The sequence below is a fragment of the Entelurus aequoreus genome, linkage group LG14, assembly GCF_033978785.1.
Source record: "Entelurus aequoreus isolate RoL-2023_Sb linkage group LG14, RoL_Eaeq_v1.1, whole genome shotgun sequence".
In the NCBI taxonomy this organism is placed as follows: domain Eukaryota; kingdom Metazoa; phylum Chordata; class Actinopteri; order Syngnathiformes; family Syngnathidae; genus Entelurus; species Entelurus aequoreus.
In genome coordinates this window covers 44,583,433-44,705,385 of record NC_084744.1, presented here as the reverse complement: position 1 = coordinate 44,705,385, position 121,953 = coordinate 44,583,433, and the positions used below count along the sequence as shown (strand labels likewise).

The 121,953-nt window shown below is 39.5% G+C and overlaps 3 protein-coding genes across 8 annotated transcripts in view; 1 reads left to right on the top strand and 2 right to left on the bottom strand.

Annotated features, from left to right (window-relative positions):
* Positions 1 to 390: 390 nt before the first annotated feature.
* On the bottom strand, positions 391 to 72,518 carry LOC133664934 (activin receptor type-1-like). Of its 3 annotated transcripts, none has more exons than XM_062069976.1 (12): positions 72,161 to 72,518; positions 27,346 to 27,419; positions 26,602 to 26,856; positions 21,857 to 22,129; positions 21,386 to 21,649; positions 17,833 to 18,038; positions 10,750 to 10,849; positions 8,569 to 8,715; positions 7,058 to 7,333; positions 6,399 to 6,596; positions 2,831 to 2,961; positions 391 to 1,136 (listed from the first exon to the last, which is right to left on the bottom strand). In XM_062069976.1, the coding sequence occupies exons 2-12, from the start codon at positions 27,410 to 27,412 to the stop codon at positions 1,002 to 1,004; spliced, it is 2,052 nt and encodes a 683-aa protein (XP_061925960.1). In that variant the 5' UTR covers positions 27,413 to 27,419; positions 72,161 to 72,518; the 3' UTR covers positions 391 to 1,001. The 3 variants fall into 3 exon arrangements, with proteins under 3 accessions (XP_061925960.1, XP_061925961.1, XP_061925959.1); XM_062069977.1 differs by having other exon boundaries at positions 21,386 to 21,652; positions 26,716 to 26,856; positions 72,161 to 72,516; XM_062069975.1 differs by having other exon boundaries at positions 21,386 to 21,652; positions 72,161 to 72,515.
* A 7,439-nt stretch (positions 72,519 to 79,957) lies between these two features.
* On the top strand, positions 79,958 to 93,928 carry upp2 (uridine phosphorylase 2). Its single transcript, XM_062069973.1, has 7 exons — positions 79,958 to 80,126; positions 80,195 to 80,309; positions 84,195 to 84,353; positions 89,404 to 89,518; positions 89,600 to 89,809; positions 92,903 to 93,049; positions 93,120 to 93,928. The coding sequence occupies exons 1-7, from the start codon at positions 80,074 to 80,076 to the stop codon at positions 93,260 to 93,262; spliced, it is 942 nt and encodes a 313-aa protein (XP_061925957.1). The 5' UTR covers positions 79,958 to 80,073; the 3' UTR covers positions 93,263 to 93,928.
* A 7,090-nt stretch (positions 93,929 to 101,018) lies between these two features.
* Positions 101,019 to 121,953, bottom strand: part of LOC133665405 (coiled-coil domain-containing protein 148-like) — a 76,151-nt gene continuing 55,216 nt past the window's right edge. For 2 of the 4 annotated variants that reach the window (XM_062070693.1, XM_062070694.1), the window contains 4 exons: positions 120,986 to 121,104; positions 116,441 to 116,558; positions 106,379 to 106,513; positions 101,019 to 103,613 (listed from right to left, as the gene is read on the bottom strand). In XM_062070693.1, the coding sequence (XP_061926677.1) occupies positions 103,470 to 103,613; positions 106,379 to 106,513; positions 116,441 to 116,558; positions 120,986 to 121,104 (516 nt within the window). In that variant the 3' untranslated portion in view covers positions 101,019 to 103,469. The remainder of the gene's footprint in view (positions 103,614 to 106,378; positions 106,514 to 116,440; positions 116,559 to 120,985; positions 121,105 to 121,953) is intronic. The other 2 variants (XM_062070695.1, XM_062070696.1) reach the window with 2 other exon arrangements.

Below are 121,953 nucleotides of genomic sequence, written 5' to 3'. Positions count from 1 at the left end.
TTCTATTGTCAATATCGGCTGCTGAGTTTCATTTTTTAATGATTTCTGCTGGTGGTGTGCCTCCGCATTTTTTCAATGAAAAAAATGTGCCTTGGTTCAAAAAAGGTTGAAAAACACTGGCCTAGTCGGTAAAAAGTCTTTGCCATAAAGCTGAATGTACCAGTAGTCTTATGTTGCATCCTATAAAGCGTTAATATTGGAAGTATTGTTTTTATTACACACCAGTTTGATTGTAACGTGCATCTTAGTTGTAGTTTTCATGATCAAATATGGAGGTGTTAATCAGGACAGGGCATCTTTTAGAGCGGAGGACCATTTTTGAGGAAAGACAGAAAGTTGAGACAGTGTACTGTAGTTGAAGTTGCAAAAAAAAAGACAAAAAGGCATCAAGACAGCTAATAAACTTGTTTTCTATTTAATTAATAGAAACCACTAGTCGATATAAAATGTTAACGAAATAAAAAAAAGTTTGAAGTTTGACTTCATGAAGTTGACAATGCACACGTTATAAAGGCTTCACAGGCAAACTTACAGTACAGGCGTACACAGGGGGTGAGGGCGTCACCTATAGCAGATATTGTCATCATTTGTTCTCTGTGTCAAGCTAGAAAGGAACACAACATATTGAGCAGGTATATCATTCAGACTGTACAACTGCTGTATTCTTGATGACATTCAACTCTGCTCGATGAGTGCAGCTAAAAAAAAGAGCAAATGTGAAATTATCACTACCTTGTTCGAAGGTTAAAAGCAAAGATAAATGTCAGATAACAGCCAGCCCCTAGATTGTGATTGTAAGATTTACCGTCCTACGTTCAAGACCTGTGGCCGTTTGGTGAGCCATCTTTGGATGCCAAAATGTGTCCCGCTTTAAAAGTATTTAAAATAAATATGTAGGCCACTATAAGGGCACACAAATGGACAAGAGTACGCTTCACCCTCTCAAAGGCATTTAGTCCAAGAAGTATTCCTTTCCTCTTCCTATTTTGCACCAGGCACGCTCAAATGTCTGTTTTCATTTTGTCTACGGAGCTGTTGATCTTTGTCAGAGTCTTTTTGATGCGCAGCGCCGTTAGCCTGGCTGATGGGTTCTGGTACCAGCACTCCTTCATCAATTTTGCCATGGAGATTAAAGTCTGCAAAGAAAAAAATGGTCAAACTTTAAGAATCCTTAAAAAAACACCTTTTTAGTTCAATATGCAGGGGTGGTTTTAGCTATGGGCCACACGGGTAATTGGCATTCTCTAGAGCGCACCGCAACAATGAGGGGCTGCGGGGGGTGGGGGATTCTCATTTATTAGACCACAGGTGTCAAACTTGTCATTTTAGGTGGCCTTGAAAGCCAATAAGAACTTCATCTTTATTGCTAAATGCATGTGTTGTTTCAATTTGGACAGAAAAAAAGATTTCAATGCAATGCCATTTTTTTTTAACTTAAAAATTATCTAAAAACGCAACAAGTTATTCCAAACATTTTTTGTTAAATACCTAAATTAGAAGATTTTTTCACTTTTTCACTACCTAAGCTTTGAGTACCGGCCGGTACCAATATTAATCTAATAATATATCAAAAGGAATCATCCATACTTTTATTATTGTGTGCAATGTTAGAAAAAAACCCCCCACTAACTAAACACTAAAACACTAAAATATTTATTATTTACTGACTGGAATGGACTTACGCTGTCTTTAAGTGAAGTGATGTGAATTATATTTATATAGCGCTTTCCTCTAGTGACTCAAAGCGCTTTTACATAGTGAAACCCAATATCTAAGTTACATTTAAACCAGTGTGGGTGGCAATGGGAGCAGGTGGGTAAAGTGTCTTGCCCAAGGACACGATGGCAGTGACTAGGATGGAAGCGAGGATCGAACCAACCGAGCTATACCGCCCCTTTAAGTTGAAGTGGAAAAGCAATTAGTTTTGTGACAACTATTGGCCACAATAATTTATTAAATTAAACTCAGGATTAAATAAACTTGAATATGTGAACACATTTGTTACTGGATACTTTCTAATATAAGCCTTGGAGGCTTTGTAAGTGTAAGTAATATGCAACTATAAATATTTGATACTTGTTTATATTGACAAATGTGGTGTTTTAGACAGCACATCTTGATTATCTGTTTCCTTTGTGGATCAATAAAGTTTGTCTAAGTCTAAAGTTCAAATTTGAATGACAATAAAGGAAGTCTAAGTCTAAGACAGCAATATTGTTCAATTACGGAACCTTATTATTATGTATGCCTAGCTTGTGTGCTACTGTGTGCTTTGCTGTTGTGTACCTGCTCGCTCCTAGTAGACTATAGCCTACCATCTTTACTTTTTGTAAATGACTCACTAAAATACAAGATTAGACCAACATTGTGTGATTATTGGGAGGACATTTAAATGTTAATTGGCTGTCCAGCTTTGCACAAGTTAACAGGCTGCAGGACTACTTGTATCAGAGCTAATATCGGATATTTTACATGCAAGCCGATAAAATCCCATATTTGTTTTTTCAATATCGGACGTCAATATCAAATCAATATCAATATCAAATCAGGACACTACCTAACCTAAATATCCCTTTGCCACCTTGACTTACAGTTGAAAAGCAACTTATCCATCAGTAAAAAAATCTAAAGAATATGAGGCGATTATACATTCATATACAGTATATTTACTCATAAGCGGCCCTCCAAGTCATAACTGTGATGTGGCCCTCAATGAAAACCAGTGTGACACCCATTGGTTTAGGCGGTTGGTCAGGGTAGGGCTGAAGGGGGTCTAGCAAAGAACACCAATGAATCTAAAAGCCTCTACTGTCAATATGTGACAACTTACTGTGTCTGAGAACCATCTATTAGGTATGTTAGGTCTCTGCTGGTCCACACAGACCACCTTCTTCATATCCTCAAAACTGGGATCACTTGGGACCACGTCATGAAAGGGTGGCTTGTAGTCCTCCACGATGCCTGCATAGAGAGAGCACATCTTTGACTTATGTGTACGCCAAAAGGGGGGAAGAAGATGCACGTTGTTGAGTGAAACAACATGTGAGGTCATTGTGTCAGGATATAATCACGTTTCATCAAAAATATATTAACGTTGTAGTCCTCCACGATGCCTGCAGAGAGAGAGCACATCCTTGACTTATGTGTACGCCAAAAGGGGGGAAGAAGATGCACGTTGTTGAGTGAAACAACATGTGAGGTCATTGTGTCAGGATATAATCACGTTTCATCAAACATATATTAACATTGTTCCCTTAGGGTAAACTGGGTAACACATGGCACACTGACAAAGCTTAACCTACTGTTACTATAACAATCTACAAGGTTAATACAGTTCGCTACTCTTTCTTCCCCTTCATTTATCTGCTTTCCTTTGTATTTCAAGTTATCATTACGGTACATATATGTATTGTTTAATTAAATGGTTGATTTATATAGGCTAGTAAGGTAAAGTTTTGTACCTGACAAGTTTCGGCTACCTGGCTTCTGCAGCCTTCATCAGAGATGTCACGTGATGTTAGCATGACGTCGTCTGTGACGTGTTATATGGATTTTTCCATCCCACCTGAGGTGGTGGAATGGCGGTGTCCCTTGGCGTGCGGTCGTCTGGAAGTCTACCAAACGGCCGGGGGCCACCCTGCAGGACTGTGTCCCAGGTGGGGGATAGTTGGTAGGCTCCTTCGTCCCTGTTGGCAGCCTTTTGACAGTCCCCACACCAGGGGACACCGCCATCACACCACCTCAGGTGGGATGGAAAAAATCCATATAACACGTCACAGACGACGTCACGCTAACATCACGTGACACCTCTGATGAAGGCTGCAGAAGCAAGGTAGCCAAAACTTGTCAGGTACAAAACTTTACCTTACTGGCCTATATAAATCAACCATTTAATTATACAGGCCTAAAGAACCTCTTCAACATTATATGTATTGTTGAATTTGAAACAATTGTATTGTTGATAATAGAGGTAATTATTGTTATTATTCATTATCAATAGTGCTATTCCTATTGGAATTTGTATTGCTCCATTTGTAGTGCAATAAGGTTCATTGTCATTTCTGTGTTAATAATATATTCTTCACTAACACGTTTTTGTACATATTGTATTTGCTAATGCTGTTCTGTTGTTGTTGTTATTGTTATTGTCTTTCTGTCTTATCCCCCTCTTGTCCCGGCAATTTCCCCCTCTGTCTTCCTTCTTTTCCTCTTTCTATCCCCTCCTGCTCCGGTCTGGCTGCACCAAACATGAATATAAATCCATTTCATAAAGCCAGACAACAATAGAAGTATCCCACACTTCTCTTTTGTAAAGTAAATCTGTACAGCAAAAATGGGCATCTACAGCAACAATATGATTTGCCTGAGCAGCTGGACAGGACAAAGAAAAAAAAAGAAGAAAAAAAAGGAGGAGCTCAAAGAAAAGCCGATGCTCCTCCACATCGAGAGGAGCCAGATGATGTGCTTCGGGCATATGGTCAAGATGTCCCCCGGACGCCTCCCTGGGGAGGTGTTTAGGGCACGTCCGACACGGGGAGGACCCAGGACACGTTAGGGAGACTATGTCTCCTGGCTTGCCTAGGAACGCCTCAGGATCCCCTGGGAGGAGGTGGACGAAGTGACTTGGGAGAGGGAAATCTGGGCTTCCTTGCTTAGGCTGCTTCCCCCGCGACCCGACCTCGGATAAGTGGAAGAAGATGTATGGATGGACGGAACTTTTCAATTTGCAAAGTTTTAGATCGAGCCAAATATGCCACCATGTGCGAACCATGTCTCTGTGTACGAACGCTATATTCATTAATCCATTCATTTCGTGTCCTGCCTGCAGCCATTTTGTGCCACAAGGCACATAATTTTGCAAAGGTGGATCCCTCCACGTTACTTGCTGCGCAATACACTACTTGTCACTTCTCAGCGCTTCAGCGTGTGTGCTTTTTCTGTGTTTTTTGCCTTTTGACAAGGTTTGTCCATTTTGTTAACTCAATGAGTCCTAAAGAGGCAAAAGACCAGCTTGGAAAGAAAAAGGGAATCGCTGTGGAGTTAAGAAATAAAAGACTATTTGGGAAGAGTACATTAAAGGCACTCGCAAATATGGAAGACTCGACGAAGCAGGCTTCGTGACACAGCAAGTTATAATTGTGATGAGATCAGACATTACTAGAAAAGCTTGCCAAAGCAGACTTATTTTACAGCTGAGAAGACTACCTCTCGTTCAGCAGCGCCTCTTCCAAGAGCACACACCGTTCTTCACCTTCGTCTGTTCCTTTCTTTTCAGCTCTTCCTTTGCCGATGTTAATGTAAGTGGATTGTACTTCTTTAAATGTTTACTATTGCAGCAATATGGTTGTTAAAGTTTTCTGATCGTTTGTGAGGGCACCAAAGGGAGTTCTGTGCGTGCGCGTGTGTTGGCAGAGCAGCACATACAGGATAGCAGCTTGTCATTGTTGTTTTAGCTTATTATTAAATCGAAACCCCCGTAACTCCGAGAGGGACAAACGGTAGAAAAACATAATTTGTTTGATATACAGAACTGTATAGCGCTTTGTATTGTTTTCAAAGTGTACAAACCATTACTAAATTACCGTATTTTTTAGGGGTGCGACTTATACTCAGGAGCGACCTATGTGTGAAATGATTAACACATTACCATAAAATATCAAATAATATTATTTAGCTCATTCACGTAAAAGACTAGACGTATAAGATTTCATGGGATTTAGCGATTAGGAGTGACAGATTGTTTGGTAAACGTATAGCATGTTCTATATGTTGTAGTTATTTGAATGACTCTTACCATAATATGCTACGTTAACATACCAGGCACGTTCCCAGTTGGTTATTTGTGCGTCATATAACATACACTTATTCAGCCTGTTGTTCACTATTCTTTATTTATTTTAAATTGCCTTTCAAATGTCTATTCTTGGTGTTGGGTTTTATCAAATAAATTTCCCCAAAAAATGCGACTTATACTCCAGTGCGACTTATATATGTTTTTTTCCTTCTTTATTATGCATTTTCGGCCGGTGCGATTTATACTCCGGAGCGACTTATACTCCGAAAAATACGGTACAGACTTTTTTGAGGCTGAAACCCATTACTCACATTTACATTGTTTCTTATGGAGAAATGTGCTTCACTCACAGAACTTTTCAATTTACGAACAACCAATTGAGCTCATAAATCAAGGTTCCATTATACAGTCACAGTCATATTATTCACTGTTTAGCAACCGTCTGAGTACAGCCATAACTGCGATGTGGCCCTCCGTGAAAACGAGTTTGACACCCCTGTCATACGCTCATCAAAACACTGCTAGTGCATTGTTAGTGGGTGAGGCCGTGCTTAGACATGGAAAATACACCACTTGGCCAAAACTAAAGGACCAGAATACGCACCATTGCTGACAGTCCTCCTGGCGATCTCCCACAGAACGAGGCCCAGGGCCCAAATGTCCACCCTCTTGTAGGACTCGAAGCAGTCCATTTGGATAGAGTCGTCGAGCACCTCGGGGGCCATGTATCGTTTGGTGCCTACTTTCGGGTTGTTTCCTACGTCCAGCTCGTTGGTGTCTTGAAAATGCATGACGGCCAGACCTAGCGGAAAAGATACAACAACAACAAAAAAGAGCGACTTAAATGCTGTTGTTGTAAACAGGATGTACTCCTACGTGAGAACACCTCGCCCTGAAAATCTACAACTGCTGCCATAATGATGGCGTCATCCGTTGCCGGCCTTAATGCATTAAGCTCTAAACATGTCATGCTTGTCACGAAGTCTAGGCTGGTACCTGAATTAAGTTCTCTTCTATTGACCAAATGGAACATTGGCGTTAGATAAAGTGCACTTCCGAATGTGTTTACAACGAAGGCACAGGAAGAACATGAGGGGCTGGTTGTGTCTTCCGAATTAGGAACAAATGAGGCAAAGCAGGTAGACGAGAGGACCAATATTAGATTTGTTTTCTTCGCTACACGCAATAAATAAAATCCTATTATTAAGCCTTCAGCTCCTGAGTGGTTAAAACCCCTCATATCAGGCTTGTTAGTATTCTTACCGAGGTCAGCGATGCAACACTGCCCGTTCTTTTTAACCAGTATGTTTTTGCTCTTGAGGTCCCGGTGGGCAATGGCCGGCTTGCCCTGAGTGCCGAAGATCTCCACGTGAAGATGAGCCAGGCCACTGGCAATAGACAGCGCCATGCGGAGGCAGCTGTACGCATCCAGGGTGCTAAGCTGAAGGTAGTCGTACAGGGAGCCCATCTCGTGGTAGTGTGTGATCAGCCATAACTGCGTGCTGGAGTTCCTAGAGGTCATGTCGGAGGCGATGAAGCCTGAGGAGGAGGAGCAGACACAATGCAATTATTGTGGGCGGGGGAAAGAAACCAAATCCGGTTTTGGTGCTCAAATCAAGCAGACAGGCTAGGGAAAAAAGGCAGTAATAAATTACTCAAACTTTTATGAATAAGGGCATGGAATAAAGTCTTCTGAGTTTGAACATGAAGATTATAGGTATTAACATTTTCTCAAAACAGTAGGTTCACTGGCACAATCTAAATGAGTGTTTTTCAACCACACTAGTGAGCCGTGAGATATTGTCTGGTGTGCCGTGGGAAATTATGCAATTTCACCTACCGGTAATTGGTCCAAAAAATATTTTTTGCAAATCAATAATTATAATCTGCAAATAATGTGCCGTTCCTTAGTGTCTGTGCTGTGTAGAGCTCGGCAGGGTAACCACGTAATACTCCATGTCAGTAGGTGGCAGCAGGTAGTTAATTGCTTTGTAAAAGTCGGAATGTGTCGGGTGAGACGAGGATGGTTTGTTGGGACCCCAATATGCAGACCACAGCGGGAGGCAGCGTGCAGGTAAAAAGGTATGTAACGCTTAAACCAAAAATGAACAAAAGGGAAAGGAAAAGACAATGAAGCATAGCTATGCAAAATGACAGTAAAACTGAACTGGCTACAAAGTAAACAGAAACAGAATGCTGGACGACAGCAAAAACTTGCAGCATGTGGAGCAGGGACGGCGTCCACAAAGTACATATGTACATGACATGGCAAGCAACAATGTCCACACAACAACTTAAATAGCCTTGCTTGCTAACACAAAGCAGGTGCGAGGAATAGCGAAACTGTTACAGGAAAACACCAAAATAACAGCGCAAGACAAGAACTAAAACACTACACACAGGAAAACACCAACAAACTCTAAATAAAGCACAAGGACCTGGTGGAGTTTCATTTTTTAACGTTTTCGGCTGGTGGTGTCCGTATTTGTAAATTAAAAAAATGTACCTTGCCTCAAAAAAGGTTGAAAAACACTGATCTAAACACAATCAAGAGGTGTATCTTACATCGGTCTTTTCAAAGATAATAACGCTCACTTTAAGTTTGACACTATGAAAACTGTATTCATTTACCAGTATGTTTGTTATGGTAATTGTGGTTTGCAGAGGTAAGTCAGGCTGAGATTTATGTATTGGTTACCTTACTGAGCAACAAAATATCACAAAAAGTCCTCAGTATGTTTTTAGGCTGGCTTTTCTTGCTATTTGCTACTTACCCAGGATGTTCTCGTGTCGCAGTAGTACCGTGTTATAGATCTCAGTTTCTCGGAACCAGGACTTCTCGTCTCTGGAGGAGAAGATTTTGACGGCAACACTCTCTCCCTGCCATTGGCCTCGCCACACTTCGCCGTAACGGCCCTTACCTAAATTAAGACACATTCAAAAATGTTGTATTGTAAGTATTGACTTCAGGGTAAAAATTTATGTAAATACCGGTATACATCAAAAAGGTCAAAGTCAGTAAGAGTTATCATCAAAGCTCATTATGTTGACAATAATTCTAATGGATCTGAATCACTGCACATAAAAAGGGTGAAAATTTGGCAAAACACTATAAAAGGTATTTATAATGTATATACATGCACTAATGCCTGTACTTTTTTTCTGCTCAATGCTAAAACACCCACTGTAACTTTGGGCAGTGGTTCTTAACCTTGTTGGAGGTACCGAACCCCACAAGTTTCATATGCGCATTCACCGAACCCTTCTTTAGTGAAAAAAAAATATATATATATATATTTTTTTTCAAATTCAAGAAAAAGTCGTATGTTTTTTACTGGTGCACAAAATTAACCGTGCATGAACATCACCTTGTTCAAAGAACAAAACCAACACAGTGCATGAACTCACAACAAATTACACACCTTACACACATTACCATGAATTGATTAACGTGGACCCCGACTTAAACAAGTTGAAAAACTTATTCGGGTGTTACCATTTAGTGGTCAATTGTACGGAATATGTACTGTACTGTGTAAACTGTACTGTGTATTCTCTTCCTTTGTAATCTGCTAGTAAAAGTTTCAATCAATCAATCAAAAAACCTGCAAATCAGATGGAAAATTAGAGGGAACATTGTTTGGGGGTATCCATAATACGGTGACAGGTAGAAGTTTTTATTTACACGATAAGTCAGATGTCTCTTTACCTCCGTGGCGGAGGCTCCGCCGAACCCCTGAGGCCGACTCACCGAACCCCTAGGGTTCGATCGAACCCAGGTTAAGAACCACTGCTTTAGGGTGTTTAGCCAAATCGCCACAAAATTGAATAGATACCTTGAGGGGACTGCAACCACATCCATCCATTTTGTACCGCTTAGGCTCCAGCAGGAGTGCTGGTGCCTATCCCAGCTGCATTCGGGCGGAATGCCGGGTACACATGAATTTAGAATTTTAGCAAGATTGGACCTGGGGATAGGTTGATTGGCATCCCTAAATTGGCCCTAATGTGTAAATGTCAGTGTGAATGTTGTTTGTCTATCTGTGTTGGCCCTGCGATGAGGTGGCGACTTGTCCAGGGTGCAGCCCGCCTTCCGCCCGAGTGCAGCTGGGATAGGCTCCAGCACCCCCGCCACCCAGAGAGGGACAAGCGGTAGGAAATGGATGGATGGATAGTAGAAAAACAGCAGGACAACTAATAGCCCATAAGTCATTGAGCATGTGTCTAATGATTATTCAACTTAGAGGATATCTGTATAAAAAATACATTTAAAAAACAGAGGGGGCGCAACAAACGTCATTTACAATCACGTTAAAAGTCTTAATTTGTGCAGGTTGAGCATAGGCAAAATAGTATAAGAAATATATTGTGTTTTAATGGTACAAGATATGTTCAGAGATGAGTCACTTTCTTAATTAAATTAATATAGTCCTTTGAACCCTGCTGAGCAATGCTATTGTGTTTACTGTCAGACATTCACAAGTGCACAAGAGACCACAGACTCTGGGGAGTCCTATTTCTACAACGGTTGCAGATGATTTGTGGCTCCTTTTCACCACATTTGCTCCAATACTGGGCTGTTTTGCAACTCAAATATCTTTTTCACGCCAACAGTTAACACCACTGACCTTCGTGTGATGGCTATGTTTGTGAAGGGTTCATATAGTGCGTTATAAAAGAAGGTAATATAGAAAGCAGAAGTTGCATCGTCAAGTTTTTTATCAGACACCAAGTTGAGATCTGAACTTTTGGAGAAAAGTAAACAGCAATTAGTGTATGTGCCGCAGCGCTGTAAGGGAAAATGCATATTCAGTATTGATTTTTCAACACTTGTGAGATTATGTGTGTCAGCCCCCAACTGTGCTGACACAAAGGTCTCATTAAAATGAATGAGCCGCATATTCTTACACAGGGCTAATGTCAATAACAAAACCAGGCTTCAAGTGGACACTCACCCACGCACTCGTTGAGAGTGATTTGTCGAGCAACAGTCCTCTGAACAAGGAATGGAAGTCCAGAGCCACTTCCTGAGGTGCAGGAATGATCCAGCAAATCCTAAGAAAAACAAAGCATTTCACGTCAAGGGGTTAAGTTGGAAGCATGTTAGAAGCAAGCAAGTCTTGTGTTTGGAGACAGAACACCCGCTGCAGTCTAAACAACATAAATGCACTCCAAGTATTGTTGCTTCTTCAAAATATATACTAGTCCTAGGGACAAACCCCAAAACAGGCACAACTCTGTTAACCGTTTTTTTAAAACTCAACGACAAAACATGCAATATTTAGTGCCAACACTGGATGGCAGTGCTGAGTCGACAGCCAAGAAAACCCAAAACCAGTGAAGTGGGAAGGGGAGGACGAACACAACATGGAAGTGTGACGCCTCATATAAACAGATTTATTGTGGATGAGGTGTCTGACAGTCAACAGGAATTGTCAGGGGGAGGAGTTTATGGCCTATAAATGATAATTGTTTGTTGTGAGTGAAATGGGTTTTGAAATGTTGCCCATTTACAAGACTGTGAGTCAACATGCAAACATATTAGCCATGGAGCTGACAAATAATGAGTAAACAAAGATACTATATTTCAATATGTAGGGGTCGAGAGTGTTTGGTTACTGAACTGCAGAAAGTAGCAGACATTCATGAGAGGTAAGGCGGAAACATCTAAAAGCCTCAACTTGCTGGCTATGACATACTTCTGAAATAAGATGATTTTATTAAATCAGACTACTTGTTACATCTGTCCCACAGCCTGTAAAGCTTTTGTTTAACACTGCCAAAAACGGTTTTATGATTCTTAAATAAACATTTTGTGGCTCCAGATTGGGCCAAACATTTTGAAGTCAAATAGTTGAGCCAGAATGAACAGTTTCACTGCATCATACTGTTTAAAGACAAAAATGCTCTCATTGGTCAAAGTGTACTGTATTAAATATCAGTAGGCTCATGTGGGTGTGTGGTTTAAACTTCAGAAAGTGAAATATACAAAGTATGTTTACAAAATGGACGTCAGAGTTTATTTTGTAAAGGCCCCGGCCACTGCTCTTCGAGATTACAGAGTACGCCGGCCAGTGAATGTGCTGGCCTGTGCGACCGCGCGACTCCACCTAAACTCTGGATCCGTTTAAGTGAAACCTCAAAACATAAACTCCACTGTGCAGAAGCTCACAATCTGGCCAAGTGAAGACATTCCACACACAGACAGAAAAAATGACCCTGAGAAGCAAAACAAGCTCTCGGCCTGACTTTAAAAAGGGCCTTTTGTGAAAGACTAACATGAAAAAAGAGTCACTCTGAAATCTGAACCAAAAATACACAAACACAAGACAGCCAAGTCTGCTATTCCATTTCCAAACGCTGCAAAATATGTTGGTAATGTAGATAATTGAATTTAGGGCTTACAATTGCTGCTTTCTGATTAAATATGTAATCATCATATTCTTAATTAGCTTTCTCAGGGACAAAATAGGAGAAAAATGCAATCACAGCAAATTACGACAATAACAAAGAAATGCCCTACTGTAGACGCCCTCACTGTATCCCACTAGGCATCCTCCGACAGTTTATTATACTGTCTGTTAAATTCTATAGAAATGCTAGTCAACAAAACACACACAGTGCATACAGTACAGAAGCTGTGATTTGTAGGGATTTAAAAGACTGCTTAATCTTTGTTTGTATCTGGGTTTTTTTAAATGTAGAAATGTGTCTCCTAAAAGGAAAAAAAACATTTCCGAAACCATTTTTAGGAAAGTATATATTTGCTCAAGCGGACAAGATCTAACTAGAAAGTTGTTTGATAGCACTATTTGCAGGGGAAAGAAAGAGCTACAGCGCAATGCATACTTGCCAACCTTGAGACCTCCGATTCCGGGAGGTGGGGGGAAGGGTGGGGCGTGGTCGGAGGTGTGGTTGGGAGCGGGGGCGTGGTTAAGAGGGGAGGAGTATATTTACAGCTAGAATTCACCAACTCGAGTATTTCATAAATATTTCATATATATGTATGAAATACTTGACTTTCAGTGAATTCTAGCTATGTATGTATGTATGTGTGTATATATATATATATATATATATATATATATATATATATATATATATATATATATATATATATATATATATATATATATATATATATATATTTATTTTATTATACATATAAATAAAAGAAATACTTGAATTTCAGTGTTCCGGTGGCTATCCAGTAGATGGCAGTATTGTCCTGTGTAAGAGTGTCACAACATTGCTGTTTACGGCAGACAAACTGCTTTACGGTAGACGAAAACGTGACTGCTGTTGTTGTGTGTTCTTACCGCGCTGGGAGGACGTTAATGAAACTGCCTAACAATAAACCCACATAAGAAACCAAGAACTCGCCCTCCATCATTCTACAGTTATAACATGATTGGGCAGGCACGCTGTTTATATCGTGGGAAAGCGGACGTGAAAACAGACTGTCGCCGCTGTCCCCACTCAGGTCTGCATGGAGCTGGAGGGGGCGTGGCCTCCAGCTCCGGCTGAATTCCGAGAGTTTATCGGGAGAAAATTTCTTCCGGGAGGTTATCGGGAGAGGCACTGAATTCCGGGAGTCTCCCGGTAAAAACAGGAGGGTTGGCAAGTATGGCGCAATGTCTCACAAGTCGTTTCACTCAATAACTTATTAATACAGTACAGTTAAATACAATTTCGAATACTTTGTAATAGGGATGGGAATTGTTAAGATTTTTCCGGTTCTTAATCCACTTTCGATTCTGCTTAACGATTTGGTTCCCTAACAGTTCTCTCATCAATTCTTACTTGGGGAAAAAAAGAGAACAAAAGGTGGATTAGCATCAATGTTGTTTAGTTTAGAGGTAACATGACCCTACAAAGCCAACAGCGAGATTTTCAGAGGCACATAGTGCATAGAAAATAAAATACTTCTGAAAATAAATATATGAAATCAATATTCTTCCGTAGAGTTTAACAAAATAAATATATATGCGAAAATTATGCAAGAATGTAACATTTAGTAACATTTTCAAAACTTTTAATAATCTTTCGTCATCTCCCGAGAAAGTATACTGGTGAAACTCAAACTATTAGAATGGTTTGTTTAGATTTAAGAGGTGAAATTATCATCATTATCATTGTACATAACATGCAACTCAAGATATTTCACACCATTTGTTGATATCATTTTGATGATGATGGCCAACAGCTTATGAAAACCTTAAATTGAAAATTTTAGAAAATGTGGAGTCTACAAAAACTGTGCTGATCACTTTGCATGAGTTAATATTACAAATTAGTTTCACATTTGAAGTTGAATTGCTGACATTATCTGACTTTTACACGATGTTCTAATTTTAGTTACACCTGTATAATGGAAAAGTGAGTAAAAATGTAGTTGCAGGACATGCAACTTTTCTCTGACCACAATTGAACATTCACCTCTTGAAAATCAGGAGCACTGTGGCAAATTGGTTCAAGCTTTTGACCACAAACTTAGCCACTGCTCGCCTATCTTGTGTGTACTCTTCCCTGCCGCGGTGAAAGTAGAAGCCTGAGCCGGGTGGTAGGCGTGAACTGGAGCTAGTAATTACTCCCTGCCTCGGAGCCAGTCAGAATCTGTCTCTCGTCTTGCTCATCTAATTGAGGAGGCATTCATTTTAATTGAACAAATAATAGCATTAACATGAGAGGCGGTGTTAATTAGTACCTGTTGTATTCACGGCAGATGACATGCTCGCATTACTGCTGCTGGTATGAGATTGGCTCAGTTAAAAATGTGACTTTCATTTATAGTTATTGCATGCTGTATGTACAAATGTTTCAGCATAATGCTCGTATGTCCTCCTCTTGTTGAAATAGCAATCTTGCAATTATTTCAAGTAGCTCTGTTGCTATCTTTTCTTGTAAAATGTAATTTTAGAGCGTTAATGACGTCATTCCTATCCGTGGTATTGTTAAGGGAATCATTTAACACTAGAAGTCCCAGCATTTTTCTGTCTACCTAGAAGACCCAGAGAGGGGTCATTTGGCCCGACGCTTTTCCCGAATACACTAATCACTCATTTTGTTATGGTAATGAGGCTGTTAGGGGCAGTTTGTCTAGGTAGACAGAAAAATTATACATGTGGGAAATGCCGAAAGGAGCAATGGCAGTGCCAGGATTGTGAGTGACTGCTCAAATGTATGTCAGTCACGTTTACATGGACATGGTTTTTCATTCTTTGTAAATATGCTTTTTTCTTTGTAAATTTTTTTTTTTAAACTATTTTTGGCACACAAAAATAACAATTGCTTCTGCAACAACCCTCCACACCAAAACTGGGAAAACAGTTGCTTTTTCATTCTTTGTAAATATGTTTTGTTTTGTATTTTTTTTAACAATAAATGTCAGAGTGTTGATCCCTTCATTCTGTTGATCCTTGCAAAAACACACACAACCTACCTCAGAACTAAAGCTTGAGCTGTAAGGTCCCCTCCCCCACACAGGCTCAAGTGGCCCCCTGCCGTGTGCCACTAACAGCCACATTTTCATAACAAAAGGAGTGTCCACAGGGGGGACTAGGGGTCAAATGACCCTCTTGTGTGTTTTCTAGGTAAAAATGTCAATTGACCCTTCTCTGGGACTTCGCGTGTTAAAATATTGGCAAGCAATTCCAAGGAATTGATACACTGAACAAGAACCGTTTTTTTCAATTCCTATCCCTACTGTGTTATGCCTGTAATTGTTTCTTAATATTTAAAAGTGAATTTAAAATGCATTTGATAACTGTGAGAGGTATTTACAAGGTCAAGAGTATCAAAAACAGGCAATTGGCTGGGGGTCTTAAACATAACTCTCTTGACTTTGCAGTAGTTAGTGTACAGCATGTAAAGCAATTTAGAGTTTAGGGTTGTCTTAGAACAGGGGGTGTCAAACTCATTTTCGCTCAGGGGTCGCATGTAGGAAAATCTATTCCTACGTGGGCCGGACGGGAAAAATCATGGCATAATAACTTAAAAATACAACTATTACAACTTCAGATTGTTGACTTTGTTTTACTTTGGCCCAAAATAGAACAAGCACATTCTGAAAATGTAAATATCACACGTAATCCTCTTGACAAAACACTTCAAGTTAGTTGAAAATTCTCAGGAAAAAATTGGTGCAGTTTCAAAAACACAATGAAGTTAGACGTAATCTCAGTGTATCTACAAAGCAATTCAACTTTAAGTCACAGCCAATCGAGGATTGAACAAAAACAAAATAAAGCAAAAATAAAAACGCTTCTATGTAACAACTACCTCATTTGTCATTTCCACTGTTCAATTTCTTCAATTTGCAAAGAAGACAATAATTTTCACAGAACTATATCAATGTGCAGTGTCTTATGCAGCATTTTAAGTCTTTATTTTACTCCTGTTTGTTTTACGTTGGGTTGAGGGGGAAGAGTCGCAGCCCCGCTTTACCGTGTACATCTTGCTTGGTATACTTGCTCGGTATAACCCATTTTCCTTGCATATTAGAAATGCTATTGCGACACCCAGTGGACACATTTAGAACAGCAGTTTCTTTAGTTTAAAAATGCAGCTCAATTTTACACTTGGCAAACACATCTCGCGGGCCGGATTGAACCTGTACGCGGGCCCGGGCCGCATGTTTGACATCCCTGTCTTAGAACATTCGACAATTCGATTCTTCAGAGAAGTCTGATTCAACTATTAACCTCTATTTAACTCTCCTCCTTGGCAGTTGGGCAAGAGGATGCAGCAGATGTTATATTGTAGCATCCCAACAGAGTCTGCCGCGCTTTTTAAACTTTATTGCCGACCTCAACACACCAATAGCAGTCCTGGGGCAGTACTTATCAAGCTTCTTAGAGTGCCATTTTACACTTAAGTCCTGAGAATTTGCGAAATGTAGTCCTACTCTCAAACTTAAGAATAAAAGCTTTTTATCAACGTTCTTAAGTCTAAGAATCACTCCTACTCTCCACGATATTTAAGAGACCTTCAGAGGTGTCTCAAGTGGTTAGGAGTTGCCAGCAGGGGATGGCACTGAGGCGAGAGAGACGTGCGCGAACATTCAGAGAGCGGAACGATGTCCTGGATTTGTTTGATGACGAGCAGCTGATCAAACGGTATCGTTTAGACAGAGCGGGTACTATTTTTGTCACAGATTTAATACTTTTCGATTCCATGTTGATTTCTGCATGTGGCTGCAGTGGGCTAGTATATATAGAGCCACCCACACCAGTTTCAAATTAGTTGCCTAATTAATGAATTGGAAAGAAAATGTTATGACAGTAGCGTATGTGTGTGGCCGTGAGGTGAGTGACGTCAGTGAGTGTGTGGGCGAGAGAAGAGAGGGAGCGGTAGCGTGAGTGCCGGCGGGGACTAGTTTGTTTTGTATTATTTTGTAGTTTATTGTCAAAATATACACTCCCATTGTCCACTTAAATATTTCCAAGATATTTATTTATTCTTAGACAATGGATTCCCTTCCGTGATTGGTCATTTCTATGGACACAGAAATTACGTCACCTAAAATTCCATTTACGGCACATAGTAATGTCGTAATTCAGCTCTGAGTGTGACACTTAAGATTCAGTCCTACACTTCGCTGAAAGTGTGAGTAAGACGCTTGATAACTAACTTTTAAGTGCAGCTTTCAGCGAAGAATTTATTTACTCTTAAGTCAACTCTTAGCAGACTTCTTAGGAGTAATTCTGAGAAGCTTGATAAGTACGGCCGCTGAGCTCTAACATTTTACATAAACTCGCACATACGCTTCTCTTTGCTAGAAAGGCACCAAAACTGTCATTGTTTTTTCCCCCCCAGATAAAGCAGTACTGAGTAGTGTTACAAACGCAACGTAATGCAAATGTTCCTAGTTAATAGGGATGCTTCGATCAGGGATTTATGCTGCCAATTCTGATACCGGTCATCCGTTATTGAGATGGTGAACTTTCCGACGAAGTAAAGAGCCAAAACACACCTCTTGGATGACAACTGACAAAAAAGGGCTACAAAAGAAGGTATGAACAGCCTCTGACTCTCACCGCCAATGTGCTCTCTCCAACGTTGGATGCAATAAGACCGTCAATGGTTCCGTATTCAGCATCCCGAGAGGTGAGTCTCTCCATCTGGTTGTGATGGATGCGTCTGAACACCAGGATGGCGATAGCCGAGAGGACAACAAGGACAAGTATGGGCGCCACGATGACAACAGCCAGCATGGTCACACTGTAGTTGGAGAGCTCGTCGGCTGTAAGGGGGAACAAGTACATGACAAGATATGTTGTTGTTTGAGTTTATTTCAAACATGCATACAGTTACAATATGATAAACATTTCCATTTTCTCATTACAACATGATCAAAAAGGGGTAGGAAGAAGTAAAAGCTTATTAAATCCTACCTGGTTCCACTAACACATTTGTTCACTTCCTGTTCTCAATTTGTAACACAATTTAGATTAAAAAATACAACGGTTCTGATAAATAAATAGTTAGGTAAGTTACGATTCACATAATGAGATGACAAAGATTATTTGATGTTTTTTTTCTTCTGTATTACGGATCCCACTGGGTCTAAAATTAATGACTATATATTTTATTTTCAACAAGGTTAAAAATGTTTATCAGGATTGTTCTTCTTTGTATTTGGTAAAAACTTTGGGTTCAAACTGTTTTTTTAAACTGGATCATATTAGTACGAGTAGTATGAGCTCGGAAATCACTCATTTTGCAGAATAACATGCATGTTCAGGATGATATACTGTATGCAAGAAAGAAAAGTGCTTTTTGTGCTCCCACATGTGAAAGGTCCACTATATACACGGGTCTGCAGCATTCTTTCTGGGGAAAACCACTAAAGGGTTAGGGGTGCTGGCAGAACACAGCTACTCATAATAATAATAATAATAATAATGGATTAGATTTTATATCGCGCTTTTCTATTATTAGATACTCAAAGCGCTCACAGAGAAGTGGGAACCCATCATTCATTCACACCTGGTGGTGGTAAGCTACATTTGTAGCGACAGCTGCCCTGGGGTAGACTGACGGAAGCGAGGCTGCCAGTTTGCGCCTACGGCCCCTCCGACCACCACCTATCATTCATTCATCATTCATTCACCAGTGTGAGCGGCACCGGGGGCAAGGGTTAAGTGTCTTGCCCAAGGACACAACGGCAGCGATTTGGATGTCAAGAGGCAGGAAGCGAACCTGCAACCCTCAGGTTTCTGGCACGGCCGCTCTACCCACTACGCCATACCGCCCCTACTCACACAACTGATCTCCACAGTAAGGAGAACTGACCACCATTCACTTTCCAAACGTTAAACGGGAAAGGCCACTCAGCTCTGCCTTCCTGACAGACGAAGATGCCATTCCCCCAACTTGCATAATCAAACCCTCACCAAAAATACACACACACAACCAAGCCTAAAAAAATGCTAACTTGAATACATAAATCACGGCCTTAAAATGATCAGACAACTAATGAATTAACAGAATACGACAGAGCTAATTTAATGCACCGTAGGAAGAAAACAGCAGGACACAACTGCCCTGCGTATAGTTGTCTGGCTCGCCCACAATCCCAGGTGGTTTCAACCCTTCAAGCTAATGTCAGACAGCTCTGACAGCATCTGAGAGGAGTAGACCATGACTAAATAATATTCAAGAACCCCTTGAGTTGCTCACAGTGTGCTTCATTTCTGTTCTAGACTGTGACGACAGTGAGACCCTGCAGAGAGATGTGGCATAAGGAATTTATGCCAACTTGATTCACACACACATTACTACAACATTATACTGGATTTATTTACATATGAACAACATCATAGCCCATTTCCAGCATGTACACCATTTTCTGTTACAAAGGGTGCCCAAAAAACAGTGAAATGGAGGCGTCAAATGCACTTTAAGTAAAACAATTTGAAAAACTGAACAAACATTTCAGACAAAATAAGCATCATGGCCTTCTTTTAACCTATTCATCACATGTTTTACAATGATGAATTTCTTTTTAGACGTGTTTAACATGAATTATGCTGAAAAAAAGAGATGTCGCCAAAATGAGCATTGCCATTAAAGTTAAGACAAAACAAAATGTGTTTTACCTCTTAATATTAACAATGTTGTTACACTATGTCGGGGGTTAGCAACACGCGGCTCTTTGGCGCCGCCCTAGTGGCTCCCTGTACCTCTTTCAGAGATGTGTGAAAATTGAAAAAGATGAAGAAAAAAATATATTTTTTGTTTAAATATATTTTCTGCAGGAGAACAAACATGACACAAACGTTCCTAATTGACAGAAATCCCACTGTTTATATTATACATGCTTCACCGATGAGAGTATTTGGCAAGCATCGTTTTCTCCTACTACCTAATTACAGCGATCCGTGAACTCGTTGTAGTTTGTTTACATGTACAACTTTCTCCGATGCTGCCACAGAAAGACGTGTTTTATGCCATTCTTTCTTTGTCTCATTTTGTCTACCAAATGTTTTATGCTGTGCGTGAATGCACAAAGGTGAGCTTTGTTGATTTTATTGATTTGCTGGAGTGCTCATCAGGCATATTTGGTCAATCCATGATTGCAAGCTAATCAATGCTAACATGCTATTTAGGCTGGCTGTATGTACATATTGTATCATTATGCCTCGTTTGTAGGTACGTTTGTATATATGAGCTCATTTAATTGCCTTAATGTCCTCTGTGTATTTAATTTATATTTGCATGTCTCATGACACATTATCTGTATGTAATATTGGCTGCATTTCTCATAGTTGTTTGTGTGCCATGTTGTTCCAGACCACAGAAAACGTTACCCAGCTTGTAAAGATTATATTAAATCTATTACAATAAGTCAGCCTGCAGTTTCCTTTAACTTGGACACACACATCTATACCTTTACCCGTTCTGACCCAGTCATTTCCAGAAGTTATCTCATGTGAGAAGCCTCCATTTTACTAATGTTTTCCAATGTTGCAAAAATGTTTAGAATAAAAATTAAAATGCAACATTTCTGTCAACCAAGATTTGTGTCAGCCTTTGATAGTAGGCTTATATAGCTAATATAGACACTTACATCACGTGTTTCCTTCATTATAACACTTAACACTTTTAATTTTTTGCGGCTCCAGACAGATTTTTTTTATTTATTTTTGGTCCAATATGGCTCTTTCAACATTTTGGGTTGCCGACCCCTGCACAATGTTGACAGTTAAAAGGGACAAAATGTTACCTAAAATGTACAAGTATTAAAAAAGGTTTTGTGATGCTCAGTTTGACCACAAAATGTATTGTTGGATGATTGAAACCATTTAGACGTCAACCAGCCTTTTAGAACAAATGGTGTGCTACTGTGGAGGTGCACTTTTTGGCACTGTTCCGTTGGGTCACCAACTACATGATACCCAATGGGTAGAGCAAGACTCGGTTGACTATTGACCGTGAATCAACCCTTCCGTACTAAACAGGGAAAAAAATGAAAAGAAAGAAAAAGAAACATGATCAGGACTTCAAAACAGTCGAGACAAAGAGCGCAGAGGAGACAAAGTGCACAAGAAACACAGTGGAGGCATGATGGGAAGTATTGTACCTCACCTTTGACAGGAAGCTGCACTGTGCTGTTCAGGTTACAAAGGTGCCCGAAGCAGCATTCCACAATCTGGTCTCTGGAAGGTGGGGTCTTGCAGGTCATCGTGCTCTGCTCATAGACATTAAAACAACCTTTCTGGTACATCAGGGAGCCCCCGTTGACTGTTAGAGATGAGAAACACTGGCTTCCCATGCAGCGATTCCCGGTGGCACACGAGCTGCCCTCACACACACACTCGTGCTTCTCTTTGACAATGGGCTTCACTTCTTCTGCTAAAAAAAAAAATATTTAAAAAACGTTATTGCTACATGAACAATCTTAATGTTCACGACATCTGCACAAGCTCGTAAAATAAAAACAAAGGAGCTTGACTAAATTATGATCGACGTTGTCAGAATAACATAACATAAGGTGTCAGCATGATGCAGGGCTGTTTGACACAGCTTTTGTATTGTAAATGCAGTGTACAAAGGCACCTTTCTCCGGAGCTTGCACGGTGACGTTCATGTTACACAGATGGCCCTGGCAGCACTTGACAACGTAGGCCGATGAGGGCGACGTGGCGCAGGTGGCTCGGCCCACGTCGTCGTCCCTCAGGCAGCCCTTCTGTTGGACGGCTGTACCATCGATCACCTTCAGAGAGGAAAAGCAATGCTGGCCGACGCATCGCTGACCGGGTTCGCACGGGGTGCCCCTGCACACGCAATCCTGCTCTTGGAGGACTGGTCTGCCCGCAGACACTGCTACATCTGATGAAGAGAAGCGGAGATAAGCAGAGAACCATTAGAGCAATAGCATTACTATCCCATTATAGTAACTGGCATTCAATTAGACGTGACAAGGGAGAAAAGCTTTTTGCAGGCCAATATTACAACGGATACTTCTATATCTAAAACCAGACCTGAATGTGTTTTCTCAACAAATTTCAGACATTTCAATTTGTGGCGCCCGTCATGGGTTGTGCTCAAAATTATAAGGAAGAAGTGAAAGCATACATGTAATAAATATATGCCAAAAGTGTTAGAATCAAAAGACAAATGATCAAATTAAGGCCAAATAGTTGCTTGGTCTCACCCGTGCCCTCACAAAGACAAGTTTTTCAAACAATCAAGTTTCCTTAAGGCAAGGATGTTCAAGTGAATTGTTTTGTGAGCCATATTTCCACAAAAGTAAGGACTGGGGGGCCAGACTACTCCCTTCACTTTTAGTCTTATTTTGTTTATTCCAGAGAACCTACAGTGAACATGTGATTTTGGTCTATTTGTTTTGTCAGAGTTACAGGAGCACTCTGCTATTTTTTAAGGACTTTCGACAAAAAAGCTAGTCAAGATCATCTCTACGATCACACTCTATTGTTTTTTAAGAATCTGCTGCAAATATGTTAGTCTCTCCTAATATTTTTAACAGAACTGACGGTCCACCGGTTGAAAAGCCCAAATGATGAAAAAGAAAGGAACTACAGTGGAACTGTGAGGAACAGTAATAGTATAACTAAATACGTTGAAGATATGACTACTGACTTCATTTGAAGTAAACTAAGGCTGCAGCTAACGATTATTTTTCTATCGATTAATCTATAGATTATTTTTTCGATTAATCGGTTAATCTATAGATAATTTTTTTCGATTAATCTATAGATTATTTTTCCTTTTACCGATTATTTTTTTATTCAAAATGAAGATGAAAAAATAAATGTAGGCCCGTTTTTTCAAAAGGCATGGCTTTTATTTACAAAAAAAAGAAGTATGGCCACTCAGTCAACATTGACAACAACATGACTAAATATTCTGTAACAATGTAAACATTTAAAACTTTTAACCTTTAACAAAATTAAAAGTAGCTTATTTGCTTTTTAATGTGCAAATATAAAAGTCAACATCCAGTGCAAATCTTAATATTCTGCAATAGTATAAGCATTTCAAAAGTAAAAGTATTGCTTATTTTGCTTTAAAATGTGCAAAAATAAAGATAAACATCCAATACAAAAAAGTGTAAAACGAAATATTCTGTAACAACAGTGTAAACATTTCAACAAAAAGTGAAAGTATTGCTTATTTGCTAAAATGTGCAAAAATAAAGATAAACATCCAATACAAAAAAGTGCCAATCTAAATATTCTGGAGCACTGTAAACATTAAGTATTGCTTTTAAAATGTGCAAAATAAACATCCAGTCCAACACAGTACACAATAACCAATTCTACTCATTCCAGTGCAGACCTGGGCATTGTACGGCCCACGGGCCGCATCCGGCCCTTTGCGCATCCCTGTCCGGCCCGCGTGAGGCCAATCATAAATTACAAAATAAATTTCAAAAAGTATCTATGTCGAGTGTGCAATACAACGGTGCTGCTTTTGTTTTGAAAAGCGTTATTTGTATTACTTCCGTGTGGACGTATGTGCGTGTGCGATTGTGAGTGAATTGAACGGCGCAATTACAAATGACAAAATAAAGTTTAAAAAACATCTATGTCGTGCGCGCAATACAACTGTGCTGCTTTTATTTTGAAATGTGTTATTTATGCCGTATGTCCGGGGGGAACCTGTGAGTGAAGGTGCATAGAGACAAGTGATGAGACGCTAAAAAATGAAAAGTTGATGAGGAATGGCGTGTTTCCAACAAGTATTTCTTTACATAAATTAATGATAAAGCCGTGTGCTTAATGTGTGGTACACAGGTTGCTGTGTTTAAATATCATTTTAATCGCCACTACATGAAGAAACACGAGGGAAAATACCGGAATGTGTCTGATGAAGTGCGCGCAAGGGAGGCTGATGCGTTGATGGTAAAACTGCAAACCCAACAAGGACTTTGTGCCATATTTCACACCCCCAGAGATGCAGCCGTCAGGACAAGTTTCGTCATTTCTCACAAAAGCGCCAGAAAAAGTAAGGCGTTTTCTGACGGACAGTTTATTAAGGAGTGCTTATTGGACTTTGTTGCGCTGATAATGCCCGGAGACATGGAATGTTTTTCGCTAACTTTGGATGAGAGCTCGGATGCAGTCAATTAAAGAGACAACCACAGGTAATGACTTGTTCACAGAGGTAAATGCGTGTTGGGACAAGCTGGCAGGTGTGACAATCCAATCCACTTTATTTATATAGCACATTTAAACAACAAAATGTTTCCAAAGTGCTGCACAACACCATTAAAAACAATATTCAAATATTATCCTTAGCTCCACCAACGACTGAATAAAAAGAAAAAACAATTACATATAAAACCAATATAAAAAAACTATATAAAATAAATATGATTAAAAACTATTTTTAACAACAGATAGTTGTCCAAATCTGATGGGGAAAAATGTTGGATAATGCAGGATAAAGTGACCATCAAAAGCAATCTGCTTTTGTATAAAGTTAAGTTAGGTTAAATTAAATTATTATTATTATTCTTGATTATTATTATTATTATGATCATTATTTATCTTACGGTATATCAAAAATAATATTGAGCAAAATTTAATTGAAATATTGTCGTGTGGCCCTCCAGCAGTGCCCGGGTTGCTTATGCGGCCCCCGGTGAAATTTAATTGCCCACCCCTGTTCCAGTGAGTGACTAACAGTTGTAATGAAGAAAGGCTAGCATGTCTACATGCTCTGGTTCTTTTCTTGTTTACAATATTCCCAGCAGCTGAAAATAGGCGCTCAGAAGGGGTCGATGTGGCTGGAACTGAGAGGTAATTAGCCTTCACCTCAAGCCAGGACTGCGAGTGAGCTGAGCTGCAGTTGAAGTTTCTAGAAGGTCAACGGGCTCATAGTGATGTTACTAGTAGTTGACTGGGAGGTGTTTATTATCATTTGGGGAGAGTCCGCTGCCTGATGCTCACCTGCTAAACACCTATCTGCTCGACGCTGAAGCGCTGACTATATGCGCTCTGAATACGCACTCCTGATTGGCTGGTAACGCTCTGAATACGCACTGCTGATTGGCTGATAATGCTTCGTGTGTACCAATCAGATGGTTGTGTGGGTGGGACAATGCTGCGTGCTGAGACAGAGGCAGAAGCTGCGAAGCAGCTTGTTAAGACTTTAGCAGCTAAAGTTAGCTTTAGCTTAGAAACTCGTTCGGTACACCCCCGTACCGAACCGAAAGCCCCGTACCGAAACGGTTCAATACAAAACACGTACCGTTACACCCCTAGCAGATACAAATGACACATTCGTGTTTTTGTGTAATGATGACAACGTATGCTCACGCGGACGATTGACTAGTTGATGGTTTTCTTTTCAAATGTTCGTTCATAGCCATTGTGCTGCTATGATAGGCCATTTACGCTCGACACAGTGTGCATACAACAACATTATTAGGCTGTGTATTGAAATACTTCCACACTTTTGACGACTTTTGGCGTGATTTTTCCCCCTCGCTCGCACCGCTCGCATCGTCTGCTTTGATCGTCTGCTTTGCGCTTCGCCATGACGGTAGCGTGACGTAAATATGCGACGCGTCGACGCACAAAAACGGCGTCGACCTATTTACGTAACCGATGACGTCGACTACGTCGACGCGTCGTTTCAGCCTTAAAGTAAACAAGCTACTGCCACACCGTAGTTTCATAAATTCATTCATTTTCTACCGCTTGTCCCTTTTAGGGTTGCAGGGGGTGCTGGAGCCTATCTCAGCCGCATTTGGGCGGTAGGCGGGGTACACCCTGGACAAGTTGCCACCTTATTGCAGGGCCAACAGATAGACAACATTCACATCATATGAAAAAAAATGTAAATGCCAAAAAAAAGAAGCTTAAAGGGGGTGCCATGAGGAATGCCTCAGTTATGCAAATCACAATGCTGGACCCCAGTGTTGTATGTTTGCTAGCAAGGTTAAAATGTCAATGCAAGGATTTGCCAATGTGTTTACAGTGGTCCAAGTACCTCTATACAACAGGCGCACTCCAGCCTTTTTAAGAATTTTTTGTACAAATGTTTGTCTCCCAAGTTTTGAACTGAACTCATGGCTGGTATGGTGTCATTCCCGGGCCGGATTTGGCCCCCGGGACATCAGTTGAATAGCACTGCCTTGATGTATGCACCGAATATAGCCCTGGTTCTTAAAATGTAAACCCAATCAATGGAGTTTATTAACAGTGCCACCATATGGTGTGTTTTTCAGAAAATGCATGTTTTGCCAAGTTTTCACCCTTTTGTGTGCAGCGGTTCATGAGTAAAAGAGTTACGCCATAGTGTCCCGATTTTTTCACATTACTGTAGCTCACCTTTAACCACAGGCTGCAGAGACACGTTCATGTTGCACAAATCTCCAAAGCAGCACTCCACCACAAGCTCGGTAGTTGGTGAAATCCCACACTTGAGTGACCCTTCTTGATTACCTACAATGCAGCCCTTCTGACGCACCCAAGTCCCGTTTAGTAAGGAGAAGGATGTGAAGCACTGCAGGCCAAAACACCGGTCGCCATTGCTGCACGATGACCCGTCACACAAGCATTCTGAGCTTCCCGGATCACTTTCATCTATATGGAAAACAGACATTTTGCATTGTTTATCAGAGGCTTTTAACTATGCATCTACAGCAAAACACAATTTACACTGCATTCTGAATGTTTGGACCACCGCAGTTGTCAAAAAAAAACAACAACCCGCGAGACAGCAGATTAGACAGACTGAGAAGGGAGTGGAGAGAAAGAGACGTTGTTGAATAATCAGTCTGTGCATGTAAGACGCTAGAGGGGCACAGGGACAGACACAGAGCCTGAGACTGTGTGTGTGTGTGTGTGTGTGTGTGTGTGTGTGTGTGTGTGTGTGTGTGTGTGTGTGTGTGTGTGTGTGTGTTTACACAAAACCAAGCAGCTATAGTTAGCCAAAGAGCTACATTAAAGAAGATAATGTATTTTAATCCTGGTAGAAGAACCCCTCCCTTCTTGGCTTAACAGACGGTCTGTCTAAAATCTGATGTGAAAAGCTGCATTTTTGCAGTGCAGGACTGGAGGGGAAGCCCTTACCTTTCAAGCAAGCGCAGGCAGGGACCAAAGCGATCAAAATCAAAAGAAACATCTGGCCAGCTGTCATAATGAACCTGGATGGGAAGGAAATACAAAGAAATACTTTAATGGATGTCTAAAATATACTACTTTATAATGGCGCATATGAAGATTTTGACAACAAAAATATAAGAACAGTAGTAGTACGAGACTAGTTTTTGACCAATCATAGAGCAATTTTGCAGAGGGACACCCTTTATTGTTTTCAGCAGAGGAGTCAAAACCAAGTTTAAAAAATGCTCCAGTGAAGTGGGACTTGTGCCATTCCTGTTGTCTTGGCAACAAGGCATGAGTGGCAAGCAATGGGGAGACTGGCGCTCTCTTATTGGCTGCCTGGGTCCGTGCATGAGTGTGTGTTGGAGGGACAGGCTGCTTGCCACTGAGGGGAGAGGAGCAGACAGACGTGAGAGGAGAAGGAGGCGGAGGAGAGCACTGTGGGGAGAATTAGCGTGGGTGCCCAAATAGTGTCCTCTTTGGAGGGCTGCAGACTGCCTAATCCTTCAATATTTAATGCGGCTGTAGTAACGTCCACAAACAGCCAACATTTGTTTGTTTGTCTTCCCTTTACACTTTTAAGATAAACATGACATGGATTTTTTGTCGAGACATCATAGCCTGGGGCGCGCTGTGGTTATGCCCTTCTAAGCACCAGGGCCGTTAGCTGGAAGAATGTGCGCACCACCAGACACCTTGAACTCCACCCGCCCCAAGCCTTTGTGCCCATCTTCCAGACATAAATGATTAAGCACGTAATGTTAGCATTGGCTTACCAGCTGCGTCTGTGTGGGCCACTCGCACAGACCACATGCTGCTCCTTTAATCGGAACACAAAACACAGATAATCTGTCTGCTCCCCAGTTGGACCAGGGGACGTGGAGCACAATAGGCAGGAGGTGCAAAAGGAGGCATAGCCAGGGGGTAACCGGGGGACAGTAGGTCAGAGGAGGGGGCAAGGAATGGGGTCAGGGTTGGCCGCTGGGGAGGGAAGTGGGACAAAAGAGGTGTCAGTGCCCATGGGGAAGTGGGACACCTTCCTGGCAGAGGCGTGACACAGGGACAAGCAGGTTTCTAGAAATGCATTGATTACGCAAGTCGAACCCAGCTTTGCGAATTGGAAAATATTTTTCTGTTTTTCATAACTCTGCGAAACAATAAGGGGATTGTTTTGCGTTGCATCACTAAGACTGAACATTAATTAATGGGGCATTGGAAAAATCTGAGAAAGTTGAGCTACATCCACACAGACCTCCTCCAAGCAGCATTTTGTTTTTGCTTTGTATGATTCTATGGCACCGAGTTCAGAACATTCAGAAAAGATTGTACCATACCTTTATTTGAAAAATAATTGATCATGATTGTGTCCGTCTATGTTTAGTTCAGCTGCTTTACACTAACTGGCAACACATGGACAGGGCATACCAATGTGACTCACTCACAACTGACAGATCCATAACTCACCTCAGTTAGTGAACTAAGTAGAGCCTAATGGCCTCAATTAGTACACATAAATAATTTGTTAGTTTTTTGTTTACATTTACAGCTGAAAAAACCTTAATGGGGCGTTGAAAATGAGCCCGTTTATTTCTATCTTCTGCATAAACTTCAAGACCAGTGGTCTAACACAGGCTTATGGAGGTACTATTTAAAATGGCTTATATTTATTCTATTTATCTTTGAATGAGTGCCAAAAATAGGTACTACACACATGGGGCCCGGCTATCTGGTTACCTATTACCTACCATTGAGTGAGCAAGTTGATATTTTAAAGCTCCCCAGGGGATTCACAAAGGTTCTGTCACAGAAGGATCAGGATCAGAGAACTACTCCATGATGTTGTGTGTGTGTGTGTGTGTGTGTGTGTGTGTGTGTGTGTGTGTGTGTGTGTGTGTGTGTGTGTGTGTGTGTGTGTGTGTGTGTTCTTGTATTTCTACCCTTCTTGACACATCAACAAGGAAAAGTACCTTCCATATGGTAAACAAGTTAGGATCAAAATCATGGTCCCAATACGGAAAACCATTGCATCTAATAGAGAGCCAAATTACTACAGTCCGTGAACATTGCTCCAAAGTCCGTTTTTTTTGTTGATTTAATATGCATACAAAAGTAAACATTGACAGCTGCAAAGGCAGCAATATATGATAAAACAAGATGGCAGCTAAAGAAGGACTTCCCTATTCATCCCCGAAAAAACCCGCCAGGTGAACTGATGATTTTACGACTTCTGGTGCTGACGTAAGACAACCCGCGTCCCATATATGACCATAGGATGAACAAATACACTACGGTACTAAGACTATGGTGGCCAGTAACAGTTAGCTTCTACACCTGGGTTGCCCAAAGTGCGGCACAGGGGCCATCTGTGGTCCGTGACTCGTTTGCCATCGGCCTTAAGCACATTACAAAAAACAGAAAATATAGATCTCATTTGCACCCTTGGTGGTGAAATCTTTCAAAATTAGGGTGGTCCTAAAAAGGAGGGATTTTTCCAATTTACTGTGTGTCGGTTTTAAAAGTGTTCCCCCCCAACATATTAAATAACAAGTGTGTGTAAAAAATTTGAAGTGTTCCCCCTCTGGCCAACATAGATAATAACATTTGGCCAACATATATAATAACAAGTGTGTGTAAGAAATTGAAATGCACCATTTTTGGCAAAAATGTATTTAAAATAATGTTTTAAAATATGTATATAGAGATGTACTGTAATAACTTGAAGTAAATAATGAAGATTAAAAAACAATTCCAAAAAACCCCCCAAAAAACCAAAACGCTTACCTTTTTTATATTTGCATAGTATGTATATATTATTAATGTTGTAAATACAAATATTTATATATCTAGAAAGGGTGGTCCTAAATAGGAAGGCATTTTTCGGAGGTCTCAAGAAGGTAAATACAATAATGTGTGTGTGTGTGTGTGTGTGTGTGTGTGTGTGTGTGTGTGTGTGTGTGTGTGTGTGTGTGTGTGCGCGCGCGCGTCATAGCCGTCTATCCTGGTGTATCGAGTTTTCTGGAAGGGCTCTGTAGCATGTGTGTTCACAGAAGAGACATGACGCCATGGGTGTGCTCTCATTTCCCCTCACTATCGTTCTCACTTGGCATGTTCTCTTATATCTCCTCTGTTGCTTTTTCCTCCAGTGAATGCATAACTGAAAACCTGCAGCGGTACTGAGTGGTAACTGAAAACGGTTTTCCCTGTTTACTGCTTTTGAAGAAGACGCATCAGAGATTAGCCAAATGTTATTTCAGATAAACACTGTGACTATACAGACAAACATCAACATAACAGAAAGGGAAAACAGAAGAAACAAGAATAGCATTTGGAGAGCGCAGATCTCTACCAGGTCCAATTTTCCTAATATTAAAAAAGTCCTGAAGCCAGACTGTGATCTGGGTCACCCCCAAAAAGTAATCACTTGTTCCTTATTCCATTTTTGATATTTTCTGGAAGTGAAATCAAAACATGCCCATAGCTTTTTAGCTAATTTTAGCAAAATGAAAGAATCAGTGTGAACCCTTTTGTCAGCCATCCATTCTGCTTGTCTCTGTGGGTGGAGGCTTAGGCTATGTCTACACTAAGCCGGATAACCCCTTAAACAAACAATTATTTAGCCTAAGCCCCGTTTCAGCCACACTAAACCATCGTTTAAGGTAACCCTCCTTGGATAATTTTTTACACGGGTAAGTGTGCCGTGGATTTCTTGAATCTCTGGCTCTTAGCTTTGTATGGACTCATTGATCGCTTACAAACTGAGTTTGGAGAGGAAGTGACGCCAGAAAGACCACGCCCCAAACAGGAAGTGACGTCAGAAAGAACGCGCCACAGCCAGCTTCATAAAAAGCGGTTTCGTAACTCGGAGCTAACCACTGGAAAGATGGAGGCGAGTCATCCAGACATGCCCGTGTTTCTCATTCTTCTACATGTACAGACGCTTGTGGAAATCACACATTAATACCTTAAGAGAAAGTGATTGCCGCTATTTGGGATACAACACTTCTCAGATGGCAAGAGAACTTTCCAATGTCCAGGTCAGCTGTGATTCTACTTACCAAAAAACTTTGTCCATTTGTCGAAGGAGAGTCAACGAGAATGCGGGCTCCCGTGGATGTGATAAAAAAGGTAGCGTGTGCTTTGTATTACCTGGCCGTCGAGGGAAGACTACGGAAAACATTGAATGCATTTGGACTGGCAAAATCAGACTGTATCAGTTATTGTCTGCCACGTATGTCGCAGACTCAACGTCTAGGTCCAGAGTATATAAAGTCACAAAAAACGAATGGCCAATGAAGGTGAAGGCAAAAGAGTGAGGAATGTCCTGACCAGATATCTAGATCCCTAGATTGATTGTTGTAAAATGTTCTTTATCACATTGTTTACGTGTCTGATAAAGATTTAATTAATTTATGATGGCTCAGGTGTGATTCACTACAATAGGGCCCCACAGCACACTGGATTACTGGATTGCAGTTCATTGAAATACCACAACACTGGATATTGTTCAGATAAGTTACATTTAAGAACTTGCACACAAAGCAACACTGGAGGTGACTATGACGTTCGCATTTTCCGCGCATGCCTACTAGGGCGCGTTGTGCCGGCGGACGGAGGGTGGAGGGGGTCTTAAACGACCATAGTGTGTGTGTGGACAGGGATAAGGTTAGGTGAGATTTACCCTGGATAACCTTAGCCGGCTTAGTGTAGAAGGGGCCTTAGCTGCTAGCGCACATATGCATAAGTTGAGGCTCATAACATGAACATAAGGCAATATAGCAGAAATTATTCTGATCAGTAATGAGTTGCTCCTTATCCCATTTCAGACATTGGCTGAAGGTTTGATGAAAATCCGCCCTTAACTTCATGAGCTATAGCAGAATGAAAGAAAAGGAGTGAAAAAACTCTTGTCTCCACCATTTTTGTCTCTGCAGGGCTGCTAGAGTATACACACACGCACAGACACACACCGAAGTTGAAGCTCGTAACATCAATGTATGGTAATGTAGTATAAATTATACATTCAACTGAACTAACTCTGATGATCACATAAATATAACAGAGTAAAATATAATAGATTAAGGCTTAGGGTTGCGCGATATAGACAATATACGATATAAATTATATACATTTGGCCGACAATAAAGCTTTTAACACTACCGCCTTATTGTGATAATGCATATTAACAACACATTCCAACAGTGTCTCGCAAATTTGACAGCAACAAACAAACGAAGGCATCTTCAAGCCCATGTAGCATTCTCGCTAGTGGCTAATGCCCCAACCAAAGTGTGAATCTTCTAAATCACTAATCCTCGCCTCCATGGCGGCAAATAACCCATGTTTCTTACAAGTTGCTAAACCTGCTACTACGCTACACACCTGAGGAATATACAAAAAAGCACAGAAAACTGCAAATCTAGACCTCTTGAATGTACACAAGTGTGGGCGGATGGAGACAAATATTGACATTAATGATACCAAGTATAGTATCGCTTAATGGCCGGTACTAATGGATGATTTTTTATTGTTACAAAATATTTTTGGTCACCTTGGTTATTGTTTACAAATTTAGGAAAATAAGCTAATTGTAGTTTTTGCTTTTGTTTAATTATGTTGCGCTAATATCAATCAATCAATCAATCAATCAATGTTTATTTATATAGCCCTAAATCAAAAGTGTCTCGAAGGGCTGTACAAGCCACAACGACATCCTCGGTACAGATATACATTTTGTATGTAATAAAAGGTACTAACTTGCATATTAAAATGTTAATTGTTCCACCGCCATCCTGTGTTTATAATTGTCATCAAAAATGTAATCATTCAATGATCTTAAAAATGTCAAGAATCAGTAAAAGCATGGGTAAGGCCAATACTGCCCTTGTGATTACTTGGAACTGGATCAATACCTAAATGTGTACAGTAGTATTGTCCAACAATGGATAGTAGCCAAATAAAAGAAAAAAAAGTGTTTAGTACATTTTGACAGAAGTACAGATAGATCTGCGTTACAGCAAAAAGTACTAATAGTAAATTAACAAATAGATTAATAATAGTTTTAAGAAATTAATACAACTGGAAATTACACAATATGTTACTACATACAGTCGATCACAGCTCAATTTCTGTTTCATCTGACCACAGAACTTTCCTCCAGAAGGTCTTATCTTTGTCCATGCGATGTCAGATGAAACAAAAATTGAGCTGTTTGGCCACAATACCCAGCAATATGTTTGGAGGAGAAAAGGTGAGGCCTTTAATCCCAGGAACACCAGACCTACCGTAAAGCATGGTGGTAGTAGTATAATGCTCTGGGCCTGCTTTGCTGCCAATGGAACTGGTGCTTTACAGAGAGTAAATGGGAAAATGAAAAAGGAGGATTACCTCCAAATTCTTCAGGACAACCTAAAATCATCAGCCCGGAGGTTGGGTCTTGGGCGCAGTTGGGTGTTCCAACAGGACAATGACCCCAAACATACGTCAGAAGTGGTAAAGGAATGGCTAAATCAGGCTAGAATTAAGGCTTTAGAACTTAAACGTGTGTACAATGCTGAAGAAACAAGTCCATGTCAGAAAACCAACAAATTTAGCTAAACTGCACCAATTTTGTCAAGAGGAGTGGTCAAAAATTCAACCAGATCCTTGTGGATGGCTACCAAAAGCACCTTATTGCAGTGAAACTTGCCAAATATTAACATTGCTGTATGTATACTTTTGACCCAACAGATTTGGTCACATTTTCTGTAGACCTATAATAAATTCATAAAAGAAGCAAACTTCATGAATGTTTTTTGTGACAAACAAGTATGTGCTCCAATCACTCTATCACAAAAAAATATGAGTTGTAGAAATGATTGGAAACTCAAGACAGCCATGACATTATGTTCTTTACAAGTGTATGTCAAATTTTGACCACGACTATACATCAGTAGCAAAACTAAACCAACTCATTTTGAAATAGTTATTTTATCATTTATATGCCAAATGATATATTGTGATATATATCAATATCACAAAAGGCTGCAGTATATTTTGAAAAATAGATTTTAGGCCATTAGCCGATCTCTACAAAGGATATTCCAATGTGTCTGTTGTCTGGAGAACTTAGGAGACATACAGTCCTATTGTCCCAGACATAATCTTGGGACACACTTTTTTACAGCAAGGGAATGCGTTTCCAAACTTTGTACCGGTAGTGTACAGTCAACTCAAAACATTTAGGTCGTCACTCAAACAGCCCAAAATTGTACTACACCGAAAACAGGATATGTAAGGTATGGTTGACTTCTGTTGAGCGTTGATCTGAAATCAACATTTCAACTTAAGAACGCCTCATTTCATTGCCAGACCCCTTTTCTGTGATCCCACTTCAAAGAGTACCGAGATAACCACTGCTTCAAAGAGCTTAAGTGGTTCGGTGGAGATACTTAAACATGCCAGTGAAATAAAGGAGAAGTACTGAAAAGGAAACATTCCGGCTGCTATGATGATTTCATAAACGCCGACATTCATTTAGATGAAATGTCACAAGCCAAAATGTTTCCAATTCTTTGATATTTTTGCTCTGTTATGTATTCAGGTCAGGAAGATGGAGGGAATGACAAACAGCACAATGTCTGACGAGCAATAGTGTTGGGGGGGCGAGGGGTTGTAGGACAGAAGGGGGCGGCGGATTGGATGCCCCGCAGGAGCTGCTGAGTCATCATGCTGGCAAAAGAGAGAGACGGGAGGCGCAATCTGCGTCTGAGCTGGCAGCCTGGCACAGTTACCATGGCACAAATAGACCGGCCGGTGAGGAAACTGCAGCAAACTGCAGGGAGGCGAGGCGAGAGGCACTCAGAGACTGGAGCAATGCGGAACCCTGTTGTCTGCAGACCCGGAGCCGTAGTGTCAGCATGTCATCAAGGATGCGCAGATGGTTGACTCCGGCTGGGTGTCATGCAGACGTGGGGGTTATAACCCTCGTCCGTGCGGCAATGCAGGTTTATATTACAGATAAAGCTCAGCGAGTTACAGTCTCAAACACAAATAGATCAAGACAAATGATCAATATTATCTGAAGACATCAGGCCAACCTATTTAAGACAGTGCCATCTGGGTCACCTCTCCTCTCTTTGTGGAAGTGGATACTGTTGTGTCTGTTGTTTTTGGCTCACGGCCGCAATACACAAAATGAGACCTCAGCCATGCTGTGAGGTCACTGCATCTCAACACTGGAAAAAAAGTTTTTTGGTCATAATGTGGAGACTGACTGACCTTCATTATCAAAGTGTCAGGAAAAGCCCATTAATAGCTCAGCTGCTGTGAAAATAACTAAAAGGTAAATAAAGCATGCATTCTAAAATGTTTTACACATGTAAAAAAAGTGTTAATTCCTTGAAGGGCTGAGTCCATGACTCAATTTAATCAATTGATTAATACAAATCTGTTTATATATTTTAGGTATGGGAAGATTAACCCGTTTGCATTGAACCGCTGACATGCGAATGCGAGATGTGAATCATTAGAGCAGCTTTAAATTGCTGCAGTTTAGGGGGAAAGTTTGAGGCGCATCGGATCTTACCCTGTCATATCAATCAAATTAGATTTTGATGTATTTTGACAAAAAATTAAATAAATGATTACCAAAATTTTGTTTTATAACTTCCTTTTAGTCCATGCGACAAGAATTATGGGTAGGCACACGGACATAACAACAACAAGGCAAGTATGGCTGGACTGATACACTTTCATCTAGGGCTGGGCGATAGAGATCCGCATGGACTGCAGGTTGACAACTGTCCAATAAATGAGAAGGGTATACTGTAACTGTGACTGCAGACACTCTAAGTCATGTCCACTCTAAGTTGCGCCCACTGTGGTGCTGACAACGCAAGTGTGATCCGAGATGGCTCATACAACGCATCGCTGTTGTTATTATTTCAGTTGTTGAATGTATTGCTTTTTCAGGTGATTATATGCAACCCTAAGCCTAACCAAAACTTATTTTTTAGCCATATATGTGTATATTTTTTCTTCTTCCGTGGCTCAGTTGGTAGAGCGGCCGTGCCAGCAAGTTGAGGGTTCCAGGTTCGATCCCCACTTCCGCTATCCTAGTCACTGCCGTTGTGTCCTTGAGCAAGATACTTTACCCACTTGATCCCAGTGCCACCCACACTGGTTTAAATGTAACAGATAATGTGGTTCACTATGTAAAGCGCTTTGAGGCACTAGAGAAAAGTGCTATAATAATATAATTCACTTCACTTCCGTGTTAGGTATTGTCTCTCCAGCTTCACTTCGTTTAAATGATAAATGGGTTATACTTGTATAGCGCTTTTCTACCTTCAAGGTACTCAAAGCGCTTTGACAGTATTTCCACATTCACCCATTCACACACACATTCACACACTGATGGAGGGAGCTGCCATGCAAGGCGTTACCAGCACCCATCAGGGGCAAGGGTGAAGTGTCTTGCCCAAGGACACAACGGATGTGACTAGGATGGTAGAAGGTGGGGATTGAACCCCAGTAACCAGCAACCCTCCGATTGCTGGCACGGCCACTCTATCAACTTCGCCACGCCGCCCCAGACACGCTTCACTTCCGTTATCACCCTTGTGGGCATGTGTTTAGGTGGACGCGACTTAGACTTAAAGTGTGCGCCACTTAGACCTAAAGTGTGCGCTGTGTAGACTTAAAGTGGGCGCGACTTTGAATGCCCGCGGCCGCAGCTAAATGTACTTGCGATAAATGACACTAGCAAAAACCGGTAAGAAAGCAACACTAAAACTTTGATGTTTCATTGAGAATATAGGACATTACACGACTCTCAAAAATCTGTTTTAATACAAATTGGGTAAGCAACAAACCCGCACTGATAGATTGTTACAGCATTACAGCTACCGTAGCCAGACGTACTGTGCTTCAACATACGGGTTTATTATGGTGCATGTGTGTAAGGACCCCAAAATGGCACCTATTAGGAGACATTATCTGGTGTTTTGTTTTGAGCTATTATGCAAAAGCAACTTGTCGTACTTATTGGTACCTTCCATCCATTTTCTACCGCTTGTCCCTACCTACTGTTGTGTATATGGAATCTGCATAAGTCCCCAAAATGTGCGCGTGTCCGCCGTGTAGTCCGCGCCGTAGTCAATAAGCTCCTTCTGTTTCTCTAATACTGTTGTTGTGGGGCATTGATCCTCAGCTGTTGCCATTTCTAATACAAAGTAGTGTACAGTTCTAACTTGAATATCTGTCAGTAGACTGGATATGGAAGTGCTAAAAACTACAAGAAGTGGAGCCACAAAAATAAGACCGCCCACCAAACGGCATATCCTGAAGAGACAGTCAGGAAGAAGCTTGAAAACGGTCTGTAAAATATAATATAAGCAACATTTTGACCAAAGAACTAACCGCTGCACAATTAATCGAATTTTACGGTGATCGCGATTTTGGCAGCTACGATTAAATGAGGGTGATCGTCTGCGATATCAACATTTAAAAAACAGGCTCCGTTGCATTTCCAACCAAGCACGTTGACAACCAACAGTCAGCCAAGTACCTGGGGCAGACAGGGGAATCATGTGACAGCGAGTAAGAGTGAGTGACAAGTTTGACAACAGAGGTTGAAGATCAATCAGCAAGGAGCTCCCGAAAATATTAGGAATAATAAATGCATTATTACATAGGTGCCCTCCCTTCCCGCAGAGATGGTACCAACCGCAGGGTTACCCCTAGACTGCAAAGATAAGTGCTGTTGTGGGGGCGTGGTTATGGGCGTAGTCACCATTACATAATCAAATAATTTGCATAATCTGCTGTGACGATATGATTTTCTTTAAAAAAAATGTTTAACTAGTCTTTTTTTTTTACAATTGACTCAGGTTTTATCCTGCTTCTAAATGTGTTTTAACTCCTGTACAGCACTTTGTGAAACATTTATTATATTCTAAAATATGCTATATAAATAAAGTTGACTGGATTGGATTAAAAAAAGCTATAAAAATGTATACATACATTTAAAAACATTTATTAACATCAACCGTGCATCGATGCACCCTGTATCCATCCACCTCTCAAAGACTCGCCAAAATAATGGACGTAATAACGTTTTATTTGGTCACAGACATATGTCCTATACATTCGTGGTCAGAAGTTTACATACACCTGCAAAAAACATAATGTCATGGCTGTCTTGAGTTTCCAATAATTTCCACAACTCTTAATTTTTTGTGATAGAGTGATTGGAGCACATACTTGTTGGTCACAAAAAACCTTCATGAAGTTTGGTTCTTTTATGAATTTATTATGGGTCTACTGAAAATCTGACCAATCCTGCTGGGTCAAAAGTATACATAATATGACCCGTTTAATGCACCTTATAATCCACCGCGCCTTTTGTATGAAAATAGAATGGCATAGACCCGTTCATCGACAGTGCGCCTTATAATCCGGTGTGCCTTTTGGTCCGAAAAATACAGTATTTGAATCGTGATGCATCGTGATCAGGATGTAAATCGAATAGTCAATTGGTGAAGAGGCGTCTTAAATAGATCGTTGCTTGTGAATCAAGATTCACATCGTATCTGGTAGAGACCAGAGATGGTCTATCACTACAATATTCCACTTTACTTGTAAGCTATTGGCTAATACACAATTAAGGTGAATCATCAAGATGTAGGTGGGCAGCACGATGACGCAGTGGGTAGAAGTCGTGCCTCACAGCGAGAAGGTCCTGGGTCTGGGGGTCTTTCTGTGTGGCGTTTGCATGTTCTCCCCGTGACTGTGTGTGTTTTCTCCAGATAAACCGGGTTCCTCCCACCTCCAAAGACATGCACCTGGGGTTAGGCTGATTGGCAACTCTAAATTGGCTCTTGTGTGTGAATGTGAGTGTTATAGTTGTATATCTGTGTTGGCCCTTCAATGAGATGGTGACTTGTCCAGTGTGTACCCCGCCTTCAGTCCAAGTGCAGCTGGATAGGCTCCAGCCCCCCTCCCACTCCAAAAGAGACAAGCGGTAGAAAATGGATGGATGGAAGATGAAGGTGATTTATCTGATGTCATAGTCTGATTTGCTTAATTGCTTTTCATGGCAGTTATAATGGGGCTAGTGGAAGTGCCCTGCATGTCTGCGCATATGCTCCCGCGTCTTTTGTGACCACCTGTATTTGATTGAGTAAATGCATGACAAGAGAAACACTTCCCGAGACATAATTGTAATACATCCTGCGTTGGAATTTGGAGGGAAGTGACAATGTGTATTGCCACCAAACAGGTAGAGGAAAATCTATGTGTGGCAGTCCAAATCTATTTGTGGCGTACATCACAAAAAAAGTGGAGAGTCAGAAACATTTTGGCTTTAAGAAAATACATTCTGCTGTTTCGGTGCTTAGATTCCCCTCAAGTCGAGTTGCAAAAGTTACTTACAAGACGTTACTTGCACAATATCACCTTCAAGCACTTTTTGCAGGTGGCCACACCCAAACCTTTGAACTATAAATTTAACACCAAAATGAGGTACCTACTCAGTTTTTTAGTCTGGTTACTACCGTTTATGTACCGTGTACTGGTGCCATTATCGTCCCGAATTTTGGTACGCATCCCTATACAATACTACTGATTACATGGGGGTACTATTGACCCTTTCTTGACACGTGTCCTCCACTTTAATGTTGCATGTAAAAGAAATATACAGTAGCTGTGCTGACTAGAAAGAAAAGCTCATTAACCTTTGGAAACTGACCTCCCTGGCTAAGGCCCTCATCAAACAAGAAATAAAAGATCTCCTTCTGTGGACCCCTGGAAGAGTTTGTGAAGGCTGCACACCCCTGTCAGGTCAAGCTGGGCCTTTTGGTATCTTAGCAGCTGCTTCATTTTGCAATGAGAAGGAATGCAATCAAACGAGTTTTCCATCCTGTTCGTGTCCAGTTTACCTTGGCAGAGGCAACAGCATTTCGAGTGTGACTTAAAATCATGGACATGTGCACACAAACTTTAGTAATGCCCTGAGACCCTCGACACATGGATGGTTTTGTGGTTCTCACGCAGTTTCAACACAGCTTGCTGTGACGCAGTAAGTCGTTTGAGACATGGATCGAAAAGGTTAAACAGCGTGGTGATTAAGACGCTGTAAACGAGTGGTCTATGCAATGGTCACCATAGCAATTAGACTTTTCACACAGCTATCAAAACATCTAAAACCACCATTCAAACACTCTTTATGGCACTTCACAATCTTTGCCCACGCCGGAATGCACAAACACTCCAAAAGTACATTTCACAGAGCTCCTTGGTCTGGAACAAGGCTCTTCTCAAAAGGAAACATTGATTTGTGTTCCAGAGCAACCTTTTGCCAAATGTCTTCTTGTCAAACAGGCAAATAGAGCAAATAGAGCAGAGAGAACTGAGAGTGGAGAGAGTAATTAGTCTTTGATTCTTGGCTCAGTCTGAAGTCCTGCAGAAATCAGAGGACTTGTGTGACCATCTTTTCTGTGCGACCCACAAAACACCACCACACCTTTTCACCACCGTGATGATAATTACTCAGCAAACAGAGCGAGACAAAACAATACATGGGTCAACAGCACTATGATTCGTAGGAGAAACAATCTCGGCATTCTCTAAACCAATGGCCAGCTTTAATTGCACATACTTCCCAGGACTTTCAAAGTTAAAAGCCCAGAAGATTATAGTACCTTCAGAGGTACTACAGCTTGTCACTGATGTGACATGTAAAGGTTTCAGAGCTTTAAGAATTTATAGGCTCGATCCCAGACCTTAGCATCCTAATAATAAAGCACATCCAATACATATTATCCAGACCACAAGGAAGTTTGTTAAATGTAGATTTAAATGATCAAAGGTCCCCTTCAACTATCCATGCAACCATCCTTTTCTACCGCTTGTCCCTCTCGGGGTCGCGGGGGGTGCTGGAGCCTATCTCAGCTGCATTACACATGCTGAAATGACCACAATTGTCCCCGAGCGTTGGAGGCACACAACGATTGGAGAAATTAGGGATAGTGCATGTAAGCAGGAACTTCCCAGGGAAGTGTGAGAAATAGAGACCAAACTATTTGGAAAATCAAGACTATTGTAGTGGAAGGTAAACATACTGACGGTAGATCAGGGCAGATCGAATCCGGCCTCCTGAATTCGGTAAAAAAAAATTGGGAGGGACTAACTAACACATTTTTCAGGCAAATTCCTAAAAACACTACAGTGTTCTTGTTATATAGAGAATATTTTACCAGTGTAAACACATTTGCATCCTAGCATTGACATTTTAACCCTCTTAATGGGCAACGCCCACTTCAGTGGACACAGTTGAATTTTGCACAACAGAGCAATTATATTCAAAAATGTGTAACTGACAAAAGAGTTAAAGAACAAAAACAAATGTCTACTACAAAAGACACTGGTTGTCAAAATAAGATCAATAGTGAAGGGAGAAGTCCTTACCTTTTAGGAAATGGGAACAAATTTAATTATTTAGAGTTTAAAACATTTGTTATTCTGTCCTGGGATGTAATGATAAACAGTATGATAAACCTCTGTAAAACTCCCGAAAGTTGGTAATAGCAAGTTGAATTAAAATTATCATAAAATCGTGATTGATAAATACACTTTGATAAACTCAAGGACTGTTGACACTGTTAATTTACTGGAGAAGCAAGCTAGCGCTAGCTCTCTGCAATGCTAACATGACTACAGGAGACATTAACGTCTTTCCAAAATGAAAATAAAAACAATATCAACGTGTATAGACACATTGCTGTCTGAGCAACTAAGCTATTGAATTGTGCACATTAAAAAAAGTTAAATTACCAATGATTGTCACACACACACACACACTAGGTGTGGCGAAATTATTTTCTGCATTTGACCCATCACCCTTGATCACCCCTGGGAGGTGAGGGGAGCAGTGAGCAGCAGTGGTGGCCGCGCCAGAGAATAATTTTTGGTGATTTAACCCCCAATTCCAACCCTTGATGCTGAGTGTCAAGCAGGGAGGTAATGGGTCCCATTAAAACTACAGGCTGCGCTCTCTTCGACAACGTGATCAATATATACTTAAACGAATAATGACAACAGGAAGTGAACTAGCGTGATGTCACAAACTGGAAGTGAAGCGCCCCAACACCTTTTTTTCATAAAAAAAACCCACTAAAACCTTTACAAGTAGAAAATGGATCGATGTATATTTATATTTAAACACTCAAATGAAATTAATATGAACAATATTTAATGTTTTTTTGCCATGAAAGTACCATATTTTCCGGACTATAAGTCGCAATTTTTTTCCTTACACTTTGAACCCTGCAGCATATAAAACGGTGCGGCTAACTCATTGATTTTTCTTCACTAAATGCCATCATGGTTTGTATTGAACAATTTGTGGTCATATACGCCGGCAGAGACACTCAGGTGTGTTACTGTTTGGGCTTTGGCGTCATCTTTCACACCAGTTCGCTCACTGCAGGTGCTGCTGGTTGAAAATGTACTTCCTGTTTCTGCTTTAAACTGGAAGTAAAATTGTCTATAGTGTTTCTGCTCGAAAGGATTTTTCATTACTCCAAGCGCCGTTTGTAAGTTTTGCAATAAAACTACCGGTAAAACTATTGATACTTACTAAACCCTCCCATGAGGGATGCCTGTAGGAGTGTTTTCATGCATATGTTTTATGTGCTATCGTAATGTAAGCAAGCTAGCATTGTTAGCATTAGTAAATATGCAATCACGAGTTAGCATATTAACCTACAATGGCATTCTGCTTGTATTGTTTCAGTTTCGTACATTCACTAAAACGTCAGCATGGAGTTACTGAGTCTGTTTAGCTCATTGGAGAGCTAGTGAGTCCATGACGATAACTTCTATTTTGTTTGATGAGCCGTTTTACTGTCGTGTGACAAACACCGTTTGGAAACACTTAAAAGGGGAACCACACTTTTTTTTTTTACTTATCGTTCACAATCATTATGGATTTGTTTTAATGCCATCTAAATATTAAATAAACATAAAAGGCTGCTTACAGCGGAGCCAATGAGAGGTCCTCTATTCCGCCCATAAAATCCAATAAATAACCATTAAAAAGTGCCAACAATACTCCATTTACATTTTGTGACATGAATATTAACCAAGTATTAATGATATTGTTATTATAAGCACTAACGCAGACAAACTCTTTATAGCGGCGCTATGATAACAAGCGTATTTACAATTTCAACATGATCGATTGGCGAGGTGTTTCCTCACTTCCATGCTCCCTAAAAGTTAATTGTGGATCATAAATCATGCCTCTCTCCTCTAAAGTACACGGCTGAGGACGTACTCCGACAAGTTGGTAAACTTTGACAGCCAATTACGACACCAAAAGGTTGCCTTCCCGCCACACCATTTTTTCGCAAAGATTATGAGACATTTTTCGTCTTAACGGGAATATATGAACAGCAGACCTTGCACAGTAAGTGATTACTGCAGCAATAAAAAATGCTGTGATAAGGAAAAAAGGCAAACGTTGTGATGCGTTTTTGAAATTAATGTGGTGCGTATGCTAACAATGATCAAAATACGTAATTATTAAATGTTATTATAAATGTGCCTGTTACTACATTACATATATACTTACATCATGTAAATAAAACCCTAATGGAGGTGTTTGGATGTTTTGTAAGGGCTTTATAGGCAGAATTGAGCAGCTCCCGTAGGCTCCTTTGTTGATTAATTAATATTTCAGGTATGTAAATAAACATTAAAATAAATATTTCATATCACAATATATCTGCGGCTTATGGTACGGTGCGGCGAATATATGTAGAAATATTTATTTATTCTAAAATTTGGTGGGACCGACTCAGAAGCCCAAAATTTACGGTGTATTGTGTGCCAATCTAAACAATTTAAAAAATATATAACTTGGTTAAAAATGTTGGTGTGTGTATAAGTACTTTTTTAGCACATTCAACAATATTGTGGTAATAATAACGGTTATAATATTGGTGGCATTAACCGTGATATCACATTTCCATATCCTCACATCCCTATGTCCAATAGTCAGCCCTCTGACACTGAAAAGAAAGGAAAAGCTTGTCGCTAGTGCGATATTCATATTTCACAGTGTGTATTGGATGTACATGTTGATATATTGTTATTTAATAGGACTAATTCAAGCACTAAGTCAAATCAAATCCATCAAGTTGTTCATTTTAACACTTATAAAAGGGTTTGAGCTGGTGTCACTCAAATACCAAAGCTCTTCATTTATGATTTGCATAGCTCTTCACTTCTAACTTACATAGCTCTTCACTTCAAACATAACAGCTCTTTACTTATAACTTACATAGCTTTTCGCCTATAGAATGAAAACAGTTTGCAAAATTGCTTTAATTCTTGGGTTTGCAATTTAGATTAAGGAACAACCACCAGGACAAAGACAAACATTTCTGTGATAGAGCTAAGCAATAGTAGTAAAGACAGCAGTGAAGCAAATAAAAAAGCTTCTTACAACTTGTATTGCAGAGTGTTTCCAGTGTGGAAGAGAGGAGCCAAAGGCACTGCAGATATATGTTTGAGTGCATCTGTGCAGACAGTAGCCTCTCATACCCCTTCCCCCTGTCTCCACTGCGCTTCATCTACATTTACAAAAACACAGAAAATGTGATCAATAAGTCTTTGCACAGCCACCAGAATGGTAGCGGCACAGATAGTAAAAACAAAACACAATCCGGAGGAAAATAGGGTTTTTATCTCTTTCCTAATCGTTCTAACTTTCATTATGGAGACTGCAGCACTCAAAGTCCCAGACAGCTCATCTTGTTGCAATGTGTTTGGGCTGAAATCCTACAAAAAAAAGGCTTAGGGATTTTTTTTTTCCTAAAAATAACACTGCAGACAGAAGGGCTCTTTTCTAAAAAAGCCGGACTCAAGTATAGAGCTGAGACGAATTTAACCCACATGCTGTGTTCCTGTGGAGCCCGGTGCCTCTTCTGATGCCAGGTCCACTGCTCGGCTAACTTTCTAGCATGTCAGCATAAACTCTACGGAACCACAATGACGATACATGTGCACTCAAGTACACACAAGCTACAGGCAGACACACGTCAGACTCAAAGACTGTTCTGTTGACATAGAGACCTCCTTATCCTACACACACACACACACACAAACAAAGAGACCACCAACTCACACTCCTCCCACTTCCTCCAGTGACACTGAAGAGTGATGAGACCCAGACTCTTGCTCAGACTTGAAGTCTATCTTGGTCTCATAACTGCGGTTCTCTTGTTAATGACAGACTATGTAACCTGATTCTGTGCGCGTGCGCACACACACACACACACACACACACACACACACACACACACACACACACACACACACACACACACACACACACACACACACACACACACACACACACACACACACACACACACACACACACACACACACACACAAAACCCCCATGCCCATCTCTCTTAGGGTTTCTGAAGCCAACCACTTCCCTTCACTAGCATATTGTTCATACCCAAAACTGCAGGCTACTTCTGACCGTCAAGTTATTCTGCACACCAACCAAATACCATTGATTTTAAACCAAGCCCCGCCCACACCGTGAACATGGCATGCTTGTAATATGCAATTTTTTGTGATTATACACTGTGAAAGAACGTGGCGGGAGACAATCCAAGTAAGATTGTGTTTACATGACAACAACCCTTAAATACTTTGCAAAGTAATGAGATGTAATAGCACTTTTTCTGGAGACATGTTGTAAGCACCAACGCTACAAAAGTGCTATTTTATGCTATGACTGTTTTGAATTTACAACAACACAGAACACCTTATTTTTATTTTATTTTATTTATTTATATCCTGTCCAGCTCCTCAGGCAAACCATATAGTTGATGTAGATGCCCATATCGGCTGTACAAATTTACTTTACAAAAGAGAAGTGTGGGGTACTTCTCGTTGCCTTATTTGTATTTGACTTTATTAAGTGGATTTAGATTATTATTTGGTGCAGCCGGGCCGGAGCAACAACAGCAAACACAACAATAACAATAACAACAACAAAACGACATCAGCAAATAGAATATGTACAAATGTGATGGTAAAAGTGACAGCAAAGAAGCAGTAAGTGAAATAAATATTAATAATACAGAAATGACAATGAACATTATTACACTACAAATGGAGCAATACAAATACCAATAGAAATAGCACTATTAAAAATGAATAATAACAATTACCTCTATTATCAACAATATAATTGTTTCAAATGCACAATACATATATGTAAAGATGACTTGAAATACAAAAGAAAGCAGATACATGGAGGGGAACAAAGAGAAGCCAACTATTATAACCTTATAGATTGTTATAGTAACACAAAACACTTAACAGCACTGTGTTTCTTCTCCATTTACCCGTCCTTTCACACATTTGCGATGTTGCAATCGTGCCAATTCACACAAATTCAGCCAATCCTCACACTTTTTCGCATTCTTGCATTTGACCGCAAATTTGACTTGGACGGTTGGCACACGGGTCATTAGTTTTACACAGATTTAATTCCTTAACAGATTAATTCATGAAAGGGGAACTGCACGTTTTGGGGGGAATTCTGCCTATCGTTCACAATCATTATGAGACACAAAAAGACGTATGTAATTTTTGTTTAATGCATTCTAACTGGTAAATAAACATAAATAAAAGTCTGCTTACAATGGAACCAATGGGAGGTCCTCTGTTCCGCCATCCATCCATCCATTTTCTACCGCTTATTCCCTTCGGGGTCGCGGGGGGCGCTGGAGCCTATCTCAGCTACAATCGGGCGGAAGGCGGGGTACACCCTGGACAAGTCGCCACCTCATCGCAGGGCCCTCTGTTCCGCCAATAAAACCCAATAAATAACAATCCAAAAACAACTAACAATACTCCATTTACATTTTGCGACTTGAATATCAATATTAAGTATTAGTGATTTTGTTATAAGCGCTGACACAGACAAACCGTGATTACTAGCTTGTCTTGTTCTGTTGACATTATCAGCTGGTGAGCTGCTTTCTTGCGTCGGAGCTCGTGAAAGTTTATTCTAGATCATAAATAATGCCTCTCACCTGGATAGTAAAAGAACGAGGACGTAATCTGACAAGTTGGTAGACATCGACAGCCAATTTACACCCGGAAATGGCGAGAAAGACACAATAAAACGATTGGTAGCACCCCCCATTTCTTCTCTGCAGTAAGTAGTAATCAGTGATGAAGTAAAAAGCGAACGTTGTGATACGATTTTGAAGTTATGCTTAAAATTAGCAAAATACTTAAATATTACATCTTATTATAAATGTGCCTATTACTATTACTAATACTAATAATAATAATAATAACTACTATAGCAGCCGCAACATTAATGCTGCCACAACGACGACTCTTACTGACCTACTGCCTTCGGTAATGGCACCATTCCCAAATTATGGGGCTCTATTGATAACCTCACTAACAACTTTAATGACGCCCTACGCGACACCATTGATAGTGTAGCACCGCTAAAGCTAAAAAGGGCCCCTAAAAGGCGTACCCCATGGTTTACAGAAGAAACTAAAGCCCAGAAATTATCATGTAGAAAGCTGGAACGCAAATGGCGTGCGACTAAACTTGAGGTTTTCCATCAAGCATGGAGTGATAGTTTAATAACTTATAAACGCATGCTTACCTCAGGTAAAGCTAAATATTACTCAAATCTCATCCACCTCAACAAAAATGATCCTAAATTTTTGTTTAGTACATTAGCATTGCTAACCCAACAAGGGACTCCTCCCAGTAGCTCCACCCACTCAGCAGATGACTTTATTAATTTCTTTAATAAGAAAATTGAAGTCATTAGAAAAGAGATTAAAGACAATGCATCTCAGCTACAACTGGGTTCTATTAACACAGATACGACTGTATATACGACGGACACTGCCCTCCAAAATAGTTTCTCTCTCTTTGATGAAATAACATTTGAGGAATTGTTAAAATGTGTAAATGGGACAAAACAAACAACATGTTTACTTGACCCAATTCCTGGGAAACTTATCAAGGAGCTTTTTGTATTATTAGGTCCATCAGTGTTAAATATTATAAACGTATCACTTTCCTCTGGCACTGTTCCCCTAGCATTCAAAAAAGCAGTTATTCATCCTCTACTCAAAAGACCTAACCTCAAACCTGACCTCATGGTAAACTACCGGCCGGTGTCCCATCTTCCGTTTATCTCGAAAATCCTCGAAAAAATTGTCGCACAGCAGCTAAATGAACACTTAGCGTCTAACAATCTCTGTGAACCTTTTCAATCCGGTTTCAGGGCAAATCACTCTACGGAGACAGCCCTCGCAAAAACGACTAATGATCTATTGCTAACGATGGATTCTGATGAGTCATCTATGTTGCTGCTTCTTGATCTTAGCGCCGCTTTCGATACTGTTGATCATAATATTTTATTAGAGCGTATCAAAACGCGTATTGGGATGTCAGACTTAGCCTTGTCTTGGTTTAACTCTTATCTTACTGACAGGATGCAGTGTGTCTCCCATAACAATGTGACCTCGGACTATGTTAAGGTAACGTGCGGAGTTCCACAGGGTTCGATTCTTGGCCCTGCACTCTTTAGTATTTACATGCTGCCGCTAGGTGACATCATACGCAAATACGGTGTTAGCTTTCACTGTTATGCTGATGACACCCAACTCTACATGCCCCTAAAGCTGACCAACACGCCGGATTGTAGTCAGCTGGAGGCGTGTCTTAATGAAATTAAACAATGGATGTCCGCTAACTTTTTGCAACTCAACGCTAAGAAAACGGAAATGCTGATTATCGGTCCTGCTCAACACCGACATCTATTTAATAATACCACCTTAACATTTGACAACCAAACAATTAAACAAGGCGACTCGGTAAAGAATCTGGGTATTATCTTCGACCCAACTCTCTCGTTTGAATCACACATTAAGAGTGTTACTAAAACGGCCTTCTTTCATCTCCGTAATATCGCTAAAATTCGTTCCATTTTGTCCACAAGCGATGCGGATATCATTATCCATGCGTTCGTTACATCTCGTCTCGATTACTGTAACGTTTTATTTTCGGGCCTCCCTATGTCTAGCATTAAAAGATTACAGATGGTGCAAAATGCGGCTGCTAGACTTTTGACAAAAACAAGAAATTTTGATCATATTACGCCTATACTGGCTCACTTGCACTGGCTTCCTGTGCACCTAAGATGCGACTTTAAGGTTTTACTACTTACGTATAAAATACTACACGGTCAAGCTCCTGCCTATCTTGCCGATTGTATTGTACCATATGTCCCGGCAAGAAATCTGCGTTCAAAGAACTCCGGCTTATTAGTGATTCCCAGAGCCCAAAAAAAGTCTGCGGGCTATAGAGCGTTTTCTATTCGGGCTCCAATACTATGGAATGCCCTCCCGGTAAAAGTTAGAGATGCTACCTCAGTAGAAGCATTTAAGTCTCATCTTAAAACTCATTTGTATACTCTAGCCTTTAAATAGACTCCCTTTTTAGACCAGTTGATCTGCCGTTTCTTTTCTTTTCTTTTCTACTCTGCTCCCAACCCGGGGTGGACCGCTAGCCTGTGCATCGGATGGGGACATCTCTACGCTGCTGACCCGTCTCCGCTCGGGATGGTTCCTGCTGGCCCCACTATGGACTGGACTTTCGCTGATGTGTTGGACTTTCACAATATTATGTCAGACCCACTCGACATCCATTGCTTTCGGTCTCCCCTGGGGGGGGGGGGGGGGGGGGGGTATACCCACATATGCGGTCCTCTCCAAGGTTTCTCATAGACATTCACATTGACGTCCCACTGGGGTGAGTTTTCCTTGCCCGTATGTGGGCTCTGTACCGAGGATGTCGTTGTGGCTTGTACAGCCCTTTGAGACACTTGTGATTTAGGGCTATATAAATAAACATTGATTGATTGATTGATTGATTGACTACATTGCATTTAGGGCTGTGCGCTTAGCTTTTTCAATTTCACTGTCGGTGCTACTAAATGAAAACAATTAGTAGCACAGAAAATGTTTTGTAACAGAAAACAATTTGTATCGATATTAAATGTCTCAAATATCACAATTTCATTATTAACACTGAACGTACACATGTGCACTCATACATATAAACACAATGGCATAATAAGGCCTACTGGAATGCTCAACTAAACACAGAGAACATCCCTAAACTGTGCTAGCACTGTCGTTAACACGAGTATAGGCGATTTGGATCAAAACTCACATCTAAATATAGTTTGGCCTATAATATCCCATAAATTGAAATATTGTTAACGTAACTAAATATCTCCACCTTGATATGAAATATTTGGGACTGATGGGGATGCCAAATACACAAAAACAGTTACCAACAAGTAAGAAACGTAGGTTTCGCATAATAGGAACCCAAATTAAAAGGTGTTTTGAGATAAGAAAAAGAAAAAGCCTTGGAAATAATATTTTAAAAAAATCTAATATAATCTCTAATCTTCTTTTAAAAAATTGTATAGCTCGATTCTTTAGCTAACAAAAACACAAAGGAACAAAATGTAAAATAAAGTGCACTGGTTTAAGAGGAGATGTTTAAACGTCTTCAACATGAAAATAATTGACCTTTAACAATGGTGATTTCATAGGCAAACATCATTGTAGGACATACACACAAAGATTTTAGCCAGGATCCTTCTCCACTCTGAGGATTATGAGACGGAGGTGTTTTTACGGTGCGTCCAAGGACCGCAGAGCAGAGTAGGACGCCACAACATAATAAATAATAGATTTTATTTGATACACATTTTTCATTTAAATACATTTTAAAGTAACACAATACAAACCAATATTTAAAACAGTAACAGATGGAGCTTAGCCATTAACATACTAAGACTAAAACAAGGTCAATGAAGGATAAAAAACACAAAATGGTGGGTTTTCTAACAGCGAGTATACTTATTTTAGCTATTTAAAAAAAAATAACTTGGTCAAAAGATTTCAGTGTGTGTATTAGTACTTTTTAAAGGCCTACTGAAATTATTTTTTAAAATTTAAACGGGGATAGCAGATCCATTCTATGTGTCATACTTGATCATTTCGCGATATTGCCATATTTTTGCTGAAAGGATTTAGTATAGAACAACGACGATATATATATATATTTTCTATTGTGGATCACAGATTTGTATTTTAAACCACCTCGGATACTATATCCTCTTGAAAATGAGAGTAGAGAACGCGAAATGGACATTCACAGTGACTTTTATCTCCACGACAATACATCGGCGAAGCTCTTTAGCTACTGAGCTAACGTGATAGCATCTGGCTCAAATGCAGATAGAAACAAAATAAATAAATCCCTGACTGGAAGGATAGACAGAAGATCAACAATACTATTAAACCATGTAAATGTAACTACACGGTTAAAAATTCTCAGCCTGGCAAAGCATAACAATGCTGTTGCTAACGACGCTGAAGCTAACTTAGCAACTTAGCAACCGGACCTCACAGAGCTATGATAAAACATTAGCGCTCCACCTACGCCAGCCAGCCCTCATCTGCTCATCAACACCTGTGCTCACCTGCGTTCCAGCGATCACAGATGCGGTTGGCGGCTAGCGCGTCTGCTATCCAAGTAAGTCCTCCTTGTTGTGTTGCTACAGCCAGCCGCTAATACACCGATCCCACCTACAACTTTCTTCTTTGCCGTCTCCATTGTTCATTAAACAAATTGCCAAAGATTCACCAACACACAGATGTCCAGAATACTGTGGAATTTTGAGATGAAAACTGAGCTTTTTGTATTGGCTTCAATGGCCTACCGATACTCCTGTTTCACTGGCTACGTCACGCGCATACGTCATCATCCAAAGGCGTTTTCAACCGTAAGTTTAGCGGGAAATTTATAATTGCACTTTATAAGTTAACATTGGCATGTGTTGCAATGTTAAGATTTCATCATTGATATATAAACTATCAGACTGCGTGGTCGGTAGTAGTGGGTTTCAGTAGGCCTTTAAGCACATTCAACAATACCGCAATTATAATTATAACTGTGATCATTTGGCCACGGTAACAACACGATATTACATTTTCATATCATTACATGCCAACCAAAAATATTTTGTGTTAAAAAGAAAAGAAAAAAAACCTTAGATACATTGCAACTTCTGCCACTATTTTTTGGAAAAAACTGCCACAAATTGGTTGGCATTTTTAAAAATATGCTTTCTTGGTGACGTTTGAAAATATTTTCTATCCCAGACTTCAAAATACATTCACTTGAGTTAAGAACGGTCTTATGTACACAGCCCCAAAGCTGGAGGAGACAACACTATTGAAGGTTTCCTCCCAATAGTAAATAATACAAAATGCATTAATGCGCTACTTAAAAGCACCATGTAAATGTATGCACAGCACCTGAAAAATAAATCACTATCAATCAATATCATAATACAGCTCCCCAAATGAGACATGGAAACCTTTCCTCTGTTGTCTTAGTACCTGTCAGACCAGTCGCTACGCCACCTCGGCCTGTCAGACGTCCTGTTGTTAGGCTACTATGAGCCAGACTCAATGATGCAAGCCACTGAGCGTATTGAACCCACAAACCAGGTGAGTTTACGGATTAGAGTTTCTTCAACATCATCAACAACCAAAGTAGCCCTCTAATCCCATCACTGGCTCCTCTGTATGGGTGGAGGATTGATGATGGTACAGACCTTTTTAAAAGGGTGGCAGGAATACAAAATGCTGATTGAATCGCTAACTATTGCAATATTTTGTCGTAGCTCCGTATCAGGGGGAGGTTGAGTTGAAGGCCACGGCCTACTGCAGAGATGAATATGATGTAATTTGTACTTGTACATCTGTGTTTTATCATCACACGTTTCTGACCAACTACATATTTGCATATGAACTGTATTTGCATTGGAACTGAAGCAATCCTTGATTGATTGAAACTTTTCACTTCACTTCATCGGCAAACCTTCACTTCATCTTATGTGAATGTTAAAAACACACCATGAAACTTACTGTTAAAATGAAAAAAAAAAAGGTTCTCCCTTGGTAAAACACATTTCATTCTTTTGGGAGGAATGTCTGCATTGTTTTTGGGGTCAGTCAATGGAAACATTTGTCCATATGTGAGGATTTAGGACCTAAAGGGGGCATGCTAGTTCCAGTTCATCCCGCCATTGAAAATTAGGGGTGCTTACTACGGTGTTTTAATAAAAGTAATTAGTCTAAAAAGATCTTTGATCTGATCCAATGGGTAGATTGTCCAGATTAGTATTTACTTTTTCAACAAGGCAAGGCAAGGCAAGGCAACTTTATTTGTATAGCGCTTTTCATACACAAGGCAGACTCAAAGTGCTTCACAGACAACAAAGTGAAATGAAAGAAAATAAAAGCAAAATTAAAATGCAGACAATAAAAATAAAAACAGTGCAGACGTTAAAAGTTAAAAGATTAAAAGATTTAGCTGAAAGCTAAGGTGAACATAAAAGTCTTCAGTCTAGTTTTAAAAGTAGTGAGAGTTGGGGAGAGTCTGACATCTTCAGGAAGTTTATTCCAGCTATGTGTTGCATAGTGACTGAATGATGATCTCCCTTGATTTGAGTTTACTCTTGGAACCGCTAACAGATTGGTCTCAGAAGATCTTAGTGATCTAGAGGGCGTATATAGTGGGAGCATATCAGTGATATACTTGGGCCCTAGACCATGTAGTGATTTATATGTGAGCAGGAGGATTTTGAAATCTATTCTCTGATGTACAGGGAGCCAATGTAAGGATTTAAGAATTGGTGTAATGTGCTCACATTTTTTGGTCTTTGTTAGAACTCTAGCAGCAGCGTTCTGAACAAGCTGTAGCTGCCTGACAGTTTTTTTGGGAAGACCTGCAAGGAGACCATTACAATAGTCTAGCCTACTACTAACAAAGGCAAATGTTTACTTTGTTTACAAATGTTTTGTTATTGGCACAGTTTTACCAGGGTTTCCCCTTATATATATATATATATATATATATATATATATATATATATATATATATATATATATATATATATATATATACAGACAGTATATACACATACATAATACATATATATACACATTTATATGTATATATGTGTGTGTGTGTGTATATATATATATATATATATATATATATATATATATATATATATATATATATATATATATATATATATATATATATATATATATATATATATATATATATATATATATATATATATATATATATATATATATATATATATATATATATATATATATATATTTATTAGGGGTGTAACGGTACACAAAAATTTCGGTTTGGTACGTACCTCGGTTTCGAGGTCACGGTTCGGTTCATTTTCGGTACAGTAAGAAAACAACAAAATATACATTTTTTGGTTATTTATTTACCAAATTTGTAAACAATGGCATAACATACACTCCCGTTCAAAAGTTTGGGGTCACATTGAAATGTCCTTATTTTTGAAGGAAAAGCACTGTACTTTTCAATGAAGATAACTTTAAACTAGTCTTAACTTTAAAGAAATACACTCTATACATTGCTAATGTGGTAAATGACTATTCTAGCTGCAAATGTCTGGTTTTTGGTGCAATATCTACATAGGTGTATAGAGGCCCATTTCCAGCAACTATCACTCCAGTGTTCTAATGGTACAATGTGTTTGCTCATTGGCTCAGAAGGCTAATTGATGATTAGAAAACCCTTCACACATCTGAAAACAGTTTAGCTTGTTACAGAAGCTACCAAACTGACCTTCCTTTGAGCAGATTGAGTTTATGGAGCATCACATTTGTGGGGTCAATTAAACGCTCAAAATGGCCAGAAAAAGAGAACTTTCATCTGAAACTCGACAGTCTATTCTTGTTCTTAGAAATGAAGGCTATTCCACAAAATTGTTTGGGTGACCCCAAACTTTTGAACGGTAGTGTACATATACACACAGGGTCCATTGCCAGGGTTAATGTGGTCAACATATATAAAATAAAAACTAAATAAGATAAGGCTCAGAATGGTTTCTTAACAAAACCTTTTCTACATATAAAGTGCTTTTTTTAAATGATTGATTGAGACTTTTATTAGTAGATTGCACAGTACAGTACATATTCAGTACATATATATGATCACTAAATGGTGGTCAACTGTGGCCAATAGGTTTTTCAACTTGTTTAAATCGGGGTCCACGTTAATCAACATTAAACTGCCTCAAGTTGTTGCTCAGATTAAATAAAATAACACAACTTTTCTTCTACAAATAAAAAGTGCAACATTAAACAGTTTCAAGTCAACTCAGCCTCAGATTAACTTTTATCCCCCCCCCCCAGCCTGGCTAACTTGGCAGTAAATCAACTCAGCCTCAGATTAACTTTTCTTCCCCCCCCAGCCTGGCTAACTTGGCAGTAAGAGGATATATGAGCTCATTGTTCTTCCACCATAGAAGTGGGTCAAAATCTAGTTTCTAATGCAATATGGACTTATATCTGCTGCTATAAAAACATTTGTTATTGCTTTTGCCCTGCCTGACTCGCAGAGGAGAGGCTGCTTGAATGCGGTGGTGACGCTTCAAATGGGTTAGCATGTGTTATGAGAGTAGTGTATGTGTGTGTGTGGCCCTTTAATATGTGACAGCATGTGAGGTGAGTGTGTGGGCGAGCAAGGTGAGGGAGCGGTAGCATGAGTGCGGAGAGTGGCTAGTGTTTTGTTTCAATAAAGCCACGATTTGCAACTAATCGCCGGACTCGTCATTTACCCTGGATTCCGGAGCTGTGGAGACCCACTGCCGGGTAGAGTGAAGGGTGTTGCCCCTGAGAATACATCGGCCCTGGAGGAGTGTCTCCCCTGCGCTCCTCGACTACGGTCTGGGAGCTGGAAGCAGGAAAGGTGCAACACATGTTTGACGTGTTGTCAGAAGCAGCTGCTGAACAATGTCGGCAAACCTCCGTTCTCCATTGTTGTATCGCGCAGCCAAAGTGTTCCCAAACGGGAGATCTTAACGAGGCAGGAGGGTCTTCCAGCTCTGGCTTTTACATGTTGTCCTAGCCCGGTCGCTGCTAGCATGTGTACTCGTTCGGTACACCTCCGAACAGAACCGAAACCCCGGTACCGAAACGGTTCAATACAAATACACGTACCGTTACACCCCTAATATATATATATATATATATATATATATATATATATATATATATATATATATATATATATATATATATATACACACACACACACACACACACACACACACACACACACACACACACACACATACGTATATATATATACACACACACACACACACACACACACACACACACACACACACACACACACACACACACACACACACACGTGTATATATACACATACATATGTGTATATATATTAGAGCTGCAACTAATCGATTAAATCGATTAAAATCGATTATAAAAATGTTGGCGATTAATTTAGTCATCGATTCGTTGGATCTATGCTATGCGCATGCGCAGAGGCTACTTTTTTTTTTTTTATAAACCTTTATTTATAAACTGCAACATTTACAAACAGCTGAGAAACAATAATCAAAATAAGTATGGTGCCAGCATGCTGTTTTTAAAAATAAATTAAATACTGGAAAGGATAGAAATGTAGTTTGTTTCTTTTATCCGATTAATCAATTAATCGAAGTAATAATCGACAGATTAATCGATTATCAAATTAGTTGTTAGTTGCAGGTAGGGCTTGGCGATATATCGATATACTCGATATATTGCGGGTTTGTCTCTGTGCGATATAGAAAATGACTATATCGTGATATTCGAGTATACGTTCTCACGCAGTTGCTTTTAGCTGCGGGGCATTAAACTGCATGCGTTTCTCACTCTTTCCTGTCTCTCCTTCTCACAGACACTTGAAACAGCGCACTTTCTTACATACGTCACATACTGTCACGTGAGCAACGTCACACGCTCCCGCGGAGCAGACAGGTAGCGACATGGTAACGTTAGCTGTGATGCTACCAGCTAACGGTGTGGTTTGAGTGGTAATACGAGAGAAAGAAGGTAACAAATGGAGGAATAATTAATCTCCAAGAAAAACAGCACGGGGTCCATCGTCTGACGGTGGTTTGGCTTCAAGCGGGAATATGTCTTTACATGTCAACATCTCCGTTCGGTGCCACACCAACTAAATGCCGAATCAACTATTTCCACATCAACACCGTAGGACATATACTATTTGATATGCAGCTCATTTTTATGTGACACTTATTGAAATATCTTATGTGACATCATGCACAAAAGTGTGCTTTATTTGTTTTTAGGGATGATATCCGAAACCGGTTCTCCCGGTTGTTCGATAAGAAAAGAAGCGATTCCACGGACTCAAATCCCTTTTTGAGAACCGGTTCCCGTTATCGAGGCCACTATAGTAAAGAAAAAAAGTTGGTTCTTTATTCGAATCCCTGGGAACGAATCCCTTCCCACAGGAATGCCCTGTGGGACGGCAATGTTATGCCCATTTGATTGTAGACTCTTACTGACACCTTGTGGCGATATGAAAATACTACGCGTCATTAGTTTGGGCACTTTCGGGTTGGCGACGTCAGTTAAGTTCATGAGACAATTGAGAAGTAGACAAGTTGTGTTAGCTCCTACAAGCCTTGGAAAAGATAAGTCTGTAAGTAAACTGTTTAACTTGTTTATGTAACTCAATATTAAGGTGGCAAGTGGTTAAATTTGATACTAAGATGTTTATTGAAAAACAATTTTTGTGCACTGTTTCAATGGATGTTTTGAGGACTTAAAATGGCTGCCAGTCGTGTATTTCCACCATCGAAATAGTTTCAACACAGAAGTATTTGTTTGATGATAGTACTGTATATTTGTGTGAAGCTAATATTTACATATTGTGTATTAAATGTCAGCATGTTAATTGAATCACATAGCTTATACATTTGTCATTGTGTGTATTTCAGTTTTTAAAAAATAAATAAATAACAGTCCAGTGCAAGGCAAAAGTAAAGATAGGAAAATACAAAGCAAGATCAACAACAATAAAGAGCCTAAATGGATTAATCTGCTTTGGAACTTTATTTGACATCTTGGATTGTTAGTTAGCTGTCTGCCTGTGTGTGCAGTTAGTATGTTCCAATAGCAGCAGAAGTGCACTTTTTGGAGAGCTGCATTATTTTCAGTTTTGTACCCAAGGGACTGATTTTATTTAACACTATATTATGTTTTATACACCTATAGTGATCACAGAGACAGGTTGTTTTTGTGTTACTGTATATATTTGTTTTTCTGAAAAATCCCACTTAATATACTTTGGGTAACAGTCAATATTTATTTATTTTATTTTTTTAGGGGGGTAACAGTCAATATTTATTTATTTATTTTATTCTTATAAAATAAAAGTGACCTTTCGTTAAACCAAATCGTGTTTTTTTCCATATACAACAACCTATCTGGATTCAATCAATCAATCAATCAATCAATGTTTATTTATATAGCCCTAAATCACAAGTGTCTCAAAGGGCTGCACAAGCCACAACAACATCCTCGGTACAGAGCCCACATAAAATCGATAAGAGAATCGATAAGGAATCGGTTCGATAAGAGGATTCGATAATGGGCTCGAACTCGATAATTTCTTATCAAACATCATCCCTATTTGTTTTAAACTATTGTGGCATTCTGTACAAAAAGTGCACTTTAATTTAGTGTTGTTTTGAAATGTCATCTTAGTGACATCATTCACAAAAGTGCACTTATAACTTGTTTTAAAATGTCTCTGACAATCTTGCACTTTCTGTTTTGGAAATGACATGAATGTTTGTGCCACTACTTAATAACTGTTTAATAAATACAGTTTTGCTAAATTGACATAGTTGTAATTTTCTCTCTGCATGAAAGTTTAACATGAGCATATATTAATGCAGTATGAACAAGAATGTTTTAATGTAGACACAAGATGTCTAAATTTGGCTGTAATAATGTATCTTTGTGAGTTCTACTTGGAGGGAGGAATAAATGTTTGACTGTAAACTCGTTGTTCACAAGACAAAGTTTGGACAATAATAGATTAGCCAAACACTTTGGTAACAATAGGAAGCGCTGCTTCGTGCAGACGAAGGACGGGGGAGAGTGGGCGGGGCAGCGACAAGCCTGACACCTCCATGTAATATCACTGTTCTGCAGAACTTTGTTGAAGAAAGTTCTGCAAAATAGTGATATTGTATCAATAAGTGGATGCGTCTTATCCTTTTGCTATTACTTTTTGTGTTTGTTGCATCTTTGATGCTCTAGTTCGATTATAAAAGATGTCTATCAAGGCGGTGGTTTGGGAAGTAGAGGAGCAACGTTGATATATTCTCAATATTCAGTGTTTTATTGTTCATAGTTAATACTATAAATCACATCCTACATTTTATGTACATTCTGACTGTCATATAATTCAGTAAAAAAACTAAAGTTCATTCTGTTTTTGAGATGGTCTTTTTAATTTTTTACTGAAAAGACACTTAGAATGTACACGAAAATTCATAGAATTTTCCGGAAAAAAAGTTTACACTAATACAGAAACTCACAATAATGTCTGATAGAGTGCTATTAACGTTTTGACAAACCACCTTAAAAACGGAATGGAATTTTAAACGGTAATCTATGCAGATTTCAACCATTGATATACTTTGTTCAAGACGTACGGTAATTTGAAAGCACCACTGCACATCGTAATGGCGACTAGAGTTTCAATGCTAAAGGTCTAAAAAAAAATGTTTTGGAAACGTCCAGTGGGTCGGATTGAAAATCTTAACAGGCCGGATGCAGCCCGTATTTTATCCAGGTCTTTTTTAATGTGTGGCAACTTGAGACAAGAATATGTTGATTGACAGTCAAAAAGTAACCTGTCATCCTTCACTTTCACAGTTTTATGCATTTTCATGAATAAAAAATACAAATTGCCAATCGAATCGCATTTGCAATTTTGGAGAGAAAAATCGCAGTTTGGTTTGTCCTCAAAATTGTGCAGCCCTAATAAGATCGTGTAGTACCAGGATTTGCCAAGGGAAAAGCCCCAAGTCAGCAGTGGAGAATGCAAAACACAAACCAAATATATTGTATAAATAATTGATTAAAAGGTTTGTCAATATAGAGAAGCTATAATAATGAAGAGTGGCTCATCCATGTTGGCCCTGCATCGGATGTGTAATCAAGTATGAACACAATCAAGTAATCCCCAGACAAAGTTGATTAATGGGTGCCTGAGGATGCAGGGGGGGCTCCAACTGTTGATTCCAACACCTTAGTGTGAGACATTGCGGTTCGCACATTTTTTAATCAGCACAATTATCTCGGAATTGTTGCAGCTAAAAGGAACACCTCCCTTAATAAAGTTGCATGCCCCATTATCACCATTTTTATGTGTCTCATCTCATTGAAGTGTACTGCAAATATATATTGTTATAGTACTTATTTATTTGATAGGGAAATCACAATACAGGTAATGAGAAAACAGACACTTTTTTTTGTCCCCCCTCGCCCCCCAAAAAAAAAATTTAGTAAAATAATAGCACACCCTCTCACCCCCCGTCCTACATTTCAGTCACAGTGGGTAGCAATGTACTGCCTTCCTCTTCACCACAAGCAGATAGAGAATCACAATAACTGACTAAAAGGGGGAAAAAAGCAACAACAAAAATAAAACTCATACATACAGAGAAGTGTCACTGAATAAAAAGAACAACAACCAAAAACAGAGTTGAGGTAATTGAAAAGGGTTATTGTCAACAGTGAGTGTCACATTTATCCTATAGTGTCTTTAATGCAGCTATGTAACTAATTATGTAGCCCCAGGTCAAGTCAATTTGTTTTGGTGTACCCCTCAGATTATATTAAATGTTCTCTAAATCTAAGAAAAAGATGAGGTCCTTAGGCCATAGGGAGGCCTTGGGGGCAAAGTGTGATTTCCACTCCAATAAAATCCTTATTCAAGCTATTAATGATGCAAAGGCGATACTATCCCTAAAAGTCTGTTTAATTTTTTGACAGTTTGGTGGAATTCCAAAAATAACCAATTCTGCACAGGGCGTCAATTTAAAATTTAGTGCATCTGCAAGATGTTTAAAAATATTAGTCCAGTAGGCTTTCAGACAGGGACAGGACCAGAACATGTGTGTCATGTTTGCAGGAGTCAATTGACAGCGATTACATGTGTCTGGAATATTGGCATACATTTTTGAAAGTTTAGCGTTAGTAAAATATATGTGATGGACAACCTTAAACTGCATAAGATTAAGCTTTGAACAAGACGTGCTATCATTTATTTGTATCAATGCAGATTTCCAGTCATGGTCATCCAAAACTTTGCCAAATTCTGCTTCCCAGTCATTTCTAATTTTGTCAAGAAATGTCTTTTTAAAATCCGAAATCAGGATGTAAATTTTAGAAATTATGCCTTTTTGATTTGTGGGGATTTCCAAGAGTGAGTCTATTACAGATTGAGGTGGACTACTGGGAATAGAGCTGTTGTTTGATTTAGCAAAGTTACGGATTTGAAAATAACGAAATAGGTGAGAGTTAGGGAGATTAAACTTTTCACGTAGTTGCTTGAAGCTAGCGAAGACATTGTTAATATAAAAGGTCCCTTAGGCTATGTCTACACTAAGCCGGATAATAGATAGATAGTACTTTATTGATTCCTTCAGGAGAGTTCCCTCAGGAAATCCACTGAAACAAATATTTATTTAGCCTAAGCCCCGTTTCAGCCACACCAAACCAGCGTTTAACGTCCCGTCTCCTCGGACAAATTTTTACATGGGTAAGTGCGCCGTGTATTTCTTGAATCTGCGGCTCTTTGCTTTGTATGGACTCATTGATCGTTTACAAACTCAGTTCGGAGAGGAAGTGACGCCAGAAATACCGCGCCCCACACAGGAAGTGACGCCAGAAAGAATGCGCCACATAATAAAGCGGTTTCGTAACTCGAAGCTTACCACTGGAAATATGGAGGCGAGTCATCCAGACATGCTCGTGTTTCTCCTTCTTCTACATGTACAGACGCTTGTGGAAATCACACATGAATACCTTAAGAGAAGGCGATTGCAGCTATTTGGGATACAACACTTCTCAGACGGCAAGAGAATTTTCCAATGCCCAGGTCAGCTGTGATTGTATTTAGGGAAAAACTTTGTCCATTTGTCGAAGGAGAGTCAACGAAAATGCGGGCTCCCGTGGATGTGATAAAAAAGGTAGCCGGTGCTTTGTATTACCTGGCCGTCGAGGGAAGACTACGGAAAACATTGAATGCTTTTGGACTGGCAAAGCAGACTGTATCAGTTATTGTCCGCCATGTATGTCACAGACTCAACGTCTAGGTCCAGAGTATATGAAGTCACCAAAAAAGAATGGACAATGAAGGTAAAGGCAAAAGAGTGAGGAGTGTCCTGACCAGATATCTAGATCCCTAGTTTGATTGATGTAAAATGTTCTTGATCACATTGTTTACGTGTCTAATAAAGATTTGATTAATTTATGATGTCTCAGGTGTGATTCACTACAATGGGGGCCCCACAGCACACTGGATTCCAGTTAATTGAAATACCATAACACTGGATATTGTTCAGATAAGTTACATTTAAGAACTTGCACACAAAGCAACACTGGAGGTGACTATGACGTGCCTATTTTCTGCGCATGCTTATTATGTTGCGTTGCGTCGCCGGACGGAGGGGTTAAGGGGTCTTAGGCCCTGTTTACACCAAGATACTACATACTACAATAAGGTTATCCAGGGTAAATCACACCTAACCTTATCCGTGTCCACACACAACAATGCCACCGTTTAAGACCCCCGCCCCCTCCGTCCGCCGGCGCAACGCGACCTAATATGCATGCGCGGAAAGAAAAAAAAAACGTCCATCTGATCCAAGCTCTCCAGTGGATGACTTTACATCTCTGTGAAGTTATTTAAAAGAGCTATATTGTAAATCGTTTGCCGTGCATTTTACATTTCTTTGCTGTTTTGTGTGCAAGTTTTTAAATTAAAATGTATCTCCTTTGAACAATATCCAGTGTTGTGGTATTTCAATTAACTGAAATCCGGTGTGCTGTGGGGCCCTATTGTAGCGAATCACACCTGAACCATCATACATTAATCAAATCTTTAATCGACATGAGAAAGTAAACAATGCGTTAAACTGTTTGGGACACGAGGGGATGGTTCCATCTTTCAGCTGCGCGTTAATGGCGGAGTTAGCGAAGATGAGGGCATCATGCACACTGCCTGGCCATTTCACAGTCACATCCTTAAAGCAACATTTGTAGTCACACACTGCCTATCACGATCACATCCACGGGAGGAAGGGACCAAGTTTTCCAGTAAGTAGAATCACAGCTGATTGTTCGAAAGTTCTCTTGCCGCCTGAGATGCTTTGTATCCGAAATACTGTAGCTGCAATCGCACCTTGCCTTCTCTTAAGGTATTGATTTGTGATTTCCAAAAGCGCCTGTACATGTACAAGAAGGAGAAACACGGGCATGTCTGCACGATCCGCCTCCATCTTTGTTATGAAGCTGGCTGTGTGTGCACTTTCATTCTGGCGTCACTTCCTCTCCGAAACTCAAGTTTGTAAACGATCAATGAGCTATAGAGCCGGAGATTCAAGAAATACACGGCGCGCTTACCCGTGAGGAGGGTTACCTTAAACACCGGTTTAGTGTGGCTGAAACAGGGCTTAGAGCCAGCTCCAGCTCGTGGTGCCCAAGACGAGACTTAAAACCAGGCCCTAAGCTCTGGAACACTCTGCCCCTCCATGTTTGAACTGCTCCCACAGTGCAGTGTTTTAAGGCTCGTCTTAAGACCCACTTTTATTCTCTGGCTTCCAACACTACGTGAGTTGTGTGGTCCTCTGCGTTTTTAAATTTAGATTTTTATTTATTGTTTTAATTGGTTTTACCCTTTAAAAATCGTTTTTAATCATATTTATTTTCACATTGTTTTTATATTGGTTTTATATGTATTTATTTTTTTGTTTTTATTCAGTCATTGGTGAAGCTAAGGATAATATTTGAATATTGTTTTTAATATTGTTGTGCAGCACTTTGGAAACATTTTTTGTTGTTTAAATTTGCTATACAAATAAAGTGGATTGGATTGGACTTAGGCTGAATAATTATTTGTTTAAGGGGTTATCCGACTTAGCGCAGACATGGCCTGAATCAGCACAATTGTCTCGGAATTGTTGCAGCTAAAAAGGAACACTTCCCTTAATGGGGTTGCACGCCCCGTCATCACCATTTTTATGTGCCTCATTAATTGTATAATTGTTTGTATATAGTATATAATTGGTACAAAGGTTTAACTAACACATATACAAGGATATTTCACATGTCTTTACTGTAGACATGGCCTGAATCAGCACAATTATCTCGGAATTGTTGCAGCTGAAAAGGAACACCTCCCTTAATGAGGTTGCACGCCCCATCGTCACCATTTGTATGTGTCTCATTAATTGTATAATTGTTTCTATATAGTAGTGTTTCCCATAAACTGCCAAGATACCTGTGGCGGTGGGGGCGTGGCTATGGGCGTGGTCAACATGACATCATCGAGTAATTTGCATAATTTACTACAATGATATGATTTTCTCTAAAAAGGCTCAAAAAATGTATACTTACTAATTAATAATAACAGTTTTGTTTTAAACGTCCATCCATTCATCCATTTTACAGTATAATTACAACACTTGGCGAAGTTGGTAGAGTGGCTGTGCCAGCAATCGGAGTGTTGCTGGTTACTGGGGTTCAATTCCCACCTTCTACCTTCCTAGTCACGTCCGTTGTGTCCTTGGGCAAGACACTTCACCCTTTGCCTCTGATGGCTGCTGGTTAGCGCCTTGCATGGCAGCTCCCGCCATCAGTGTGTGAATGTTTGTGTGAATGGGTAAATGTGGAAATACTGTCAAAGCGCTTTGAGTACCTTGAAGGTAGAAAAGCACTATACAAGTACAACCCATTTATCATTTATTTATAACACTTTATGTACATATTTATATACAGATTTTAACAATAAGTTATTCACTGAAATATATTTATTAATTGTGGTTCTTACAAAAAATATATCTTATAAAATATAAAAGCTAAAATGTCTCTTAAAGCTCTGCCCCTTTAATAAGTGCATACTAAATCATTTAACTTTAGCCTACTACTACAACCATATTACTTACCAGCAACATAAAGTGAAACAGAGGCAGAGGTGTCCTGCCACAGTCAGTAACAAATAAACAGAAAACAGTAGTGGTCAAATACAAATAAGGCAACAAGAGTAGTATCCTACACTTCTCTTTTGTAAAGTAAATCTGAACAGCCTATATGGGCATCTACATCAACTATATGATTTGCCTGAGAAGCTGGACAGGACAAAAATAAAAAAAATAAAAAAAATAAAAACATTTTTTTTTAAAATACAAATTTAAAAAAATATTTATTTTTTTTTATTTGTGGCGGACGTAATTATTTTGTGGCGGGCCGCCACAAATAAATGAATGTGTGGGAAACACTGTAGTATATAATTGGTACAAAGGTTTAAAGGCCTACTGAAACCCACTACTACCGACCACGCAGTCTGATAGTTTATATATCAATGATGAAATCTTAACATTGCAACACATGCCAATACGGCCGGGTTAGATTAGTAAAGTGCAATTTTAAATTTCCCGCAAAATATTCTGCTGAAAACGTCTCGGTATGACGTTTGCGTGTGACGTCACGGATTGTGCGGACATATTGGGACACCATCGTGGCCAGCTACTAAGTCGTCTGTTTTCATCGCAAAATTCCACAGTATTCTGGACATGTGTTGGTGAATCTTTTGTAATTTCTTTAATGAACAATGAAGACAGCAAAAAAGAAAGCTGTAGGTGGGATTGGTGTAATAGTGGCTGGCTGCAGCAACACAACGAGGAGGACTTTGAGTTGGATAGCAGACGCGCTACCGTGAGTACAGCTTTGGCTTCCAAACATTTGATCGCTTGCCTGTACATGCGTGCCGCTATGTGCATGTCACGTACGTAACTTTGGGGAAATATATGTGCTGTATGAACTTTACGGAGGTGAACGGTACTTTGGGCTGTGGGATTTAGTGTGTTGTGCAGGTGTTTGATTTGTATTGGTGGGTTATATGGACGGGAGGGGGGAGGTGTTTGTTATGCGGATTAATTTGTGGCATATTAAATATAAGCCTGGTTGTGTTGTGGCTAATAGAGTATATATATGTCTTGTGTTTATTTAATGTTTTAGTCATTCCCAGCTGAATATCAGGTCCCACCCGCCTCTCACAGCATCTTCCCTATCTGAATCGCTTCCACTGCCCTCTAATCCTTCACTCTCACTTTCCTCATCCACGAATCTTTCATCCTCGCTCAAATTAATGGGGTAATCGTCGGGTTCTCGGTCCGAATCGCTCTTCCTGCTGCTGGCCATGATTGTAAACAATGTGCAGATGTGAGGCGCTCCACAACATGTGACGTCACGCTACTTCCGGTATAGGCAAGGCTTTTTTAATCAGCGACCAAAAGTTGCGAACTTTATCGTCGATGTTCTATACAAAATCTTTTCAGCAAAAATATGGCGATATCGCGAAATGATCAAATATGAGACATAGAACAGACCTGCTATCCCCGTTTAAATAAGAAAATGTAATTTCAGTAGGCCTTTAAGTAACACATGTACAAGGATATTTCACATGTCTATCTCGGAATTGTTGCAGCTAAAAGGAACACCTCCCTTAATGGGGTTGCACGCCCCATCATCACCATTTTTATGTGTCTCATTAATTGTATGTATATAGTATATAATTGGTACAAAGGTTTAACTAACACGTGTACAAGGATATTTCACATGTCTTTACTGTGTATATTGGATTGAAGTATTTATTTCAAACCTGCACAATACAACAACACACATTTTTGTTTACATTTTGGCAGAGACATTTATGCAAGGCTTGAAAAGGGGTTGGATGAAGCAGATACTTACAATATCCCAACCCCTCTCACTCATTCCACATTTAACATAAACAATATAATACAAGAACAATACTATACAAACAAAAACAAGAAAAGCTCCTGTACACTAACAATACAATAGTACCACTGTTACTACGAGACAAGACAATATAATTGAACAGTGTTTATGTTGTGTACAAGGTGTATTTATAATATGTTGTGCAAAGGAATTTTCAGCTCATCTTGCATTTGACATTGTTTATAGGGTTAGGCGCAATAAGTGTTCAACTTCAGCCTAAACCAGTGGTTCTTAACCTTGTTGGAGGTACCGAACCCCACCAGTTTCATATGCACATTCACCGAACCCTTCTTTAGTGAAAAATAAAATGGTTTTTTTTCTTTTTTCAAATTCAAGACAAAGTTATATGTTTTTTTTTACTAGTGCAGAAAATTAACCGTGCATGAACATCACCTTGTTCAAAGAACAAAACCAACACAGTGCATGAACTCACAACAAATTACACACTTGCAAATCAGATGGGAAATTAGAGGGAACATTGTTTGGGGGTATCCATAATACTTAAGACTTCTTTTTTATTGTCAATCAAATTTTAACTTTACAGTACAGATACGCCGAAAGGGAGAAGTTTTTTATTACACGATTGATTGAATGAAACTTGTATTAGTAGATTGCACAGTACAGTACATATTCCGTACAATAGACAAGTGTTTTTCAACCACTGTGCCGCGGCACACTAGTGTACTGTGAGATACTGTCTGGTGTGCCGTGGGTGATTATGTAATTTCACCTAATTGCGTTAACAATATTTTTTGCAAATCAGTAATTATAATCCGTAAATAATGTGTTGTTGTTGAGTATCGGTGCTGTCTAGAGCTCGGCAGAGTAACCGTGTAATACTCTTCCATATCAGTAGGTGGCAGCCAGTAGCTAATTGCTTTGTAGATGTCGGAAACAGCGGGAGGCAGCGTGCAGGTAAAAAGGTGTCTAATGCTTAAACCAAAAATAAACAAAAGGTGAGTGCCCCTAAGAAAAGGCAATGAAGCTAAGGGAAGGCTATGCAGAAGGAAACTAAAACTGAACTGGCTACAAGGTAAACAAAAACAGAATGCTGGACGACAGCAAAGACTTACTGTGGAGCAAAGACGGTGTCCACAATGTACATCCGAACATGACATCAATCAACAATGTCCCCACAAAGAAGGATAAAAACAACTGAAATATTCTTGATTTCTAAAACAAAGTAGATGCGGGAAATATCGCTCAAAGGAAGACATGAAACTGCTACAGGAAAATACCAAAAAAAAAAGAGAAGACGCCACCAAAATAGGAGCGCAAGACAAGAACTAAAACACTACACACAGGAAAACAGCAAACAAGTCATAATAAGTCATGACAGTACACCTACTTTGAGACAAGAGCTATATTATGCATGGTTGGTTATGCTTTAAAGTAGGGCTGCAACTAACGATTAATTTGATAATCGATTAATCTGTCGATTATTACTTCGATTAATAATCGGATAAAAGAGACAAACTACATTTCTATCCTTTCTAGTATTTTATTGAAAAAAACCCAGCATACTGGCACCATGTTGTGGACATTGGGGGTGCAGCATACACCAACAATAACACAGAAATGTAACTCATCAGAACTGAATCAGATATTGTACACGTTTCTGTTGTGAATAATAAAGGATTCATTTTAGGCTGCCTCTGAATAATAGCATGAAATATTCCAGCACCTTCATAACGTTTAGTTATACTAAAGCGTCACTCAAATCTAAATATATTTATATAGCTTTATCAGTCCAGCTACATTGATCCATTATGAAACCAACCTGAGATATTTCTGTCCGTTACGTTTATTTCGAAATTGTTAACCGTGCGTTTTCTCTCTCAAAACGGAGTCAAATGTGCCAAAGACACATTATCAGCCCCGCGTTGCAACAAAGGCATAACTTTAACGTTACTCACAAAAAAGCTGAACTCATGAATGCTTGTTGCCACTATGGACTTAAAAAGTTACGTACTGTGAGTTCTTCCCTTCATCCATGACTCCAACATTTTTCTTCTTCAGGTGCTCCTGAAGCAATGTTGTACTTCCGTGCCATTTTGCAGGAAACGGTCTTCTTTGAAGTCTTTAAAGTGAAGTGTTCCCACACTTTTGACGACTTAGGTCGTACACTTTTCTCCATTGAAGCAATAACCTCAAGATGTTTCTCCGCTAAACTATCGGTAGTGTTTTCTTGCGCCATTTTTCGAATTTTTCCAGCAAAGGAGACGCCGTCGTCACGTGAGCTGCACATGACACATCATTGGCTAGCTTACGCCACCTCATAGACGTAGCCTCAGCGCCGCCCTGGCGCTGTTTTGTACTGATTTTGATTATTGTTTCTCAGCTGTTTGTAAATGTTGCAGTTTATAAATAAAGGTTTATAAAACAAAAAAAACCAACAACAAAAAAATTACCAAAAAAAAAGCCCCTGCGCATGCGCATGGCATTGTTCGGGAGCCTGTAAAGGACTGTATATTTACTTTAGGGGGATGCTCTAATTTTCACTATTTACCAAATAAAGATAGTCTAGGAGAGAGTGAGAGGACACCACTTATATAGTTAACCAATTTACTATATCATATAATATACAATAATCAGACAATAATAAACACACATTAATTACACTCATACACTCATCACCACTCACACGCTACCTCCCCAATGAAACCTCCCGCACTAAACCAATTACACAACACACTCACACAGTCCAACCTGGGCCCCTTGGCTGGGCCAGAAGATAGTCTGTTGTGGTCCAGCTGATCGTTGGTGCACGTAGGTGGGGGGGTGGGGTGAGTTGCAAATGCTGGATACAAAGGGGGCATTGGAGAGGGGGGACACCTCCCGTTGTAGAGTAGAGAAGGGGGGGGGGCTCGGCCGTGCTTCCTCTTAGTTCCCTCACGAGTCTAGTCTGGAGCGAGAGGAGAACCAGCCTCGTCCTGGGTCACCTCTCTGTCGACTAGCCCGTGAGCGCGAGCCACTAACACTTGTACCTCGCGCTGTCCACTTCCCTCGCAGCAAGGTAGCCGCGATAGCACACAACTAAACTCTACAATGTTCACTCTCCAAACAATAAATAGTCCCAGGGGAGAGTTTCTCTTAAATAAACCTAATCCAAACGTGACTGAACCTAGCGTTCGTGAAGTCACGTTGCAGCCAACAAACACAGGTGCGAGCTGCGGTGAGCTAACTAGCGGTTAGCATGCGCTTCACCTCCTACTGGCAACGTGAAGCGCCCAAAACGTCTTTAAACTTAAACTAGTGCACTGGCACTTAACTGTCACTTATAACAAACCTAAATACAACGCTTAGAGTACTAGTTACTTATCTGATCTGCAACTGTGGTGAACTCTATATCCGGGTAGTATTACCGACGCTCCACTGCGTGTCAATGCCGGAGCTCTTTTAAACACTTTTCTACCTGCCGGCGGAAACGGAAGTGCCCGTAACCATGGAAACCGTAACCGTGGCAACGGTTAAACAACCCTAAAGAAAATACATTTCACCTTCCCAAACAACACATATGAAATAGAAATAAATAATAATAATTAATCCCTTAACAGAAATGATCTATATATAAAACTAAAAGGGACAATTTACACAAATATGCAAACCTTCAGAACAGCATAGTTCCAACGAATCGATGACTAAATTAATCGCCAACTATTTTGGTAATCGATTTTAATCGATTTAATCGATTAGTTGTTGCAGCCCTACTTTAAAGTCATATCCAACAATTGCGACAACAACTTTTTACTGTCAACTGAGTTTTGTTTTTTGATGATTTCTGCTGGTGGTGTGCCTCCAGATTTTTTCAACGCAAAAAATGTGCCTTGGCTCAAAAAAGGTTGAAAAACGCTGCAATAGACCACTAAATGGTAACACCCGAATAAGTTTTTCAACTTGTTTAATTAAGTCGGGGTCCACGTTAATCAATTCATGAGTCTGGTGTGTCTTGACCGCCGCGGCGGAGGCTCACCGAACCCCTAGGTTTCGATCGAACCCAGGATAAGAACCACTGGCCTAAACCCTTTCGGTCTGCAACATTTTCAATTTATGAATGCACAACTGTTTGTTCATGTAACACAGTTTGTTTATTTTGTTGACCACTGACTGAACTGTACTGCAAATGTGCACCAACATTTAAAGTTGTGCATGCCTAAAGGCTGCTCTGCCTCAATGAAATCATGAGCTGCTGCTTCTTCATCATCACCCTCCCCCTCCTCCTCCTCCATCACTGCAGGACTGCGATTGTGATGTTAAAAAAAGTGCCCAGCGTGGGATGATGACACACAGACCCACACACCCACACCCACACACACACACACGTAGGAACGACCCTCCCAGTGGTGTGTTTGCATGACAATGCACTTGCAAGTCACAACTTGTTGCCATGTTTTAAAGCCAGACTATAGAAATACGCGACACAAATAAACTAATTTCGTGTGTTTTTAAGTGGTACATGTTGACATTTTTCAGCCAAAGGCACTTAATAATTATCCCGGTAACAACATACCGATTCATGTATGAAAAAGCTTCATGTTTTTAGAGGTCAGCGTTTAAAGGGGAGAACAACTAAAAGGGGGAACATTCTTCCCCAAAACTTCCCACACACACCAAGACGATGTTAAACGACAACTTATATTCCATGTGACACTTACCTATTGGGAGTGTAATGATCCAAGTGCTTCAGGAGGAGTCTTCCATCTTCACCGAGGTCTCACAATAGCGCGTCTGTTCGCCGAAGTCAGTCCGAGACACTGCGGCTACATGGCGCCAACATTCTCCCACCGTCGCTTCGTACCGGTCACACTTTCACCTCGCGTCTCTGCTCATACGAATGCAAAACGGAGACATTTTGAGAGCACGTCTACGTAGCGGCGCCGTCCGGACTTCTCAACTCTGAAGGCGGCGCATTGGCGGAGGAGGAGGAGGGGAAGAAAATGTAGTAAGCAGGACTGATTGAAGCAGGAAGTTGCTGGTAACGCGGTTACCCACAATGCGCAGTGTCACCCGTATAAGGTTTCCTGTCAGCCCTTTCAAAATAAAACGAAAACCGGAAATAGGAACGTAAAACGTGACACGTTTCCCACAAGTTGTACGACCGTATAACGAGTATTAAAAAAAAAGTTAACTCGAATCATTCAATAGACGCGGAAAGAGTATATACTAAAATACTCTACTCAAGTAAAAGTACACTTAAAATTCTGAAACGTCAGTCAATGTAGAGGCCAAGTCAAGAAAAAATAAAAAGTAGCATTTCAAATGTACTCAGAGTCGAGGCAGTTTAGGTTTGCTGAAAAAAAAACGTCAAAAGCCAGGTGCTCTTTAATGAAGAATTTAAAAAATTACAAATACCTTACACATTTAAAAAAAAAAAAGCAAAACAAAGACCAAAGACATGCACCTGGGGATAGGTTGATTGGCAACACTAAATTGGCCCTAGTGTGTGAATGTGAGTGTGAATGTTGTCTGTCTATCTGTGTTGGCCCTTAATTAGGCGGAAAGAATGTATACTAAAATATTGTACTCAGGTAAAAGTACAGTTACATTTCTGAAATTTTCCAGGCCGAGTCAAGAAAAAAAATAGAAAGTGACATTTCAAATGTACTTAAAGCAGGTGTTTTTTAATGAAACATTTAAAAAAAAAAAAAAAAGACAAATACACACCAACAAATTAAAATAGTACGCAAAGTAAATGCACGTCCAAAATTAATAAATGTGATAAAAATTAACAAAACAAATCGTGTTTTTTATGTTTAAATATTAAAAAATATTTTCTAAAACGCCATGTAAGAGATTTTTTTTCTCAGTTCCACCTGATTTTATGGTAGACGATAATAGTTTTAGTCGTTTTTTTAATGTTTAAAAAGCCATTTCATGAATACCGGTAATACCATTGAATCAAAACACGAAGCAGCAAATTCAGGATTATGCACACAGTATATATACATATATATATATATATATATATATATATATATATATATATATATATATATATATATATATATATATATATATATATATATATATATATATATATATATATATATATATATATATATATATACAATTAATATTAGAAATAGGGTTAGGCGCACTAAGTGTTCAACTTCAGCCTAAACCCTTTCGGTCTGCAACATTTTCTTTTTCAATCTATGAATGTATAACTGTTTGTTTATTTTGTTGACCATTGACCGAAGAATAAACTAACTAACTAACTAACTATTAATTATTTTCTGAAAAGTCATGTGACAGATTTACTCTATTTCACCCGATTTTATTGTAAACGACAAAGGTTAAGTATTTAGTCTCATTTATGTATAAAAAGCCATTTCATGAGTAAGACTACTAAATCAAAACAATGAAGCAGCGAATTACGAATGATGTAATAGTGTACGCACTCAGTAGAGGACGCTGTTGTCCTGATTTATATTCCTGATAAAGGCCGTCAGGGAGAAAGCACATGTTTTATATTATTATTACAACAATTACAAACAATATAGCAAATAAAAATCAGTACTAAACTTGTTGGCTGTATTAGCGGACCGAGTTACAAATATATGTTTCCATTGTCCTTTATTTTGTATTCATGCTTTAAATTATTTTATGAGCATTTTGATCGAGTAAGTTTAATAAATGTACATACTGTATGTACCAGACATAATAGTCTGGTACATACAGTACAATACAATTTATATTTGAAACTTAATCCATGTACATGTTTTGCACTGTAACCTGGTGGCGCTGATATTGCACTATTATGTGGAAAAAAACCCTAAAACTAATAAAACTAGGTGAGGCAATTCCTGAAGGAATTGCGTGTGAATGTTCCAATGCTGAAGTTGAACTGAAATGCTGACAGAATGTAGTATAAATGTAAGAATAGTTTGAATGTTGGAACTTGGCATGGTTTGACTTAGATAAAAAATGTGGGAGTTGTGGAACTTTGAAAAATGTCCCATTCATTTCAATGGGAATTTCATGTAAATTTGGGAATTTCATGTAAATTTAAGAATTCTGGAAAAGCGGGAATTTTTTTGGAAATTGTTAAAAAAAAAAAAAAAAAAGTGAATGTTCTGAATGAGTTGAAATGGTTGGTTTTGGAATTTTTCAAATCGGTTGAGAAAAGTTGAAGTAGTAACATTTTTAATTGAGAAATGGTATTACGGAATTCCTGGAATTTCGGGAAAACCGGGGAATTTTTCCAGTTCAAAAACAACTTAGTTCTTTGGCCTGATTAAGAGGAATGTTTTGACGATGGGTAGAAAAATGTTGAGGAAGTAGTTGACAGTAAAAATGGTGAAAGAAGGGTTTGAAAAAAACGGGTACCGTGGGAATTCCTGGAATTTTTTTGAACTTGGAAAAACAATAGATTGAATGTCCAGGAGGAGGGGAATATGTTGAAAGTAGAATGGTTTGAATCGGATAAAAAATGTGGGAGTTATGGAACTTTGAAAAATGTCCTATTTGTTTCATTGGGAATTTCATGGAAATTTGGGAGTTTCGGGAAAAGCGGGAATTTTTTCGAAATTGTTAAAAAAAAAAAAAAGGATGTTCTGAATGAGTTGAAATGGTTGGTGTCGGAATTTTTCTAATCGGTTGAGAAATGTTGAAGTATAGTAACATTTTTCATTGAGAAAAGGTATTACGGGATTCCTGGATTCCTGGAATTTTGGGAAAACCGTGAATTTTTCCAGTTCAAAAAACAACTTTGTTCTTTGTCCTGATTAAGAGGAATGTTTTGACGGTGGAACGGTTGAAGTGGGTTGAAAAATGTGGAGGAAGTAGTCGACAGTAAAAAGGGTGAAAGAGGGGTTTGAAAAAACGGGAACCCTGGGAATTCCTGGAATTTTTTGGAACTTGGAAAAAGGATAGTTTGAATGTCCAGGATGAGTGGAATATGTTGAAAGTGGAATGGTTTGAATCGTGGAAAAATGGGGGACTGGTGGAAGTTTGAAAAGAAAAATGTCCCGGAAAACTTGGAATTTGGGGAAATCTAGGAATTTTTGGAAATTGTCAAGGGGAAACCCGCGATTCCCGAATAGGCTGAACAGTTTGAAGTTGAAACGGTTTGAATCGGATGGAAAATGTGGAAGGTAGAGCGTGCCAAAATCTGGAGAAAAAGAAGAAGTTGAATAAATAGATGAATTTTGGTGCAGAAAACCATACGTGTGAATTTTGGAGCATTCACACAATGAATTGTTGTGTGAATGCTCCAAAACATTTCCCAGAATTCCCAGTTTTCCGGGACATTTTTCCCATTCAAAATGAATTGGCCATTTTTCAAACTTCCACCATTTGCACATTTTTCAACTGATTCAAACCATTCCACCTTCAACACATTCCACCATCCTGGCAATTTTAACTACCTGTTTTCCAAGTTAAAAAAAATATCCAGGATTTTCCAGAATTCCTGGTTTTCCAAAGCCCTTTTTCCACCCTTTTTTCTGGCGACTACTCCTCCCACATTTTTCAACGCATTTCAACCGTTCCACTGTCAAAACATTCCCCTTAATCAGGAAAAAAAGCAAAGTTGTTTTTAGAACTGGAAAAATTCCCGGTTTTCCCGAAATTCCAGGAATTCCCTAATACCATTTCTCAATTCAACATGTTACTACTTCAACATTTCTCGACCGATTTGAAAAATTCCAACACCAACCGCTTCAACTCATTCAGACCATTCAAGTTTTCTTTTACCATTTTCAAAAAAATTCCCGCATTTCCCGAAATCCCCAAATTTTGGGGAAATTCTAATTGAACCCAATGGGACATTCTTCAAAGTTCCTAAACTCCCACATTTTTCGTCTGATTCAAATCGTTCCAACTTCAAAATATTCAGCCTGTTTGGGAATTGGGTGCTCTACTTCAACAATTATTTTTTTTTAATTCCAGGATTTCAGTTCAACGTCAGCATTGGAGCATTCACACGCAATTCCTTAAGGAATTGCCTCATCTAGTTATATAAGCTCTTCCAGTACAAGTCACTCTCTGTGTTGGTTTACAGCTTTGAAAGACTGTATTTAAATGCCGATCAATGCACTGAAAGTGAAGCTGGATGTTCACCATCCATGTTTGCTTTGGCTCACAGCTGATCCTGCTTTGTTTTTCCTGCTGCCGTTACAGAAATGTCAGTAACCTTTAAGAAACCCCAAATAAACCTCACCACAGACAGACACAAGACAGTAAAGTGCACCGTGCTGTCGTCATGATGTTATGAACTCATACAGACCAAAAAAACACAGCCAAAGTCCAAAAAAAACGTACACAAACAAATGATGATCCCAACAAGGCGATGGCAACATCAGTTCCAAGGAAATATTATGTTGTTGGAGGATTTGTTGAAAGTTAAATGTCAAAAGTACTTGTTGACCATCTGCTTTGTTAATAATTAGCCAGAAGTAGTCTGGCTGCTGTCAGGTTGAAATGATTCAATGTAAAAAAACAGTTGTCTGGTTAATCTCTGAAGGACAAATTAAACATCAGCCAAGTTTCTGTAGAAATACAAAATCAAGTCGAATCTTTTCCCAAACCAAGCTGCACATGTCCAGTCACAGTTTATGTTGCTGGACAATGTAAATCTACTTTGTGGCTCTATAAACTGGAAATACATTATCATAGACGACCACAATGCATTCCACCAGGTATGATACTCTTACTTATGTTTGTATATCATCAATGATTTACACCAGGGGTCCCCAAACTTTTTGACTCGGGGGCCGCATTGGGTTAAAACAATTTGGTCCTTGGTCGGGCTGTATACAGATATATATATATATATATATATATATATATATATATATATATATATATATATATATATATATATATATATATATATATATATATATATATATATATATATATATATATATATATATGAATGAACACATGTGGAGTTATGTACTTAACAAAAAAAGGTGAAATAACTGAAAACATGTTTTATCATCTAGTTTCTTCAAAATAGCCACCCTTTGCTCTCTTGGCATTCTCTCCATGAGCTTCAAGAGGTAGTCACCAGAAAGGGTTTTCACTTCACAGGTGGACCTTATCAGGTTTGATTAGTGGAATTTCTTGCTTTATCAATGGGGTTGATAAAGTACATATATATATATATATATATATATATATATATATATATATATATATATATATATATATATATATATATATATATATATATATATATATATATATATATATATATATATATATATATATATATATATACAGTCGTGGTCAAAAGTTTACATACACTTGTAAAGAACATAATGTCATGGCTGCCTTGAGTTTCCAATCATTTCTACAACTCTTATTTTTTTTGTGATAGAGTGATTGGAGCACATACTTGTTGGTCACAAAACACATTCATGAAGTTTGGTTCTTTTATGAATTTATTATGGGTCTACTGAAAATGCGAGCAAATCTGCTGGGTCAAAAGTATACATACAGCAATGTTAATATTTGCTTACATGTCCCTTGGCAAGTTTCACTGCAATAAGGCGCTTTTGGTAGCCATCCACAAGCTTCTGCTTGAATTTTTGACCACTCCTCTTGACAAAATTGATGCAGTTCAGGGAAATGTGTTGGTTTTTTGACATGGACTTGTTTCTTCAGCATTGTCCACACGTTTAAAGTCAGGACTTTGGGAAGACCATTCTAACACCTTAATTCTAGCCTGATTTAGCCATTCCTTTACCACTTTTGACGTGTGACGTGTGCAAAGCAGTAATCGAGGCAAACGGTGGCTATTTTGAAGAAACGAGAATACAAAACATGTTTTCAGTTATTTCACCTTTTTTTGTTAAGTACATAACTCCACATGTGTTCATTCATAGTTTTGATGTGACAATCTACAATGTAAATAGTCATGAAAATAAAGAAAATGCATTAAATTGAGAAGGTGGGTCTAAACTTTTGGCCTGGACTGTACATGGGACAATGCACATAATGGACATACAGTATACAGTCGCGATCAAAAGTTTACATACACTTGTAAAGAACATAATGTCATGGCTGTCTTGAGTTTCCTATAATTAACAAAAATAGTTTACAAAAATTGAACAGTTTGGCCACAATACCCAGCAATATGTTTGGAGGAGAAAAGAGGAGGCCTTTAATCCTAGGAACACCATTTCTACCGTCAAGCATGGTGGTAGTATTATGCTCTGGGCCTGTTTTACTGCCAATGGAACTGTTGCTTTAAATGGGACAATGAAAAAGGAGGATTCCCTCCAAATTCTTCAGGATAACCTAAAATCATCAGCCCGGAGGTTGGGTCTTGGGCGCAGTTGGGTGTTCCTACAGGACAATGACCCCAAACACACGTCAAAAGTGGTAAAGGAATGGCTAAATCAGGCTAGAATTAAGGTTTTAGAATGGCCTTCCCAAAGTCTTGACTTTAAACGTGTGGACAATGCTGAAGAAACAAGTCCAACAAATTTAGCTGAACCGCACCAATTTTGTCGAGAGGAGTGGTCAAAAATTCAAGCAGAAGCTTGTGGATGGCTACCAAAAGCGCCTTATTGCAGTGAAACTTGCCAAGCGACATGTAAGCAAATATTAACATTGCTGTATGTATACTTTTGACTTTGATTTTCAGTAGACCCATAATAAATTCATAAAAGAACCAAACTTCATGAATGTTTTTTGTGACCAACAAGTATGTGCTCCAATCACTCTATCACAAAAAAATAAGAGTTGTAGAAAGTATTGGAAACTGAAGACAGCCATGACATTATGTTCTTTGCAAGTTTATGTCAACTTTTGATCGCGACTGTAAAATGTTAATGAGCCAGATTGTAGCCAAAGCCTCATTTTTCATGCTAATTTTTTTGCTGTTTTTCTCCGCCACACGTAGAAAGCCGGTCTGAGAAAATAATGCATACATTAAACCGGTTGCCGGTGGAGAAAAAGAATGGGGAACCCTGCTCTACGCAACAAGATCACTGTTGTTTTTTTGGGAATGTGCTGCAAAAAATGTCTGCCAGTTAAATAGCCCTGCATTAGTACTTCCACACATACAGTATGTCCTCATTCAAACACCTGGAACAAGTCCTGTTAAACTTTTTAATAAAGTAAAAAAAGACAGATTTACTCTTCTGGTGATAAATTTGTCTAATAACAGTCACTGGTGGTGTCTGCTTGATGAAATATTTGACGGTAAAACAGTTATTATTACGACTATGAATCCACGGACGTCCCACCGGCACAATGCGAGCGAGCTATTTAGCAGTGCGTGCCTCACCAACGCTGCCATGTGTCAAATTGATGCGGTGGTCGGAATGTTCCGAGACCTGTGTTTGCTCTCGCAAGTTGCAGTGGTTGTGTTGACCAAGCCAGGTCAAAAAGGTTATCAGCGTGTTCCCATGTCACATAATTGGGATCCTCAGACATGACGAGCTTCCTAAGGGTTGGTTCATGCTTTCATTAGCGCGTTTGCTACTCCTCTCCCCGCAGCCAATCGGCAGCAAGGTCAGAGGTCACCACTATATCAGCTCTAGCTCGGAGGCAAAATATTAGTTGGGACATTAGCTGCGATACTTGCCATAATTTGATCTTTCTTGCACTCATGGCACCCATTCTACTGAACTGCATGGGGAATGACCACAGTGACCACAACAAGTAAGTCCACATTTTTGCTCTCGCAAATCTCTATCTGGTCACTTCAAAAACTGTCTTTGCGTCTTTAGGCCACACGTCCAGGTGAAAAACCCTTACTTGGACACCATGGAGGAGGACATCCTCTACCACTTCAGCCTGAGCACCAAGTCTCACAACCTGCCAGAGATGTTTGGCGACATAAAGGTGCGACATTCGCCAAAACACGACTGTAACGTTTAAAAGCCACTTCAAAGTTGACATACGCTTGTAAATAATATAATGTCATGGCTGACTTGAGTTTCCAATAATTTCTACAACTCTTAGTGTACAGCTCTGGTAATGGGTACATGCGCACCCACCTGCACAAATGTACTTCAAAATGTAACAATCAAAATAAATATGACCTTTGTTTTGTTTACTAGGGCATGCATATATAATATGCATTAGTTTGACCATTTAAAATCAACGATAATAAAAAGGAGATGCTTGGAAATAGCATTAAAATGCCCCAAAAACTTGGAAAAACGCGATTCATAGCGTTACTTTTTGGTGTAACCATCATGAGCGTTCTGTTCAGGTATATTTCTTTTATATTTTGATAAATCATCATATTTATGTATTACTAAATTTAAATAGGTATTGATCAATCTTCAAGCTGTGTGTATTTGATTTCAGTTTGCTTTTGACATCTTATTTAGAATTGTAGTTGAAACTTTTACAACCTTGTGTTGCGCTCATGATGGCATAACCAAACTGGATTTCATTTAATGATCTTATTTTGAATATTTATTCCCTTTTTTACATTTAATATATTTAAATATTCATTTACAAACATTGAATACATTTAAAATATCAATAAAATGCAATTGCCTTCATCTTATAGGGTAATGTTTAGTTACACCAAGACATGAGCGTAACACTAAGCTTCATCACTTTGACTTGTAATATCTCTAATTCTGGTGGTGTTTTATGCTTTTTTCTTTTTGGAACATGTACTATACATATAATACAATAAAGTCCCATATAAAATTATGTTTCTAGCAATACTTTAATTTTGCCTTTGAAAGTAACACTCCAATGTCCATTAGTGGAGCTGTACACCTTGTTTTTTTTGTGATGGAGTGATTGGAGCACATACTTGTTGGTCACAAAAAAAATTCATGAAGTTTGGTTCTTTTAGGAATTTTTTATGGGTCTACTGAAAATGTGAGCAAATCTGCTGGGTCAAAAGTATACATACAGCAATGTTAATATTTGCTTACATGTCCCTTGGCAAGTTTCACTGCAATAAGGCGCTTTTGGTAGCCATCCACAAGCTTCTGCTTGAATTTTTGACCACTCCTCTTGACAAAATTGGTGCAGTTCAGCTAAATGTGTTGGTTTTCTGACATGGACTTGTTTCTTCAGCATTGTCCACACGTTTAAGTCAGGACTTTGGGAAGGCCATTCTAAAACCTTAATTCGGGCCTGATTTAGCCATTCCTTTACCACTTTTGACGTGTGTTTGGGGTCATTGTCCTGTTGGAACACCCAACTGTGCCCAAGACCCAACCTCCGGGTTGATGATTTTAGGTTGTCCTGAAGAATTTGGAGATAATCCTCCTTTTTCATTTTCCCATTTACTCTCTGTAAAGTATACTTGCCAACCCTCCCGGATTTTCCGGGAGACTCCTGGAATTCAGTGCCTCTCCCGAAAACCTCCCGGAAGAAATTTTCTCCCGAAAATCTCCCAGAATCCATGCGGACCTCAGTGGGGACAGCGACGACAGTCTGTTTTCACATCCGCTTTCCCACGATATAAACAGCGTGCCTGCCCAATCACGTTATAACTGTAGAATGATCGAGGGCGAGTTCTTGGTTTCTTATGTGGGTTTATTGTTAGGCAGTTTCATTAACGTCCTCCCAGCGCGGTAACAACACACAACAACAGCAGTCACGTTTTCGTCTACCGTAAAGCAGTTTGTCTGCCGTAAACAGCAATTTTGTGACACTCTTAAACAGGACAATACTGCCATCTACTGGATAGCCTCCGGAACACTGAAATTCAAGTATTTATTTTATTTATATGTATAATAAAATAAATAAATAAATATATATATATATATATATATATATATATATATATATATATATATATATATATATATATATATATATATATATATATATATATATATATATATATATATATATATATAGCTAGAATTGAACGTCAAGTATTTCACACACATATATATATATAAATATATATATATATATATATATATATATATATATATATATATATATATGAAATACTCGAGTTGGTGAATATTAGCTGTAAATATACTCCTCCCCTCTTAACCACGCCCCCGCCCCGCCCCCAACCACAGCCCCGCCCCACCCCACCCCCCATCTCCCGGAATCGGAGGTCTCAAGGTTGGCAAGTATGCTGTAAAGCCCCAGTTCCATTGGCAGCAAAACAGGCCCAGAGCATAATACTACCACCACCATGCTTGACAGACGGTAGGAATTGTGTTCCTAGGATTAAAGGCCTCACCTTTTCTCAATTTTTGTTTCATCTGACCACAGAACTTTCCTCCAGAAGGTTTTATTTTTGTCCATGTATTGTCAGATGAAACAAAAAATTGAGCTGTTTGGCCACAATACCCAGCAATATGTTTGGAGGAGAAAAGGCGAGGCCTTTAATCCCAGGAACACCATCCCTACCGTCAAGCATGGTGGTGGTAGTATTATGCTCTGGGCCAATGGAACTGGTGCTTTACAGAGAGTAAATGGGACAATGAAAAAGGAGGATTACTTCCAAATTCTTCAGGACAATCTAAAATCATCAGCCCGGAGGTTGGGTCTTGGGCGCAGTTGGGTTTTCCAACAGGACAATGACCCCAAACACACGCCAAACGTGGCAAAGGAATGGCTAAATTAGGCTAGAATGAAGGTTTTAGAATGGCCTTCCCAAAGTCCTGACTTAAACGTGTGGACAATGCTGAAGAAACAAGTCCATGTCAGAAAACCAACACATTTAGCTGAACTGCACCAATTTTGTCAAGAGGAGTGGTCAAAAATTCAAGCAGAAGCTTGTGGATGGCTACCAAAAGCACCTTATTGCAGTGAAACTTGCCAAGGGACATGTAAGCAAATATTAACATTGCTGTATGTATACTTTTGACCCAACAGATTTGCTCACATTTTCAGTAGACCCATAATAAATTCATAAAAGAACCAAACTTCATGAATGTTTTTTGTGACCAACAAGTATGTGCTCCAATCACTCTATCACAAAAAAAATAAGAGTTGTAGAAATGATTGGAAACTCAAGACAGCCATGACATTATGTTCTTTACAAGTGTATGTAAACTTTTGATCGCGACTGTATACAGCCCTTAATCACAAATGTCTTAAAGGGCTGCACAAGCCTCAACGACATCCTGGGCTCAGATCCCACGTCAGGGCAAGAAAAAACCTTGTGAGGAAAGAGAATTAATTAACTCATATTATGTTTTGCTTATGGTGAAGGTATATTTTCACTTTGGAGAATTAAAACCACCAAGATTAAGTAAATAGTGCTATTTCAGTTTGAGCACATAAGGCCCTTTAGTGTGACATTCGCAGGTGGATTGGATTACTTGTTGTAGGGAAAGAGGCTCTAATTGGGACTTCGGAATGCAAAAGTGTTAGCCCTATCCTGGAGAAGAGACTACATGTCTAGCTCAACGGCAACATTTAAGTTATGACTTAAAGCAGTTGTTTTCCAGACACTTACACACAAACATCTCCTTTTATGGTTTTATGGTCAGGGTGTGCTATCCTGACTTAGCACACACACCCAGAGACAGGACGGAGGAATATAAAACTGATGGTTTGGCTTCTCAAAGTTAGGAGTGGTTAATTTTTTTGAATTGACCTCCTCCATGTACTGCAGTCCTGTATAATGATGCTCGCTTGTAATAAGGCACATTTTAGTTCAGTAAAGCGTCTCTGATGTCTCTTTTGATCCAGCCGCACTGCCGTGTCGCCCTCCTGTCCGGACGACGATGACAAGACCAGAAATAAACATCATGAGCTGACAGAATGTGTTTTATTCTATAGTTTGTGTGTGTCGGTGGCAGCGCCAATCGCATGAAGGCCTTCGCACAGTTCATCCACGAGGAGCTGAAGCTGCCTGGCAACCCGGCGGAAATCCGAGATATATGCGAGGGAACTGACCGCTACTGCATGTATAAAGTGGGACCGGTGCTTTCTATTAGTGTGAGTATTACATACATTCCTCTCACGCCTCTCTGAATTGAAATACTGTAATAATATTCATTTATTCAACCGGTAATTTGCATAATCGTGAGCAAAATAAGTCAATACATTGAGTTAAGATAACATTCAGCAACAACTTTAAACAATTTCCAAGTTATCCCTCTGGGGCACACATCATTTAACAACAACAAAGTAGTGTCAGGACAAAAAGGTTGCTTATAAATAGAGATGTCCATCGGCCGATAAATGCGTTAAAATGTAATATCGGAAATTATCGGTATCGTTTTTTTTTATTATCGGTATCGTTTTTTTTATTATTTTTTTTATTTTTATTAAATCAACATAAAAAACACAAGATACACTTACAATTAGTGCACCAACCCAAAAAACCTCCCTGCCCCATTTACACTCATTCACACTCATTCACACAAAAGGGTTGTTTATTTCTGTTATTAATATTCTGGTTCCTACATTATATATCAATATATATCAATACAGTCTGCAAGGGATACAGTCCGTAAGCACACATGATTGTGCGTGCTGCTGGTCCACTAATAGTACTAACCTTTAACAGATAATTTTACTCTATAATGTAACTGTTTTTATATTGTTTTACTTTCTTTTTTATTCAAGAAAATGTTTTTAATTTATTTATCTTATTTTATTTTATTCATTTTTTTTTTTTAAAGTACCTTATCTTCACCATACGTGGTTGTCCAAATTAGGCATAATAATGTGTTAATTCCACGACTGTATATATCAGTTGATATCGGTATCGGTTGATATCGGTATCGGTAATTAAAGAGTTGGACAATATCGGAATATCGGATATCAGCAAAAAGCCATTATCGGACATCCCTACTTATAAATATCTTTTGGATTTTTTTAACACTATTTTTTCCCTCAGATCTCTCAATCAACTTCAGTCCGAAATAAAACTGGCCAACAGGTCATGTTTTTTTTTTTTTATTTTAACTGATGCTATCAAAAAATGAAATAGATTAACCACTTATTAATGATACTTTTAAATTAACTTAAAAAAAGAGCCTAATATTTGCACACAGATGCAATTTTATTGTCAGTATGTAATCAAAAAAATATTTTTTAATGTTTTACTTGAATGCACTTCATTTATTTGCTCAAAAAGTGGTGTCTAAAGTCCAATCAGGACTTTAAAATAATACCTATTAAATCATTCTTATTACCCGTTGTACAAAAGTGAACGTGGATTCATGAAATGGAAAATGGCCGATTTAGTGTGCCATCATGTCATAACAATGCACGACTGCAACTTCCTTGCCTTTTTGGGTTGTATTTATTTCAGAGCTGTCAAAGTTAATGCAATAATAAGGCTCAAACTGCAAGTCACTTTAACGAGCTCATTTTTTTAACTTGCATTTGACCCTCAATCCGTTCCGTAGCGTGGGAAAATGTATTGGCGTGCAGTTACTGTTGAGCCACAAGCTGGAAAATAGCGAGCAGAAATGCACAAAGAAAAGGGTACATTATGGAAATCTCAGATCCGAAGCCATGGCAAGTCGTTCTCCCGACATTAGACAATTTGATCTTTGATCGCCGTGAGACGACATCCTTTACTTCCGTGTTTGGATTACGGTTGAGTGCATTGATAATACAAAATGTAGATTGTTACACTAACGGCTTTAACAGGATGCAATAAAAGCTCAGCAGAAAAGCAGGAGATTGAGAGAAAGTTTTATCAGAGACTTTCATGTCGTCAAAACCTGTCAAGACATCTCTTCTCAAACCAATCACGCACTTCCGGCTTCACGATAATCGCACTACAGGTCACATTTGGTCTAACTACAATAACAGAATAGAAAAGCCGTCCTACATTACGATCATACTTTGTCAAATATGTTTTGTAATGTAACCTGTGATGTTTCTACCTCAAGAAATGTTTTCTGTCAGATTGAAATAAAGTGTATATTCTTTTAAAACCTGTTTTAAATGATAGTTCTCAATTATAGACTATTTAGCAGGCGGAATATTACAATGTATCTAATAAATGGAGAAAGTTAAGACATTGCCATGCAGAGATACAAATACCATTAACTTGTACAACATGTAATGTACAGAATATCAGAACAATTTATTCAGGTAGAAATATCACAGATTACATTAGCAAAAAATATTTGACAATAATCCACATGTCGAGTTATTAATGTGTGTAACTGGTATCTAAACATGGAAGTGTAGCTCCTCCCCTCTGAATGCAAGTGCTCCTAAAACAGGAATGCAAATTCTGTATTTCAACAAAATACAAAATCTGGCAAGACAACTACTCCAAGGAATAAAAAAAAAGCGTGTTTATGTCCATTTTAAGGCGAGCCGTTTAAAAAAGCATAATGTTTGAAAAACATTTCATAAAAGTAAACTATATGCTAATAAACACTTGAAAATGATCTGTCAAGTGTACACTTCTCAATGATGAAAAATGATATTATCTGCAATTAGAGTTAATTAGGGGCGGTATAGCTCGGTTGGTAGAGTGGTCGTGCCAGCAACTTGAGGGTTCCAGGTTCGATCCCCGCTTCTGCCATCCTAGTCACTGCCGTTGTGTCCTTGGGCAAAATGTAACTTACATATTGGGTTTCACAATGTAAAGCGGATAGAGTCACTAGAGAAAAGCGCTATATAAATATAATTCACTTCACTTAACTATAAACAAACTGTGATTAATTGCCCTAATTTACATACTGTTGTATTTATATTAGTGCTAGGAAATAATACATTTTGTAAATCAGATTAATCACATTTTTCAATTTGGATTTATCATGATAAATCATAGGTTAATACTGGCTTGCATAATTTGAATTAACTTAAAAAAAAAAGAGCCCGACATTTGGACACAAACGGTGTCAAACAAATATTTGGTAAATGTTTTATTTGAATGCACATCATTTATTTGCTCAAAATTTGGTTAAGAGTTGTATCTAAAGTCCAGTCAGGTGTATTTTGAAGTGAGATTTGCCCGTAAGTACAGCAGTTGGAGTGTCCTCACTCATCTTTGCCCTGACATATGCATTGACTTGTTTACTGACCATATAACAGGTCTCACCTTTCAGGTACCGGTAGCCATCCACGGTTAAGGAAAAGGAGCACGTGGGGTTAAAATAAATTGCGTGATTAATCTGTGTATTGATTAGATCATTTTTTTGTTAAATCATTATTTTTAACAGCCCTAATTTCAACCCTTTGAATGCCAATTCGATCTAATTATGTCAGATTTTTATTTTGGAAAAATTGCATAAAATGAGTTATCATCCATTTAGTAAATGTTAAAGGTTAAAAAATACCTCAATATACATAAGATTAGTAATAAAACTAACGTTGATGCATTGTATCATATTTTTTCTGTGTCAAATTCCAAAACCTGATTTTTTTTGTTTATTTATTCATGAATTTTTGTCATTTATTTACTGTATATTCATTTAAGGTCGGTACCGCAATTTGTAACATTCAAACAAGACCTGTCAGTCAGTGTGATTCTCCAAACACAGACGAAAGTGCTAACGAAGGACTGAGATGTGCATTTTTATGCCAATATTGAATTTCCTGCCTCTTACACTTCACCAGCCCAGATTTAATAGCACATGCAAAATAGTAATGTGTACAACTCAAAAGGTGGACTTACAGATGTTTTTTAATTTCAACACTCAAAGTAAATTATTTAAATAAAAAACAACTTTAGGAACTATGTTTTTATAAAAAAAACGTCCAACCGGAACTCTCTAATTGTCAATACGTGGACTATGGGGTGTTTTGTTTTCCCGAAATGCAAAGGAAAGTTGGAGCGGGCAAGGCATGAAGGTAAGGACATATTTATTTTAAAACTATCAAAAGGAACGAACGAAAAGCGCGCACAAGGGCGGAAGTACAAACTTGGCTATGAACAAAATTAACACATAAACAGACTAAGGACATGAAACAAAACTTACTTGGTCAAGCATGAAAAGATCATAGACTTATGGCATGGACGCATAATCATGGAGGTAACAGAGTTAATGTCGCCCGACTGACTGCCTGGCAACTACAAGCACAAATACTGGTGACATGATTAGTGAAAACAGGTGCGTGACTCAGAATGTGAAAACGTGAAGCAGGTGGAACTAATGGTAGTCATGGTAACAAAACAAGCAAGACTGCACAACCAGGAAAAAAGAGTCCAAAAAAAAACAGCACTTGGCCAAACAAAAACATGATTAACAGACATGACACTAATAACTAAAGTTCCTTGAGTGAATAATGTAAACTCACTACACCGGTATGTTTTAGCGCTCTCATGGGGAGTTTACCGACAGATATAAGTAAGAACTTTACACTACTTTATATTAGAAATGGCAACAGCGGAGGATGAATGTCCCATAACAAGAAGATAGAGAAAAACAAGAAGCTTATCGACTACAAAGGCGGACGCGCGCAATCTTTCAGGATTTATGCAGATCCCAAATACAGATCAGCAGGTACCAGAAGATAAGAAAAGTTGCTTTTGCATAATATTGCGAAACAAAACGGCAGATAATATGTCTTACCTTATACACACACCATAATGACACTCCTATGTTGAAGCACAGTACAATCCATCAAGCGGTGCGGCTTCATAGCTTACCAAAGTCCTACTAAAACATTTTGATGGATTTTGTTTGTAATGTTCTATATTTTCAATGGAACATATAAAATGTTGGTGTTGTTTACTTGAGTCATATTGCCATCATATTGCAGTCTACACGTATCTCTTATGTTTGACTGCCATCTACTGCTCACACTTATCATTACACCATGTACCAAATAAAATAGCTTTGAGGTCGGTAAGCAAAACCAGAATCATTCCGTACATTAGGTTGTAAGGCGCACTGTCGGGTTTTGAGGGGAAAAAATTTATTTTTAGTGCGCCTTATAGTCCGGAAATAGTCTGGTGAATATTTATTTTTTCTTGAGCTGCTCCACCTTACACTTTAGGGACAAAACCCACTGCAGTAGGTATAATTTTGTCATGCATGTAGCTTAAATAGCAAGTGTTGTCTTGCAGCATGGTATGGGCGTCCCGTCCATCTCTATTATGCTGCACGAGCTCATCAAACTGCTGCACCACGCCCACTGCAGGGATGTGATCCTGTTTCGCCTGGGGACATCGGGTGGTGTTGGTAAATACCCGTTATTTTTTGCTTGGAGTTTCCAAAAGTCTATGTCAAATTGAAAAAAATATATATATTTTGATCATTCAGGTCTGGCCCCGGGCACGGTGGTAGTGACCGACAAAGCAGTGGACTACTCTTTCAGGCCCCAGTTTGAGCAGGTGGTGCTGGGTAAAGTGATCACCCGGAGCACCGTGCTGGATGAAGGGGTGGCCAGCGAGCTTCTGCAGTGCTCCTCTGAGCTCCAGAACCTTCCCACCGTGATTGGAAACACCATGTGCACACACGACTTCTACGAAGGTGAGACATGGCGCGTTACAGGTGTCACCCGAGTGTTAAGGCAGAGGTTCTCAAGTATTTACGCTCCCCCGGGAGACCCCACCCTGAAGTCAAAGTTGATGTTTAAAGATTTCATTATGCTATTGCCTCCCTGACACCCCGTCGTCCCCAAAAAAAGGGGTGCACCCAACTATTTGAGAAGCACTGCATTAGGGTTGTAGGGTATACCGGTATTGGTATAGTACGGGGGTCGGCAACCCGCGGCTCTAGAGCCGCATGCGGCTCTTTAGCGCCGCCCTAGTGGCTCTCTGGAGATTTTTCAAAAATGTATGAAGAATGGAAAAAGATGAGGGGGAAAAAAAAATCATTTTTTTAAATTTTAGTATGGTTTCTGTAGGAGGACAAACATGACACAAACCTCCGTAATTGTTATAAATCACACTGTTTATATTAAATATGCTTCACTGATTCAAGTATTTGGCGAGCGCCGTTTTGTCCTACTTATTTTGGCGGTCCTTGAACTCACCGTATAGTCTGTTTACATGCATAACTTTCTCCGACTTTCTAGGACGTGTTTTATGCCACTTCTTTTTCTGTCTCATTTTGTCCACCACACTTTTAACGTTGTACATGAGTGCACAAAGGTGAGTTTTGTTGATGTTATTGACTTGTGTGAAGTGCTAATCAGACATATTTGGTCACTGCATGACTGCAAGCTAATCGATGCTAACATGCTATTTAGGCTAGCTATATGTACATATTGCATCATTATGCCTAATTTGTAGCTATGTTTGAGCTAATTTAGTTTCCTTTAAGTCCTCTTAATTAAATGTATATCTCATGACACATGTAATATGGCTTTTAATTTTGTGCGGCTCCAGACAGATTTGTTTTTGTTTTTTTGGTCCAATATGGCTCTTTCAACATTTTGGGTTGCCGACCCCTGGTATAGTACATCAATACTAATAAATCATATTCGGTACTATACCGCCTCTAAAAAGTACCGGTCCCCCACCCCCCGCCCCCTTGTCGTTGTCACGTCGTGTCATTGCTGGTTTACGAGCAGACGAGCATGTTCGGCAGCGCACACACACAGAGTACTTACAAGCAGACACAGTGTGTAGACAGAAAATGGAGAACGGACACATTTTGGCTTAAAAAGTAAAGAGAAAGGTGAAGTTATAACACTGAAATGCCCTCAGAAAGAGGTGCTTTAAGACATGGCTGAAGTCCATCCGCAGTTTGCAGTGTTGTAGCTACTTCTAAATCACTAATCCTCGTCTCCATGGCGACAAATAAAGTAAGTTTCTTACAAGTATCATTATCACTGCAGGACGAGGAATAGCTAAACATGCTTCACTACACACTGTAGCTAACCGGCGTCAAAATGTAAACAAACGCCATTGGTGGATCTATACCTAACATCCACTGTAATGATACCAAGTACATGCACGTATCTAGTCGATACTACTATGATTACATCGATATTTTTTATCGTCGCAAATTCTTCTTTCGTTTAAAAAAACTGTATATTATGTTTATAAACTCAGGAAATATGTCCCTGGACACATGAGGACTTTGAATATGACCAATGTATGATCTTGTAATTACTTGGTATCGGATTGATACCCAAATTTGTGGTATCATCCAAAACTAATGTAAAGTATCAAACAACAGAAGAATAAGTGATTATTACATTTTAACAGAAGTGTAGATAGAACATGTTGAAACAGAAAGTAAGCAGATATTAACAGTAAATTAACAAGTAGATTAATAATTCATTTTCTACCGCTTGTCCTTGATAATGTTGACAAAATAATAGGTACAGTAGATAAATGACACAATATGTTACTGCATATGTCAGCAGACTAATTAGGAGCCTTTGTTTGTTTACTTACTACTAAAAGACAAGTTGTCTTGTATGTTCACTATTTTATTTAAGGACAAACTTGCAATAAGAAACATCTCTTAAGGCCCAAGCTGTTTGTTTACATGCTTTTTTTATTTCTCTTTGCTATTTGGGCTTATTGGACCCTAATTAGAATAAAAAACTAAGAATCATCTTTTGATATGATGTAGTGAAGTGAAGAGAAGTGAATTATATTTATATTGCGCTTTTCTCTAGTGACTCAAAGCGCTTTAACATAGTGAAACCCAATATCTAAGTTACATTTAAACCAGTGTGGGTGGCACTGGGAGCAGGTGGGTAAAGTGTCTTGCCCAAGGACACAACGACGGGGATCGAACCTGGAACCCTCAAGTAGCTGGCACGGCCACTCTACCAACCGAGCTATACCGCCTCATGTACTTAGTCCATAAGTAACAAAAGTGTACTTCATGTTTAGTGACATGCTAATTCTTATTTTTACACTTTTTTTCCCCCAAATTCCATTGTATGTTATACTCTTCTGACACCACCAGATGGCAGTATAAGTGTCCACATAAGCGGCCATAAGACCCCAATTCAGTAGTGTACACAATTTTGGAAATAAGAGCTAAAAGGTGCTGTCCACGCATGTGGCCACTAAGGCCTTTAGAGGTTTTTAATGTACCCTAACATTTTTTGTTAAAATAAAGCTTATAATGCAATTTTTTGTGGTCCCCTTTATTTAGAAAAAAGTATCGAAAAGTACCTAAAAGTATCAAAATACATTTTGGTACCGCTACCGGTACCAAAATATTGGTATCTGTAATGTTAACACTAAAGTTAAACTTAAAGTACCACTGATAGTCACACACACACACTAGGTGTGGTGAAATTAACCCCTGCATTTGACCCACCTCCTGGGAGGTGAGGGGAGCAGTGAGCAGCAGGGGTGGCCACGCTCGGGAATCATTTTTGGTGATTTAACCCCCAATTACAACCCCTGATGCTGAGTGCCAAGCAGGGAGGTAATGGGCCCCATTTTTTATAGTCTTTGGTATGACTCGGCCGGGGTTTGAACTCACGACCTACCGATCTCAGGGCGGGCACTCTAACCACCAGGCCACTGAGCAGGGCTACACTGCATTAAAGGGCTGTTTGGAACTTCACTTGACCACGTAAGGGACAAGCGGTAGAAAATACATTTTTGTCAAGATACCCAGGAGTGAACCGCTCTCGTTGTGTCCTAGGTCAAGGTCGACTTGACGGGGCTCTGTGCTCCTTCTCCCACGAGGAAAAGCTGGAGTATCTGAGGAAAGCCTACGAAGCAGGAGTGCGGAACATCGAAATGGAGTCCACCGTCTTTGCCGCCATGTGTCGCGTCTGCGGCCTCAAAGGTGAGGAGTCCGAGTCTACTTTTGTTACTTTTCTGGTCCGAACGATTTTTGTTTTTTCGTCCCACGCCAGCGGCTGTCGTCTGCGTCACATTGTTGAACCGCTTCGAGGGAGACCAGATCACGTCCCCTCATGACGTCCTGGTGGACTACCAGCAGAGGCCCCAGGCTCTCGTGGCCCACTTTATTAAGAAACGCCTTGGCCATGTTGTCTAAAACCACAGCACTGCCATACCCCTCTGAAATCAGTATACACTATATTGCCAAAAGTATTTGGCCACCTGCCTTGACTCACATATGAACTTGAAGTGCCATCCCATTCCTAACCCATAGGGATCAATATGATGTTGGTCCACCTTTTGCAGCTATTACAGCTTCAACTCTTCTGGGAAGGCTGTCCACAAGGTTGCGGAGTCTTTTTTTAACAGGAATTTTCGACCATTCTTCCAAAAGCGCATTGGTGAGGTCACACACTGATGTTGGTCCAGAAGGCCTGGCTCTCAGTCTCCGTTCTAATTCATCCCAAAGGTGTTCAGGTCAGGACTCTGTGCAGGCCAGTCAAGTTAACCCACACCAGACTCTGTCATCCATATCTTTATGGACCTTGTCATGAAAAACAACCCCACACCACAATTCTGATCATTTGGATGGGTGGCCAAATACTTTTGGCAATACAGTGTATATAAATTCAACTGATGTGTATATACTCTATTTAAAGGGGAACTGCACTTTTTTTGGGACGTTTTTCTCTCGTTCACAATCCTTATAAGAGACAAGAAGACAAAAGGTTGGTTTTTTTTGCATTCTTATTTGTTCTAATTCATCCGAAAGGTGTTTTATCAGAGTTCAGGTCAGGACTCTGTGCAGGCCAGTCAAGTTCATCCACACCACACTCTGTCATCCATGTCTTTATGGACCTTGTCATGAAAAACAACCCCGCACCACAATTCTGATCATTTGGATGGGTGGCCAAATACTTTTGGCAATATAGTGTACATAAATTCAACTGATGTGTATATACTCTATTTAAAGGGGAAATGCACTTTTTTTGGGAAGTTTTTCTCTCGTTCACAATCCTTATAAGAGACAGGACAAAAGTTTTTTGTTTTTTTTGCATTCTTATTTGTTCTAATTCATCCCAAAGAGTTCAGGTCAGGACTCTGTGCAGGCCAGTCAAGTTCATCCACACCAGACTCTGTCATCCATGTCTTTATGGACCTTGTCATGAAAAACAACCCTGCGCCATAATTCCGATCATTTGGATGGGTGGCCAAATACTTTTGGCAATATAGTGTATATAACATGAACAACCATATTACAGTATCTGTAAAGTATTAGCCTACATTTCATGTTTTGTTTGTACACAGCTAGCTCGACAGCGTATGTACTGTAGTTGTACTAACAAGCATGACATGCTGCATGTATCATGGTCAATATTATAATGACTTACTTGATGGACAGTTGTGCGTTTGGTCCAGCCGGACGGAGAAGTTTCTTTCCAGTTGTTTTTCCAGTGAACACACCATTTATGTCGGCATAGCTTGGCTCCGAGTTCCAAGTTCGCGCTGACCTCACTCTCTCGGCTTCCATCCGCTCCAACATTGTAGCCTGTCTTTGTTGTCGCTTCCATAACCAGTAGTTCATCCTCTGTATATTCAGCTTCAAAAAGATAAGGTAGTGAATCCCCATTTGTCCAAAAATAGTCGTCTCCGTTGTTTAACACATATATACTTGCAATGTGTATATAAAACATTAGCCGCATTTTTCAAGTATTTTTTTTTTTCATCTTTAGAATCCTAAAAAAGACCTACTGTATGTGCTCATGTCTCTCATAATGATTGTGAACGATAGGAACAAAAAAAGTGCAGTTGCCCTTTAACATGTTCATATGTGCATATGTAGACATTGTAGATGACTTGATTAAGTTAAATATGATATAATATTCATTTAGGTTTGTATTGTGTTATTGACTGTGTGATTGTTTTAGTACTTCCACTGTTTTCACTGGTAGTTTGTTGATATATTGTATCTCTAAAAACAATAGAAACATCTGATTATGTGAGTGTAACTTGGAGATAATAAACATATTTTATAGCAGGAGTGTCCATGCTTTTTCCACTGAGGGCCACAGACTGAAAAATGAAAGGGAGCCTTTTTGTATATTTCAATGTCACAACCAGTACAATATATAGATTGTTTTGACAATACTTTCTAATAAGTACACACTATTGATAATTGTGTGAATGCTCCAAAGCATTCACAGATATGGTTTTCTACACCAAAATTCATTTATCGTGTGAATGCTCCAAAGCATTCACACATATGGTTTTCTACACCAAAATTAATCTATTTGTTCTTCAACTTATTATTGTGTGAATGCTCCAAAGCATTCACACATAAGATTTTCTACACCAAAATGAATCTATTTATTTTTATTGTGTGAATGCTCCAAAGCATTCGCAGCTATGGTTTTCTACACCAAAATGTATTTAACTTGTGAATGCTCCAAAGTATTCACACATATGGTTTTCTACACCAAAATGTATCTATTTATTATTAATGTGTGAATGCTCCAAAGCATTCACACATACGCTTTTCTACACCAAAATGTATTTATCGTGTGAATGCTCCAAAGCATTCACACATATGGTTTTCTACACCAAAATTAATCTATTTGTTCTTCAACTTATTATTGTGTGAATGCTCCAAAGCATTCACAGCTATGGTTTTCTACATCAAAATGTATTCATCTTGTGAATTCTCCAAAGCATTCACACACATGGTTTTCTACACCAAAATGTATCTTTTTATTATTATTGTGTGAATGCTCCAAAGCATTCACACTTATGGTTTTCTACACCAAAATGTATTCGTTAGTTAGGCCCCTTAGTTTGATATTCACTGGTGGATTGGACCACTTCTCATAGGAAAGAGGCCCCAATTTGGACTTTGGAATGCAAAAGTGATAGCCCTATCCTTGAGAAGAGACTACAAGTCTAGCTCAACGCCAGCATTTAAGTTATGACTTAAAGCCGTTGTTTTCCAGACACTTACACGCGAACATCTCCTTTTATGGTCAGGAGGCAGAAAGGAGGAATATAAAAACTGATGGTTTGGCTTCTCCAAGTTAGGAGTGCCTCATTTTCTTGACCTGACCTCCTCCAGGTACTGCAGTCCTGTATAATGACGCTCGCTTGTGATAAAGCAACTTTTGGCTCAGTAAAGCGTCTCCGACGTCCCTTTTGATCCAGCCGCACTGCTGTGTCGTCCTTCTGTCCGGACGAGGACGACAAGACCAGAAATACACATCAAGGGCTTCTTTGACTGGTGGTGGGTTTAATTCTGCCTTGTACGAAGTGCTGCAGTCCCACACCCAGCACAGTGCAATACAACAAAAAGCATCACTTGGCCATGCAGGAGTTAAATCCATGTGCACATTTTTTGGCAGCCCTCTAGGGGGCGCTCGCGTCCAAACAATGGGTCCCAGCCCTATGGTTAAGAAACACTGTTACAGACTATAAGTGTATATCAATCTGTGATTTTACTCATGAAAACAAATATATATCTTAGCCATTTCATGCTGATAGTTGAATCCAGAGTCTCATTAAATGAAATATTCATGTTTTGTTAGCGGTAGAAAATGGATGGAAGGATGGATGGATGTTGTTTTAATAAAAGTGCTGATGTAATACTGCATGCATAGTGTCAGAATAATTGTATGTAAGTTATCACAAAACTTTGTGTTGCCATGAGTTTCCGGCGAAAGGACAAAAGCTGTCTTTGATCCTACCAAGAAGAAGGCTTGTAAAACTCCACTGTGTAGGATGGGAAGCAACATGGTGTTCTGTTTCTTTGAGGTATTGTAACCACAGAAAGATATTGTCTTGACCCAAGAACTACAAAGCGGAGAGGAAGCAGGACCAGACTCCCCTCCAGGCACCTTTTCTTTGAACCGTTCTGTGACTGAGGGCAACGGCTGTTTACGACCTTTTCTTTGAACTGTTTGTAATCAAAGGCGATGGCTGTTTACGACCCCCGTACCTTAGACACAGCTGTTGCCATGTAATCAGGGAAAGTCCAAATAAAAAAGGAGGTGTGCAATCTTTCGTCAGAGCGTGGTGAGACTGTGCAATAGTACCGTCCAGACGTCTCTCCTCAATTGAGCCAAATTTAATTCTGTCTGTTTCATTCCTTGCTTCTTGTCTTGTTTAATACATGTCATCAGTGTTTGAACCTGACACATTGCATCGTATCATATTATGTGCATTTGTACACCACTGGAAATAATCAACATATTGTTAAAAGAATACCCTGACAGTGTCAAACAATCGGAGCATTATTCATTTTAAGGCTGGATTTTTAGTAGGGTGCTTGTATCATAGTGTACCTAATGGTGTGGCCTATTAGCCTATATACATCTTAACTAAAAATATATATCTATAATCTGGCCTAAATTTTAATTTAAATAATTTGTTATGAGTTGAATGGGCATTTTTCAAAGCTGTAAAAATAAGAGTAGCTTTTTTTAATTTTTTAAAAATCAAACCATACTCTGTTACCAACACGTGATCGATTGGCTTTAAGTTTTAGGTCGGATAAAAAAATAAAAAAATAAAAAAAATAAAAATAAAAAAATAAGGTAGGATAGGCTCCAGACTCTCTCCCGAAACCGGACAGGATCAGGACTATCATTCATAAATGAATGATCATTTTGTAACATAACACACCCTGCAGGGGGGCCAGGTACCCACAATGTGAAAAAAAAGGTGAGTAGCGGGAAAAAGTAGGTAGGAATGCAGGCAGGAACTCGAAAAAGAACATAAACTTATGAAAAAACTAACTTCCCAAAGAGGATTAAAAAAAAACACAGGACTTGTGAAACATGAACAGACTGGCACAAATGATGAGTACTTTATAGCAAAGTGCAGACAATACTCACAAGGAAGAAAACAAACCTACACACGAAAACTGAAAGGAATCATAAAAAAGTAAAGCTGCAACCAATCATCAATTAATTTGATCAGAAAAAAGCTTTGATTCATATTCAGTTGCTTCGATGAATACTTTATTATTGAGTGTAATTGATACAAAATTGATCCAGTTGGACTGTCTGGAGGGACCAAAACTTTCAAAACGCGGCCATAGTTGCAATACTGAAGTGAATTATATTTATATAGCGCTTTTCTCTAGTGACTCAAAGCACTTTTACATAGTGAAACCCAATATCTAAGTTACATTTAAACCAGTGTGGGTGGCACTGGGAGCAGGTGGGTAAAGTGTCTTGCCCAAGGACACAACGGCAGTGACTAGGATGGCGGAAGCGGGGATAGAACCTGGAACCCTCAAGTTGCTGGTACGGCCGCTCTACCAACCGAGCTATACCGCCCCCTGGTTTTTATGTTTCAACTGCCTGACTACTCTGTGTGTCCTCTCACCCCTCTGATTAAGACATTATTGCACATCATATTTAATATAATGTCATATATGTTGACACATGGTCGAGTATGATTAGGTGTTGTATAACCATTCTTCACACTGCCTACTGGACAAAGAATGTGAGCTCGTGTTGATGTTACTTGGGAACAGTGACAACGTTAGCAATCAAATAATGGATGAAAAATGAAAAAGTCAAAAGATTTCAAAATCAAACATTTTTCTCCTCCTTTGTATAATTTTTGGGTAGGACAAAAGCATCTGTCTCCAATATAAGAGACATCATGGAATCACAATATCCGGATGGCAAACAGACATGAACATGTTTTGGTTTTTTTTAGTAAGGGGCAATGTTCAAAAATCCTGGAACGCTATTGAATGGAGACAAGTCAAACACATGTGCCAGGCGGAAAACCCCCGCTCAGACTGAAGCTTGTTCCTTTTGACCACCCACAAGCTCTTTCACTACATTTCTCTGATTTCTCAAAGAGTCGTTTTTTTGTATTTTCAAACCTACAGTCGCGATCGAAAGTTTACGTACACTTGTAAAGAACATAATGTCATGGCTGTCTTGAGTTTCCAATAATTTCTACAACTCTTATTTTTTTGTGATAGGGTGATTAGAGCACATACTGTTCCTCTGGCACTGTTCCCCTAGCATTCAAAAAAGCGGTTATTCATCCTCTACTCAAAAGACCTAACCTCGATCCTGACCTCATGGTAAACTACCGGCCGGTGTCCCACCTTCCGTTTATCTCGAAAATCCTCGAAAAAATTGTCGCACAGCAGCTAAATGAACACTTAGCGTCTAACAATCTCTGTGAACCTTTTCAATCCGGTTTCAGGGCAAATCACTCTACGGAGACAGCCCTCGCAAAAATGACTAATGATCTATTGCTAAGGATGGATTCTGATGCGTCATCTATGTTGCTGCTTCTTGATCTTAGCGCCGCTTTCGATACTGTTGATCATAATATTTTATTAGAGCGTATCAAAACGCATATTGGGATGTCAGACTTAGCCTTGTCTTGGTTTAACTCTTATCTTACTGACAGGATGCAGTGTGTCTCCCATAACAATGTGACCTCGGACTATGTTAAGGTAACGTGCGGAGTTCCCCAGGGTTCGGTTCTTGGCCCTGCACTCTTTAGTATTTACATGCTGCCGCTAGGTGACATTATACGCAAATACGGTGTTAGCTTTCACTGTTATGCTGATGACACCCAACTCTACATGCCCCTAAAGCTGACCAACACGCCGGATTGTAGTCAGCTGGAGGCGTGTCTTAATGAAATCAAACAATGGATGTCCACTAACTTTTTGCAACTCAACGCTAAGAAAACGGAAATGCTGATTATCGGTCCTGCTAGACACCAACATCTATTTAATAATACCACCTTAACATTTGACAACCAAACAATTAAACAAGGCGACTCGGTAAAGAATCTGGGTATTATCTTCGACCCAACTCTCTCGTTTGAGTCACACATTAAGAGTGTTACTAAAACGGCCTTCTTTCATCTCCGTAATATCGCTAAAATTCGTTCCATTTTGTCCACAAGCGATGCTGAGATCATTATTCATGCGTTCGTTACATCTCGTCTCGATTACTGTAACGTTTTATTTTCGGGCCTCCCTATGTCTAGCATTAAAAGATTACAGTTGGTACAAAATGCGGCTGCTAGACTTTTGACAAAAACAAGAAAGTTTGATCATATTACGCCTATACTGGCTCACTTGCACTGGCTTCCTGTGCACCTAAGATGCGACTTTAAGGTTTTACTACTTACGTATAAAATACTACACGGTCAAGCTCCTGCCTATCTTGCCGATTGTATTGTACCATATGTCCCGGCAAGAAATCTGCGTTCAAAGAACTCCGGCTTATTAGTGATTCCCAGAGCCCAAAAAAAGTCTGCGGGCTATAGAGCGTTTTCTATTCGGGCTCCAGTACTCTGGAATGCCCTCCCGGTAAAAGTTAGAGATGCTACCTCAGTAGAAGCATTTAAGTCTCATCTTAAATGCTCCCTTAAAAGACTCCCTTTTTAGACCAGTTGATCTGCCGTTTCTTTTCTTTTCTTTTCTACTCTGCTCCCAACCCGGGGTGGACCGCTAGCCTGTGCATCAGATGGGGACATCTCTACGCTGCTGACCCGTCTCCGCTCGGGATGGTTCCTGCTGGCCCCACTATGGACTGGACTTTCGCTGATGTGTTGGACTTTCACAATATTATGTCAGACCCACTCGACATCCATTGCTTTCGGTCTCCCCTAGAGGGGGGGGGGGGGGGGGGGTTACCCCCATATGCGGTCCTCTCCAAGGTTTCTCATAGTCATTCACAAAGACGTCCCACTGGGGTGAGTTTTCCTTGCCCGTATGTGGGCTCTGTACCGAGGATGTTGTTGTGGCTTGTACAGCCCTTTGAGACACTTGTGATTTAGGGCTATATAAATAAACATTGATTGATGATTGATTGACTTGTTGGTCACAAAAAACATTCATGAAGTTTGCTTCTTTTATGAATTTATTATGGGTCTACTGAAAATGTGAGCAAATCTGCTGGGTCAAAAGTATACATACAGCAATGTTAATATTTGGTTACATGTCCCTTGGCAAGTTTCACTGCAATAAGGCGCTTTTTTGTAGCCATCCACAAGCTTCTGCTTGAATTTTTGACCACTCCTCTTGACAAAATGGGTGCAGTTCAGCTAAATGTGTTGGTTTTCTGACATGGACTTGTTTCTTCAGCATTGTCCACACGTTTAAGTCAGGACTTTGGGAAGGCCATTCTAAAACCTTACTTCTAGCCTGATTTAGCCATTCCTCTACCACTTTTGACGTGGGTTTGGGGTCATTGTCCTGTTGGAACACCCAACTGCGCCCGAGACCCAACCTCCGGGCTGATGATTTTAGGTTGTCCTGAAGAAGTTGGAGGTAATTCTCCTTTTTCATTGTCCCATTTACTCTCTGTAAAGCACCAGTTCCATTGGCAGCAAAACAGGCCCAGAGCATAATGCTCCCACCACCATGCTTGCTGGGTATTGTGGTCAAACAGCTCATTTTTTGTTTCATCATTAAAGTGCTAACTTTAAAAAAAAAACAATTGTACACTTTTTACTCTAATTCCCAAGCCACACACCTTAGAGTAATATAACTTGGTATGTGACACAAGCTAACTGTTAGCATGCTAACATGCTAACAATAACATGCCAACCTTTTGAGCTAGTTTTGCAACCGTTTACACCAGAGTCATATAACTTGGTATGTGATATTTTTTAACTGTTAGCTTGCGAACGATAGCATGCTGGCAAGCTAACTTAAGCATTTTACATTTCCCATCTAATTTTGCACTATTTTCTCTATTTTCACAGCCATACACCTTTGAGTCATATAACTTGGTGTATGAAACATGCTAACTATTATCATGCTAACGTTTGCACACATGCTAAATCTTAGCATTTTAATGTAAGCATGTTAACGTTTTAGGCTAGCTGTGTAGCACATTTTGTACAGTTACACGTAAAACTCTCGGATTCAGACACTCTGCACCATAAAACTCTCGGATTCAGACACTCGGCACCATCTTAAAAGTGTGGTGGCTTCCGACGACTGCCAGCCAGAGGTCCAGGGCACAGATAGCAGGCCCATCAAAGTTTCCGTGTGAATTTTCTAGTTGTCTTTAAAATTGAGAAGGCATTCGACCATGTCCCCCGGGAAGTCCTGTGGGGAGTGCGCAGAGAGTATGGGGTATCGGACTGTCTGATTGTGGCGGTTCACTCCCTGTATGATCAGTGTCAGAGCTTGGTCCGCATTGCCGGCAGTAAGTCGGACCCTTTTCCAGTGAGAGTTGGACTCCGCCAAGGCTGCCCTTTGTCACCGATTCTGTTCATAACTTTTATGGACAGAATTTCTAGGCGCAGTCAGAGCGTTGAGGGGATCCGGTTTGGTGGCTGCAGGATTAGGTCTCTGCTTTTTGCAGATGATGTGGTCCTGATGGCTTCATCTGGCCAGGATCTTCAGCTCTCACTGGATCAGTTTGCAGCCGAGTGTGAAGCGACTTGGATGAGAATCAGCACCTCCAAGTCCGAGTCCATGGTTCTCGCCCGGAAAAGGGTGGAGTGCCATCTCCGGGTTGGGGAGGAGATCTTGCCCCATGGGGAGGAGTTTAAGTACCTCGGAGTCTTGTTCACGAGTGAGGGAAGAGTGGATCGTGAGATCGACAGGCAGTTCGGTGCGGCGTCTTCAGTAATGCAAACGCTGTATCGCTCCGTTGTGGTGAAGAAGGAGCTGAGCCGGGAGGCAAAGCTCTCAATTTACCGGTCGATCTACGTTCCCATCCTCACCTATGGTCATGAGCTTTGGGTTATGACCGAAAGGACAAGATCACGGATACAAGCGGCCGAAATGAGTTTCCTTCGCCGAGTGGCGGGGCTCTCCCTTAGAGATAGGGTGAGAAGCTCCACCATCTGGGGGGAGCTCAAAGTAAAGCCACTGCTCCTCCACATCAAGAGGAGCCAGATGAGGTGGTTCAGGCATCTGGTCAGGATGCCACCCAAACACCTCCCTAGGGAGGTGTTTAGGGCACGTACGACCGGTAGGAGGCCACGGGGAAGACCCAGGACACGTTGGGAAGACTATGTCTCCCGGCCGGCCTGGGAACGCCACGGGATCTCCCGGGAGGAGCTGGACGAAGTGGCTGGGGAGAGGAAAGTCTGGGCTTCTTTGCTTAGGCTGCTGCCCACGCGACCCGACCCTGGATGGATAGATGGATGGATAGTTCAACGTTTATTTAGCCAATTTTGTCATTTCCAGCATTCATTCAAGTCCATTTATCAAATAACCTTCACTTTACTCTCGGTTAGAACTGTAATAGCGGTGCTGCAAGGTGCACAGCTGTGAACATCAATATCACACATTGATTTAATACTGCCAAACAGGGATAGTAATTCATCAACGGTGATGAATAATTACGTCTTTACCCACGGCTGGCTTAAAATTGCAGTTCTGATTTGGTGTCTCGTCTTGGCGGTTTTGGGGGCTTGATAAGCGCCAGGACCTCTTGGGCGTAGTCCGTATGGTGCAGACCGGCGTTCCTCAAGGCCTGCTCCACCCGAAATCTGGGATCAGCAACAATCTGGAAAACAGATAAGGTAGAAGAAAACAAAATTCATGTTTCTCACTACCGACTCTGACTTTTCTATTATGTACTCATGGCTGATGATTAGTCACTCATCTCTCACGGGCTGGCATTTTGGGGAGAAGTTGGAAAATCATTAGTCATGATTGCGTAATAACACCCACAGACGGCAGTGGTGGCCTTGAACTCAAGGTTGTTGAAGAGTCTGTAAAAACCAGGGCCATCATTGTTTGAGTGGCCAAGCGGGTTACATAATGCAAGCTGCAGAACGGCTCAGCGGTCAGTCACAGATGAAAGGCAAAGCAAAAACATGAACGTAATATTGCACAAAAACACACAACAACCTGGGAGCACAGATGAGGAGTCAGGTGACCATGTGTGTCTGCCCAGGTTTTAGCAGTGGATTTTCTTTGTTTTTAGAAAACTGCAACACATCATCCCCCATTAACCCACCTGTGCCTTTTACTCAGAATCCAGAAAAACAGAATATTAATGCATGTGTGTATTTACAATCTGACACATGCATCGATGTTTATAATTTAATATTCTGATAGTGGATTATTTGCAGGGTTGTTCAGCCTGTGTGGTTTGGACAGAACAGTTACTATTTGCATAATTAAAAACACAAATCACACTTCATATGACAATCAAATCAGCTTGAATGTTTTTACACTCAATGATATTTTTCCACATATAAATTACTTAATCACAACTTAACTCTCCGGAAACACGATATTAAAATCCATGGAAATGTTATTTAAAAAATCTACACAAATCCATGATCCAAACATTTTATTAAATTTGGAAAAAGCTGTTTAATTGAACATGTTATTTCTGAACTAGCCCCACTCCCAAGGCCCACTTTCCAAATACATTAAAATGAGGACTGAGAGATTTTGGTTACCATAATTTTCAGACTATAAAGCGCACTTAAAATCCTTTCATTTTCTCAAAACTCAACAGTGCGCCTTATAACTCGGTGGGCCTAATGTACTGAATCATTTTGGTTGTGTTTACCGACCTCAAAGCTATTTTTATTGTTTGGTACATGGTGAATTAGTGTGACCAGTAGATGGCAGTCACACATAAGAGATATGTGTAGACTGCAATATGACTCCAGTAAACAACACCAACATTTTATATGTTCCATTGAAAATATAGAACATTACACACGGCGCTCAAAATCTATCAAAATGTTTTAGTAGGACTTTGGTAAGCTATGAAGCCACACCGCTTGATGGATTATACTGTGCTTCAACATAGGAGTATTATTAAGGTGTGTGTGTGTGTGTGTATGAGGTAAGACATATTATCTGGCGTTTTGTTTCGTAATAAAATACTAAAGCAACTTTTCTTACCTACTGGTACATACTGATCTGTATTTGGGATCTGCATAAGTCCTGAAAATTTGCACGAGTCCGCCTTTGTAGTCCGTGGTGACACCGTAGTCGATAAGCTTCTTCTTATTCTCTATCTTCTTGTTATCTCTGCTCTTGCCATTTCTAATATAAAGTAGTGTAAAGTTCTTACTTATATCTGTCAGTAAACTGGCCATGAAAGCGCTAAAATATACCGGTGTAGTGAGTTTACATTATTCACCCAAGGAACTTTTAGTTGTTAGAGAGTTCTGGTCGGACAGTTTTTCACGGGACACATTTCCTGTGTTGTTGTTGCACTAGTGAGCCACGGATGAGGAGGTGCTGCTCCGTTATTGATTGAAGTAAAGTCTGAATGTCATTAAAATAGTTAGCTCCATCTTTTGACACTTCTTCCACTCCCGTCCTTGCACGCTACACCGCTACAACAAAGATGACGGGGAGAAGACGCTGTCGAAGGTGAGCCACGTAAATAAGACCGCCCACAAAACGGCGCACCCTGAAGCGACTGTCAGAAAGCGGCTTGAAGATGATCTGTAAAACATCATCTATGCAACATTTTGACCAAAGAACCACCATTACATGTTATGCAGAGTTATGAAATACTCTCGCACACTACTGAAACACTCTCATACACACTACCGAAATGTTTTTCTCTCACACACCATGGCCATTTTTTTCATACATACACTACTGAAACCCTCTCACATACACTACTGAAATACTCACACACACTACTGAAACACTCTCAAACACCATTGAAATTCTTTCACACACACACAACTGAGTTTTTTTCTCTCATACACACTACTGAAAACCTCGCACACACACACACCTGAAATTATTTTTCAGTTGTGTGTGTAAAAGGATTTCAGTAGTGTGCGTGAGAGAAAACATTTCAGTAGTGTGTACGAGTGTTTCAGTAGTGTGTGTGAGAGAAAAACTTTCCCGTTGTTTGAGAGAGCACAAACCATCACTAAAATATGAACTTTTGTCAAGGCTGGAACCCATTATTAATATTTACATTGTTTCTTAATGAGAAATTTGCTTCACTACACACATTTTTCTTATTACAAACCCCGTTCAAGTACCAATTAAGTTCGTCAGTAGAGGTTCCTACATTTAGTTTCAGCCCTTTATCCAGATATTCACCAAAATGTAATGGCTTCTCCATTGGTGCCAACTTTCTATAAAGTTGGTGTTTGTCATTTTAGAGTAGTTTCGCTGATTGTGTCTGTCCTTATTTACTGTGTCAACACCATTGCTGGTTGCAGAATTGGTTGAGGCGTAAGATATTTCGAAAATAACCATTTGAAGCCCAAATTGACATACATTGTTTTAAAAATAACAGCTGCAATATATTTATCGAGCGTGTGCATTCATCACCTGTGCATCTGTGTACGTGTTGAGTCCAAAGAGAGGTTTCTGGATGTCATCTTCTTTCATGTTTAAATATCGATTCCTCCAAGACTGAGTGTCTCCCATCATCCTCTCCATGTCAGACTGTGCCACCACAGCCACCTGAGAGCAATACAGAACATTTCATGTGGAGTCAAAGCTTGAACACTAACATGGGCCATAATATTAGGCACACAATCTACTGAGATACACTATATTGCCAAACGTATTTGGCCACCTCCCTTTACTCACATATGAACTTTTGAAGTGCCATCCCATGGAATTGTCCAAAATGTTTTGGTATCGTGGAGCATTCAAAGTTCCTTTCACTGGAACTAAGGGACCAAGCCCCAACTACTGAAAAACCAACCCCACACCATACTTCCTCCTCCACCAAATTTCACACTCGGCACAATGCAGTCCGAAATGTAGCGTTCTCCTGGCAACCTCCAAACCCAGACTGGTCCATCAGATTGCCAGATGGAAAAGTGTGATTCATCACTCCAGAGAAGGCGTCTCCACTGCTCTAGAGTCCAGTGGCGACGTGCTTTACACCACTGCATCCCACACTGCATTGGACTTGGTGATGTATGGCTTAGATGCAGCTGCTCGGCCATGGAAAGCCATTCCATGAAGCTCTCTGTGTACTGTACGTGGGCTAATTGGAAGGTCATATGAAGTTTGGAGCTCAGACTGTGCAGAAAGTCTTTGCACTATGCGCTTCAGCATCCGCTGACGCCTCTCTGTCAGTTTACGTGGCCTACCACTTGGTGGCTGAGTTGCTGTTGTTCTCGCACTCTTCACTTTTCTTATAATAAAGTTGACTTTGGAATATTTAGGAGCAAGAATTTTCACGACTGGATTTGTTGCACAGGTGGCATCCTATGACAGTTCCACGCTGGAAATCACTGAGCGCGGCCCATTCTTTCACTAATGTTTGTAAAAAACAGTTTCCATGCCCAAGTGCTTGATTTTATACACCGGGCCAAGTGATTAGGACACCTGATTCTCATCATTTGGATGGGTGGCCAAATACATGAACGCGATAAGTGAATTACCGCAAAGTATTAATTATAAAAAAAATATTTTCATAGCTAGAGCATAACAATGTTTTTCAACATTAGACATGAAATAATACCCTATAGTCACCTTTACACTCCTTTAATTCAATATTGCAGTATTGTCAAACCGTGGTACATGTACCACTAGAGCAGGGGTGTCAAAGGTATAGCTCGGTTGGTAGAGTGGCCGTGCCAGCAGCTGGAGGGTTCCAGGTTCGATCCCCGCTTCTGCCATCCTAGTCACTGCCGTTGTGTCCTTAAGCAAGACACTTTACCCACCTGCTCCGAGTGCCACCCACACTAGTTTAAACATGTAACTTAGATATTGGGTTTCACTATGTAAAGCGCTTTGAGTTACTAGAGAAAAGCGCTATATAAATATAATTTCACTAGTGCACTAACATCATGTGGTTTATTTTTTGGGGGACGACGTGGCGCCGTTGGGAGAGTGGCCGTGCCAGCAACCTGAGGGTTCCTGGTTCGATCCCCACCTTCTTCTACCAACCTCGTCACGTCCGTTGTGTCCTTGAGCAAGACACATCACCCTTGCTCCTGATGGGTGGTGGTTAGGGCCTTGCATGGCAGCTTCCGCCATCAGTGTGTGAATGTGTGTGTGAATGGGTGAATGTGGAAATAGTGTCAAAGCGCTTTGAGTACCTTGAAGGTAGAAAAGCGCTATACAAGTATACCCATTTACCATTTATTAGAAGCGGCCAGCAAGCCACAGCCGCCTGCTGCTGTTTTGTACGCACCAATACATCAGTGTTGGCGCTAGGAATTTTCAAAATGGGGTCCCGGGGACCCCATCCATCCATCCATTTTCTACCGCTTGTCCCTTTCAGGGTCACGGGGGATGCTGGAGCCTATCTCAGTTGCATTCGGGCGGAAGCCGGGGTACGCCCTGGACAAGTCGCCACCTCATCGCAGGGCCAACACAGATAATCAAAAGATTGATATATTGATATATTGACTCACCTGAACACACTAATTCGATAAAATAATGCTGCCTGAGGCTGAGCCAATCAGTGGCCATGATACTGAACAGTGTGCTCTGATTGGTTTGGTCTCATCTAGTGGCCAACATTACTGTAGTATTGATATTTTTGTTTTGTTTATTTAGCCATGTTTGTGTATGAAAGTGCTTAATTTCGTCCAAAATATGTAAAATATGATTGAAAAAAATGAATAATAAAACTGATAGAGTGAAGCTGCAAACTTTGAAGCGTGATGTGATGAGGGACGACGAACCTACAACAAGTGTCTCTATGAAGTCATGTAGTGTTTTTACCACACTTAAAAATCTTGCCCATTTACTAAAATATCAGATGAATATAAAATGATGACGTTGACATGTACAAAAAAAAGGCGAAAACACCTTTCTGAGAAACTTGTTCAAACTTGTTGCTTTTGTTTGCCTCAAATATAAAATAGATACAACAGATTCATTAACCACTGTAGACCCCATCAAGTCATAACAATGGGGTACCACAGTACATTTTTGGGGTCCCACTTTTTTGTAAGCTTTTTGAAAACAAATGATAAATGTATGCATTATCCTGTTATATCTCACTTTCTATATTGTGTTTTGGAAAAAGGTTGTCATAAACATTACTTAGTTCATTAAAAAAAAACAAAAGAAAACATTTTTTTATGCATATGTAAATTTACTCAGTTATAAACATTCATTCACTTTCTTCCATCCTTCATGGATCTAAACTGTACCGCTGCCCGGTATTTTTTTTCTATATTTTTATTGTAATATTTTCAGAATGTGTTTGTTCTATTTTTGGCCAAAGTAAGACAAAGAAAGCAATCTGAAGTTGTCTTCATTTTTTAGTTTTAATGCCATGATTGTAATAGCCCGGCCCGTGTGGCCCCTGAGCTAAAATGAGTTTGACACCCCTGCACTAGAGGTACGCAGGGTCTGTCTAGTGCAGGGCTATATTCTACTACACATTGAAGAGGGCCGCAGTTTCAAGAGCCCAAGGTCTCAGGGGCCGCACATCAAAATTTGGATGTTTCTTTAGAAAGTGCCTCTGGAGGTTCTATTCCTTTTAAACAGCGTTTACTTATTTATTTAGGTTTGCAAGACCAAAAATATAAACATTACAAAAGTATAACGTACGTTGTGTATTTAACATAAATCAAATAGATGATATTTTATTACACACAAGTGGTTTAACACAATTAAACCTAAGCTTAGGTGTAGCGTTATCGCCATCTGCTGGTCAAATTCAGCACTACATGTATTTAACTTCGTTTAAATTGCCAGAGTTAAACGGCCAAAAACAACAGGACCACAAATACAAAACACATCACAAAGTCAGCCATTTCAATGCATCCATACTTTGTTGTCCAGTCGCTGTTAAAAGTCAGATTTTCGTGATTTATTTGGATTTTTTTTCCAGGGTGGATAGTGCCATCTACTTCTACTCACCCACTGCTGCTTCATTGTGACACACATGCTTTGCTGTTGCCCCCGGCAGGGTGGCGGGAGTACTGCATAAATGAGCAGCCCTTATTTTTAATGGTTTCTTTAAAGGCCTACTGAAATGAATTTTTTTTATTTAAACGGGGATAGCAGATCTATTCTATGTGTCATACTTGATCATTTCGCGATATTGCCATATTTTTGCTGAAAGGATTTAGTATAGAACAACGACGATAAAGATTGCAACTTTTGGTATCTGATAAAAAAAAAGGCTTGCCCCTACCGGAAGTAGCGTGACGTAGTCAGTTGAACATATACGCAAAGTTCCCTATTGTTTACAATGATGGCCGCATGAAGTGAGAGAGATTCGGACCGAGAAAGCCACAATTTCCCCATTAATTTGAGCGAGGATGAAAGATTTGTGGATGAGTAAAGTGCAAGTGAAGGACTAGTGGGGAGTTGAAGCTATTCAGATAGGGAAGATGCTGTGAGAGCCGGGGGTGACCTGATATTCAGCTGGGAATGACTACAACAGTAAATAAACACAAGACATATATATACTCTATTAGCCACAACACAACCAGGCTTATATTTAATATGCCACAAATTAATCCTGCATAAAAACACCTGCGTGTTTGTTACGCTAGCTCCTAGCTCCTCTGCTAGCTCCTAGCTCCATAGAACACGCCAATACAATTCAAACACCTGATCAACACACACAATCACTCAGCCCAAAAGACCGTTCACCTAACCCAGGGTTCATAAAGCTTATATATTTTTTAAAAAGTTACGTACGTGACGCGCACATACGGTCAAGCTCTCAAATGTTTAGCAGCCAAGGCTGCATACTCACGGTACCTGATATTCAGCTGGGAATGACTACAACAGTAAATAAACACAAGACATATATATACTCTATTAGCCACAACACAACCAGGCTTATATTTAATATGCCACAAATTAATCCTGCATAAAAACACCTGCGTGTTTGTTACGCTAGCTCCTAGCTCCTCTGCTAGCTCCTAGCTCCATAGAACACGCCAATACAATTCAAACACCTGATCAACACACACAATCACTCAGCCCAAAAGACCGTTCACCTAACCCAGGGTTCATAAAGCTTATATATTTTTTAAAAAGTTACGTACGTGACGCGCACATACGGTCAAGTTATCGAATGTTTAGCAGCCAAGGCTGCATACTCACGGTACCTGATATTCAGCTGGGAATGACTACAACAGTAAATAAACACAAGACATATATATACTCTATTAGCCACAACACAACCAGGCTTATATTTAATATGCCACAAATTAATCCTGCATAATAACACCTGCGTGTTTGTTATGCTAGCTCCTAGCTCCTCTGCTAGCTCCTAGCTCCATAGAACACGCCAATACAATTCAAACACCCGATCAACACACACAATCACTCAGCCCAAAAGACCGTTCACCTAACCCAAGGTTCATAAAGCTTATATATTTTTAAAAAGTTACGTACGTGACGCGCACTTACGGTACGGTACGTGTTATGCTAGCTCCTAGCTCCTCTGCTAGCTCCTAGCTCCATAGAACACGCCAATACAATTCAAACACATGATCAACACACACAATCACTCAGCCCAAAAGACCGTTCACCTAACCCAAGGTTCATAAAGCTTATATATTTTAAAAAAGTTACGTACATACGCAAAAAAAAGCCAAAGCTGCATACTCACAGTAGCACGTCTGCGTCTTTGTCATCCAAATCAAAGTAATCCTGGTAAGAGTCTGTGTTGTCCCAGTTCTCTACAGGCGTCTGTGTATCCAAATCAAAAGTCCTCCTGGTTAGAGTCTCTGTTATCCGAGTTCTTCCATCTTGACTGCATCTTTCGGGAATGTAAACAAAGAAGCGCCGGCTGTGTACTGTTGTGGCTGACTACGTTCGAAAAATACGTCCATTTCGCACCGACAACTTTCTTCTTTGCTTGCTTGGCTTCCTTCTCCATAATGCAATGAACATGATTGAAACAGATTCACGAACACAGATGTCCAGAATACTGTGGAATTATGAAATGAAAACAGAGCTTTTTCGTACCGGCTTCAATGTGGAAGGCATACCCGTGTTCGTCGGGCTACGTCACGCGCATACGTCATCCTCAGAGGCGTTTCGAACCGGAAGTTTAGCGGCAAATTTAAAATGTCACTTTATAAGTTAACCCGGCCGTATTGGCATGTGTTATAATGTTAAGATTTCATCATTGATATATAAACTATCAGACTGCGTGGTCGGTAGTAGTGGGTTTCAGTAGGCCTTTAAAGGCCTACTGAAATGAATTTTTTTTATTTAAACGGGGATAGCAGATCTATTCTATGTGTCATACTTGATCATTTCGCGATATTGCCATATTTTTGCTGAAAGGATTTAGTATAGAACAACGACGATAAAGATTGCAACTTTTGGTATCTGATAAAAAAAAGGCTTGCCCCTACCGGAAGTAGCGTGACGTAGTCAGTTGAACATATACGCAAAGTTCCCTATTGTTTACAATGATGGCCGCATGAAGTGAGAGAGATTCGGACCGAGAAAGCGACAATTTCCCCATTAATTTGAGCGAGGATGAAAGATTTGTGGATGAGTAAAGTGCAAGTGAAGGACTAGTGGGGAGTTGAAGCTATTCAGATAGGGAAGATGCTGTGAGAGCTGGGAATGACTACAACAGTAAATAAACACAAGACATATATATACTCTATTAGCCACAACACAACCAGGCTTATATTTAATATGCCACAAATTAATCCTGCATAAAAACACCTGCGTGTTTGTTACGCTAGCTCCTAGCTCCTCTGCTAGCTCCTAGCTCCATAGAACACGCCAATACAATTCAAACACCTGATCAACACACACAATCACTCAGCCCAAAAGACCGTTCACCTAACCCAAGGTTCATAAAGCTTATATATTTTTAAAAAGTTACGTACACACGCAAAAAAAAGTTGCGCACATACGGTCAAGCGATCAAATGTTTAGAAGCCAAAGCTGCATACTCACAGTAGCACGTCTGCGTCTTTGTCATCCAAATCAAAGTAATCCTGGTAAGAGTCTGTGTTGTCCCAGTTCTCAACAGGCGTCTGTGTATCGAAGTCAAAAGTCCTCCTGGTTAGAGTCTCTGTTATCCGAGTTCTTCCATCTAGACTGCATCTTTCGGGAATGTAAACAAAGAAGCGCCGGCTGTGTACTGTTGTTGCTGACTACGTTCGAAAAATACGTCCATTTCGCACCGACAACTTTCTTCTTTGCTTGCTCAGCTTCCTTCTCCATAATGCAATGAACATGATTGCAACAGATTCACGAACACAGATGTCCAGAATACTGTGGAATTATGAAATGAAAACAGAGCTTTTTCGTATTGGCTTCAATGTGGAAGGCATACCCGTGTTCGCCGGTCTACGTCACGCGCATACGTCATCCTCAGAGGCGTTTCGAACCGGAAGTTTAGCGGCAAATTTAAAATGTCACTTTATAAGTTAACCCGGCCGTATTGGCATGTGTTATAATGTTAAGATTTCATCATTGATATATAAACTATCAGACTGCGTGGTCGGTAGTAGTGGCTTTCAGTAGGCCTTTAAGCCTATTTGGGTGTTGTTCAGCGGGCTAAATTAGAAGCTTTGTCGGGCCGGATGTGGCCCGCGGGCCGCCAGTTGACAAGCCTGGATCCAGTGGTACGCCAAAGAATCACTTTATTAAAGTATACGGTTTTATTTTCCGATATTTAAACACAGTGTTGCTGTTCAAAATGTGTGTAATGTAATGTAACAATGTAATAAAAATGGTGAACATACTTGTTAAATAAAACCCCTGCCTTGTTTTTAATGAGTAATCAGGCCTCCTTGCTCTGTATTTAATGTTGGTCATTATGGTGGCACCTGGAGAGCCAAGTTTTTTCTGAGGTGGCACTTGGTGAACAAAGTTTGAGGACAACTTCAACATAGAAATGCTTGCTGAGGCTGAGCCAATCAGTGACCACTAGGGATGTCCAATAATGGCTTTTTGCCGATGTTCCGATATCGTCCAACTCTTTAATTACTGATACCGATATCAACCGATACCGATATCAGCCGATACCGATATATACAGTCGTGGAATTAACACATTATTATGCCTAATTTGGACAACCAGGTATGGTGAAGATAAGGTCCTTTTAAAAATAATAATAATAATAAAATAAGATAAATAAATTGAAAAAAATTCTTGAATAAAAAAAAAAGTAAAACATTATAAAAACAGTTACATAGAAACTAGTAATTAATGAAAATGAGTAAAATTATCTGTTAAAGGTTAGTACTATTAGTGGACCAGCAGCACGCACAATCATGTGTGCTTACGGACGGTATCCCTTGCAGACTGTATTGATAAATATTGATATATAATGTAGGAACCAGAATATAAATAACAGAAAGAAACAACCCTTTTGTGTGAATGAGTGTGAATGAGTGTAAATGGGGGAGGGAGGTTTTTTGGGTTGGTGCACTAATTGTAAGTGTATCTTGTGTTTTTTATGTTGATTTAATTAAAAAAAACAAAAAACGATACCAATAATAAAAAAAACGATACCGATAATTTCCGTTATTACATTTTAAAGCATTTGTCGGCCGATAATATTGGCAGACCCATATTATCGGACATCTCTAGTGACCACCAAACTGAACATTGCGCTCCGGTTTGGTCTCTTCTACTGGTCAATACTACTGTAGTAATGATATTTAGTTCATCGAGCCATTTTTATGCTTGAAAATGCATATTTGAGGACCAAAAAATTTCCGACTATCCCCAAAAATCTGCAACGTGGTGAAGCCTCAATATTTAAAGCGCGATGTGGCGAGGGACGACTTGTACATACCCCGTTCTCTTGGGAAATGTACTTGCTTTTAAATTGAATTGTTACTTAAATCGTTTTAAATTACTTTTGACCTGTTGTGGTATGCCCGCTGTTGTTCTGTCGTATTGTCTTGCTGTAATTATTATTATTGTAACTTTGATTGTGCCGCCCGCTGTGTCAGGTCGCTCTTGAAAAATAGATTTGAATCTCAATGAGTCTTTCCCTGGTTAAATAAAGGGAAATAGAAAATTTAACATATGTTTTACATAATGTAGGAAAGTGTTTTTTTGTTTTGTTTTTTTAACCTTTATTTATTATTTTTTATTTAACATAAATGTTGTGCACTTTCTGGAAAAAACGTGCAGAAAAAAGGTATTTTTTTTTAGTTATTATTAAATTCAAGCAGACAAGCTTAGGGAAAAAAAGTGTAATTTAAAATGTAAATCATCACACAGAAAGCTATTATTATGCAGTAGTATTATGCAATAATGTTATATGTGTATATGTATATATATGCATATGTATGGATATGTGCATGTGTGTGGATATATACATATATATAGATACATATTAGGGCTGCGAATCTTTGGGTGTCCCACGATTCGATTCAATATCGGTTCTCGGGGTCACGATTCGATTCAAAATCGTTTTTTTTCGATTCAAAATCGATTTTTTTCGGTTCAACGCGATTCTCGATTCAAAAACAATATTTTCCCGATTCAAAACGATTCTCTATTCATTCAATACATAGGATTTCAGCAGGATCTACCCAGTCTGCTGACATGCAAGCAGAGTAGTAGATTTATGTAAAAAGCTTTTATAATTGTAAAGGACAATGTTTTATCAACTGATTGCAAAAATGTACATTTGTTTGAACTATTAAATGAACCAAAAATATGACTTATTTTATCTTTGTGAAAATATTGGACACAGTGTGTTGTCAAGCTTATGAGATGCGATGCAAGTGTAAGCCACTGTGACACTATTGTTCTTTTTTTAAATGTTTTATAAATGTCTAATGATAATGTGAATGAGGGATTTTTAATCACTGCTATGTTGAAATTGTAACTAATATTGATACTGTTGTTGATGATATTCATTTTTGTTTCACCACTTTTGGTTTGTTTTGTGTCGTGTTTGTGTCTCCTCTCAATTACTCTGTTTATTGCAGTTCTGAGTGTTGCTGGGTCGGGTTTGCTTTTGGAATTGGATTGCATTGTTATGGTATTGCTGTGTACGGTTTTGTTGGATTGATTAATTAAAAAAAATAAAAATGAAATAAAATAATAATAATAATAATAATTGAAAATAATAGATTTTTTAAAAATGAGAATCGATTCTGAATCGCACAACGTGAGAATCGCGATTCGAATTCGAATCGATTTTTTCCCACACCCCTAATACATATCTTCTTTTTTATCTTTTTTTTTACTATTATATTACTAAATTATTGTGTATGCACCTTAGGGGATCTGCTTCAATTTCGTTGTTCTTTGAACCTGTTTACTGTAATAATGACAAATAAAACTATATTCTATTCTATTGCCTATATAAATGTGTTCTCATTTTCTACCACAGAGTGGCAGTGTTGTTCCAGTCGAAATTAAAGCAGCCCTCATCCTCTTCTGCACTGAGTCCATTTCTCTGAAAGGGCCAATGAATATACTTGAGAGGGTTAACAGCATAGAATTATCCACCTGGTTCCGGAGTGCCTCCAGTCGATTCTGCTTCTCCACTTCCTCCCTGTACCGCTCCAGCTCACTGGCCTCCTTCTCCTCCTTGCGTTGCGCCAACACCTCGGCCCGAAACAGTACCCTGAGGGAGGGCACAAGAGGGCAGGGACATTAGACCCGAACATGCCCTCCCTTCCATCTGTCGCAGCGCTGCACAAACATGGCACGTCGCTCCTGACACAGCACACCTCCAAGCTCTCGTGGCTTTTTATGAGGCTGTCAGTGTGCAACTTCTCTCATATCGGCCCTTTTTTATACCCCGCGGGAGCCTTCTTTTCTTTCATTGTCATAGCCAAAGTGTGATAGTACTGCAGTGTGTGACAGAAATACAAAGGGACTATTACCAGCTGATAGAACGTCAACATTACAACATAATGGCCATTAGAATACAACACTTTGCTGTTACTTTACGGCAATAAACATCAGTTTTGAAGTATTGAAAAGTACTGCAGTTAGGGTTGCACACTACAGGTACTTATTGCAAGGATATTAACGGACATGCACGCTGCGTAAACGGTGCATAATCACAAGACCAGTACTAACACATCATTTTGAAAGGTTATACAAACCCAGTGAAGTTGGCACATTGTGTAAATGGTAAATAAAACCAGAATACACTGATTTGCAAATCCTTTTCAACTTATATTCAATTGAATACTGCAAAGACAAGATATTTAACGTTCGAACTACAAACCCCGTTTCCATATGAGTTGGGAAATTGTGTTGGATGTAAATATAAACGTAATACAAGGATTTGCAAATCATTTTAAACCCATATTCAGTTGAATATGCTACAAAGACAACACATTTGATGTTCAAACTGATAACATTTTTTTTTTTGCAAATAATCATTAACTTAGAATTTGATGCCAGCAACACGTGACAAAGAAGTTGGGAAAGGTGGCAATAAATACTGATAAAGTTGAGGAATGCTCATCAAACACTTATTTGGAACATCCCACGGGTGAACAGGCAAATTGGGAACAGGTGGGTGCCATGATTGGGTATAAAAGTAGATTCCATGAAATGCTCAGTCATTCACAAACAAGGATGGGGCGAGGGTCACCACTTTGTCAACAAATGCGTGAGCAAATTGTTGAACAGTTTAAGAAAAACCTTTCTCAAGCAGCTATTGCAAGGAATTTAGGGATTTCACCATCTACGGTCCGTAATATCATCAAAGGGTTCAGAGAATCTGGAGAAATCACTGCACGTAAGCAGCTAAGCCCGTGACCTTCGATCCCTCAGGCTGTACTGCATCAACAAGCGACATCGGTGTGTAAAGGATATCACCACATGGGCTCAGGAACACTTCAGAAACCCACTGTCAGTAACTACAGTTGGTCGCTACATCTGTAAGTGCAAGTTAAAACTCTCCTATGCAAGGCAAAAACCATTTATCAACAACACCCAGAAACGCCGTCGGCTTCGCTGGGCCTGAGCTCATCTAAGATGGACTGAAACAAAGTGGAAAAGGGTTCTGTGGGCTGACGAATCCACATTTCAAATTGTTTTTGGAAACTGTGGACGTCGTGTCCTCTGGACCAAAGAGGAAAAGAACCATCCGTATTGTTATAGGCGCAAAGTTGAAAAGCCAGCATGTGTGATGGTATGGGGGTGTATTAGTGCCCAAGACATGGGTAACTTACACATCTGTGAAGGCACAATTAATGCTGAAAGGTACAAAAAGGTTTTGGAGCAACACATGTTGCCATCCAAGCAACGTCTTTTTCATGGACGCCCCTGCTTATTTCAGCAAGATAATGCCAAGTCACATTCTGCACGTGTTACATCAACGTGGCTTCATAGTAAAAGAGTGCGGGTACTAGACTGGCCTGCCTGTAGTCCAGACCTGTCTCCCATTGAAAATGTGTGGCGCATTATGAAGCCTAAAATACCACAACGGAGACCCCTGGACTGTTGAACAACTTAAGCTGTACATCAAGCAAGAATGGGAAAGAATTCCACCTGAAAAGCTTCAAAAATGTGTCTCCTCAGTTCCCAAACGTTTACTAAGTGTAGTTAAAATTCAAAGTTCATGATTCTTTGCAAAAATAAATTAAGTTTCTCAGTTGGAACATTAAATATCTTGTCTTTGCAGTCTATTCAACTGAATATAAGTTGAAAAGGATTTGCAAATCATTGTATTCTGTTTTTATTAATAGTTTTTTCTTTTACCTTAGAAAAAGGTAAAATACATATATTCAATAAGACATAATAAACCTATTCAAGCTAAATATTAAAAAATCAGAAATTCCCCACAAATTACCCCCAATGTTATATATATATATATATATATATATATATATATATATATATATATATATATATATATATATATATATATATATATATATATATATATATATATATATATATATATATATATATATATATATATATATATTTATATATATATATGTATATTTATATATATATATATATATATATATATATATATATATATATATATATATAGTCTCTTTTAATTTTTATTTGAAATAGTTCAGATATTTCACAAATTCTGCAAAATGACAAACATGTATGCCATGACAAGGAAAATAAATCTGAGCAATGTTGTTGATCGACGTTAAATCTGCTTCCTGATTGACAATTTGTTGGCTTTGGGGTTCAGGAACTTTGCCATTTCAAGAGAAATATCCTTTTTTAATTGGAACACAACACTGGAAGAGTTCTGTTGTATTGATTTATTTGACTATGGTCCTGTTGCTATGGCTCCTAAACACATTATGATGGGACTGTGCGTATGAAGCTTGCAGTTTCAATTCTGTACAGTACATGGAACTATCTTAACCCTGCTATGCCACGCCTTATTAGCACCTAAGTCAGGGGTGTCAAACTCATGGAGAAAAATCTACTCCCAAGTGGGCCGGACTGGTAAAATCACGGCACGATAACTTAAAAATAAAGGCAACTTCCGATTGTTTTCTTTGTTTAAAAATAGAACAAGCACATTCTGAAAATGTACAAATCATAATGTTGTTGGGGGTATTTTTTTACACTTACATGTTGCGGTTAATAGTATTCTATCTTTATTTGTCGTTATTTATATTTTCTGAATAAATGATGGGATAATGTTTATCAGTTAACTCATTGGTGTTAATTTTCAAGCTATCAAGATAAAAAAACAATACCAAAATCAAATTACAGTATGTTATTTATTGTAGTTTGATCATTTTCCTCGAGTAGTGCACTAACATCATGTGGTTTATTTAGTACATATGTAGCATCATCTACAAAGATAGAAAGAATTGCTATTGCAACATTTAGAACAGCTGTTTATTTCATTCAAAAATTTCAGGTTAATTTTTATACTTAGCAAACTCATCCCGCGGGCCGGATAAAACCTGTTAGCGGGCCCGATCCGGCCCTCAGGCCGTACGTTTGACACCCCTGACCTAAGTAGTCATGTGGCAAACACCGGTGTGATATGGGAATGATATGGTATTGCATGTTATGACATGTTATGGTGGAGAATGGCATTACATGGCATGGTATGACATCGCAGAGTGTGGTGTATGGCAGTTTTTTTCAACCTTTTTTGAGCGAAGGCACATTTTTTGCGGTGAAAAAAGCCGGAGGCACACCACCAGCAGAAATCATTAAAAAAACGAAACTCGGTTGACAGTAAAAAGTCGTTGTCGCAATTGTTGGATATGACTTTAAACCATAACCAACCATGCATCACTATAGCTCTTGTCTCAAAGTAGGTGTACTGTCACCACCTGTCACATCACGCCCTGACTTATTTTGACTTTTTTGCTGTTTTCCTGTGTGTAGTGTTTTAGTTCTTGTCTTGCGCTCCTATTTTGGTGGCATTTTCTCTTTTTTTTGGTATTTTCCTGTAGCAGTTTCATGTCTTCCTTTGAGCGATATTTCCCGCATCTACTTTGTTTTGGCAATCAAGAATATTTCAGTTGTTTTTATCCTTCTTTGTGTGGACATTGTTGATTGCCATGTCATGTTCGGATGTACATTGTGGACGCCGTCTTTGCTCCGCAGTAAGTCTTTGCTGTTGTCCAGCATTCTGTTTTTGTTTACTTTATAGCCAGTTCAGTTTTAGTTTCGTCCTGCATAGCCTTCCCTAAGCTTCAATGCCTTTTCTTAGGGGCACTAAACTTTTGTTTATTTTTGGTTTAAGCATTACACACCTTTTTACCTGCACATTACCTCCCGCTGTTTCCGACACCTACAAAGCAATTAGCTACCTGCTGCCACCTACTGATATGGAAGAGTATTACATGGTTACTCTGCCGAGCTCTAGACAGCACCGACACTCAACAACAACACATCATTTGCAGACTATAATTACTGGTTTGCAAAACATATTTTAAACCCAAATAGGTGAAATTAGATCATCTCCCACGGCACACCAGTGGTTGAAAAACACTGGTATATGGTATGGCTTGTAGAAGTTGTGATGATCTCTGGATTCACATTGATGTCTGAAAGCCATGGAAACCCAACATCCCACAATGCATTGCTCACCTATCTCGATCTTGCCTGGCCTGCTCCTCCATGGCGCCCCTCAATTTCGCCAGCCTGTCCTGATCCCTCTGCTCCAGCTCCTCCCTCCGCTTCTGCTGCTCCAAATTAAATTTCCGGAGCTGAGTGGAAAAAACATTAGCGCAGACGTTTACCAACAACAGCCTGAAGAAAGGGCGAAGTGGAGGCGACGTCGGCCCCGAGTCTGACTTGCACACAGCTATGGGCGGTGTTTGTGTCCTATTGACGTGACAACGCTGGAATCAGATAAACGTAAATGGAGAAAATGGGACGATATTTCAATGTCTGGCGGGCGATTGTGCTGAATTATGAGGAATCAAATGCATCGTAAATGCTCTCATTAATCATCATGTCTCAGGTTTCTAATTCTCTTCCAGCATAGCGCCCAGGGAGAGGGGGAGGAGGGGGGGTGGACTTAATTAAACAGTCAGACTAACACATGATTATGTTCCTATCCAAGGGAACTTTTTCTCTAAACACAATGATGTAATGTCAGTACCATTCCTGGCCACATGTCATTCATCAAACATGAAAACATTTGGACACATTTTTCAGGTGTTGCGAAACAGGGGTCTCAGACTTGCGGTCTGCGGGCCAATGTTGTGTGGCCCTCTACTTAGCGTCATAGTTTAGTGTAGTCGTGTCAATCTTGAACGAGAAAGAACACAAACTACAATAACCGTACAAACACAAAAAATGACTGCACAACTAGGGTTGCAAAATTCCGGGAGTATTCAAAGTTGGAAACTTTCCATGGGAATTAATGGTAAATGAATGGGACAAATCATTGAATGCAACATGCTAGATTTTGCAGCATGATTATTAGCTCAAACAACCTGATTTAATGCAAATTCAGTTAAATTTCAACCCTGCACTGTGCATTCCTCCATCACATGCACAGATGATTCCCAGCATGCTACACACTACAGCAGGGCTATTGAGGCCACACT

Coding starts and splice junctions, on each gene's coding strand:
- LOC133664934 (XM_062069975.1), bottom strand. CDS start 27,412: ATGACAGCTGGCCAGATGTTTCTTTTGATTTTGATCGCTTTGGTCCCT. Junction 6,597..7,057: donor GTGTTGCATCGCTGACCTCG/GTAAGAATACTA, acceptor CTTTTCCGCTAG/GTCTGGCCGTCATGCATTTT. Junction 1,137..2,830: donor ATAGATGGTTCTCAGACACA/GTAAGTTGTCAC, acceptor TTTTCTTTGCAG/ACTTTAATCTCCATGGCAAA.
- upp2 (XM_062069973.1), top strand. CDS start 80,074: ATGGCACCCATTCTACTGAACTGCATGGGGAATGACCACAGTGACCAC. Junction 80,310..84,194: donor AGATGTTTGGCGACATAAAG/GTGCGACATTCG, acceptor TTTATTCTATAG/TTTGTGTGTGTCGGTGGCAG. Junction 84,354..89,403: donor GACCGGTGCTTTCTATTAGT/GTGAGTATTACA, acceptor GTTGTCTTGCAG/CATGGTATGGGCGTCCCGTC.